Genomic DNA, 144,179 nt, shown 5'->3' with positions numbered 1-144,179 from the left:
TTATATAAGTGGCAATAGCCTAATTTAATTTCAATAAATATTACTTGCAAAAAGCAAAAACTTTTTGCGATTCAATGTTTTTATACAAATATATATATCGTAAATTATCTCATTTTACATATACGGAAAAGCCTTAAATTACTTATCACTAATTCACCAACTTCCCAATATGTCAAAAAGTTGAGATTTAGCACACGTGTGACTTAAATGGAACAAAAATAAAGGCAATTTTTAGACGTAAACTATCCATTAATGTTTAGATTGGGTTGAAACCCCTATGATAATTGCATTTCTCTTTTGTACACCCAAAGGGCCTAGAACGATAAAAATTTGGAATACGCGTGCCTTATGATCTCAACAGAGATAGTAAAGATTTTTTATCAACCACCTATAGGGGCTGAAGTATGCTTGCAACCCATAGAGGAATTACATTTATATTTTTTAAACTGTCCTAGAAATGACAAACTTGACACACATCAGGCACATGCATGTCAGTGAAGTATACATGGAACTCCATGTTTAATCATGTTCCAAGTTTGAATAAATATGTACCTTAACATATATATTTTAAAAATAAAAATAAATAATGCTTCCACTTTAAAAATAAAAGCTATTAACGATTGTTTTATTAGAAAACAATTCTTAAGAGACATAAAATTAGCTCGCTATAAAAGTATTTTAGTAATTTGTATTAGCTGATTGGTTCTGATAGAATTATAATTAACTGCAAGTGTGCGTGTGTGTTCGTAGAATTAAACATAAAATCTATTAAGCGTAAAACATGATAATATATTTGTATCTTTTGTCCATAACTAAGACGTAATGTGATTTTTGGCATGTGTATTTCATATCAGGGTATTTACCAATAATAACAATTCCAAAGTTACAATATATGTAAGTTGACAATATATAACGAATTATGGTGCTCAACGTAATATTTAAAGCCCTGCATGTGTGAAAATGGAACCTTAAGTGACAGGTTAGAGACAAGTATGACACTAAGCAGGTTTTGACTTGTCTGTGGAGTTACATTTGACACTTCCCAAAAAAGATGTTTCACATGTTGAGAATAAAAATTCTATTTTTGTTGTCTTGTTATCTAATTTTGCGATCTTACTAAAACTTGTTTAATGTTATATACGTTACCTACTAACGACTTATCCAATATTTGTGTAAGTAATAGTACAGATAGATTTTTCAAACTCCTAATTTATTCGTAAATAATTTGACTGTAAGTTTAAAGAATAATATATATGTAGTAGGAGAGTAAAATATTTATGAAATTCCATTAAATACACAAATGTCATTAACGTTTGTATAACTAACCTCCTTACTCTCGTGTACATAATATTTCCATTTAAACTAAATACGAGCGTAAACTCGACTGCAGCTATCTATAACGCCTATTTCTTTCGTCATAGAGCTTAAGCAAATGTTTCTGTCCTTTGTTCCATCTCTTCTTCTTTCTACTTCAATTCTTCTCTTATGGCGATCCTGAACGCTTATGTTTCTAATCCTGAACAAACTCTTTGTTATATACTTCTCACCTTCCTTAAAATATACTTCTGTGTGTTTTATATAAGGTCTCATTTTATGACAGTTATTTTATATTTAAGATAGGCCAGATTTAGACATTCGTAATTTTGGTTTGGAAGTTTTCTAAATCCTGATAACTAAATTTTAGATTTTTTGTTGTATGGGTTTTATTTATTTGAAGCTCTAACCTTTTCAATCACCTGCGAAACTGTATTAATAGGCCTGCCAGTTCAGTTTCAACATTTATTCCAAAACATTTCTCACAGTATTTCAACTGTTATCGCAGCTATGGTAGGAAGTGTTGATTCAATGCGAATGTTGAGTTTAGCTCCAGTTCACCTTCTTCTTACGTGCAGGATCTGAAATCTGATGCTGTTGCAGATTTCATGAAATCTGAAGTCATGTTCGTCTGAAGAGATCCATATCCAGTCGGTGACGAAGGACGAAGAAGCTCAAGACTAAATCTCCCGCAACGTTTCGACATCAGAGACACCCAGAATACAAAAATTAGTGCCACATAGGTAAAGAGATATTCTCATTATCTCATCAGGTGCACAGTTGAGTGATCTGAAACATGACTTCAGATATCAGAAGTCAAGTCTGCAACAGCATCAGATTTCAGATGCTGCAGGTAATAGAAAGGTGAACTGGAGCTGAACTCAATTGCGTTAGCAACTTTCGATACCATAGATTCCAACAATGATCTTAGATGAACAATTTAAAGACCTTATGCTCATCTTTTACTACCAAATATTTGTCCTGTAGTAGCATTATCCAGAACTAAAGTTAGCAATACCAAGTAAAATGTACCATACAGAAACCGTAGAGGAATATGCCTGTAGCTGTATTTCTAAGCAAGATCCAATCAATAGAATCTTAAAAATCGTATTACCACAAATATCTAAGTAAATAATATAAGTATATTCAATACTTTACAATCAGGCTGATAGATTAAACACTCTCAACTCGAGTCAATATTCTAAAACCATCCTCACTCCCAACGTACAAAATATATGTTAGTAATACTATTTAACGTGGGAACAAGATCTTATTAGTCCATATTTTGTAATAAAATTGCCCTCAAGAATATATTTCAATGCTAGACTTTATATATGTACAAGGAGAGAGTACGCCTCAAACCGTATCTCAATAAAGTGGCATGCAGAATTTAGAGTGTATTGTTCAGTTCTTTCTCGAGATATTGATAACCATACAAACAGACAAACCGAAATAAAATTTTGCACCCCCTCAAGTTATACGTTTCACTAACGCTCAGTTAGTAAGTCCTCATACATCTCCTTGTTATGTCATTCAATAGGTATCTTTACAAGTTAAAGGTTTGATGTACTTCTAGGTTTTTACACTCCGAAGTATTGGGACCATCCAAGCGTATGTTAATTAGCGAAAGTAGATGATGTTTCCATTAACGGCTTATACTCGTATGCTGGCCATCATTTCCATCTGCCGCTGGTTTGTATTCTACCAAGATTTTAAATAAATATTTACTATCTTATTCTAGTTTGTATTTTTATTAACCTGAAGGTGTTATTTATCCATTATATATTTCAATTTAGAATGAGTACTTTTAATATGGGACAGTGTTTATAACGAATAGGAAGATGTTCATAGTTGAATATTCTAAATTTGTATTGAAACACACACACACACCTCACTGTGGAGAGCCATCTTCAATTATTTTCAGCTTAATATATAGATCTATGTGATGGGGCTTAATCTACGTATAATCTTGAAAGTCTATTGAAAGTTGACCAGAGTTTACTATAATGGATTTGGTAGACAAAGTGGTTTATGACCTATAGGTATGTAGTTATTTTTTAATCAAGTTTAAGACAGGAACCAATTTAAAGTCTCAGACTACATTCTGTATTGCATAAACAAGATTAAATTTATTCAGATTTTCTCTTGAAACTATGAAGCTGAATATATTTCCTCGACACATTCAAATAGTAAATAGAGTTCAAAACACGATGCACTAATGTTTCGCTGAATACACTCAAACATTTATCGGTGGTCAACATCAATCATGTATCACATCATGTTACCGCTGAAATCAAAGAGCTTACTAGAATATATAACTGATAGTATTCGGTGTCAATAATCAAACTGTCAGCACGTGAATGTTTGACTGTTAGTCCACATCCCAACAGCTACGCGCTAACTCATGTATGGTGTGTAGCAGCAGAAAACACTTCTGAATTTAGCCCTATATTAAGTTTAATTTTTCTGTAAAAATATTATTATTCAATTTGTTGTGCTTTTCACAATCTTCCTAGGAATGAATAACAACACTCTTATTATCAAATGCTCACTTTCGTAATTGAAGATAGTTTTAAGTCGAACACTTCAGAATCCTTACCACCTTTTCTACTAAAGTCTAATACAAAAACCATTGATTGTTTTTTTAAAATCAAGAGTCGCGGTTTACAATCTCGAAAATTTTAACGTTAGCTTTTAGGTCAAGCATTGTTTTAAAACTAGTTTAAAAAAAAAAAATTGAAGTAAAATTTATTTTACCTCTTAATCTTTATCCATTTCAAATTCTTACTCAAATACCCAAAACTATGATGTTTTGTATTTTTCCCACTCCAAACTTAGGATGGCTTTACTATTCAGTCTAATTTATTACTTTGTAATAAATCACTTTTCCAACCATACCCAACAAGGGAGGGTTATAGGGAAATATTTGGGCACAATAAACTACTCAAAATTTGGAAAAATGTTTGAAAAGTCAAAAAATATTCTTTTTATATTTTCTGACAAAACTTTAATTACTGATTAAACTAAGTGGCTTTGCAATTGTAGAGTATAAGTAAAAACCGGGCTAAGTGCCAAAAATTAATAAATTGAGTTAAGTATCAAAATGTGTGCTATAACCAACCCCAATACAATATAAACCGGGCTATGTTGAGAAAAATCAATAATTCGTTCAAATCTTTGCCGCTAGAATGCGCATGGGCTATGTTCAAGGGTGACATCAGTAAAAACCGAGTCAAGTGCCGCGCGCAACACACGCCAGACTACACGTGTTTTGCAGGTTATGTTTATTGCCACAGGCATTCTAACCACTGTATGAGGAGTGTATGTTACCGCTTTACATTGTGATTAGATTGAGTTTGTGTTATCTATAATGGATGTGCCTGTAGTATTACCGAAGTGTAAGAGACGAGCAAATGAACGTTTTAGTGAATTTCAAGCTAAAATTAAGATTTCAAAGACCCAGAAAGGACACTTGTGGAACTTGTGACTTGCTGAATACCAAAATAAAAGATGATCCAGGTCCCAACAAAGCTAAATACAAAAAGGGCCTTGAAATTCATCACAGAAAGGCTGAAAAGGCAAGGCTTGAAATGAAAAAAGATCATGAAAATTCACAGAAACCGAATAGTGACACATGTACTATCTCGGTCGACCTTCAGCAGGTATTTTCAATACAAACGTTGTCACACTCACAAATGTACTACCTCCGCCAGCTATCGTGCAACTACAACCTTGCCATTACTATGGGCGACAACAATCAGTCTTTTATGTTTGTGATTAACTAAAGAAAAAAAAGAAGACCTGAAAAAGATGATACCTTACCTCAAAGAAGAGAACAAAGACTTTTATAATAATTTAACTGCATAAAAGTTTTAGTGTTCCTGGCTGTTAACTTTAGTTTAGTGTATAATATACTATCGAGTTTTTGAGTAAAAGTTTAAAATAATTAAACTGGTATAAAATTATAATTGTTTGCCTTTTTAACCTGTATTATTTTTAAACTACATGTTAGCTTACTCTTTTATTTTTCTGGTTTTTTAGTTTCATTTGTTTGGTACTTAGCCCTCTTTTTACATCAGTAAGTTGTGACATAGCCCGAAGTAAATGTGGCACTTAGCCCGGTTTTTACCTCAGTAAGTTGTGACATACCCCTTTTCAAAAAAAGTCGAATTCAATATTTTTTTCTTTACTGTTGCCATGGTATATAATGCATTCTTCCACTGATACTATTAGTAGTGATGTATATTTTTTTATTTAATATATTACAGTTAAAAAATATTGAATTATGACAGTTATATACAGTTTTTATCGATTATCTCAAATGTAACTTTTTGGCACTTAGCCCGGTTTTTACTTATACTCTACAATTTATAATTCACAAAATAATAATAATATCATAAAATTCTACAGTAAAAGTCTTTCTTGAGTTTGTTGATAATTGATAATAGGATTTTCGTTCCCACCGTGTCTAAACATTTCTTAGATAATTATCTGGAACATGAAATTTTTGAGAACATTCTTCAATTAGTTTCAGATTAATGTCTAGATCTACATGATGAGCCTTAATTTAAAAATAATTGTAAAGGTCCATCGGTATTATATGAGATAGTGGTCTGTATAAATCTGATAATGGAAGCGGGATTTGCACCACCAATTGGTTTAAACACTGCTTTATTACATTGAATTCTAGGACCTTTCTTTTTTATGTGACATTGAATAGAAAACGATGTAATAGTTTTATTTTGCACGAATCTCCCCAATTGCTTGTACACAATACACATTCCACAAGGGGTAAGGCAAAGAATGTGAGTGGTTCAATATAGCGCATCTGCACTCTTTTCTAAGGATTCATAAAACATTCTTAATAAAATGTTTACCCATAAATGTATTGGTAGATTTGTACCATTGTATTGATCAGCTAGATCTCGAGATATTATAGCAACAAATTATTGCCTATAAGAATGACTCAAAAACTGTATGTATCGGCTGATGCCTACAACAAAACTAGATCAGAATGCTAACTTTCCATGTCTGAAGAAGAAGTTATTCGTGCTGTGGAAGCATTTTAAACCAGAATTAATGTTTGCCTACAGAAGCACGAAGAAGCCAGTTGAACATTCGTATTGGGACATACCATCTATAAAATGTCTTAATAGTATATCATTCTACTTTATAACTAAAACTCATTTTCACATTTTTAATAACAAATGTGTGGTTATGTACATGTGTATATTTAGCACGCTTGTACAAGTAAAAAAAAACCCATGACAGATAGCCGGTAGTCTAATTATTGGGTTTACATATTATATCTTACTACTAGCTCATGCTACTCACACTCTCCTTGAGAACAAATAATGGATTGGTTGTCTGAGACACTTCGGCTTTGGGTAGTATATATGAGGCCAGTAGGGTGTTGACCAAATTCAGTCATAAGAGGTTTAATTGGAAAATGAGTAGAATAAGTTGATTATATTGTTTGCTTCAACCAGAAAATGAAATGAGCATATGGAATTTACGGGGAGAGCGAGTTAATGTTAATGGAGATTAAACGCATACGGAGTTCTTTTCTGGAGAGGGTTCAAATCACATTAAATCAAAATGCCTTTATTTACAAGCATTTCTCAGTACATACACTGTTTTGCAGAACAACTCAAGTCATTTAATGGCCTTAAATACTAAATAATAAAGACTTGTGATTAAAACTAAAAGGAACATCATTGGATTATACTAAATAATAAAACTTATACACTAACAACTTAACTACGTTATTTATCAACACATATGTAGCTCTTAATTTAAGTTTTAATTTAAAAGAATTGCAACTGTATTGGTAAAGGCTAAGGGGGAGGTCATTGTACAATTTAGGGCCGAAATACGAAAAACTTCTCCTCCCGACTTCATGCTTGACTTTTCGAAAGTCAAGAAGGTATCCATGGCGGGTACTGCGTTGCGAGACCCCCTCCCGGAACAACAACCGCTCGCTCAGGTACTGCGGTTCCTGGTGTGATAGGACCTTGTGGACCAATGAGCAAGTCAACATCCTGCAGACGGACTCCACTGGTAGCAGGCTGGCAGCATCTCGAAAGGGGGACACGTGATCAAAACGTTTCAAGTTGAAAATGAAACGCACAGCAGAGTTTTGAAGTTTCTGAATACGTTCTACGTCCCCCCGCGAGATGCTGTTACCAAAGGCTGGATAGCAGTAGTAAATGACGGAAAAACCCGTCGACTGTATAAGCTGAAGCTTCGCAAATTCCGGCAGTAGAGATCTGAATTTTTGTAGACCTCTCAATCTGCCAAGTGCACGTTTGTATGACATAAGTGACGTGTTCAGAGAATGTTAGATCGCTGTCAAGCATGATGCCGAGCGTTTTCACCCTGTCACACAAGGTCAAAAACTCCCCATCAAGAGCAATCCCCACACCACTGTCTGTCAAGGCCTGTATTGTGTTGTGTGGTATAGTATGAAGGACAGTGCACTTGCCTACATTGAGCTTTAACCCATTGTCTACAGACCATTTACTGATGTTTTCAAGATCAGAGTTTATATGGGCAAAAGCCGCCTGAACTGAGCTAGGATCATAGGACAAATGCAACTGGCAGTCATCAGCATACATATGAGCCGTACAGTGTTTAATACACTTTGGGAAGTCAGAGGTGTACAGGTTAAACAGTACAGGACTAAGACAACTTCCCTGAGGCACACCTCGCTCCCTACTTAGAGAGGCAGATGTCTCGCCCTCAACCCTTGTTACCTGGCTTCTTCCTTCAAGATAAGACTTCACCCACTCAATAGCGTTTTCTCCAAAGCTGTAATAGTGCATCTTGGCCAACAACATTTTATGACTAATTGAGTCAAATGCCTGCGAATAATCCAACATAACAATGGAGTTGTATTTTCCACTGTCTTTAGAGTCAATCAAATCTGGAAATAATTGTGTCTGGTATAACAATAAACATACTAGGGAATGCTAATGAAAGGTTTAAATTTACCGGGTGTTTAGCTCTAGAGGTTTAATTTGATCAGGGGATTTTATTTGACCCAGGAACTTTCGCGTGCATAAAAAGAATGTTTTCCATAACAATTGTTGTTCAGGGGTTTAAGAACATGAGGAAATAGTATTTGGGTGGCCTAGGACACTGCTTGTAAATGCAATGCAAATATATGCAACAGGAGTAAGATAAACTACAATTTTAGTTTAGTTTATTCGAAAATGTTAGACAATACTACCTCAATAGGCGATTGAGGGCTGAGAAAAGAGTTATTGCGTATTGTAAAACACAACAAAAATTATTTTATTTGTATTTTTACCGCCCAAACACGAGGGAGAGAGTAAAAATTTTCACCAATTCGATATATACAAACATACGAAGTGTCCGCTTTAAGTAATAAACATTATATTATCTATAGAATAACGTTGGAACATGTAAGAAAAGTGCAATTAATTGTAGAGATCATTTTTAAAGACAATATTTTACCCTGATCTGCTTTAGAATCGTCCACTTAACGTCGACCCCACACTGCAATTCGTAGAAATGTGTTAATTAGATCGGAGCTATTCAACTTTGAGCCTGAAACTGTAGAATGAGCAGAAGTTTATCCTATTAAATCTGTCCATCGTGTGTTCTGTATGTTTACATAACCGTATAACATGAAAGTTAAATCCAATCTCGCTGAAAACTAAGGAATTGAGTCAATAAAAGAGTTTCCGAGAACGCTAGTTTCAGTCCCTGCTAGTATTGTTTTATGATCAAACACGTCTGCCAGAGGCAGTCATTTTCTAACACATGCTGTTCTCTCAACAAAACTCTATATTGAGAACAAATAAAGCAGTATGTTATGTATTATTGGTTAGTATTATTTTTTTCGATGTTCTTGGAACTAAATTCTTGGTAGAATAATTAACTATGTGGCCGTTCTCACCGGTTACCACATCGCGTGTTTTGTCCATAAGTAAAATTTACATTATAAATTATCCCTTTCATACGAGACTACTATTTTTAATATATTAAAAAGTAAGATTGTTCTTAGTAGTACCTTAACTATGATAATATTCTAAGTGCCAGATTGCTAATTTAAAATACAACTATTAGTTGTGGTGATTTCTTTCTGACCAAATCACGTTTTCGTGATTATAAGTTATCTTGATAAATGGCTAAGACCGTAGCGATGTTTTAGGAAAGACCAAGTACTTTAAATCCAACTTTGAGTTCATCATCAAGTTCTTGAGTTCTAGAATGATTCTTCTTTGAGGATTACTTTTGATTCAATCTTCCTTGTCGTGTCTACAGCCGCAACATTAGGACAAGATGCTGACGTAGCGGCGTGTAAGTCGAATCCAACGTAAACCCAAATCATTTTAAAGTTTTAATAAGTGATTAGGTTCACAGTTAAAATTCCAAAGAATATTGAAATTACCAGGCCCACCCCCATGGTATCATTGTACTAAATTAATACTCTATTTTGGCAGCAAGGTGGCAAGTACGTTTTATTTTAACATCTAAGAGTGGTGCTTTTAGGTTTTATTTGCCATAATTAAACTTATAAGTAAACTTTAAACATACCGAGTATTTATTACTATGACTTGAGATCTCAAACCTCATCACCACAAAACGAACAGCACCACCTAAATGTCAAAGTGCATCTCAGAACAAACGCAGAGGGTAAGCCTATTGTATGCGATGACTAGAAAAAGATTAAAATACAGGTCACACAATATTTTCTCTCTTACAGAGTAAAAATGCTGATTTAATTTACTGAATTCCGATTTCCAAAGTAGTAAACTAAAAATCTGAGGGCTTTAAATCACATAGTAGACAGTTGAATTTAAAAGTTAAGGTAATCTTTTTGTCTAAGCTTAAGATTCTTAAGATATATAGGTTTCTCGGATAGATAAGAATCTTAAATTAGTCGTTATATCTTAGAATATTTCCTGTCTAGAATTATGTATATATATATATATATATAAAACTATAGTAGGGATATTTCAAGAAAGAATACAATGGGATAATATATACACAATCAATGTACTAATACACACAGATTTTGTATTATAATGACAAATAAAATTAGTTTTTTAACAGAATTTGGCCTAGGCAGTGATTGTTTTTCACTACAATATTAAAGATGCAAACAGTTATACATGATACGTCTAGTTAGTTGTTGTATTGCAAATACATTGGCATTGGATTGCAATCAGATAAATAAATAAAATCATCTGACACAATTTGAGTTTCTTCAGCGTGCTTATCTCAAACTTTGTTATTGTTTTAGTAAAATGAAATAACATTTTTATACGTAATATGAACAGTTGACTATGTTTTGCTGTTATGTTATAAAAATTCAATATAATGTATAATTGTAATAACTTTATAACTTTCCGTTGGACAATAGAAATTGCTCAACAAGGGGATCTCCAAAAGTGTGTTTCAGCGATTATATTTATTTCCGACCTCTGTCTGCTTCACCTGGTTTTTAAAACACGAATTGCCAAAAATAACAATTTTCGTTCCTATTGGCGAAATCTGTTAGAGTACTAACTATACTTCAGTAATGATACAACGGAAATATATATCACAAAATATATTTTTCAATAATTCTTTGAGTTTGGAGGAGGCCTAAAATTTAGTTTAGATTTAATATTCAATACACATTTTCACAAAAAATATAGAAACTTCGTCAATATTTTTCAATATGCAGTTTTTTTAAGGATCTCGATCGGGTTTTGAAAAAATATCGATAAAATGTGAGTTCCATGAGAATTGTCTCTACTGATTAGATCTGTCAGAACTGGTGAAAATAATACTGAACACTAGGTCTTATAAATAACTTAGTCACGTTCATTGGTAATTTCGGTACACCATTTCATTCCTATAGGGTGGATATTTAAACTTTAATAAATAGCCTACTCCGTTTGTATGGACCAAAAAAAACATAAGAAGTATTCTGTTACGTGCATAATATTTCCTAAACTCTTTTATTTTAAGCTTGTTTTTGACTTTGTAAGAATTGTCAAACAAACATAAATTTTCCGTACATTTGTCATAGTTTAATGATAGAAATATCGGTAAAAATACATTTCGTGGACTGCAATTTGATCTCTTCCTCAGGTGAGTAACTAACCTTACACATAATTACAATCTAGATTAAAATAAACGAATATTACCAGAGTGTAGTGACACGCATAAATCAGGATACACAATAACCATGTCACGTGTCAACTCTGTGCACACTAACTCTAAAATATGTGTTATAAACACTTAATATTAACAAAACATTCATTATTCTACAACTATTACAGCTCTCAATAGGTCTGCGCTCACCGACCAACTACAAAAAACTGGTCAAAGGCTAGTAGTAAATGGCGATCATCATGAGAGGAACACGATGGTGACAAAACTAAGAAACGAGATTAGGCCTTTCTTATTATTGATTCGTTCTAGAATAACTTCTCAAAACCATACCGTGACTCACATTTTTTTATTTAAAACCGCTAATATTTTTAAAATTTTAAGTTTCATTGTTAGTCCATTTTTCATAATTGGCAAACAAGGCGAATGAAGTGAAATCGTGTTGGATCAATGCTTGAGTTCTGAAGTGGTATACCATCGGCCCACATCATTTTGAGGCATACAGTTTAGCCAATTTGAAAAGGACTTGATCAAGTGTGATAAAACAATTAGATAAGGCAACAATAATTACAGGAGCAGCCGCAAAAACAAAAGCGAAGAAATCAGCGAAAAGCTTTTTTAGGATAATCAGTAGTGTCTCCATTGCATGCCATCGTACTTGGAATGCTGGAAATTTTATAAACATTCCAGGATTACCGTCCATAGATAACGGAGTTCTGATTTCCTTTAAAAGTTTAATGGCGCATATTTAAACGAAATGGCGTTCTTACTTGGTCAACGAGCATAGCCCAAATATTTATAAATTGGATAAGTTTTTGTATCAAGCTTCAAACTTATTTGGAATTTGAGCGACATTAGCTACGGTACATAGCATAAATAAGCATAATGTGTTTCAGACCTCTTGTTGAATATTTATGGTTATATTTATGAGGGTTTATCGGTTCCTCTGCTGTATTAATTATCTTTGCTGGTTTAATGAACCTCCACTAAAAAGTTGTGCGTTGGATCCGTTTCGTAAATATACACTCTTTGAACATGAGTTAGTTAACTACACACAAGATCTCAGCAAGTGCTTGATATTGTAGCAAGTACTTTCTGCTTCCACTTAAAAAAAAAACTTATATAATACTAAATACTACTATGATATTTAAGTGTAACGATGATGTAAAGCTTAATTTGAAATACCAGCTGGAAATAAAATGCTCCTAATGATGCAAACATCGTTACGGTATCTGGGTATGCTTCTTGATTACGTCAAATGATTAATCTTCTCATTGCGATGCAATTTGTCATGCTTGGAAAGTCATTAAGCCACCTTTTCAACAGAATTTGTAACTAACGGATTTTCATCAATAACATGTTGCTGACAGTATAACTCCATTGTGAACTATCAGGCCCTTGTCAGTTAACAATACATACAGAAGCACGAGCAGTTTCCCACGAGTTTCTGATGTTCGAAAAAGCAAAGGTCCAATAATCCAAATCTGCCTTTGGCCTTCAAACACTTCCGCTCTTTCATACGATACATTTTCCAGAGACAAAAAAGGGACAGCTCCACATACATGCTATATGTTTGGGTAACAGCTTTTCGTGTGGGGAAGGTTTCCAGTAAATGAATATTTACCATTTAGTCTTTAGCCTTCATCTAATAAGATATCACTTACGTTCACGATGGTTTAACGATATGATGTGCCAAAAATAAGTTTAAGTGATTTATAACGCAATAGCATTAAATTTAAACATATTAAAAACTTACGTGTTCATTTCATAGCAGTATTTAACTTATACCAAATTTACTAATAGAGCCTTAATTGTTCCAAACCATTAATTATGTGTGTTGGAAGAATACATTAATCATTCTAAATAACAATAGCCCGTAAAAAACGATTATTTTTCTACATCTCGGCAATACTAATTTATATATAAATATTAATTTTATTTGCTGTAAAAAGAGTTTATTTTGGAAACAATTAAAAATAATATGACATAGAAGAAAGGTCCAGAAGAGGGTACAAGAATATTTCAGACCCTAAGTAAGATAACCAGAACACTAAATTGAAGAAGTGAAAATACAAATTATCATTAGTTTTCTCTACATTATAGGCTGATCGTTAGTGGCGCTAATCACTTGAAGGGCTCAACAATTTTATTTACAATTGTATAATATCTGCATTCCACATCTTTTGAACAAAACTATATGAAACATGCGATTTTATTTCAATATAGACAAAAGTTGAACTACGTTTTAAAATGTTTTCTGGGGGGAAATGGGTAACATGAGGAAATCACAGAATAAATAAATTTGTCAAAGAATATTTTAGAATACAAATAGGATTTTAAATGTAATATATAATTTATTTATTCTAATAAAATGAGCTATTTAAATTTTACACGTAACCTCTTACGCGACACGACCTATGGTGTATCCCTGAATTGTTGTTTAGTTGATCAGAAAATTAAATTTGGTTCTCGTACCAACGTATCTTGCTAATAACAAATGCCCTATGTAGTTACAGACAGTCTGCATTGACTATATGTGGAATGTTAGTGCAAGTCCAGTAATCCAAGATTAACTTCGAATCTAGTTCAAATGAATTAAATTATAGTTTCAGATAAATAATAAACCTTCAGAGAAAAAATTGTTTTTATAAATAAAATTTTTATCGTAAATATATATATATATATATATATATATATATATATATATATAACTAATTAGTGTTTATACAAGTCAATACATTTCAATACATCAGGGTTGGTCACTTCTGCCCGGGTATATCTTACAGTCGAACACATACACTGGTGTACCAGGCGATCTCGACAGGCGGCGACTTATACCCACAGCATTGTCCATCCTGAATATTTAGTGCAAATCCAGAAGTAAGCGCAACGTTACTTTTAGGATTTAATGTAATGAGAAGTTCCTCAGCATTTTGTTAGAAGTAAACTTAAATATAAATAATTATTATTTTTCCGGGAAATCAAATATTTTATTGCGTACATGGTACGGAGAAAATTATGTCAGGCTCCATGATAAATAAACAAATAAATCCATGAGGCTCGTTACAGCGTTGCCCTTCCAGCTGATCTTGACGACACTGGTTTTTCCTCATGATTAAGTAATATTTTTAACTAAATATGTCAGCATATTTGGAGCAAAGAGAATTCAAATAAGAGAAAGATCGAGAGATCATGTTAACGATATTTAAACAAATACGCGTTTATCAAATTCAATTGTATTATTTTTCTGTAACTCAGTACAAATAGTATTACATAAACTTAGAAGTAAGTTTACAGTGGAATGAGAAAATCTCGTATTAATGCATTTAAGTAAACATTTTTAATGTATGTCACCTAGAAAAACGATGCTGATGTTTGCTGTTAGTGAGGATAATTAAACATAGGAAAATAAAAGTTTTACTATAATTGAAACACCAATATGAAGCTGCAAATACCATTGTAGACCGATTCAAAACTCAACCAAGCCCCGGGTTCTTCAACACTGTGCGGTAACCGTCAGCACATACCGCCATCCAATCAAGGTGTCGCTATCGTTACTTGGATGGAATCCATTCTACAGCTGATAATTAACCCTTAATTGGGATATTGTTTACATTTAATTCATATAATTCTGGTTGGAACCTTGTAGAAGAACATAACAATTTTGATGAACGTTATCTTACTTCAGCGAATGTGTAACTAAATTCATCCAAAACACCTGTCTATAGAACTACAGCACAATGTGGCACAATTAATAAAAAATGATAAATGAATTTTCTGTCACCATTGTGATTTCAACTAATAGATTTGTATTGAAAATGGTAGCTAAGGCGGATAACATTATTTAACAATAATCAGTATCTCAATACGGACCACAGCTTGTATGGGAATTCTACTCCATTATACGTGGTAGTTTTTGTATAGCGTATGAACAAACATATTACTCAGATTTTCTACGGAATATTCGTAAAAGAATTAATCAAAGAATATAAAATAGCACATTTACTTAGCTGTTATAAAATATTTTAAATTTTAATGTTTACTTTCCTGTTTTTTTTTTTGTCTTTTAACCCTGTAAAATTTCTAAAATAAAAGGTAAAACTATTTCTATAAGAAATAGAGTGTTCTATAAGAATTTTACAAAATGAGCTCAACCTTAAAATAATTCATAATTTTTTTTAAAAATCATACATTAAGAAGTGAATTTCTTATTTCATTCACTGGTTAAGTACACAGTACTTAAAATTATTCAAATTGAGGTTATTTAATGGAATTTAAAAATAATATTTGTGAATTCTTCCGTACGTCAGACTATTACAACAGCTAATGTTTTAGTTACCAACTCCAGTTTTATTGACTTTCCAATGAACAAGACTTAGTCATTTTGATGTAAAATTACAAAATTTGTAGGTAAGAGAAGACTTATTTGATTTTTGAGACTCTAATGAAAGGACATGACGTGATTAAAGACGTGGTTGAGAGAGCTTGACAGCCCTAACTCTGCCTCCTTTAAAGGTATTTTTAATTTCGTTTTATTTAATTAAACTGCTTTCCATTCAAATTTCTATAGAGGCGCTCGTTTACACCAAACAAATAAATATTACAGGCTAAACCCCTCGTGTGTTATATATATTCATTGTCTTAAAACATATAATTAAATTAAATATTTTGTTTTTAATATACCACATAATCAATCAGGCATTAAAGAGCAAAAAGGAATGACATGCTCATTTCTACAATCTTTTACAACTTTGATTTTACAAATCTTTCGATGTCTCTCTAGTGTTTGGAGTTATCTGCTAGGCAAAACTTCAGAAATATAAAATAACGTCGTTGCAATTCTATTGAGTGCGTTTTTAAATGTACGTACTCATAATTGCTAATAACTTGCCACAAGACTAACATTATTGTGCTATACATGCACTGAAATATCTAGGATACAGAAGAGAACCTTTGGAAATAATCAAAGTAGAAAATAATTCCAAGAAAGACGATAGCGTTAATTTGCCAAAAAGCTGCCAGTTTGTGATAAAGAAGCCATATTGATCGCAGTTGGTCAAATTGGTTAAGCTTCAATCAATTACGATAAAACTTCGGCTCCTGTACAGACGAATGCTATTATTGGCAGTTTCGGTTAACATCTGATAACTGAAGATGGTTTTCTGTGGCGAGGACTAAATATTTAATGTTAACGATGTATAACACAAGATGAACTGAAAAACATAAATTTTAGTAAAGAAAAGATTTGGAATGTTTCTATTACTCTTTTTAATACTTGTTTTTGAATATTATTTTTTTAACACTTCTATCGTTTTACTTCTCCGGTTCATCTCTTATTGTACTAAGTGTATCCTACGCACAGTAATTGGAGAGTAAAATAAAATAAATTTCCTTTTCAAAATTTATATTAACATTTATAAATTAAGAAATCCATTTTTATAGCTAACAAATACCATTAAGTTTTAAACTAAATACAAGGCAATGTTACCAATAATATTTTTGGTTTTAAATGAAAAATATTTTATTTTAAAAAAGATATTTTTAGTTTTGGTTGATGAATAGACAAAAATTAAAATAAGTAACAGAGAAGGGTTTCAATTTTCTCTATTGGAAAGCGGCTCAACGCCAGAGGTGTGAAAGAAGACGAGTCGCAACAAAAGATGCTGTCACACGCAATCATAATTTTTCTGTAATGAAATATTCCTCTTTTGAAAACGCTGACAAACTACTGTCTTTCAAGTACATTCTCATCTTTCATTTTCAGCCTACACTCCATATTCAACATGTCTATTGCTCTGAAAATAATAAACACTTTCTCAACTTCAAGTTTATCGAAGTAAATATAATTGTTCAAAAAAGTTAATTACTTTGAATGAATTTAATATTAAAACTTAAAATTATATTAATTAATAATTGAAAAAACTAGTATTATGGTAATTGAATAATATGGAATGTACCTTATTTAAACTATATTATGATATATAGCTATATACACACATTACAGGATGTACAGGAGTTTTATAGGCAAATTTAAATAATTTAAAATATCCCGTCCAGTGCAGTCGAAAGGAAGACTCACTTTATTTTGCAGAAATAATTTTAAAATGTAAAAGTAATATAATCATATACAAGATTAATTTTTATACCGCTGATAGTATGACAACTATTTATTGGTTAGAATATTAATGCATTACTATAAATATTTTGAAAGCTACCCAACGCGAAACCTCGAAATCTTACTCGATTGATATAGTTGGGAACACAAAATTGACGCGTATAGTTTGTGTTGTAAAATATGTGAGAAAGATATAGACCAACATCATATTGAAATCTTAAATGGATCATTTTTAATTCATATTAAATATTTTCAAGATTCTGTAATCTGCACAGGAAGTTGATCTCAAGGTATGACTGTTCAAATGTACTTATACTGAATTATTCAATAATATTTTGTATTTGGAAAAATTTCTTATAAATGCTTTAGTTTAAAAATATTTGTACTAAAGTTTTTCGGATAGACATGTTAATTACCTGTAATTTATTTCAAACTTATCCTGAATTGCAATACGTAAGTCTTAAGTCAATAATCCTCAGTAAATATAAAACATATACAGTGTTTCTTCTGAAAAGAAATAAAAAGTATTTAATACTTTAAATTGAAAAATCATTAATAATCCAGTCTTTGATTGTGGTGTGGAACAAAATAATCTCAACCAGAAGCTCATCTTTCTGGTGACAGACACTTCAGTTTACTCATAATACCAGTGTACATTCTTTTATTTTTTATTACATATTTTCCTGTGACATGGGTTTTAAAACAAAATATAAAATTAATAAGTGTTGTATGTAAATATAGCTATGTTGAAGGCATTTATAGCCTTATCCTAAATAACAATCAGTTCTCATCGTAATGGATTTAAATCTAAATTCTTATGCACATTCTAAGAATAGGTTTTGACCTAGGATAGTTCCTTACGGCACTTTGGCACTTTGAGATGGTATGTCGGACCAGGACATCATCAACACATCCAACCTGCACCTCTTATCTTATGAATTATAATTAGGAATGGCACACATCCAATGAAATTATATTACTTAGTAATATTAATTGATAGGATTCAGGGATTAGCTATATTTTCTAAACAACTACACTCCAGATCTTACAAACTTTTTCATATGTATGAACACGACATAGAATAACTATGTATAGAACAATCTATATTTCTAACAGATTGTTTAAGGTTGAAAGGCCAAATAAAATCTCATCTGGACATATGATGGATGTAGGAATTAAAACAACATACGGACATCTAATCCGTCAGTTTTTTATCATATTGGAGACTGAGGATCTAGATAAGGTAGGATGCACCACAAAATTTCTAGTCTATAGCTCACTTCACTCTCGAAATGTCATGTTGTCAAATAGAGAGACAGACTATACAAAAACATGTTTTTACATCACTCGGCAGACAAAACAAAAATTTTGTTAGCCTACTAAGTATTGTGAAGGAAACAGGATTTTTTCCGGACATTTGCCATAGTTCAGTGAAACAAAAAATCAGTCAGTTAATAAATACTAAGTATTAGGCTTCAATCATCCTGGTTCAAATTTTGTTGGTTAAATATGCACGATCAAAGAACTCATTCTTGTCTACATACAAATGAAGTTTTTTGTAAATTGAATATCTATAAATACAATTTTTCTTGAGATTTTTTCCTACGTTTTATACAATAGATATTTAAAAGTGTAGTTATGCCTAAATTAGATAAAAAGGAATATTGTATGAGTTTTAAAAATCCACAAAACTAATTCAACGTACGTTGAATTATTTTTTATGTAGCTATGTCAACGCTCTTACTGAGTGATAATAACGTCAAAGAGTAAATACATCAGTATTATGAAAAACTGATGTGATTGTCAGTAACACACATTCAGAAGATCACCTGATTTGAATACTCATGATGTAATAGAGTGGTAGCACTGATTGTTGAATGTTGTTGTTGTCAAATATTGGCACTGAAAACACAAGCTCACTGATTATGTATATCTGTGAAAGATACAAAAAACCTTACTCATACACAAATGTATTATTACTCTGATTTATTTATAGCGCCAGCATTTTATACGACGACAAGAATGAGAGGTTACGAATGAATCAAATACACACTATACGTGCAGTAAACATCAACAACAATGATTACCTTAGCATTTATTACTTTTTGTTTTACCCGACTGAAGCCCATTAGAAAGTCCTGGGAATAACAATAGCAGGTTTTGACATGCCATCTCTTATTGTCTACCAGTCAGTATGTCAGACATATTCAGTCAACTTTGTGACATTTACTAGACTATTGGACGATCAGGACTTCCTAATGGGCTTCTATGCTATGTTATTCATAGTTTTTGATGTTGATTGATTCTTGTAATAAGTTGTTTTATAATTTGATGCCGTAAGTTCTCAAAATAACTAGTAAGTGAATGTTTTATCTGTCTTAAAATAACTTTAAATGTAAATAAAGTGTCAGGGTTTTATGAAACAATTTAAACTTTAATTTCACACCATATTTGATTGAGTAACATTATAGACCTCTAGTTTGTGCCATTATTCTTATTTTTATAGTACCTTTAAATGACAATGGTTTCACTTGCTAGGGGTTGCTATTTGATATATCCCTAAAATATACATTGTGTGGGGGAAGTAAAAAATTCTCAACACATAAAAAAGCCCTCAGATAGTCATATAAACATCCCCCTAAATCATTCTCTCCATCTATATTCCTAAGAAAGTGAAATGGGGGGAAGGTGGGAGGTGCGACTTTTAAGACATCCGGTATATATGTAATTTCGAGATACTAAATAATGTTACTGAAACGTAACTTAATTGTGGTACTAAAACATAAAACTAAGTCTAAGTTTGGTACGCTTTATTTGAAATGTAATTAACATTAAGTATACGTAACAAAATGTTTGTTATTACTAACTATTAAGAGCTCTTGTCATAACTCAGTCCATTATGTAAGTCTTGAAATGAGAACGTTGGCAATTTTAGAGCCACAAACAAGCTCTCGCAAAACTTTTTAAAATTATGGAAAATATCTTTTCAAGGTTACAGAAAACTACAAAAAGTTTTAGTCACGTTTGCGTGTGATATAAAAAAAAACTTTAGAATCACATATTAATTTATCCTAGTGCTTACAAGACTATAATCAGATAATCATTCAAAAACGGGGTTTTATGATTATTTAACAAAGCCCACAAGAAAGATATTACTTTTACGGTATTTTTAAAATCAGTAAGAAAAATCGTTTCTCTTAATTAAGTAAAACATGTTTCGTTGCATTGAAACAATTACTAGAAACCCTAACCTTCCTTATTTTTGGTCTTAGGTATTCTTCATTATAATATTTAAAAATAAGAAGACATTTTCATGAAGATTTCTTGAAAATGTCCCATTATATGTTCTCATAAGGGAGCTGTTACAGTGCCGAATCTTCTTATTAAGACATTGTAATTACATATACAGACATTTTTTCAGTTTCATCGTATTTCGGCAATAACAAGTCTAAATGTTTGGAGTAAAGTGTCAGAAGACCCTTAGTATCACTGTGGGAGAGTGGAAGTGTCACAACGTGTTTTTAGCCTCTGGTCACAACTAACGCCACTCAGTTAGGAGTTGGGTTACCTCGTCTAACTAAGGTAGACTCACTTAACCAATATTGTTATATCTGGTTGTTATTTGGCCAAAAACTCAAAGGTTACCGCAGTGTTATAACTACGAGATCTATTTATTTTATTTCAAAATAATTGATTTTAATGTATCCCAATCAAAACTGTGAATTATTAGACACATAATATCCGTTACGTAGAGCTTTCTAAAGGTGCATGGCAGGAAGCAGAGGACTTCTTAGCCAATTTTAATAGTGTTTTCTTTTAATTACAATCGCCCGGCTCATGGTAAGTGTTTATTCTAATTATAACCTAGGACAGAGTCACTAGTGTGTAAACAGTGAAACTTTTAGTATATTTTATGGTAAACTCATTCGTTCCAAATTAACAATGAACAGAAAATATCCTTGAATACAAAACATTGAATAAATAATTCTAAACTCATATAGTAGAAATTTCAATGTGTATACAAGCTTATTAGGAACAAATAACATTTATTAATTATTTACAGTATTAATAGAAATAGTTATAAACAATAGAAGCACAGTTACGACATTAACCCAATCTACAGACAATTATTGCTGCTGGTCGTTTTGTCTGGAATTTCAATTGCTACTATCACAATGACCATATAAACGCTTTTATCGCCGTCCCTTTGTTCCCATTACTCATACCTTATAATTGTTTCTTACAATCCGTTCAAAATGACTTTTACCGTCTTACTTGTTTGGGTAAATATTGTTCAACATTATTGTATCAACTGTTCTTGTACTAATACAAGTAAAATCCAATGGTTTTGGCATCTTTAATAAAATTTTTATGTATATAAACACAAATATAATAATAACGATTTTACATAAATCAAATACCTTTAACACAACATCTAAACAAATAAAAATTATTCATATAGTTTCAATGTCACACAAACACTATAACTATCTACTGATTCTTGTTCATGATGACCTGCTTGAATAGTAACACTGATTGATGGTTATAAGAGACGTTGATTCTACTATCAAAGTACCTTACTTTGCGTCAATTCAGGGCAAACTAATAACACATAACCATCATGGTAAGGAAATGGAATAGTTCGAATCCTATCTTTGTTATAAAGTAGGTTTGTTTACCAAATCAGCCTATTGAAATAGTCATCAGGGTTGTACTTAAAGAAGGTTTCTACATGACTTTACCAAACATGACCCCCAGACAACAAAACGATAACTTTTCCAAAAATCACACAGCTTGTAAACAAGGTAAAAGTGCCAAAAAATTCAATACGTATTCTTACGGAGCATGAGAATAAATATAATATGTTCTCATAGGCTTATTACATTCCCTAATAAACTCATTTCTTTAACACTTTTTAATAAGCAATTTGACATAAAACTATGAGCTAGCAAAAAGGGGTGAAACAATTTCTAACTGAGATCAAACTTGTATCTTAAAATATGTCAACCAAGTTAATTGGTCAGTTTAGTACGCCTTTACATTCCTATGTCGCGACCGTTAAAACATAGTTAATAAGAAATTCAAAACTCCGTTCGTTATAGACGTAGATATTTCAAGTGTCAAAGAAGTATGTTATTCTGTATACTTCCAACGAGATTATACAGAATATTAAAGTTTATTAAAGCATAAACAGTATATTGAAGTTTAGTATATCCAGTTTTAAAACGCTATTAAGGAAACAGTACGAGTTTAGGATCAGTTGTGTAACAAACAAGTATAATTAGGCAGGGTTGCATATGGGGTTAATCATATAAAGATTAGCTCCCATATTAAACTGTGACTTATTTTGTAAGGAGGTAGTAAATATTAATTTACTTTTATGTTATATATATATATATATATATATATATATATATATATATATATATATATAAGACGTTGATTCTACTATCAAAGTACTTTACTTTGCGTCAATTCAGGGTAAACTAATGACACATAACCATCATGGTAAGGAAATGGAATAGTTCGAATCCTATCTTTGTTATAAAGTAAGTTTGTTTACCAAATCCGTTATATATATATTAAACGATTGTAAGAGTATAAAGTCTCCTGATTTTACTTCTGAAAGGTAAATCAATTTCCTAGCAAACTTATTTGACATTTTTATTAATTAAAAATATTATTGTGTTGTTTGGTGTTATATTAATTGATAGCAATATTAATATTAATAATAATAAGATTATTATTTCCTAGTAAATATTTTCTACCATTTACCACCATTTCATGTCGAAAATATAACGATTGGACATTTTACAGATCGTAATATCCTATCAAATATATAGTAATAAGTGTTAAACTAAATATATACATGTGATTTTAAATACCAAACTTTCGAATAATCGTTTTTGTCATAATAAAGAATTTAAAACGCAGCCTCAAGGCTATCTAAGACAACGTTGTAGGAACGAATTTCTGAAGACAATCGATTCTGTAGTAAATTGGTGAGCCGTGTAACTGTTGTTCTTTATGGCAGAGTAAATCTTGTTTCGATACACCATTTTTATCAGAGAACCGATTTCTTCTCACTTCTATACGGTTCTGATTTATAAAAACATCCAATCCAGGCACGTATATAAATTCCAATAACGATAAGTCTTGTTATTTGAAGAAACTAAATGTATAACGCAATAAATATATTAAAAACACACACACAAAATAAATAAGAAATAAGAACAAAGAAATAAATTAAGAAAAATTGCATAAAATAATTGTCTATTACACAAGCTATACAATCTTTTTTGTTACCGATCTAATTTAACGAATTCAGCGTTCACGGTTTATTACTTCTATACAGTTCTATAAAAAAAACAAGAATATGCTTTTAATATAGCTCTAATTGTGTTATGAGTAAATCTTGCTTTGACATAATTTTTGTACGTACACCGTTAATTTTACGCAAGTTCATATCTCTTGCATCTATTTACTCGTTGTTTAAAAAGTTATATATATATATATATATATATATATATATATATATATATATATATATATAAAGTTATATTTTGTCTGAAATAGCCGTCATGTCGTTATTCCAAGGTACTAACTTTCTCCAAAAAGGTTCACTTAAAACTGCTGGCAGAATCTATTCAAGCTAATAACCAACGTACAGTAGATTATAATGTAGGCGATCGTAGTCTAGGAACAGGGTATCGGCTGTGGTGTGCCCTAGTAGTCGGCGGCCCAAATGTTATCTGTCCAAAATATCCTGTCACTTCGGAAGCCGTTAAAAGCATTATTATAGTTTTCAACCTTTTAAATTCCAAAGAAGTAGAAAAAATAGCACTATTTATGAGCACTATTGTTTATATATAAAATAATTGTGTGCTTTCAGTAAAAAACAATTTTAGAGCGATTTTTAACGAAACATATTATTTAGGGTATGTGTTTAAAATATAAATACACTCACGCACAAATACGTGCACGCACAAACGTTTGAGCTCTTTTAGGCGAGTATTTTCACGTTGTCTGTTTATTATTTCAAAGAAAATCAGAGATTTCATTGCAGAACATTACAAAATGTACAGAAATCGTCAAGATGACAGTTGAAATTTTGAACAGACCACATGTAAATCCCAATCAACTTCGATAGTAAACGTATACAAATAAAGAGGTATATTAATTTCTGAAAGTTATCTATAAAAAATGTAATGTTTATCTACTTTCCCTTTAATTTTAATCAATTTTCGCTATTATTTAAATTTTATTATGCCATTAAAATTGAGTAAAATTTAGCTAGAATATTTTTTATTTTTATCTAAATAACAAAAAGCTAGAAATACAGTTCAAATACAAAAGTTGTTTTGTTTTCAAATGTATAAAAAACTATGTGCATAACATAAGACAGAACAAGATTTCACTAAAAAACTGCTTAAAGCGCAAAAAAGCCAAATCTAAGAATTAAAACTAGTGGAACAGTAGCAGATTTTGTGTATTTGTTCTTAAAATTAACCACACTGAAACGTATAGGCTTGCATTGTTTTTACGTGGATGGGGAATGTGGATGTTACGTCATCATTAAAAATTTTCAAATAATTTTAAATCTTTAATGTTACAAAACAAACTCAAGGTTATTTTAGTAAAATAAACCTGGAATTTATTGTGAATTTCCATTTGGTTTTTTCAATGGATGAAATTTCTCAGCCTAGTTTTTAACTTTTAAAATAATAAAAATGTATGCTTTTAATATTTATAGAACATTAACGCTGGGTTCCTTACTGATACATAACAAATATATTTTGTGTCTAAACAATTCCTTACATGAATTAAAACTAATGCACTAATTCCTCTTATATACTCAAAAGTGTTGAGATATATAAGTGCCTACTAACGGTGAAAGTAATATTAACAGAAAAGCTGTATCTGTGACCAGATCGTCACTGGTCGTAGATTTCCCTCGAGTAACGATGCTCTTTGAGACAGGTGGTCTTTTATTTTCTAATTAATTTTTGGACTGGTAACATAATATTGAAACATAACTAGGTCAGTTATGAAAATATATTTAATTCTCCTTTAATTTAAATTACGCTGTTTTTTCAGCGTTTACTGAATTATCTTTTTTAATTAATTATTGTGTTGTTAGTACATTAGAATCATTTCTCTTCTTTACTTTAAATACAGCGGTTTTCAAACAGTGATCTAAATAATTACGTATAATTACACCTATAGTCTTGGTCACCACGTCATTTTGGTGACAAAGTGATGTCGTCAGTTCAGTAACTCTCATGTAGTTGCCATGATTGATTGAATGTATGTTTATAACTTAGATTACAATATTTTCCCGTAATACCCGTTCGTATAACAAAGTAGACTTATTAAAAATCTCAAAAAGATGTAACATTACAAACAATTTTCAACATCTACGTTTCATATCTATTAAAAGTACAAGATAGGAGTACTCCAGACCATGTCATACATCGTCTTTACATCATTTCGTCCTCCAGAGATCCTGCGGTAGGAAAAACAGACATAAGATAAATTTTGCTCCACAGACGGACATGCACCATGATGGATCCCGATGTTGCATAAGTACATAAATTAAACTTTGATCAAAATGTTATGTCTATAGATCACTTAGCTCTTCACATGCAATCAGTTAAATAATAAACACTAAAAAAATGTCAATGAAGACAAAGTAGTCTATCAAATCAATAAATCCAGGATTTCCCGAGTTAACTCTGTAATTGAAAGCAGGAAGGTTCACCAATCAAGGAAGCAACCTGTCTGTCGCAGTCAGATTTTAGTCACATCTGTCACCTCTTCTGTAACACCCCATTCCAAACTGCGTCTTACTTTTAGTTTCAATATTTCTTCAAAAAATTATTCTCTTTTAAATATGATTTGGCTATACTTACTGTTATGGTAGCATATAATTGTTGGCCAGTAAGAGTGAATGCAAGCGTTGGTTGTATACTTATTTTGTTTATGTAATGAGTATTATTATACATTTTGGTGTATTATAGCGATTGCGTATTTTTATTTAAGATCCGTGTAAATATACCCTGTAAAATACCTAATCCAAGTGTGCTAGTCACGAGTATTACTTGAAATATTAATTATGGTAACAGTTTAATATTTATTAATTCGGAAGAGTCGGAATTTGATTGAAAGAATGATTAATAAGAAGTATAACCTGTCATAAAGTAGTCATCCTGAATTCTAATTTTAAGGGAATTCATTTTTATCTCTTTTTTCAGTTTCAATAATGTTCAATTTAAGCAGTCTTGTAATAACGGCAATTACGGTGTTACAAAGAGGAATATTTTATGAAAATGTTAATATTGTTTATATGAGTAAATAATTATGCATATTTGTAAGCTAACACTTTAATGAAAACCAAACTAAATAATAACATTTTGCTTTATAATTGTGGTTGAAAAATGTCAATGAATTTCATTTCACTACATTGACGGTAGGTGTGTGAGACTTTTATTTTATTTTCATATTTCAATTCACAATAAACTCAAGATTTATTTTACTAAAATAACTTTGATTTTGTTTTGTAACATTAAAGATTCAAAATTATTATACAATTTTTAAATGATGACAAAATATCCACATTCCCTATCCACGTAAAAACAATCCAAGCCTAAACGTTTTGGTGTGGTTAATTATAAGAACCAATAAACAAAATCTGCTATCGTTCCACTAGTTTTAATTATTAAATTTGGCTTTTTTGCGCTTTAACCAGTGTTTGAGTGAAATCTTGTTCTGTCTTATGTTATGCACATAGTTTTTTATACATTTGAAAACAAAACAACTTTTGTATTTTAACTGTATTTCTAGCTTACTGTTATTTACATAAAATAAAAAATCTCCAAGCTCAATTTTAATGTCTTAATAACATTTAAATTATGCGAAAATTGATTAAAATTAAAGGAAAAGTAGATAAACATTTTTGTATAGTTTACTTTCGGAAATCAATATACCTCTTTATTACTCGTAGTATACGTTTACTATAGAAGTTAATTGTGATTTAGATTTGGTTTGTTCAAAATTTCAACTGTCATCTTGACGATTTCTGTACATTTTGTAATGTTCTGCAATGAAATCTCTGATTTTCTTTGAAATAATAAACAGACAACGTGAAAATACTCGCCTAAAAGAGCTCAAACGTTTGTGCGTGCACGTATTTGTGCGTGAGTGTATTTATATTTTAAACACATACCCTAAATAATATGTTTCGTTAAAAATCGCTCTAAAATTGCTTTTTACTGAAAGCACACAATTATTTTATATATAAACAATAGTGCTCATAAATAGTGCTATTTTTTTCTACTTCTTTGGAATTTAAAAGGTTGAAAATATATAATAATGCTTTTAAAGGCTTCCGAAGTGACAGGATATTTTGGACAGATAACATTTGGGCCGCCGACTACTAGGGCACACCACAGCCGATACCCTGTTCCTAGACTACGATCGCCTACATTATGATCTACTGTACGTTGGTTATTACTGTAGCTTGAATAGATTCTGCCAGCAGTTTTAAGTGAACCTTTTTGGAGAAAGTTAGTACCTTGGAAAAACGACATGACGGCTATTTCAGAGGCGTAACAAATATAACTTTATATATATATATATATATATATATATATATATATATATATATATATATATAACTTTTTAAACAACGAGTAAATAGATGCAAGAGTTATGAACTTGCGTAAAATTAACGGTGTACGTACAAAAATTATGTCAAAGCAAGATTTACTCATAACACAATTAGTGCTATATTAAAAGCATATTCTTGTTTTTTTTTATAGAACTGTATAGAAGTAATAAACCGTGAACGCTGAATTCGTTAAATTAAATCGGTAACAAAAAAGATTGTATAGCTTGTGTAATAGACAATTACTTTTATGCAATTTTTCTTAATTCATTTCTTTGTTCTCATTTCTTATTTATTTTGTGTGTGTTCTTTTAATATATTTATTGCGTTATACATTTAGTTTCTTCAAATAACAAGACTTATCGTTATTGGAATTTATATACGTGCCTGGATTGGATGTTTTATAAATCAGAACCGTATAGAAGTGAGAAGAAATCGGTTCTCTGATAAAAATGGTGTATCGAAACAAGATTTACTCTGCCATAAAGAACAACAGTTACACGGCTCACCAATTTACTACAGAATCGATTGTCTTCAGAAATTCGTTCCTACAACGTTGTCTTAGATAGCCTTGAGGCTGCGTTTTAATTCTTTATTATGACAAAAACGATTATTCGAAAGTTTGGTATTTAAAATCACATGTATATATTTAGTTTAACACTTATTGCTATATATTTGATAGGATATTACGATCTGTAAAATGTCCAATCGTTATATTTTCGACATGAAATGGTGGTAAATGGTAGAAAATATTTACTAGGAAATCTTATTATTATTAATATTAATATTGCTATCAATTATTATAACACCAAACAACACAATAATATTTTTAATTAATTTATTAAATTACCATTTTACATTTCTTTACATTTATAGCCTGAAAGCATAGAGCAATCTTAAAAATAATAACATCTCATAATTTCAAAATTTCCTTTAAACTCTGCTGAGTAAAGACTAAAATAAAAACCATCGCAATTTCGCTTTGAGGCCACAATTTATTACATTATATTTACCTTAACTAAAAATGTATAAGTACTTCGACTTTAGAAATCCCACCCACAGGGCTACAATAGTTCAACTGTAAATGAAATTTAAAACAAAACTGTAAAAACAGTTAGTGGAGATCTTAATGGGTTAACCGAATATAATATGTTTAATATAATAATTAATCTGTAATCGTTATGTAAACAGAAAATAGTAACCATTATGATGAAAAGATGTATCTAGTAGACAATTGTTGTTGGCCTGGATCTGTCAATGCTGGAACTGAATGTTCTCTGAAGAGTTCTATAATACAAATATACCCACAAATATACAAACAGTGAAATCTTATTAATCGATATTAAATTGGTTAATCGATTGAGAGTAACTTCCTGAGTAACACAATTGTTTTAGTATTCAGCTGTTAAAAAAACATAATTTAAGTAAAATATGCACAGATTGAAAATAAATACACGACGTAAATACCTCTGTGCAAAATTATAAAAGTACACGCATATTACGTCACGTATTATGTTATTGACGATGAAAGATTTAATAAGATCTCGAACATTTTCCAACCGTGTGTTACAAAATGTTTTGGGTATGATATTTTTTAGTGGTACTCCCTTGCCACACGTTTTCGTTTTAAGTACATTTTTATGCATTAAATTTCTAATAGCTGTCGAGGAGCGTAGATTTAAATCCTCGTAATTTTATACATTTTGTAACATAAAACGATGGCAAATGTCCGAAATCATATTATCCTTTCAAGCGTCCTTCCATCATAAATCTGTGTTAAACACATTAAGTGTGAAATTGACTTACAATTATTAGACTAAATTGAATTGATATAGAAATACGAAAGTGCAACTGGTTGCACAGGCTGACAACCGACGGTCATAGTCATCACGTGACTCGAGTCTAATCGATATCACCCGAAGTCGGCCGAATATGACGCTCAGCCTCTTATCCACGCCCGCCTAAACGTTGTGTCCACCACGAGCGGAAAAAAACATCGTTGCTTTTTGAATATTTTATGTTTTGCGTTGCCGGATTACCAAGCGTGCCGAACTAAAGGATTCCGAATTAATGGAATAGGTGCCTTATATACTCGTTCCCTTTGTTATACTCTAAGTATTAGTTCTTTAAATGTGTGAATATCAGTAAACCATATACAACACACTGTATGGCTTGCCTTCCGAGTTCTGTTCGCTATATCATCGTATTATATTTATTCCGTCTAGGAAGTATATAAATAAATATCAGTATCTTTTTAGTGCAAAACGGACACATAGTATTCTAAATGGTTTCTGCTCATACAAATGTACTTTGTACTAATACATCGCTTTGTGATTCTATTTGGAAAGGTCACGGGCTCACTTCGTTTGTTTGTTTCATCAAATTGTAGTCGAAGTGCTCCAGGTCTGTAAATGTGCCGTCCGAAAAGTGGAAAGAAAAATGTTTTCAATTCATCACTGCTGCGATCTATATGGCTAATTAGATAGTAATACTGTTCCTACTATTTGAAGCTCAGAATAAATTATATATTGTTCATAAAAATATAAAATTATGGAATAAATATTTTATAATAAGTAGTATTTGGGCATAAAACATACGTCTAGGTATTATTCTAATATCTAAGCAATATTCATGCCAAATTTCATCTAAATCTGTGCACTTTTTAATATCGAGTATCATTAATTTTAACACCCAAATATCAGTGTTCTCTAATTTTTGTATTTATATATGTATATAAGAGAATATGCACTTACTAACTGACTAATTTATCATATTTATTATCTAAGGAACATTGCAGCCAACTTCCTTCCCAGTTTAAATTTAAGTAATTTTATTTAATAAAACATACTATTACAGCATATACTGTATTCATTGTCAATGCAAACCACTTTATATTTTCATAACGTCTCGTAACATTAGTTACCGTAAAATAGTAACATGCTAACCCCTCTACACAAAGTATGTAAAGGTTTCCTGTGAAAGAACATTTATATGAAAAAGGTCGAGTTGATTTGTCCGATCCATTACAGCAGGATGGAGATGGCATGCCGATATCTCTCACCTAATGAGATTTAGAAACTCTCCTGATGGCTTTTGACGCTTTTACAAAGCTTATCCTGCTTTAAACATGGTATTAAGTATAGGGAATGTTTGCCCTACTACGATTATAAACATACTAATTGTTTCTATGTCTATATCTCATACTGTAAAGTAGGAAATCCCTTGACTCAAAATTATTGGGCCATTAAAATATATTCAAAATTGTAATATTTAAAAAGTTATTGCTAAATATTTTTGGATATGAAAGTAATATTACTGCGATTAGTATCTTACTCGATTAAATAACAATGCAGGAATTAAGTAAAATATACAATTGAATATTTCTTGACTAAAATATACGAGTTGAACTCAATGTTTAAATATAGTACAATCATTATTGAGAAGGAAATATGTTTTTATGTATTGAGACCTTAATTATGAAGTTCATAAAAAAAATAGTGTTTAGTTTTATTAACTTTATGTTTTAGAATTATTGTGCTTGGAGTAAACACACAACATGGCTGTTGTTGTTCTTGACTTATGGGTGTCACAACGCTCTAGTATGCTTGGTTTATTTTAATCGAGACTGTAATTATGTGTTGTGTTAGGTTAGTTATATTCACCTGAAGAAGACATCAGATTCATAATGTTGAAACGTGCTGTTACTTATTATTTTGTATCACTGAACGATGGCAAATATCCGGAAAAATCCTGTTTCCTTCACAATTCTTCCGTCGTAAAGAAACTTCAAACAAATGGCATAATTTAGAAGTTAACATTTACTCTGAAGTTTTTTACTTAAACCTAAACAACTTCATGTAATAACTCTAAAATACACCCAACTAAATTGCAATGGAATTAAATATGTACAATGAGACAGTTTTTGTGTTCGGCATCACAGATTAAAATTTAAACGTTTTTAGCTAGAAACAGGTTACGTTTTAAAATAAAGAGAAAGTTGCTTGGGCTCTGTTAAACTATATTGGTGGAAAATATTAAACTGATACTGTTTATGACTTTAAGAATAAACGAAGAAACATTCTACAGCTTTGTATCATCGATATCGAGAGGTTTTAGTTCAGGATATAACGATGTCTTTCAATAACTATAATTAAAGTAAGGAATGCTTTTATGTCAATAAAAAAGGAATTATGTATGACAACATTCCATTCTGCTAAAATATACAGGTTGCAGAACGTGCGTGATAAGTATAAAATTAGTTTTAGATTTCCTTTCTTCATTTACAGAAAATAAATATCTTGCACCAAGGACTAAAACAATATATGTAGAAAACCTATTATTATTTATCATTGTTATTAATTATACCCGTTCGGTTTTTGGGTTAAACAGTGCATTATTTACAGTATGTCCCTATTACGTATGTTTATTTGAGTAGATAAAGGAATAAAACCTCGAGACTTCTACCTACGATGGAGTAATAGAACAAAATCTCGCACTAAAGGTCGGTGATCACAGCCTCACTGTAGCCCTTGTGGGACTGTCCAACCTTTCAATTTACTCGCCCTCCAACTGTGAGTTTTCTCTCTCTACCAATTCGTCTTCCATCAAGAGATTTTTATATCCTACTGACAACTTGTAAACAACTTATTCACGTATAAATGTTTTATACTAATTTAGTATTTTTTAAAGTGAAGTAAAAGAGTTGTATGATTTTAAACATAAACGATAAATGCTTCATTCCTGAAAATTCATCCAGGAGATGAAATATAAAAATTTTGGAATGGTAGGATTACTTGTACCTTTCGTTATGAAAATAATAAATGTAATCTAGATCCCATACGAGGTTTTTCATGTTGGATGAAACTAGAGAGCAGTAATTCCAGGTCAGTTCAGTCTTTCAGTGAGAGATAGAAGTTAGTGTAGAAACTATTTAATAAAATTATCAACTGCATGAATATACAAACTGCAAATAACATATTTTATAACTGCAGAACTAGTTTCACGATTCGTCATTTCAATAGTTTTAACTAGTCAAGTACTGTACCATTCAAAATATAGTATTAAATAAATTCTTCTAAACCAGAGTTTTCCCTTTCCAACATTAAGAAGCAAGATATTGTTTAAGTTTAATATTGTATATATATCCTCCCTGTGCTGTGGAATAAACCTTTACTAGCGACAAAACTGGTAGAGAGAATTGTTACCGACTAGTTTGACAGTGAGCGACAAAGATGTATGTGCATTGCCATAAAGTAAGAAACTGTATTCTATAAGGGGTTACTCTTTTACAGGCACATCATGAAACAAATTGCGTACTTTTCCTATTGGAGTTTTCTGAATAGACACAACGCGTCGAATTTCATTACAGAAAGGATGGTGAGAGCATTAAATTTGCAAAAGGTACGCTCAAACATCCAAATCACTGGCATCGGAAATAGGCAGGCCTCCATCTCACACGTTGTCTATTGCACCATCCACTCACAACATAGTGCTTACAAAACTACATTAAGCTGTCTCATTTTACCTAAAATAACTAACGATTTGCCCCACACTCAGATTAACACAAGCAATTGGAATCTGCCATCAACATTGACTCTAGCAGATTTTAATTTTAACTCACCAGGGCCAATAGACATGCTCATAGGAGCAGAGCTCTTTTTTAGTTTATTGTGTGTTGGACAGGTGAGACCACACAGATCGGCGCCAATTTTCCAAAAGACATCATTAGGTTGGGTCGCCTCTGGTAGGGTTGCTACTAGGAAACAACAACCAACCTTGACATGCAATTTATCTATAGATGATCAAGTAACAAGGCAAGTGCAACGTTTCTGGGAAATTGAAGATTGTGACGTTCACACATCCCCAGCCAGTCAAACTACCACGTGTGAACGGATGTACACAGAAACAACGTACAGGGATTCTACAGGCAAATATGTAGTTAACTTGCCATGTAGTGATGACATAAATAGTCTAGGTGAGTCCAAGAAAACAGCTGAATCTCGATTTAGTCAACTGGAAAGAAAATTAGAAAGAGATCCCAATCTACATGCAGCATATTCACAATTCATGAATGAATATGAAGCACTAGGGCATATGGAAGCGGTGGAACCCAACGTGAAGCCAGTTGGTCCAGTATATTACATTCCGCATCTACCTGTCGTTAGAGAAGACAGTTCAACAACGAAGCTCAGAGTTGTATTTGATGCTTCGGCCAAAACGAGCAGTGGTCGATCATTAAATGACTGTCTTTTAGTTGGTCCTACCATTCAGCAAGATGTCTTCTCAATCTTAGCAAGATTTCGATATCATACATATGTATTAAGTGCAGATATAGAGAAAATGTACCGCCAGGTATACATTAATGAAAAACAACTGGACTTACAGCGCATACTATGGAGACAAGGTAGAGATCAACCTCTAAAAGTCTATAGGTTAAAAACTGTCACCTATGGTACAGCAGCAGCACCCTTCTTAGCAATCAGGACCCTCCATCAACTGGCCACAGATGAACGATCAACATATCCTATAGCCTCATCTATAGCGCTATCAGATTTCTATGTAGATGATCTTATGACAGGTGCAAAGACACTCGAGGACGCTAAAGTCATTCAAACACAAATGTCGCAAATGCTTAACTCAGGAGGATTTAATTTAAGAAAATGGAATTCAAATTCGAAGGAATTGTTGGAAACAATCCCAGATAAAAATAGAGCGAAACAAGAACAAAATAAACAGTACAAAGTGCTTGGTATGTGGTGGAACTCTGAGACCGACATGTTCCATTACGCATCTACTGAAAGAAAGCCACATGACAAGATATCAAAGCGTTCTGTTCTGTCAGAAATAGCCAGTTTATTCGATCCTTTAGGACTTGTAGGGCCTGTAGTTTTGAAATTCAAACTATTCATGCAAGAGTTGTGGGTAAGAGATCTGAGTTGGGATGAATCTCTTCCATGTGATCTTCATACATCGTGGCAGACACACCGACAACAGCTCTCAACTTTGAAACAACTTCAAATACAAAGGCACATCACAGTAGGTCACGCAATCCAAAAAGAAATACATGGGTTTTGTGACGCCTCAGAAAGGGCGTATGGAGCATGTGTGTACATACGAACAACCGATACTGACGGACGCGTGTCAACACAATTATTATGCTCAAAATCTAGGGTATCACCACTTCAAAAAATGACCATTCCTAGATTGGAATTGTGTGCCGCGCTGCTACTACCGAAACTTGTAACTAAAGTATTGGATACTGGCATTAAAGTTGATGGATACACACTATGGACCGACTCCTCAATAGTTCTGGCTTGGATCACTTCATCAGCATCAAAATGGAAAATTTACGTTGCTAATCGGGTGAAAATTATTCAAGAATTGACGACTGAAAGATGTAGTTGGAGGCACGTAAGAACCAACGACAACCCAGCAGATCTGATATCAAGAGGTTTAAATCCGATTCAAATTATCGATAACAAATTATGGTGGCATGGTCCAGAATGGTTAATACAAAATTCTAGTGAATGGCCCAAATTTGATTTGAGTAGAATTTCAGATGTACCAGAACAAAAACTAATACCAACTACATTGGCGGTTGTCAGCACTGAGCCACTAATAGATGTTGCAAAATACTCATCTTTAAGCAAACTCACAAGAGTTACAGCGTATTGTCTTAGATTCATCAGCAACCTGAAGAATTCACATCATAAACTTACAGGTCCATTAACTACAGAAGAGCTCAACCATGCCACAAATCATCTCATCAGAGCAGAACAGGAACATTACATGAGAGAAGATTATAATAGGCTCATGGAAGGAAAGAAGATTAGGAAAGACAGTCCATTGTGGAATCTTCAATCTTTTTTGGTCCCGAGAAACTCATCAGAGTAGGCGGGAGATTAAAACATGCAGAAATCAAAATAGATCAAAAACATCCCATTGTTTTACCATACAAGTCACATCTAACAGAACTTATTTTTCGTCATGAGCACATCAGACTTCTGCATGCGGCACCTCAACTGCTGCTTGCATCGTTGCGGCAACGATATTGGCCCCTTAATGGACGAAATTTAGCAAGACGTACCACACACAGTTGCGTCAAGTGTTTTAAGGCTAATCCAAAAACAACGCAACCTCAGATGGGTGACTTACCATCAGATCGAGTACGCCCATGTCGACCTTTCAGTAATACTGGCACTGATATCAGCGGCCCAGTATTTATTAAAGCCTCAAAAAGACGAAACAGTCCTACATCGAAGGGATACATAGTGATATTTGTATGTCTTGCAACCAAAGCTGTACATTTAGAAGTAGTAACAGACATGACCAGTGGAGCATTTATAGCAGCATTCAAGAGATTTATTTCACGACGAGGAATTGTTACAAACATGTACTCGGACAATGGCACCAATTTCGTAGGCGCAGAGAGAGCTTCGAGAGCTTCAAGATCTGTTTACAAACGAAGAACATCAGAGAAGAATCGTCGAAGAATCAACCGCTCACCTCATTAAGTGGCACTTCATTCCACCCCGATCCCCTCATTTCGGAGGCTTATGGGAAGCTGCTGTTCGGTCAGTGAAACATCATTTGAAACGAGTTGTAGCCAACGCCTCACTCACCTTCGAGGAATTTTACACTACTTTAACAATGATTGAAGCTTGCTTGAACTCTCGTCCTCTCACTCCCCTTTCCACTGACCCAAATGACCTTTCACCATTAACCCCTGGTCACTTTCTCACTGGTGATGCTTTAACCGCATTACCTGAACCGAACATTTGTTACATTCAATTAAACAGGTTGTCACATTGGCAGAGGACACAGCAGATTGCGCAGCACTTTTGGACACGATGGTCCAAAGAATATCTGTCTCTCTTACAACAACGGCCAAAGTGGAGATCAGAAGCAGCCAACATCCAGCTCAATCAACTAGTTCTCCTGAAAGAAGACAACTTGCCCCCTCTCAAGTGGGTTACAGGTCGAGTGGTGGCGGTCCATCCTGGAGCGGACAATAGGATCCGAGTCGCCACCGTAAAGACGTCGTCTGGCACCTTCAGGAGAGCAGTCAACAAGCTATGTATCCTCCCCCTAGAACCTAATACAGTGCAAGAGTGTAATGTGTAAAGCGAAGGTCAGTGTATTCGTGTATATAGTTAATCATACATTTAACATCATTGTGACCTCAAATACTCAAATAGTTTAGTCCGTTGTATAGCATAGCTTAGTTTAAGTAGTAATTTTCAATTATAGTAGCGAAGTTGAAAGACACACATCCAATTGTTTGTAGTTCTATTCAGTCGTGGGTATTCTACTCAACCGTGTCATCATTTCTAATTACAAACTGTCTGTGTTTAATTGTGTATTAATAACAGATTGATTTATAGTTGAATATTTCATTGTATTTGTTTCAATTTCAATATTTTCATAATCTTTGTTGTTATTAACTCTGTGTAAAAACTATAGTAAATGTAAATTAGATTTTCAATTTAATTATCCTTGTTCTGCTAACTACCATGTTTAAGTTTTGTCTTGTACACATACATTTTATAGATTTATATTTTGATTAGTATTGTTCCATTGTTTAGTTTCATTGTTTCGTCCTGCACATGTGTCATTAGTAGAAATTTAGAATGTTTAATCACATAGCTTCAACAAATCAATTAGTTTTGAAATCAATATTTCAAGGCGGGGAGTATGTTACGGCCCGGTCTTAGTCCTTTACTTTATTTGTTTATTAGATATAGTTCATTTATGTTAGGTATAAATATATTTGTAATTAGTTTAGTATCTTACTGTTAGTTTATTATCGTATTGTTAGAGGTGGCCTTCCACGAACCAAGGGATGTTACCCCCAGGTTTATGGTAGGGTCGCTTCAGGGCGGGAGGGGCTGGCCCTCACGCCTCGTGGGAGCAAGAAGGAACCTTTACCTGGGACAGGGGCCTAGAACGAGTCTCCTCTAGTCAGTTCTTCATTGTACTCCGGAGGCGTAGGGTAGAGAGCACACAGCTCTCTACATTACATATAGTTTAGGACAGCTAGCGCCAGCTAGCTGTATTACAATACAGTCCGCTTATTCCACTTTTTGTATTAACATTTTAGTTTGAGCAAATACAAGTTCAGTTCGTTCAAAAACAAGTGTTTCATTTCATATAAATATTCCAGTATTCAAGGCCCGTCATGCGCGCCGCCAACACTGTAACTTGAAAAGAGCTGCTGTGTTACGGTGACGTTCTGCTTTTGAAATACATAAAATATTGAGTTAAAAATGATAGAAATTGCGTGAGAAGGAGTGACGGTTTTATATTATACCTGGTAATTATTCGCAATGCATAGGGAAACAACTAAGATTCCTATATACTTTGCTGAAAGCCATTAGCTACGCAAGTAGCAGAAATGCTAAGCATTTTGTAGAATACCGGGATTTTAAATAATAGCGACTATTATATGCAGCACTTACTTGCTAGAGTTTAAATAGTACACGGTCAATGTTACAATATTTTTTAATCAGACGAAATAGTAAAATAATAATAACCTTCTTATTTATTCCCATCTTATCCCATTACATTGGGCCGGCTTTGCTTATAAGAAAACGCGGTGTCATTTAATTCGCTTCCCCGTATCGTCAGGTTTGAGGTTCGAGATTTTTCGTGCCTTTTTGTAAATTTTTCATCCAGGTGATTATGAAATGTTCCCCATGTCCCTTTTTTAAACATGGAAAGACAATTTTCACTACGTAATAATTGGACTTTTGCGTTCATACCCTACCATCTGAGCCTTGATTCTGATAATTTGTTAGAAACGGTTATAACTTTAAAGCTTCCTACGTGTGTGCGTTTCGTACACTACCTTCATATGTTACTTCCCCTGCCCATCTAAGCATATCCCCTTCAGTCGTGTTGTAGACAAATGAATGTGCACCATATCCGGAAGTAAATAGCCAAAATAAATTTCATAATTGCGAATATAGGTAAGGAATGTTTAAGTCAAGTTGGTATTTATGTGTAATATTTACAGCTTGTCTAATTAGTATAAAATATTATTTCATTGTTTAGAGTAGTTATGTTTATATTTTTATTCTCTATCGCATTCTCAATGATTAGTTTACTCTGCAAAGTATAGACGATGACGTAGAATCAGGTGATTTGTCCCCATTAGTTGAAACAATTTAATATACCCCTATAGTATAGTAGTTCTTGTGTGCTGGCCACGTGTATCGTATTGAGATGTAACTATTTAATTTAAAACTCTTGAGATACCCCTTGAATACCCCGTTAGATTTGCGGAGATCGTCGTTTCCCTTGGACAAATGTGGTTTCCTGCATAAGCACTTGTTATCTCTTATGCTATGACTATTGCTGTGAACTCATCTGTGAGTCCACCGACCCGTCTATGTGTGTGCCGACTCTGTGGGAGCCCTTCAGGATTAATTTTGCAATCTCTTTACAACCACCCTGTGTAGTATTATAATTAATTAGCCGCATTAATGATTAATGCTACGATTCTAAATTACTCAATATTTTTTGTATCGTATCAACCAATTCATTGGTACTCATAGCCCAATTTAACTTTTTATTTTATTCTTACTCTCAAACGATTCAATTTAATTTTTGTGCCATGTGTCCGACATGGTAACACGGATGTCTATGAAGTAGTAAAATAATCAGTTACACGTAGTGTTGTTTCTTGAATATATGCTTACAAGCATTTTTAATAAAGATTATTTCGGAAACTGGTCGACGTGAAGTTTGAGGAACAGGAGACACTTTCAAGGAGTTGTGACAAGTTGGCTTTAGTCATCAATACCAACTTTGGCACAAGTTAAGGGAAAAACAATTACTCAACAGTTTCTACAATAAAGTTGTCGTTCACGTTTCACACTTGGCCTCTTCTGAATATTGTATACTCTGTATGTAACTCGTGTTTTAACCCGACATCACTTAGGTATGTGTTATTATTGATTTATTTGTACTATTCTTGTATAATATACGAGAAAAAAGTCATAACATGTAAGATAACTTGATTACATACATAAAATTTAGTTACTGATGTAGCTGATTGACTTTTTAAATAATATTTATCCATAATAGTACTTTTACTAATGCTGACCATACCTCAGACCATGATTTTCTGACGCTTATTATTCAATAGTTATTATTCAGTAAACCTCTGTTATATTAAGAAACGTTCACAAAAACTTTTTTTTAAATTTTGCTCCCATTTCAAAAATATTCCTTACAGAGCAATATATATGTATTATGAAATAAAAACAATTATAAAAAGTTCAAGTTGGGGTTGTTATCTAGTGTAGGCTACATTAACAAGGATAACATATATAATTCAAATGATTTGTTCAAAAAAGTATAATTTTTATACATATTTATGATATAATATTTGGATATATATATATATATACATATATATATATATATATATATATATATATATATATATATATATATATATATAAAATTCATATTATTGAAATGAATCGACACCTATAATATCAATAAGTGTATATTATAAGTGTATAATACAAAGCAAAACCGAACAGTGTTCTATAAATGTCAATGACTATTAAGTTTATTTTACATGTCTTTTATTTCACGCACGCCTTACAGATATCGAGGCTACAAAGTTTCAAACATTATATAACAATGCGGAAATAATTGTGAACAAGATACCTAACGTAGTTAATTACAAACTAACTTTTTTACCAAGGCACTGATTGTATTTAATTAGTATGAGTTCGTTAACCAGCGTTAAGAAATAAAACTTTTCAAAATGGCGGTCATTCGTATTTGGGAAAATTTTATCTCAAATATTTCAGAAGATTTATCAAAATTCAACTTTTTATAAAACTTTTCCAGTCATTCCAAGCAACATTTATTCCTACTTATTTTTTTTATAACATTTAAGGTTCCAAAATGGATCCAATTAAATATATAGAAGTATATAATAGAATAGTTGTAGGGGTATATGTTTACAAATATAATGTAGGATTGATTCATTGTAACTAAATTCAGTCCACGTTTACAACAGTTTTTCGCCTCGTTAGGTTTTAAGATTATGAAATTCCTAAATATTTGAAAATCTTTCGATAATGTTAACAAGCCAACATTAGGATTATCATCCTATCAGTGTTGTGTGAATCAAACATCTAAATACATCTGCAGTTTGACATTTCGAGATGACAGATCCATGTGAAATCCTACCTTTTATCCGATTGATCCGTAAGGGATATTAGAGTTTTAATTGGATCATCACAGTATTGTAATAAGTAATTAAAATAAGGTACAAACAAGTTCTAAAGTGATACCAATATATATGTGCACTTTGGGGTAAAATGGTGTTAAAAGTAAGAAAATTGTGTGAATCGCAAGAATTTGATTTTCATATTGCTGAATGTCAAACATGTCATTACAATGATAATGATCCGACAAAACGTAACGATAGAGTTATCCTACAGACGGGCGGACTGCTCTTTGACCTCAAAATAAACATAGTGTTTTGTTAGGTTTTCATATTTATTCATACTAATTAATTTAATTTACATATTAATATATTTTCTAACTGATAATCAAAATCGTGTATTTTATTTATAATTGCTCATTGTCCACCATTGTTTGATACCATGTTAGTCATAAAAGAATCTATTTTCATTGTATCTTTGTACACACACACACACACACACACACACACACACACACACACACACACACACACACACACACACACACACACACACACACACACACACATGCATCCCAAATTATAGTGGTCCGACTGTGACGTAGAATAAGGTGACTTGTGTCGACCAATCACAGGCGTCCTAAGAGACGCGGACGAGAAAAGCCCTCAGAGGCATCTTAGGCAGTTCATTTACAGACTCCGTATCGCTCGGACGTACGTTAAAACCAGCATAAACTTAATTTGGGCCGTGCTCCCTTTCCCTTGTTGTTGTGAACCTTTGAGCCGTTCTATGGCAATAAGAAGCCTTGCCACTTCATCGTGTAATTGTCGCCAACCCCTTGCCGGACTTTTTAACGAGCCAAAAAGTAACTTTGTCCCTGTGGAACATCAGCGTTCGTGAGTGAACCGAGGATAGTGTCAAGTGAATGTGGAATCTTCATACATCAACAAGAACTCCAACAGTGCAACATTCCTTGGAAGCAAGCCAGGTCGAACTGAAATCAACTCAACTTCATTTGCGTCAAGGTATCAGACAATGGACGGTGCAAGGTAACAGTGCTTCATTATTCTTATGGTCCTTCGTAATTAGAGACAATGTTCTCCTCAATCAAGATTGTTAAAAGCTTCAACCGATTTCGGACATTATTTTGGACATTTAATAGAAACGAAAACCTTTTTAACTCTTTGTATTCTTGATTTAATTGTGTGCTTTTGTCTAATAGTATGTTCTTTGATCTTATTCCGTATTTTTATTTTTTCCCATTTGAACTAACAATTATTCTTAGAAGGTCAACAGTAATTTTAAAAATATTAAAAAATGAAACTCAATCTTGTAAATCAACGTATAGGCTCCATTTGCTCAGTTCTCGAGGTGCAGAACTTTAAAAGTTATTAAAACTTCAACCACTAATATAATATATATATATAGTTTAATATTATACATTTTTATTGGTCCTTCGAACAGTGTTTCCTTTCCAAGAGAACCTGTGTACTAAGTTTTAAGTTTTTATGATCTTTATCTCTATAGAGAAGACACAGACGGATCGGCAGATAGACAGACAGACGGTAAGTATAAAAAAGAATTGGTTTAAAGCTAACATAGATTTAAGTTTCCAATATGAGTAGATATTAGTTTAAACTGTATCTTTTAGAAAATTGTGCTTTACTTTTTATTTCAGGGTTGTCATATATGTTACACATAGACGTAATACTTAGACTCCTATCTGTCCTTTATTTGCCTAAACTAAGAGCTCACAATATTTTAAGCAGGTTTTTATGAAAATAAATGGATGGAAGAGTTGCAGATCACTTGAAAATAATGTTACAAGGAAAATACTGTTTTCTGGGATAAACAGATGCAGTACCTAATAACTTTAAACATGATTGAATTGTTTTAAATATTGTTTACAGTTTGAATTGTTATATATAAAATTATATTAAATATTATACATTGTTTAGCTAAAAATTGGGCCGCAAAACTTGTTATTACGAATATTATTAATTATTAAGTTGTTTATATAATTTGATTGTTTTCAGTGATTTTTGTTCTTTGACGGGTTTTTTGTTTACATATAAAAATGTATAAATAGAACTTTGATTAATTGTTTATTTTTATTAAAATAAACTAAATCCTTATTTTAAATCAAATGAAACATTTTATAACTTGAATTAAAGTTCCAGAATCAAAAGTCCCTTGTTGGTTTAAGAAACCAAAATAGGACAAAATGAAGTTACTTGTTACTCGATGTACATCGCGTGAAATAATCTGAAAAAGAAATTGAAAATTGGATCGTAATATGTTAAGCCACATCTGTAGGAAAAGATAGGTATGGTCCGTGTAAATACTTACGTAACGGAGTCCAATTGGGTTTTAACTAAGTAATCCATTTTGAAAATGGACTGAAACCAAAGTAAATTAAACAATTAAATTTACATAGTAATTGGCTCATTCCAATACCGAGTTTTTCTTTAATTAAAGGCAGCGCTGTGTTTAAAATTTGCATTCAATTAAAATTAGGTTATTTAAAGTATGTTTTCTGTATTTTAAGTTAATGATAAATTTAAAAAATACAAATTATTTGTTGTTGCGTATAAATGCTTACATAAAATAGAAAACATACCTAATATGTTTAGATACACAATCTGCATAATTGGTGGTATGTCATTTACGGAGGCCGATACAGTTGCAATTATTTTGCAACTCATAGTAAAATATTTTACTGTAACGTCATATAAAGACCAAATCTAATGAAACGTTAAATTTATGCTCAATAAAGGTCGTAGTTATTTTAAAAAATATTTTGGGTGTAATAATATTTTACTTTTTAATATAAATAAGTTTCCACTTATTAAATAATTCTGGTTTCCTTCATAAATCCAAGTCTATTAGTGCTGCACCTATAAAATTCCTAGGAGTCATTCAGGACACATATAGCTGCAATTTTATATAACGTTTTAAAATAAAGTAAAATGTTTTTTAAAAATTAATTTATCATCAAATTAAAAAAGTTTATCTTGTAATATGAGTACTCAGGAAAAAGTATATAATTAGATATTTCACTTAGCACAAGTATTTAAAAAGTTATTTAGAAATACAGAACTATTTTAATATATTAAAAACATGTTTATATTAAAAAGAGTAAAATATTATTTTAATGTCTTCCAAAAGGTTTAAAAATAATTAGAACCTCTAGTGAGCATAGCTTCAAAGTTTCATCGAATTTGGTCTTTGACATTACAAAAAATTGTTTATTATGCATTGAAAAATGATTGCTACTATCTGTATCGGCCCCCTTAAAAGAGAAATATGATTCCCATGCCACCATCCATCGCTGACTGGATCCAATACTACAAGTGAACATTACTACAATCAGTAATATCTTCACAGCTTATCTATAGTTAGATTTGTAGAGTTAGACTTGAAAAGTCTACTGACAAAACCTAAAAAAGAGTAGAATATTTTTAAATAATAAGAAAGTTCAATATTAAAAATAAAATGTTATCTTAGCAAAGAAGGTTAGATTATCAACTTAATAAAAGTTTATATATGACAAGTACTATTAAATATATAACTACATTGCTTAATTTATATAGTATTAGGACGAAATAAATAACTCTATTAAATTCTTAAATTTCTGAAAGCAAAAAGTGAATCTAAATGTTTATTCAGATATTCCCCCAGTAATAATTAGCGAAGTTCAACAAAGTCGATTGAGCACCAACGTGGTGGTTGCAGACCAGCAACTTTGATCTCTCTTGACTTCTTTAATGTCTTTTCTTAGGTTACTAGTTTCATTTCATCAATCACTATTTTTCTTTGGCTTAGCTATTTTAATATAATACCGTATAAAATAACCAGAGTTTAAAATAGAAATTTAATATAAATTTATCAGAACCAATCGCGTTAAATTATTTTCGGAAAGTGTTATGTGTCATCACATCGTGTCCCCCAGTCCCCGAACTTATTCACGTTCACGCAAAAGGTCCTGTAGCTCAAAATAGAGCTTAAGTTTTATATTATTGGCTGAGCGGGTAGCCAAGACTCTCCTACCAGTTGCTAATGAACTCCGATTATTGTCTGTTTGTACGCACAATAAGTGTTGATCGAGTTAACCTAGAGAGTTACAGTATAGGATGAAACCTCTTTCTAACTACCTCTACATCGGCATTGAAAACATATTTATTGCCGAAGTATGAAGTTAAATTAGCCAAGCGTTTAGTGGAGACTGTCCCACCAGTTCATGATGAATACAGCTAATTCAGATGTCTGTCTTTATGTGTGTTCGTCTATACACAAAGAGTTTCCAATGAGTTAACTAGAGGATTAATATTTGGTGCTTAACTAAACCTTTACTACCTCTATAGACAAAATGCTAAACATCGACCCGTTGGAAGTCGTTTTCGGGCCATGATGTCGTCCGCTGTGGGCCGAACGCGAAACCTCCAACATTGACCCGAAGTCACGGGTTTAATCTTGTAAAATTACCAAGGACTATGAATGTTTTTCATAATTATTATGCTTATGGTGGTTTTCAACTAAAAGTGGCATATACGTTTTATGTAAAAGATTCTAACCATGCGTAGTTTTTTAAAAAATATGTAAATTAAAGAAAATAGTTTAAAAATACAGCAATAAAAACTTCTAGAGTCACATCAGTCCTGTTATACCAAAATATTCCTTTCTGTGTTTGTAAAGTGTAAACATAACTCTCTCATATCTGAGAGAACTGTTTTGTTGTCAGTGTGTTGAGATGAGACTAGGGGACATGTTTGTGTTTGTGCAGACATACAGTAGTTGATCTCTGTCCACTTGGTGACAACAACACAGATAATAAACACTTCTAGAGTCACATCAATCCTGTCATATAAACATAATCCTTTCTGTGTTTGTGAAGATTAAATATATCTCTTTCATATCTGAGAGAACAGTTTTGTTGTCAGTGTGTTGACATGGGAGTAGCGGACATGTTTGTGTTTGAACAGACACAGTCGATCTCTGTCCACTTGGTGCCAACAACACAGATGATAAACACTTCTAGTGTCACATCAGTCCTGCCATACAAACATATTCTTTTCTGTGTTTGTCAAGGTTAAACATACCTCTTTCATATCTGAGAGAACAGTTTTGTTTTCAGTGTGTTGAGATGAGAGTAGCGGACATTTTTGTGTTTGTGCAGACACAGTTGATCTCTGTCGACTTGGTGCCAACAACACAGATGATAAACACGTCGCATCAGTCTTGCCATACACACATAATCCTTTCTGTGTTTGTAAAGTGTAAACTTTGCCTTCTTTTTCGAACCAGAGTGTTTGAAATAATTCAGCTTTGTGTGGTGGTCCAAGCTTATATTTTGAAAGTTATCAGTCAGACATTATTGAAATATCTTATTAATAGTAATATTATATATTTTAGTAAAACAATAATGTAGTAAACACGTCAGGTGTATTCATTGTCTTTTCAGTTACAAATAGATTAAAATTATTGGCAGAACAATATCAATGGTTTGGTATTATTTGTTCTGCTTCCAGCACGTAAAACAGGAGAACACAGAATCTCGAATTTATATTAAAAATTGAAAAGTATTCATTATATTTAAGAAATGTTATTAAGATTGTAAACTTTATATTTAACGTAACTCGATTGTAACTTTCTGGTTTTATCATGAGCAAACTTCATACAAAGAGCAAAATTTTGAGATAAGAAAGAACTTATATTCGGAAGAGCGACTATTAATCAAACTATTTCAATGAGCCAATCATCACTTAACCATCTTCGTCAGCTTCTTGATTAAATAAAAAGATTAATGTTCTTCAATTTGTAACAATTTGACACTCTAGGGAAGTGATTAGGGTTTGCTGTCAACACAAAACACATTTTACCAAATGGTTAATATCAGCAACATATCTGGGTCGCAGTATATCCCTTATCTGGACTGCTATATAACAGCAAACATAGGATCAGTGACAGTACCCTGGCAGTGTCCGTTGTTCGGCAAGGCTAACAAATCTGCCATTTGGCAACAGATCTGACGTAAAACTTCCGCTACTATATATGACCAATTGTTCAAAGAAATAAAAGAGATGTTATACCACGTATAATTGTTAACGTTGGGATGGAGTATAAACTATCTGTTTAACACTTAAATTTCTATAGCTTTTTAAATATTTAAACTCATAAAATATTTAACAAAGCACTCAAACTTCTAAGATCTTTATTCTGCCCGTTTGCATGAATACGTAATTTCCTTCATTTTCACTCCTAGTACATCATAACCACAAAACAGTCAAATGGAAATACTTTCATGCATCCGTAGATAATTATATTCCATTAATGCTATAGTTTGATTATTCTAAATTCAGTGGAGTGTACATAACTTAATGTATAATGAAGCTGAATAAACGAAAAAATTTAGTGACGCTTCTTGAGATATCCAACAGACACTTGGGCCAAAGAACTGAAAATAAAGTTACTATTTTCTTCGACACTCACTACACATGATTTTTCGTCTAAAGTGTACATTAAAATTAATATTTAGTGTTATTGTACCTTTCTATCTAGAATAAAGTACACATATTAGCAAAGAGAAACTCTAAAGATAAATTAAAATTACGCAACTTTTAATTTTTCCTGGCGTCCTACATTCCCTTTAACTGTTATTCTATAACCTACAATGTTTCTTGAAACCAATGGGTACCATTCTGCATTTATCTTGATATCGTTTTGTGAAGGGATCTCTACATAAACGGATATTATGTTTAGTGCGATGAGCAGTTTGGAAAGGAAACATTTGAATAAAACATAACCTGAAGCTGCGATCTCACAGATGAAAGGAGTGATGTTTCATTGTCGTAAGAAGCTAAGTACATATTTACTACTTTTAGACACTGAACGTTTTTTGAGCGGATTCTGGTGTGATAGTATTTGAGGAAGGATAAAGGTAACAAATAGATTCGCTTCCTGCTTAGATCTCATGTTACAGTTAAGTCTATTTAACTTTTACGTAAGTATATGACTTTTATTTCATATTTTTATTACATAAATCACATGCGTTATTTTTAGCTATATATAAGAATTTACTAATGTCAAGCGATGCTTACTTAAATTCTAATTTTGATTCTACGATTATTAGATATTATCTTGACTCTACAGATAGCAGCATTACTCGTCTTTAGCTTCAAAAAATACTATTTCAAAATGTTGACGTGTTAATAATGTTTTTACGTCGAGTTGTAGTATTGTCACAATTGTGTGTCCGCTACTTCGACTGTCTACAACGCTTCAAAGGGCGAATTACAAAAATTTAAATCCCTACAATTTCTAAACGAGGAAATTTGTAAAAACGACGAGCAATAAACTATATTTCAATATTATTTTAAATATAAATATAAATTGAACCTAAAGTAAAGGATAATACGTAAAAATAGCCTCTAAATTTGTTTTGTAATTTTTACTAAGATTTATGATTGGCGGCCACTTATAATGAAAATAGAAAAAGCCTAATTATAGTTGATAATTCTTATTACGAACATTTGGTCACCCAAAGCTTAAAAACTGATCAAGGAAAAAATAAATATAAGGTTCGAACTGCTGTAATAGACAAAATGTGTACGGCATCATAGATTACAATAGTTGAAAGCTTAAATCTATGATATTCACAGACGGATTCTTATGATATAAGTGCTAAAAAGTGATGTTTCAATGTAGAAACGTTTTACTATCCTTTAAAACCCTCATACTGTTATTAATTAAATCTTATGGCATTAAGCTGTAAATATTCAACCATCCGCCATGAACATTTGGAAGATTAATACCAAACAAATTTACAATTATTGCCCTTAAAGGAAAACGTAATGTTATCACTCAGATTAGCAGTGTTAGTTATTTGAATAACCTAAATCCTACCACAACTAACTTTTCTGCTCTTTAAAACTTGACTAAACACAATAGAATTCTTAGAATAACAGGAGCCTTTGTTTAAGTTTCAAGTATCTTAGACTTTTCTATCAAGAGGTTATGTCGATTACGGTTCTACAATAACAAGACCATTCTGATAGTAATTGGAAGAGATGGACCATTAACGGTGTTGGTTGGAGGAGGTGGAAAGAGTAGAGGAACGTGAGGGTGGCGGTAATGTATATTTGTAAATATTTGTAATTATTTACGTAGTCAGTTATTCAAGTACGTGTCCTGACCGTGCACTAAGTCTAAGTCGCTATTGAAATTTTGTAGTCCTGAGATTACTGTAATATTTCTTTGTATTTTTAATAAACATGTCGTTACATATGTTGAAATGCAGAATTGTTAGAATTTTGTTAAATAAGGAATACATGGTTCCTTTTTCGTCGTTTTTTAAAATCCATCAACATGTAAAAACACAATCAAGTAATGATTGTTCTCTGTCTCATATTCTACTTTTCTGTTAATCGGATATAATCAAATTTACTTTGTAATTATATGGCGTTGGTTAATTAGTCAGCACGATATATCTCATGCCCTTGTAATTGTTATGGATGACATCACAAAATATTGTACAATTTACAAAATAGTGTGCACAGTTAAACCGACGGAAATAAAAGTTGCACTGCGGTTGTGGCAGTAATATAAAGCTGCAACTACTACAGTTGACCGAGTCAGAATACAATCAAGCCCCGGGTGCTTCAACACTGGCGGTAACCGTCAGCACACACCGCCATCCAATCAAGGTGTCGCTATCGTTACTTGGGTGGGAGCCATTCTACAGTAGATCGTTAGCCCTTAATTGGAATATTGTTTACTTTTCATTTAACAAATATTGCCTGGCCTCACTAGTAAATGAACAAAGCGGTGATAAGCGTTGTCTATATAGGACACGCTGAGGGCTGTATGAAGTTAGGCATATACCTATAAAACTTGGGTAGTTGTAAAAACCTTTTAGAGCAGCACCACAGCATGGTAGAGTAGTTAAGAACATTTCTATGACATATACGTATAATTTTTGCCAAATATTTTATTCTGTAAACATTTCTAGAGCAGAATAGATATAAACTGGGGCCAACTATTTAGTAAATTATCTTATGAGTATTTTTCTTTATTTTATAAATAAGTTTGAAAAAATTTTGCCACTGCGACAAAAATTAAATTTTAAAAATAGCTATTGTAAAAAGATAAGGACATAACTATTAATATTTATATAATCTATGTTTATTGAATAAATAATACATATTTTATTATGTAACAACTCGTTCCACTTAAACTAAACAAGACAAAAGACCACTACTAAGAATAACATTTATTTCAGTCTAACTCCACTTTCTAGTAAGGTGAGGCAAGACAACCATACTTGTGAAACTCTACATTGAAATGTTAGGAAGTAGGTCTTCACCCTTCCCGGTGTTAACACCAAAATCTTCTACACAAAACAAGAAAATAAAGGTTTATTTTTAGACGTGTAAAACGATCAATCTTTTCAGAGACGTTGTCTTTAAGGCTGCATTTTGTAATGCTACCAGGAATAACACTAACGAATTTTGCCCTCAAAGACATGCTAAACCTGTTTCCACAATAACTTTTATATTCAGGAGTATTAATATAAATATATAAAATTGTATTTGAATATTTCAAAGAAATGAATACGATAAATATGTGAAAAGCTGAAAAAGTTTTGAAAATATTGTTCAAAACTAAGTGGAAATGTAAACAATATAATTTTACTATCAAGAAATTACAATTATTAAAATCAATTTAAAACCGAATACAATATCATCTTCTGATTAACAGGCCCACAAGATTAACGAATTTTTCTACTGTAGTTCGCAAGATAAAAGTCGTTCTTGTCTTCAGGAAGTAATGTACTCGTACCTGGTATCTATTAGGTATTTAGAGCAAAAATGATAAGGACTTTAGAGTTATCAGGTTAACTATAAATACTTTATTTTCTCACATTTGTTATACAATATTTTAAAATTGCCATGCAAAGGTCTGAAAAGTACAAAATAAAATAGGAACAGTATTATTTAATAGGATAACCGAAAAATGTCACTGTAAGTAAAACATACTAAAATCAGTATAGAAATATTTTTGAATTACCGTTGGACACAAATTTGTTGACTAACCTCGCCGATAGGTAGCTTCAAAGTACTAGTTTTCATTCCAGTAAATGTTTATTTGGGCTTATATACAACGATGCTACAGATTACACTTTACATCTACATATTTTTCGAACTGTCTTATGGTGCCAAGATGGCGGCAGTACAAAGTTTCCAAAGGGATAGTTTTATTAGCTGCTCTAAACTGAACGGTTTTCTCAGTTTCTATAGTAATGGAAAAAGGATGTTACAACTGTCAGCTATTTTACGATTGAGCTTCTTTTGTTCTTGTTCAAGGTTTTTGATACTTTGTAATCATCTAAGACAGCCTTAAAAAGATTTTAAAAACGTACAATAAAATGTGAACAATGCGAGTTAATACGTTTCCAAACACCATGTCTAACTGATTGCAATCAAAACCAGAACTGCCATGATTGTTTGTAATATGCTCTGAATGCTTTACAATTAATTAAGAGCTCAACAATGGTGGCCGTATAGAATAAACTGTTTAACATATTTAGTCAGATTTAATATTGTCTAAAGTAGTTAACTTTTACACTTATTCATATCGATATAAATTAAAACCTCACATGAGGCAATAATAACACTAAATTCTAGAAACCACAGTTTAATAGTTTAAGAAGATAATAATACTTTAATGTCAATAATTCCAGAAAAAGCTAATTTAATAACACCTCATAAAATCGAGAAATTATTGTTAGTTTTCTACAATATTTTAAACTTGAAACATCGGAACGTTAATATAAAACCTAGAATAAAAAGTACTTAAAAGGCAGTAGTATATCAGTATTTTTATATGAGGAGTCTTTTTTAAAGAAAAAATATGATTGCGCGTGACAGCATCTTTTGTTGTGATTCATCATCATTCTCATTTCCAACTTCAGCCATTTTTCAATTGAGTAGTTCATTTTAAATTAATTTCATTTATAATTAGTTTTTACCGTTGTATTTTTTTAACTCCTCTTTAAAAATAAGATATTTACCTTTTCTTTCTTATTGAGGTCTCACAATACTGTTTTGAATTTTCATGTTCTTCTTAAACATTCCATTTTGAACATGAATTATGAACATAAATTATGTCTAGATTTCAAAAATAAAAATTACATACTAAATTAAACTTTTGATCCAATATAAGTGTACGGAGTATTAAATAAAACAAACAGCCGAAAATAAGCGGGACTATTTATATAATAAATTGTAATTTATAATACAAAAGAAATGTTTATGAATTTATGATTAAGCATGGAATGTGTTAAAATATTATATTATTATAACATATACGTCTGCTTCAGAATCTCAGATATCAGAGCCATTAGGGCTAGAGCAATCACGATGGGAGTTATTATATAGAAAGCTTTATAAAGAAATGGATTATTTAAACAACAGGACTTCTTTCGATGTTTATGATGAGTTCCTATAGAGAAATTTGTAGGCTGTAAAGAATAGAGACTAACCGATAAGTAATCACGATGGAACACAACGGATAAAAGTATGAGCAGTACGAGCAAAGCAGTAGGCAGGAACCAGCTATTTATAGTTAGCAAAGGGCATTTTTTGTTGGGATATATGATTTATTGCCAAAGTAGCCTAGAAATCAATCTATATAGTACTAATACTAGTACTATATAGTAGTATATTAGTACTATGGTTTTGTATTATTACCTGCATTTAACGTACCATATTAGAGTTTGGCGAGACTTTGTTTTAAACACCTTAGATTATATACATCGTCTGGCAATACTTAACATTTTAATCGTACAAAATTATGTAAAGAAAATGTATATCTGAGTAGTGAGCACTTAGAAATGATAATTGACATGCGGTGAGAGAGGAGATTATATCGGTAACCGATAATATTAGGTTACAACCATATTGGCTTGTGGTCAACAAAGTAATAACAGCTTGCTCCTTTCCCTAAACACCCAGCAGGTGGATAAACAAGCCTTCCTTGAAATGTGAACCATATTATTTCCTTTAGACTGATAAAACACTTATTTCTCTAAATAAATAAATAAATATATATATATATATATATATATATATATATATATATATATATATATATATATATATATAAATGGCTTATCTTATCTCAGTGGTTTTATTACTTTACCCTGTGCAAGAATATGGTAACTAACGTTTTAACGATTAAATAATGATTGTTTTGTTTCTTCTTACGACGTTTTAAATTAAATTTCGAGCGTTTAATATAGAAAAATCTAGCATTATGACAGTTTAAGTCTTGCACTCATCAGATTTATCGTTACAAAGACAGCTGCAGAATACTATGATCTGTCATAGCGAGCAGTATATAAGTGAGATAGTGCATGCTAACAGAGCAATGAGTGTGATTAGGTGCTAGAGACTCTGACTGGAGGTTTTTATAGATCTTTCCCGTTCTTAACTTCAAGGTTTATAAAATTGACAACCGTAGATAAATTCCAAAAGGTGCCCCTAGATTAATATTCCTTACCAATTATTCTTTGTCAGACAAAACCTTCAGAGGTGCAACCCAAAAAGCAAGTAGTCCTAGGATGATTCTAGTGATCAAATAAATGGAAAATCTAAGAAGTGAATTGGTCTATGAAATCAATGAACTTCTAGTAATTAGTTTCCGTGATTTTGAATAACGTTTCTAAAGATAGTACGTGTGAAAGGCCATTGCAGGGAAAATTGAATGTCGAGGACTTAACATAAAATGTTTAATTCAATTTCAAGTCCAAGCCAAAAGTTTTGATTAGGACAATATAGATGTCTCACAAAGTTGGTAAAACAGTCAAAGGAAAAATACATGAGTCCATGAATAACTGATATGATTGGCAGTAAAATGAAACCAGAAGATCACCTAATGTGATTGCTCATGATGTGATTGATCAGCATCACTGATTGTGGGTTTTTGGCAAATATTGATACTGACAACGTAAGCTAACTGAATATATGTATCTGTGAAAGCCACGAAAAACGTAATCGCAGAGACCAATTTATTACCGTTTTCTCTCCCCCCCACACTATCTCTATCTCTTTCCCTCTCATTATTTGATTTTGACAGTATTTTACCTAATTACTGGATTTTTTAGATGGATACAACGTTGAGTAATAATATGTACATGAAGCCACTGTTCTAACAGTTAACTTTGACAAATTCGTCTGATACATAATTTTGTCTCATGTCGAATTAATTATAACATAAATATTTTTCTAATTTACTACTTATTTTTACAATGATATTAAATAATATTTGTGAAGTGTACATCATATGAATAGGCAGAATGTATTAAAACATGTATTTTTACTGATATAAACGTAATAGTTATACAAGTAAGAATTATAAGAATAAATGTTTAGTTTTGCAGAAATTACAAGATGGTAAGAATGTAGATAAATAATTGTTATAAAATATATTAAGGTTAAGTCACATTTAATTTTTCCTTCTACTCCAAATAGAAATTCTACTGATACCATAGTATAGAATGAAAAGTCAGGGTAAAGGTACTTGCGTTAAACAATACTGACTAAAATAATAATCATAATACTCGTACATAGCTCCATCCCTACAATTATACAGTATTTTAATACATTAACTAATTATAATATGATGTATTTTAGAAGATAAATGTATCATATTCATGATTATAGTTTGACAAGATTTTACTGGGATGTTTAAGATTTCACGCGTTTTAAATCATTTATCTCGAAAATCACCCAATTACGAAACTGAAATTTTGCATAGTAGATCCAGTCTTACTGTTTGGTGAATTCATAAATACCATTAATATGCAATTGACTTAAAAAATACTTTTTATAAAATACTGGTTTCAGGTTTAAATAGACATAACTTTCAAAATACAAATTACACTAGAGAACATTATGGACAACATTGTTCTGCTCAAACTCTTTCTTATTGTTCTATTCAAACAAATAGTTATAGAAGCACTGTCAATCCCAAGTAACAAGGAGTTCCAAGTTAAAAAATGAAAACTCTTTTGTGACATGATTTCCAAGTTGGGAACAATTACATAGATTTACCTCCTGCGATTAAAAAAGTCCTTAAAATGCCACAAAATAAAGACGAAGGCACTTTTAAGCAATTCACTAAACATTTATGTCATTATATAAAGGCTTGAAATTATAAAATAAGATTGTCAGAAATTACCAGTTTTGCCTGTTAATATTGATAAAAATGAATCTTACAATTTAGTATTGTTAGTTATATTATTTTGTTAAATAAGTGATTTTATGTTTTTAATAAGAATAAACAAATTATTACCGTAATGCGTGTTTATACAACTATCTAATGAATAATATTTTATAAATAATTATATATATTTATAATAATAATAACATGAATATAACTATGAAACAATCAAAATTATATAAAGTAATGTTGGCCATTTGAATTATACTTTTGGAATAATCATCAAGTATTTTGGTTGCAGCTGGTTAATTAGAAAAATGGTTACTATTCAGCAATATAAAATTACATTTTACTATGTTTACAACTGAACTCATTATTAAACGAGAAAACTTTTACAATTTCAAAAATACATTTCTAAATAAATAAAGAGAAAATCAAAACTTTATTCAACAAATTTATTGAATATACATGGATAAATTTTTATATATAAATATACCTACAAAAATCCTGATTTAAGGAGATCACAATATTGTGTTTATATCCTTAGCTAGACGAGGTAGACCCAATTATATTGGAGTTGAATTAGTTGTGGCCTTCTGTCCTTCCACTTTTATAACGCTTAGGGTCTCTTGACGCATTCTTGCAAAGAAGTAGAATTACCATTGGTATAAATGCTGTTGTTGGAGGCTGGGAAATATATTTAATATCCCCTGCGTTGGGAAATATTCTAAACAGAATGACTGATACAGATATATAATCAAAATAACGTATAAAACTTGAGGAAGTTAATTTGGTAAAAGTCAAAATGAAAGGAATTGGTTATAAACTGAAGTGAAAGTGGATTTTCAGGAAAGAAAATTAACTCATTTCAACATTCAACGAAGACCACTAACAAAAAATTAATACTATTAATATTTCCAAAAATAGTTTACACGTTATTTAAGACGCAATTTATGGCTTGATAGGCTTAATTTCATATTCTTTTATAATTAAACCTCACTACTTATTAATTAAACATTGAGGAAATGTATTATTCAGATAAATTATATTTGTATAACTATCTATACAAATTTGACTTTTTTGTAAAAAAAAAAAACATTTGATAGTAAATATTTTTGTATTAGTTATCGTTTAAATCTTAAACTGATCCCAACTTATAGCGTACACAGCAAATCGCGTTCTTGGCCAAGTTGCACCCTCCACCCACGATTTCAACTGTATTAGGGGGTAACGTCGCGTTTCATGACCTTGGTTTGCAATGGGTCCTGGACTAAATGCGGGATTTAAATTTCAGTACTGGGCTATTTGCACTATCTTAGAGCCTCGTTCGTATGATTTAAAGTTGTCATACAGCTCATAGTGATCCTGATACATTGTGTCATGTCAGTACAGTGGCTTCAGCTTCTGTCGTGCAAGGTAGATCTTGGCAATGATGGAACTTTAGTTAAAGAAGTCACCTAATGAACAATGCGGTTGTCAAGAAGCTGCGATAATAACTCAGTGAGTGGAGTTACTGAATTAAATCTTTCCTAGTAAAAAGGTGATTTAAGAATCATGAAAAGGATGACTTTGCCTGTCGATACCTATCGTGCACGATAACTGAATGGGGGTTGAGATTGTACTTTAATCTATCTGACGTTGTATGGGATTGAAAATTAAGTGACTTATACCGAACTCAGTTTAGTCTATTCAGAATCATTTTCATTACTAATTTCATAGTCCATCCTTACTCCTCTTGGTTTTATATGCTACTACCAATATTAAAATATGAAACCGGTTTTCTAGAAAAGGATTCCACATTATGATTCTTGCACATAAAGTAGTAAATAAAAATCAAGTTACCAATAAAATTATTCCTTGGTGTATATTAGCTTATTTTATTTACTAAGCAGAATAACTATGGCTATGGAAATTAAAAGCATTTATAGAAACTGAACTGAAATATTTCTAACTTAAAGAACATATTTTCTACATAATTAAGACCTAACTAGGATAGTCTTTGAATCGGAAAACATAATTGTGTATCTATAAAATAAATATGTGAATTTGCTCAAATCACAACCACAATTTTTTTGCGTACAGTAATCCGTTATATTATTTAAATTTATGTATATCTCCACTTATGTTCTTGCTAGTCAAACTTAGTCACAATGGTTTTAGTATTTGACCCTATTTGGCTTAGTCTTAAAGAAGCTTACTCGGGGGACTGTAAAATAAAATTTCTACCTGTCTGACTGCAATTTTTCGAAAAGCCATTGACTTACAGACTTGAAATTTTGCATGAAGCTTCATTTCTATATAAGCAACACTGAGTTCAATTACGGTGCATATGACTCCTTGGGAATTGGCTGAGAGTTAGCAATTATTTTTACAGTAGTCTTATGGGTAAGCATGATGGCAACGATAATATATCAGAATAAATAAACTAGTAAAGAAAAACTTAATACAGTCGATAAATGTGTCAAAATGTGACATTTTTTTGCATGAATAAAAAGGAAAAATAATAAAGTGGAAAGTCATCCTAAAAAGTCAGTGAACAGATTTAATTTCAATTCACTCTTGCTTGATATTACTCGCACTACCTTACCGGAACTTGAATTATATTAAAACAATGCTATTAAACCTAACTAAGTGAACATAAATCATGTGGCAAGATACATCAAGGAAGATTTCATCTGCAGATTTTAAATTATGCGTGAAAATTCATTTCTACATAGATAAAATGCATGACAAACCTTTGGAATTTGGCTGAGCGTTATTGATGGCTATCACTCAGTAGTAGTATCATACTAATTCCCTTTCATCAGTCTGGGAATGTAAGAAAACCATTAACAATTTCTTTTCCGTATGATGTCTCTGTTTGTACCTCTCTTCAGGACGTCTAGAGAATGGAATAGTATTTAGACTTGAAATTTCGCATTCTACCTGAACGAAAATTTGTGATACATGGTGTGGTATACTCTTCCCTAGTCTTATTGATCTAGGACATGCTACAAATGTTATAAATGGTTTATCCCGGTTATCTGTTTTCTCTGCTAACTTTTCTCTGCTACGTAGTTCGTTAATTAATTGCTTAATTAACTACTGGTCACTGGATGGCTATTGCATGAAAATCGATTGTGCCATATTCTTTTATTCAATTTAAAATAATAATTAGGGTTATTTTTACTGTAAGTGAAAGTCAGAGGTATGGTTTATGCAGCTATCACACAACAATTTTGGTGTTATTCTTGATTTGCGATTGTCACAACGCTTTGATATGTATTTGTTTTATTTGACTTAAATTATATTTGCTGGTTAGTTTAGTTATCCTAATGAGGAAGACATCGATTGCAGATGTACAAAGAAAATTTTGTAAACATTCTAAAACGTAAATAAAATGAACTCAAAAGTAAAGATAAATTCTAACTTTATCTATGATTGCAGAATTTAAACGCACTAGGCAGTGCTTTATACTAAAATATTACAATAAAAAATTAACATTTATTTCACTCATTCTATAATTATTTTTGAACTGTATTATGAAGAATAACAAACGCTGACGTCCTTTCTGAATACTAAAATACGCTTAATCAAATGACAGACGTTTCCGTATAACAGATAAAACAGGCAAGAAATAAATTGTTTCAATTAAAATTGAAATCCTCTGAAGAATTCTGATATTTATACTTCACAACAGGAAGTTGTGCAAGGAAATCATGTTCATTTTAGATTCTTGAAATACTTTTATCAATTTCCTTTTCATTTTTTTGTACCGAACAGTATAATAAAGTTTAATTTTTGATGTACCAATAGCATGATTACATGTTTGGCCTCTACACTAGATATAAATCTTTAACACAATATGTGAAATGTCTTACTGTGATGCCAGATAAGAGTGACCATCAAAACGTTTTTTATTCCTTACTATTATGACTGTTTATGAAACATAAGTACTATTAAGTAAGTTATAATGCAACTTATAAATCATGTTTTTTTTACTTTTATTTTGATTTTATGACTATTTAAAAATTGTGATCAATTTCATACGACTCAGTACAGCTTTATAGAAATGGAAAATTTTAAGAAACCATTATTAAAAATTCTTACTAATCACTAACTCCTTCCAGATTACCCAGTTTTACAATAAATTGATATTTAAAAGTTATAAAATAACGTTTATAACTTTATAATACATGCATAGTGAAATGTGCGGAATAAACGCATTTCCAGTGGCAGAAACAAGCTTATATGATTTAAGTTGCTTCTGTGAATAATGAAACCAAAACGGCCCTCAAAGCTGTGTTTCTAACTAAATCAATTACTGTTGATTCAATTCTCGCTCTGGCTTTTCATTTCTCCAGTTTTATTTTGATGACTACATTAATGTTTTGTAAATACAACGCCATTATAAAACAAACTTCAAGTTGAGTAGATCTGCAACAAATCCAAGGTCGCTCTTCTTTAGTGGTTCGACTGTCATAAAACTCAGGATTAGGTTTTTGAAAACTCTCCAGTCATTAAAAAAAAAAAAACATTTTTAATAAATAATCATTTAGTACTGTACCTAATACAGTGTTGGTTTTATCCCGTTGGGGAGTATCTAGCCTAAACTGTACAGGATTAATGTTTGTAATGTTTTATTATTTAATTTAAGTATAATTTCTTCTTGTTCCTGTGTTTTATATTCTAATTTACAACAATGTACTACTGACTTTATTCATACTTGTAATACACGTCTATGACAGTAAAATGATTGGAAAGGACATTGTTCAGGCAGATTAGAGCATTGTTTCGATGTGTCGGTGATGACATTGATAGTCATTCTATATCCTAATGGAGACTAATGTTTCAAAATAGATTTTTAAACTCAGAGGATGGCTTTTGCCTAAACTTTTACAGTAAAACTACTGAACGTAATGTTTATTGAAATTGTTATTTACAACTTGGAAACTTATTTTGCAAGCAATAACGAATTAAAACCATTTAAAAGTTCAGCTTTGCACTTTTGGGCAGCTCTGGGCTTTCTATAAAGTTTCTTGAACCTTGAAAGAAGGAAATTTATCACTGATTGAAATCCTACGTTATTAAACCAGGAAAGTAACTATGTATTAAAAAATAAATGAAGAATGGATTGGCGTTCAACATTTTATCCCAGGGTAGTTATTATTTTCAAACTAAATAACCACATTTTTGTTAGAATAAACGGGTTTAAACTTATACTATTTTGTATCATATCACCTTGGTCTTGGACTAACGCAAAATGTTTCTGAAAGCGTGATTCAGTATTATATCTGCCACAACGACACAAAGCGCTTTATCTCGTAAAGAAGGTGGAGATATAGCTCTCTCAGAATACCGAGCCCATTCAGGGAGAATGCCAGTGATTTGCTTTAAAGAGCTTTATTCTTATCCCCTAACTAACACAGCCTACAGAGCGTCGCGATACTGCTTGTGTTCATTGCCAACATTATTCAAACAAAAGTCTCAAGGAAGCGTTTCTAAATTTTCCTCGGAACTCATGAATACGGTGAGACTCGGGGGGTAACAGATATTACAACAACAGATCGTGAATACCGACAGTCTCAGAGTGAATTTATAACAATCAATATTGTAAATCCCCTGTTATGTTTTCCTTCCATTTATAGAGTCATATTTACAATAAGAGTAATAAATTCAATACGAATTTTTTAAAACACAATTTACTTAAGATACACAATTTCATAATTAAATACTTTTGAGGTAACACGACGTTGTTAATTTAACATGCTTGTTTATGATTTGTATACTCATGATTTGTGTAGAGGTTTTGAGAGCTCTGACTTCAGTCATATTAACTCGTATATTGTATGGGACAGTACATAAGTTCATCCCTAGTTGAACTAGCAAAGAAGATCCTGATTCATTGCTACTGGGACAAAGTGTGTATGAGTTTTTGCTTGCAAATAAGAATTGAGAGAAATCCAAAAGTAAGATATGCAATTGTATTTAGTTTTAGTTTATGCATATCCAGTGTTAAAACTATCTAACTGTTAAAATTATACCAAGATTACGTAATTGTTATCAGGAATCATACTACCGATAGTACTATCAATTTGAGAATTTTAGAGGGAAGAACAATAGAAACCGAGACTTGATGTCTCACCACAACACGCTACGATCTTATCTTTATTACACCACTGTTTTTTAAGTTTAATGTTGACGATAAGTGATTTGTTATGCACAATGATTGACAATATCCCTTTATCCTTTCAAGCCATCTCTATCTATGTTTCATTGCGCAAAAACCTTTAATTTCAGCGCGTAAAACTTGATTTCTACATTTAAAGTGGTGTGTTCCATAATGGTCCACGTCTAGCTATGGAATATGGCCGAGCGCACGTTATGTGTTAATTTATTTTCTTTATGCTTGTCCGTCTCTCTACCTCAAGAAAATAAAGTCATGGAATAGAAATTTGCATGGATACTATAAGTAGCCTTGCACGAGACGTAGTGTGGTTTACTCTTACTTTGTTAAAGTTTATTAGTTTATTTATTTAATTATTAAATTATTATGTAATTCTATTACGACAGTTCAGGTGAATTTTAATTATCAGATAACTTTGCTCAACTGGTAAAAACAGGAATTTCTGTCTCGCGTTACATCACGGTTAGTGCTCGAGTTCAGTTTCGCCGTAAGCGGTTTATCGTAAATTAATGAAGCGAGAACGTACAGATTACACAGATACGGAGTGTCGGAGACAATCTTAGCTTATTTACTACTGAATGACATGGAAAATTTCTCTTATAATCTTATTTGAATGTAATTCTAACTAAACTTTCTATTAGTTAACCATCTACATGAAAACTAATTTAAAAATTGGTTGTATTCAGAAATTATACAGTAAATAAAGTAGCATTAATGTGTAAAGTACATGTACAAATGAAAAACCTGAGAAAGAAGAAGGTATCTCTTTATTTAAATAGTCTTTATATCTGTAGTAAAATCCAAGTAAAATTGTTAATACATTTCAGAATAAGAAATAGCTCGGAATTGGATGACATTGTAGTAAATTAAAAAATAATAAACCTAGTAAACAGAGTAACTGTTAAAGTTAATCATGTTTTTCGGTAAATTACCAACACATGGCATGACGATTCATTGTTGAATTGGTCGGTTTTGATAATAAATGTTTAAACATTTAAATTATCCTACAATTTCGACGTTCCTTACAAAATTAAAAACATATTTTTTTAACTAGAGATTGTTTATTTGGATATCTGTTAAAAAAGGGGTGCTTATTGAATAAATACCACGTATAGAGTTTCAAACGTTTTTATCAACTTGATTTAATAAATTCAACATTAAATACAAATTCATTTGTATTAAGCTCAAATATTTGATGAACACAAAAAATAGGTGGACTAGAGAATTTATATTTTGGAAATAGCTTAGAATCAGATGACGTTGGAATAATATCGAATATATACATACATAGGGACAATCTCATTTTTTTCTAAATCACAATATTGCATCATACAATTCTGTTACAGTTGGGATATGTGCCCCTTTTTCTAGTCAATCTAATGTGATATTCCATGTTAGCAGTTCTCAAAACATTACATTTACAATGTTTGCGTGATTTGGATACGACGCTATTTAGTAAATTTACTTTTCACTTATCAAAATTGTTGTGGATAAATAATCAAGACGATTTCCAAGGCTTGTAACAGAGTATTTTAATTTTACACGTCGCGATGTTGGTTTTGGGGTGTTTGTATCACTCGTTATCTTTATTGATACGTCACATTTCTCACAGTTTGTTTCTGTTACTAATATGTTTTAAGGACCATGATATTTTTTTTAGTTTTCATGATACTTTCTCACTCTTTAATACAGCACACCAATTGTTTGTATTCACGATCAATTTCGATATTACTATCTGGTTGTATTTATTAATGAACACAGTTATTTAGAACTCACTAACGCCGTTTCAAGTGGCGTAATTCCCATCCAAGTTTTTGACCCTCAATAGATCTATAATTAAACGAACTATTTAATAAATAAGCAAAATGAAACTAGACATAGTTTTTTTGATGGGAATATTAAAAACGCCTTTTAAAGTAAAATATTAACATTACTTTTGTTCTCTGTTTATCCATTAACTAAAACCTCACAGTTTGAAAAAAAACAAACATCACGTTAATTGTTTCAAATAATTCAGCGCTAAAATTTAACATATGAAATAACTTCAGGTTTAAAAGAAAAGTTTTTAATTAATCCACAAATTGTTTCGTTAAAAATGTTATATAGCATATTACTGTCTGCATTATATCCTTCAGAACATTGTATAAATAGTTCATAGCAAATTGTTAAAGCTGAGCAATTAGTCATAGCTAAAGAATGGGTGATGTAAATTGTCTGTTTTACCTCAGTTTTAATAAAGGAATAAGTTATAGCAAAACGGCAGGTGATGTGTAGTATCTTTCTACCTCCCTTTTAATAGAGGAAAAGTTATAGCAAAACACTGGGTGATGTCAAGTGTCTGTATTACCTTAGTTTTAATAGAACAATAGTTGTAGCAAGACAGTAGGTGTAGTGTAGTGTCTGTATTACCTCAGTTTTAATACAGGAAAAGTTATAGCAAAACAGTGGATGATGTCTAGTATCTATCTTACCTCAGTTTTAATAGAGGAAAAGTTATAGCTAAACAGTGGGTGATATCTAGTGTCTGTATTACCTCAGTTTTAATAGAGGAAAAGTTATAGCTAAACAGTGGGTGATGTCTAGTGTCTGTATTACCTCAATTTTAATAGAGGAAAAGTTATAGCTAAACAGTGGGTGATGTCTAGTGTCTGTATTACCTCAGTTTTAATAGAGGAAAAGTTATAGCTAAACAGTGGGTGATGTCTAGTGTCTGTATTACCTCAGTTTTAATAGAGGAAAAGTTATAGCTAAACAGTGGGTGATGTCTAGTGTCTGTATTACCTCAGTTTTAATAGAGGAAAAAGTTATAGCTAAACAGTGGGTGATGTCTAGTGTCTGTATTACCTCATTTTTAATAGAGGAAAAGTTATAGCTAAACAGTGGGTGATGACTAGTGTCTGTATTACCTCAGTTTTAATAGAGGAAAGGTTATAGCTAAACAGTGGGTGATGTCTAGTGTCTGTATTACGCATTTTTAATAGAGGAAAAGTTATAGCTAAACAGTGGGTGATGACTAGTGTCTGTATTACCTCAGTTTTAATAGAGGAAAGGTTATAGCTAAACAGTGGGTGATGTCTAGTGTCTGTATTACCTCAGTTTTAATAGAGGAAAAGTTATAGCTAAACAGTGGGTGATGTCTAGTGTCAGTATTACCTAAGTTTTAATAGAGGAAAAGTTATAGCAAAACAGTGGGTGATGTCTAGTTTCAGTACTACCTCAGTTTTAATAGAGAAAAAGTTATAGCTAAACAGTGGGTGATGTCTAGTGTCAGTATTACCTCAGTTTTAATAGAGGAAAAGTTATAGCTGAACAGTGGGTGATGTCTAGTGTCTGTATTACCTCAGGTTTAATAGAGGGAAAGTTATAGCTAAACAGTGGGTGATGTCTATTGTCTGTACTACCTCAGTTTTAATAGAGGAAAAGTTATAGCTAAACAGTGGGTGATGTCTAGTGTCTGTATTACCTCAGTTTTAATAGAGGAAAAGTTATAGCTAAACAGTGGGTGATGTCTAGTGTCTGTATTACCTCAGTTTTAATAGAGGAAAAGTTATAGCTAAACAGTGGGTGATGTCTAGTGTCTGTATTACCTCAGTTTTAATAGAGGAAAAGTTATAGCTAAACATTGGGTGATGTCTAGTACCTGTATTACCTCAGTTTTAATAGAGGAAAAGTTATAGCTAAACAGTGGGTGATGTCTAGTGTCTGTATTACCTCAGTTTTAATAGAGGAAAAGTTATAGCTAAACAGTGGGTGATGCCTAGTGTCTGTATTACCTCAGTTTTAATAGAGAAAAAGTTATAGCTAAACAGTGGGTGATGTCTAGTGTCAGTATTACCTCAGTTTTAATAGAGGAAAAGTTATAGCAAAACAGTGGGTGATGTCTAGTGTCTGTATTACCTCAGTTTTAATAGAGGAAAAGTTATAGCTAAACAGTGGGTGATGACTAGTGTCTGTATTACCTCAGTTTTAATAGAGGAAAAGTTATAGCTAAACAGTGGGTGATGTCTAGTGTCTGTATTACGCATTTTTAATAGAGGAAAAGTTATAGCTAAACAGTGGGTGATGACTAGTGTCTGTATTACCTCAGTTTTAATAGAGGAAAGGTTATAGCTAAACAGTGGGTGATGTCTAGTGTCTGTATTACCTCAGTTTTAATAGAGGAAAAGTTATAGCTAAACAGTGGGTGATGTCTAGTGTCAGTATTACCTAAGTTTTAATAGAGGAAAAGTTATAGCAAAACAGTGGGTGATGTCTAGTTTCAGTACTACCTCAGTTTTAATAGAGAAAAAGTTATAGCTAAACAGTGGGTGATGTCTAGTGTCAGTATTACCTCAGTTTTAATAGAGGAAAAGTTATAGCTAAACAGTGGGTGATGTCTAGTGTCTGTATTACCTCAGGTTTAATAGAGGAAAAGTTATAGCTAAACAGTGGGTGATGTCTATTGTCTGTACTACCTCAGTTTTAATAGAGGAAAAGTTATAGCTAAACAGTGGGTGATGTCTAGTGTCTGTATTACCTCAGTTTTAATAGAGGAAAAGTTATAGCTAAACAGTGGGTGATGTCTAGTGTCTGTATTACCCCAGTTTTAATAGAGGAAAAGTTATAGCTAAACAGTGGGTGATGTCTAGTGTCTGTATTACCTCAGTTTTAATAGAGGAAAAGTTATAGCTAAACATTGGGTGATGTCTAGTGTCTGTATTACCTCAGTTTTAATAGAGGAAAAGTTATAGCTAAACAGTGGGTGATGTCTAGTGTCTGTATTACCTCAGTTTTAATAGAGGAAAAGTTATAGCTAAACAGTGGGTGATGTCTAGTGTCTGTATTACCTCAGTTTTAATAGAGGAAAAAGTTATAGCTAAACAGTGGGTGATGTCTAGTGTCAGTATTACCTCAGTTTTAATAGAGGAAAAGTTATAGCAAAACAGTGGGTGATGTCTAGTGTCTGTATTACCTCAGTTTTAATAGAGGAAAAGTTATAGCTAAACAGTGGGTGATGTCTAGTGTCTGTATTACCTCAGTTTCAATAGAGGAAAAGTTATAGCTAAACAGTGGGTGATGTCTAGTGTCTGTATTACCTCAGTTTTAATAGAGGAAAAGTTATAGCTAAACAGTGGGTGATGTCTAGTGTCTGTATTACCTCAGTTTTAATAGAGGAAAAGTTATAGCTAAACAGTGGGTGATGTCTAGTGTCAGTATTACCTCAGGTTTAATAGAGGAAAAGTTATAGCTAAACAGTGGGTGATGTCTAGTGTCTGTACTACCTCAGTTTTAATAGAGGAAAAGTTATAGCTAAACAGTGGGTGATGTCTAGTGTCTGTATTACCTCAGTTTTAATAGAGGAAAAGTTATAGCTAAACAGTGGGTGATGTCTAGTGTCTGTATTACCTCAGTTTTAATAGAGGAAAAGTTATAGCTAAACAGTGGGTGATGTCTAGTGTCTGTATTACCTCAGTTTTAATAGAGGAAAAGTTATAGCAAAACAGTGGGTGATGTCTAGTGACTGTACTACCTCAGTTTATTGATAAAGTTTAAGAGTTTCAAGATAAACATGAAAATATCACATTCTAATGAATCCATTACAAGTGAGCCATTTCATAAGTTAAAATGCTGTAGAAGATCCATGCACATTGCAAAGCTAACTGCAGGTAAGGTTATGCATTATTATAAATAACTTAATAAGATTAATCTAGTAATACTAGGGAAATAATTTGAATGATCTATTTAATAACGTATATGGTAACTTTTTTAAACCCGTTATAGACTTCGCCGTACAATTTGATTAAATGCGGAGAATTTGAGTGTAAAATTTAGTATCTGTGTACGTATCATGCAGGAAAGATCGCAGTACTTTTATAGTGGAAGAGGATGTTCTACTTTATTTCTGAATGCTCTGACACTGCTAAACCTTGTCACGCAATAACGAAGTGGATCGCTGTAATATATCTTTATGAATAGGAATATTTGTTTTTTTTTTAATACATATGAAATACAGGATAAAAAAATAAATTATGAGGCCAATGTAGAATTTTATTATTAGAACAATTCATGGGCCACAAGACAAGAAGTGTTACAACTATAGTATGTAATGAACTAGTGATGATCTAAACCTCATGTATATAATATATATGAAGAACTCGAGAATGTGTTTTAGAGCAATACGTGGAACCTCTATACTTAGATTCATCTGAAGAAATAACATATTATGTGCCAAATGAATATTTTTAAATAACTTTACAACTTACTTACACCTTTTTTATCGCAATCAATTACTTATAAATTAAACCATTTATAATTAGCGTATTAATCATTATTAGTAATAGTGATAATTTTCTTTTTCCAAATTTTGAATGCTATTTGCTTTATTTAATACAAACTTTATTAGATGCCATATTTTATTTTAGTAAAATAAAACGGATTAAATTGGTTGCGTAAAGGGAATATAAATAAACTGCCAGGTAAATTGTGGCTCTTCAAGTAAAAACCATATTGGATTAGTTTTTATATTTGAACCACTCAATGTTTCCTATTGACAGCACTGTTGATTCAACCAATTTTGTCTGCGTCACCTACATAGTCTACCAGTACTCTACATTGTAGTATGACATTTATACTATATTTTAGTTTAAAACTAGTTATAAAGTATGTGATTTTCTGTTGTCTATTACTTTTAATAATTAATTTTAAATAATTTAAAATATTTCTATTATATACATTCTAAATACATATTTTATAAATGTAACTAACAATATAACATTTAAGAAAATGATATTACTGCTATTAAACATTTTAAAATACCAATCGCTTACCGAGAAATACGCAGTAGGCAAAAATAAGCTTGTATTTATTGTGTGCATTTTATTTCAACATGTAGATCAAAACTGTTTACTTTGTAAATTTAATATATAAAAATAATTTAGATTTTAAACCTTGACGGACTATTATCCAAAATCCAAACAATGCGCTTTCAAAATATCTTGATATAAATAGTTTCTATATTTTATTGTTATAAGATTATATATATATATATATATATATATATATATATATATATATATATGTGTGTGTACAGTATATTACATAATAAGAACCTTTTTGTTTTCAAAATACTAAACGTAAAATGTTATAGCAATCTAAAGAAATAAAGGCAAATTATAGTATAAATAGTATGATAACAGACCTTAGCCCAACGGAAGTAGGTCAAGTATAGCTTTGAAACGTGTTGTTCTCTTATCTTCTTCCTCAGCATAAAAGCAAATCTCTATTTATATATCTTTATTAAGACTTGTTTAACTATTGTTGTGCATGTGCCGCTTAGCAAGTATAAAACATGTAAAATAAGGTAAAAGCAAAGGCAAGACCATTATAATTAAATTATAAATGTGTAAAGTTAAAAGATAAAGGTGGTAAGCGCACGAATTCAATCAGGTCAGTGAGAGAAACTACACGTCGTGATTATTTTATATACAAGACTAAACCTACATCATGCGAGACGCAGAATTCCTGTTTTGTACCTTGAAAGTACCTCCACGAGGCTGACCTGCGTGCTTCCTTAGCTGCAATAATCTCATCGGCCTAGTGCTATTGGACATGTCAATCTCGCTGTGAAAACATTTTCTTTTGGAATATTACATATTTTTTCGTGCTAGTCTCAGTTTCAACCATCGATGTTTGAAGTTTTATAAATTTCTACCCTTTGGTTAACCTTCTTGACATTTATAGTGCGTAAATAAGTTTGATTTAGTTCACTTGCAACTTTCTGGAGAAAGAAATACAAACCCTAAAGATAATGGAACGGAATCTAATTGATAAGAGAGGATAGCTGACTAACAGACTTGAAACAAACTTTGAAATGCAATTTAAATTGTACAGTACTGACTCAATGGAATGTAATCCAATTTAAATACGTATTAGAATTGAACAATATTTGCTTGTTAAAGATGATTGTACTGGACATGAAGGGATAAAGTCAACACTGTCTTTTTGTAAATATTGAGGGCTGCACGACAACGGGAACCTTGTTATCAGAGGACATACTTGTCGTCTCTCTCACAAATTGGTGTAACATTTATAAAGATATTGCAGTTATTACATATTCTCTTACAATGTATGATGTTGTAAATGTTTTTTGTACAAATGATTTTGAATGGATTGTAAGAAACAATTATAAGGTAGGAGTAATGGCAATCAATGGACGACTATAAAAGTGTGTATACGGTAAATGTGATAGTAACAATTGAAATCCCAGACAAAACGACCAGCGGCAATAATTGTCTGTAAATTGGGTTACATGTAGTCCCTGTGCTTCTATTGTTTATCTGGTAACTATTTCAGAGTGGTATTAGAGTAATTTTATGTGTTCCTAAAAAAGCTACTATATAAAACAATACTTCATTATTTTAATTGTTATTTTTCCATGAATTGTACATAGAACGCCTTACCGTTACATAACAAAAATTTCTTCTCACATAAATAACATGGTTGTTTTACACAAATTACTAAGTCTACTACAGTTTTTCACGCATTAATACCTCATCCGATTGGAATTGCCACAGCATGGTTTGACAGCGATTTGAAACTAAATGATTAATTAATTATTGATAAAGATTTATCCTCCTCCAGCCAATCGTCTCAAACCTGCTAATTAATTAAAGCCAATGTCACCAGCCCTGCTATGTATCGGATAATTACATTAGAAATGAGTTAAAATATTAAACAAATTTTATTTAGGAATTATTTAGAATAAGTAATCCTGATTACTATTTAAAAATAATAGCAAAAAAGTTTAGCCTTCTAATTAAAGACTAATACGTATTTTAAATCTTAATTATATATTCCAGCAAGCCAATTACTTAAATGATGAACATTGTTAATTGAGAGGTTCAGCTAACAACCTGAGATCGTAAGATTGCCTAATTGTGTTTAACTCCTTAGTTATGTGAGGTAGACCAACTTCTAATTGGATAGACTTAGTTGTGACCCACCGTCCTTTCACAGTTACAACACTTTGGGTGTCTTCACCTCAAACTTGACATTGCTCCAAAAACGTAGACTTTTGCTTCACAAAAGATTCTGGAACTGAAATCTTGTCAATATATTTAATTACACTGTCTTAAATAACAAACTACCAATATAACATTATAGAGCTGAGACATTAAAGTGACACGAGTTGGTTTGAGAAAACACCCAGTAAAATGTATAATTTACAATTAATAAAGCTAATTAAAATTTTGATGGGTCATTTGGAAAATTAAATTTTTAAATACACTATGATACAATGAAATGTATGAGAAAAAGAATAAAAGTATGTCAATATACTTCACCAAAACATTTTGAAATAATGTTAAAACACCGGTCAACTATGTCTTAAAGAGGACACAAGCTGTTCTATTTTGACCACAGACCATTTTGACTCCATATTGTTAATGAGTTTTCATAAATATAAAATGTGTTAAGAATCGATGTAATAAACAAGACATTTTAGTTTTGTAGACCTTCTAGAATATTGTCGTGTCTTGTTTTACTTTGATACTACCTAATGTAAATAATCTACCCACTTTTAATTGGTACTCATATTTTACAAACACTTTGGCCCCTTCTCGTAAATTGCGATCTTAAAAATTATACAAGAATAAATTCTTTTGAAATATATTTTATCTTAATCCATCTTAAAATAAATAGTATTCCGTTAGAAGCTGACCGTCATATAGGAATACATATCAACTGCATATTTTAAAACTCTTCAATAATCTATATCTTTGGACTGAGCCGGAAGGACTTCTTTCGAATGGTAACAAATAAATAAATTATTGTCTTCAAACGAAACCTTAAAATTCTAAATTGGATTTTATAAACCTTATTTGCTCTTTTAAAACTCTCTCTACTCATTCTTCTGAAACTGCATATGTGTAGTTTCCGTATTTCTAACGTGGTGGGAAGCAGCATCGTTCATAACTTTGTGTCATAGCCACAGCACGCTGCGGGTGGCGGGGTTTGACCGCAGATGTTATAGTGCAGCATTGATTTGGATACCTCAACAATTCAACTACATTGCAAGTGAGAATAGGCTACCACTTGAAGAATAGTGCACTATAGTCTATAATCTCACATTTAACTTTGGTGAGGGAAGGCATTTTTCATCTTTCTTTTTAATTTCCTATTCTGACCGAACAGATACACTGGAGAATGTGGAATAACATTTAAAAGTACTCAGATATATACAGGGTGTTCTGAAAAAAGGTGCCCATAAGTCAGGGCGTGATTCCTCACATCAAAATAAGAAAAAAAGGTCTAATTAACATAGGTCCGAAAATGCTTAGTTACCAAGTTATACAGGGTGAAAGATTTCGTCTGAATTTCAGTTCCCCTGCTGCAACGAAGCCCTACGGGTATTTGTTGGTTGTTAAGTAAGATGTACAATTTAGCGTAATTTATGTAAAATGATTTGAATAATTGAATAAATCCGTTTCCAGACCTGTAGCTACAGTAATTTTTAAGATATGTGACGAAATACGCGAAACTTGGTCCCGAAAAACAAGTTACATTTAGGTTTGAAGCAGATTTACTATGTTAAATGTACAATAAACACAAAATATTTTTTCACGGTACTTGTAGAAAATTTAATTTCGAAGAGAAAGATGTAAAATAAGTCTATAATAGACAAACGCAAACTTTAAAAAATAATCCTTAATTACATACAAAACGCATGAAAAATATGTATACAAAATCTGTTAAGCTCTCTACAAATGTAATATTGAAATTAAAACAGCTGCTTTATTAAAGCAAATTAATTAGTTACTATTATTTTTTATCTAGTAAATATTTTTAACAATCATACATTATCATACATAAAAAAGTTATCTGAATTATCATTCAACAAAAAAGTTACACTTGTCCTAAAAAACTAACCACGTCACAGTAGATGTTCAAAATGTTTCCCCTCATTCAAAATACAAGCATCCAGCCGTCTTCTCATAGACTGCCGAACTCTTTCGAAGATCCCAGGTGTCTCACGTATCCTTTGAATCCCGTTAACAATCCTTATTCGCATATTATTACATTTGTAGAGAGCTTAACAGATTTTGTCTATTTTTCATGCGTTTTGTATGTAATTAAGGATTATTTTTTAAAGTTTGCGTTTGTCTATTATAGACTTATTTTACATCTTTCTCTTCGAAATTAAATTTTCTACAAGTACCGTGAAAAAATATTTTGTGTTTATTGTACATTTAACATAGTAAATCTGCTTCAAACCTAAATGTAACTTGTTTTTCGGGACCAAGTTTCGCGTATTTCGTCACATATCTTAAAAATTACTGTAGCTACAGGTCTGGAAACGGTTTTATTCAATTTTTCAGTTCATTTTACATAAATTACGCTAAATTGTACATCTTAATTAACAGCCAACAAATACCCGTAGGGCTTCGTTGCAACAGGGGAACTGAAATTCAGACGAAATCTTTCACCCTGTATAACTTGGTAACTAAGCATTTTCGGACCTATGTTAATTAGACCTTTTTTTCTTATTTTGATGTGAGGAATCACGCCCTGACTTATGGGCACCTTTTTTCAGAACACCCTGTATATACAGGGTGTCCAAAAAGTCCCGGGTCGGTTGAATATTTTTCAAAATATTTAAAATAGAGCTACAAAACCTTACACAAAGTAACTGGACATAAAAATCTATTTTATTACATATTCAGTGATCGGCTACTTCCTCAGGGGGGCGGCCCGCTAGGAGTCAGAAGAAAATCTTAAATGTAAGTATAGGTTGATATGCATATCAAATTAAAGGTCTATATTAGTAGAGTACAGAGCCGCAAACCCGACCTCAAACGAATGATCGAGTCAAAAATGACAGCCGTTCAAAGATGGCTAGAGTTTGCAACTTAGGTTAATGTAACAAAATACACTGATGAGCTTTTTGATTTTAACTTTACTAACCCAAAACTGTTTACAATTTAATGAGTTATTCAAATGACCCTCAAACACCTCAAGAAACACCTCATGTCCATTTTTTAATGTTAGGAAAGTTATCCGTTTGAGGTCGGGTTTGTGGCTCTGTACTCTACTAATATAGACCTTTAATTTGATATGCATATCAACCTATGCTTACATTTAAGATTTTATTCTGACTCCTAGCGGACCGCCCCCCTGAGGAAGTAGCGGATGACTGAATGTGTGATAAAATAGATTTTTATGTCCAGTAACTTTGTGTAAGGTTTTGTAGCTCTATTTTAAATATTTTGAAAAATATTCTACCGACCCGGGACTTTTTGGACCCAAACTCTTGCCATATTTGAACGGCTGCCATTTTTGACTCGGTTAAAAATCAACTCTTAATGAATCTTGCTTAGTATGATAAGCCTAGTTTAAAACGATAAAAATAAATAACATACTCTAAGTCGCATATTCTGTAGTACTCGTAATTGAAATAATTGGATGAATAAGGCGAGGTGTAAGCCCCAAGGAGGCGACAAAAGGATCAGCAGCGTATGAAATAAGTTGGTAACGCGAAAAGCTTCTCAACGCCAGTTTTTGACTAAAACTTTGTTACGTCAACCTTTGTATACATCGTTTCACGGATGACGAGTTTGGAGAATTACTCGTACACTAGTATGATGAGTAAACTGCCTTTCAATAGGAAGAAGAGCTCAAGTTTGAGAATATTTTGTTACGCATTACATTCAACGACTACATTATTAATGCTTTTATAATTGTTTTAATTAGTATTTTCGTTAATTTTTCATGAGTTTCTCTAATCTGTATTTTGTGTATGATTACCGATTATTATTTACTTGCAAGATAAGATATTGCGGTTCAGTATAATTTTAAATTTAAATTCAAAGAAAATAATCTGCCTCTCCTAACTATTATCGTAAAGGAACATTTTAAAACCTATGCCAGTTATAAGACGAATTATGAATACAAAAATATTATCAGTTTTTCAGTATAAGTACGTATGTCCATGGTGTCATGTAATCCTTCGCCATGCCGCTGTGCTGTCACCATCGTGCTATTAGCCATAATATAAGATGTCGAAGCAGTTGACCTGGAGAAAAGGACCCAAGAATGGGTGCCATTAGGGATCTTAATGTTGACTAATTCAAGGAGACTGGCAGTCAATTTCTGCATTTATAAGACGAAAGAAACACATGACTCTGTGAATAAACCGCCAGGACTCTAGATTTTGTAGGTTCAGCATCTTTGCCACCACCTCAAACTAGTTAGGACTTCAAAATATTTGTAACCAAGACACAGCCATGCCAGATGAAGGTAACGTGTCTGAACTCTGTCGAGCTCCTAAGGAAGGTAGCGTTGATGGTGTGTACACAGTACTGCAGTACTCCATGTGAGGCCGCACAAGTGTACAGTATAGACTCGTGAAGGTTTAATGTGTCAAGATCGTCGAATGGTTTGGACAGCCTCCAGATGAGACCCAGTTTGTGGGACCCTTGTGACATGCGCAGTGAAGTTGCGAATCCCAAGAGAGTGAAGAGTCGAAGACACCTTCTAGTTCCTTCACCTCAGACTGTATGGAAATCGGCACGTTGTCTACTACGTTCTCATAAATCAGAGGCAAATTATTTATGGTAAGAGCAATGATCTTACACTAATCAACATTCAGCTCCATATTGTTACAGAAACACCACCTTACCACCATGTGGGGGTCATTGTTGAGTCACAGCGCTTCTGTATAGGCAGGACCTTCAAGAAAAGCTTTAAATCGTCCGAATGAAGAGGGTGACCACAATGCAGACCATTTTAGGATGTCACTAACGAAAATATTGAATAACATAAGGCCAAGAGCGGAGCTTTGGGGAACACACAATGTTGCAGTAAATTCTCTCGACAAGGATGACCCGTATCTGAATCTCAGAATTCTTCACTTAAGATAGGTGGGAAAAACTACCAGAAACTTGTCACAGAACCGAAAGGTCTTGAGACTGCTAATGAGCAAGACGTGGGAGATCCTGTCAAAGGAATTGGCAAAATTGATAGGGATAGAGTCCACCTCAGCTCGTTCCGCAAAAGCATTGTAAATAATGTATAGCTTTAGATAAGAGTCAGTTTGGTTGCAGCTCACCCGCTAGACGTAAATCCATGTTGGCTTTAAGATATTATTTGCTACAATATAAATTGGAACTTACTTAACACAAGTTTCTCCAACACCTTGGCCTGCACAGACAAGATTGTAGCCAAGTTGTAGGCCTATAGTTGTTCACAAGGTTGGTGGGACCTTGCATATGTACAGGGAAAATGGAGCCAACTTTCATTACGTCCGGAAAAAACTCTAGCTGCGAGGGACTGTTTAATTCCAGTTTTGGAATTTCAAACGAAATGGAAACAGAGTTAGCATTGGCCACAATAATTGAAATCCAAAACAATAATGGTGTTCTTAACACATTTGATAGTACGAATTTTGATTTCAGTTTTGTTTTGTTTTCAGCTGTGTAAACATTTATAAGTGTGTTTTAACTCCTATATTTATGGAATTTAATTAGGGTGCCTGTTTCTGTTATGATATAAAAATTAAACGATATCTTTACTAGACGGTCAGAAAATGTCAAATTTCGAAGAATTGGAGAAAAGGCTGTATGACATACTTCAATGTGCTCATGGACAGTAAGGTTATGTTTGATTCTGTTTGACTTACTCCATACGATAGCAGTACAGAAAATAGTGGTTTTACAAGTATGTTTGAAAATTTAATGATGAATTGCTCGTATTATGTTTGGCTGCAATTCTAAAATAGTAAATATCCTATTCTAGTACGTATAGTAAACAATCTGATTAACCTGACTTTCATCAGCTGCAGTATAATAAGCAGCCACTTCAGGATCGAATCAATCATATTGTAACGGAGTTTCAATACTATCTGTAACTGCTAGCAAGTCAAAATAGGCTCGGAAACTGTGGAAGATAATAAGAACCTGGAAAAGTAGATAATCTAGTTCTTCAATTAAGAGGAGCCGTTTCATAGTGAAAAGCTTTTGCATATAAAAGACTTATTACAGCTTATTACAATGCCACCAAGGAAGGGTCCTGAAGTTGTGGGATGTCCAGTCTGTGTCAAGGCTCTTATGGATGAAGATGACACAATTCAATGCGACTTTACCTGTCAACGTTGGTTCCATATTAAATGTATCGGAATGCCTAAAGCTGAATACAGCAAATACAGTAGCAACAATAATATGAAGTGGCCGTGTTCCAGGTTGGATTGCTCCGCCCTAGCTAAACACTCTCCTAGTGATGTATGGGATAAATTGAACACCATGATAGGAAAAATTTATGCTCTCAACAACAAGGTAGAGTCCCTTCTTGATCTCCCGGTCAAGATAGATGATATTGAGAGAAAAATTGATAGTGTCAAGGTAAAGCTAGATGGTTTGGAGGCTAGGATTGAAAGTAGTTATGACACCAAGGTCCTTCATCTTACAGGTCGCATTGATAGCCTTGAAAAAAAAGTTGACTCTTTGGCATCTGAACCGGCACCTTCAACCACAGAGAATATAATTGCTGAAATTAACGACCGCGCCAAGCGCGCATTCAACGCCATGATATTCAACATTCCCGAAAGTTCTAGTTCATCAATTGATACCAGAAAACGTCATGATATCTCATACGTTAAAAATTTATTGAATTTGTTCCAGATTGATACTTCCTCTGTTGAGATAAAATGCATTAGAGTTGGTAAATCAGCTAGAAATAAGGTTCGGCCCGTAAAAGCAATTTTCAATGACTCAGAAATAGTTCGAAAATGTTGTACTAGTTTTTCCAGGGATACTGTGAAGAATGCTTACCCCGAGTAGTGCCGCAGCAGCATGGCTTTCGCTCTGGGAGATCCACAACCACTAACCTCATCATTTTTCAACACTACATTACCTCAGCATTTGCAAGAGATCGGCAGGTGGACTGCATATATCTGGATTTCGCCAAAGCCTTCGACCGGGTTAGTCACAAACACCTATTGGCTAAATTGGACTCTCTAGGATTCTCCAGTTCTCTCCTGCAATTCTTCCAATCCTATCTTCGGGGTCGAACGCTGAGTGTGAGGTGTGGTACTGCTATTTCTCACCCCATTAGTGTTGAGTCAGGAGTTCCTCAAGGGTCACATCTGGGACCTTTCCTTTTCAACCTCTTCATCAATGACATTGGTGATGTCCTGACCGCCAAACATCTTTTATTTGCTGATGATGTGAAGCTTTTTCTGGAATCATCCTCGGGCCATCATGTGGACCGTCTCAGATCGTCATTAAGGGCAGTGGAGCACTGGTGCTTTAAAAACTCTATGGACCTGAACGTATCTAAATGTTCAGTTATGACCTTTTCCAGATCTCAGAATCCACTTTTTCATGACTATTACCTTGGCAGCGAAATTCTCCATAGAGTCTGGAAGATGAAGGACCTTGGTGTCATAACTATTTCAGCTCTCCATCCCGATGAGCATGTGCGGTTCATTTGCGGGAGAGCCAACTCCACGCTTGGCTTCGTCTTTCGTTTCTCTGGGGGGCTGCATGTTGACTCTCTAGTAAGATTGTATAAGACACTAGTGCGTCCGCTCCTGGAGTACAACTCTTCTGTGTGGGTAATTTAACTACTCAGGTACTGCTATATAACAATTTCACCTCCAGGCGTCTATAATACTGTTTTCTCGCTTCCATGCTTTGTTTTAACCCTCCCGTTCAATAAAAATTTGAAAATGTCATGAATTTGTGGAATCTAAGCTATTCATATCCATATGAGTTAGTTTTAAAACCAAACACAGTTATTTGACAAAAGTAAAATAATTACCAAAGTATACGTACTGTGTATTGTTGGCAAATATTTTATTTTTATTTTTACACATTATTTGGTAGATTAATAGCCGATATTAACAAAGTATAATATAAATACAGAGATGTGATTACATTTTATCTAAAATAAATCACTTTATAGAAAAGGAATTTAACACCAGAGGTGGGAAAGCTTACGAGGGGCAACAAAAGATGCTGTCACTCGTAATAATAAGTTTTCTGTAATGAAAAACTCCTCTTCTTAAAACGCTGACATATTATCGTCTTTCGAATACTATATAATCTTTCACTTTCATCCCCTACTCCATATTTCATATATTTGTTGATTTGATAACAATAAATACTTTCTTATCATTTAGTGTCTTGAAATAAATTTGTTTGTTCTAAAAAGATAATTTATTATTTAGGAATGAATTGTTACCATTTAAAATACCACGAATGAAAAATCAAATATTATTCAGTATAAGATTACACACATAGTATAGTCCATATTGTGCAACGTGATGTATGTCTTGAAACACACAATAGAGTACACAGTAAGTTTACAAAAGGGTGTCAAAATTTTCTGTGACTAATAGTACTTGTCATTCAAAGCAAAAGTGTACTATAAACATAGGTCAAGAAATGTGTAGTTTGGCCGCTAGCTACCATTTATATTTGTCACAAAAATATTTTCTTTAGAGCTAGTAAACTTACTACATAGATTATGACAAATAATATAAAATCTCAAACAAATAACTGTATAATTTGAATTAATATTAGCAAAATAGTACCTTTCAACAGATTTTAAAGTCAAATAACAAAAGAATAGTTAAAAAAGTGTGTATAACAATTCAAAAGGTACGTTTTCCAGGACATTCTAAATCAACCAATAAGCGAACAAGATCACTTTATAGGTATGCTTGCACAAGTCGGGAGAAACAAACATCTTGTCAATTAAAACGTATCAACTGTTTTGCATATGTGTTGAAAATGTACAAGACGCCAACTATTTTGCTATTTGTTTAATAATTCCAACGGTACGTTTTCATCGAATCCGTCAACGCATAAGTGAGCGTGACAATTTAAACGTACGCTTGCACAAACCGGGAGCAACAAACAAGTTACAGTTGAAAGGTACCAGCTGGTTTAACACTCTCAGTCAAAAATTAGCTTTGGATCTAGTAACCAGAATTTTATACGAGCCATATAATTGGCTTGACATACTTGTATATTTAGAGACAAACATAGAGAATTTGATTATCTCTAAGTGGTAGTTTTAACCTAGATACACTCGAATGGAATTTATTTATTTCTTCTATTAGATAAACTTGTACTTTAACGAATTAAACTGAGTACACTTTTTAATTATAACATATTTGGACACTTTTTCATTTTGGTAAGTTAATTCAAATAGCTCAAGAAATCCGGCTCATAGATGATAATGAAGGACCAATGAAAATACAAACCAATGAATACTTCTATAGTCCAGAAGTTACTTTTAAAAACACGACTAAAGTCATAATTTACGGTCTGGTAAGCTGTAGTGTTTAAAGTTAGAATTAATTAAGGGCAACGGAAAAAGTTTAAAGGGTCCGCATACACCTATTTTATCTGCAAAGTTTTATTTTGATGGTATCTCTCATTTTATTTATAGAGAGTTACTATGGTGCAAGAGTTAATTTAGATTTTAGTTAAAATGCTGAACAGTTTAGGAGTACACCACATGAAATGTCGCGTACCAAGCTTCGTCGAGATTGTGTGCAAAGTTCCAGTGCATATCTAATTTAATTAGGGTACATGAATTATTATGTCACTTGTTATAATATATATATTATTGTAGTTAGTTTGTTTAAAATAATTATTTATTTTATGAGTTTTTGTTGACATTATATTCATTACTAAGATCTATTTAAAAATGTTGCCTACGTATAAATGAAATTTCATTAGACATGTCAAGAGTATAGATTAGTTCGGTCTCCAGATATCGTTGAAATAGACAGATATACAAAGAAAAGTAAAATTCTTGACCTTTTCGACTGATTAGGTTCACTCACGCTCAGCTAATAAAATAGAAAAAACTGATAGCAATTAAATTTGTATTTTAATTCCTGCAATGCAGTTTGCTCATTATCTCAGAGATCTGCAATATAATTTACTTTTATTTTAATTTACTCTTTTCCATGTCATATTATTTAAAAATGCTTCTAGAATAAAGTCTTTTTACAATAAATAATTAAATATTTATATGTTATTAACTCCACTTATAGGGTTATCTATATATATTAATGTCATGAAAGTAACTAAAACCCTTTTAAAATCTATTCATTGACATACACGTGTTTCGGTTCTTAACCATCTTCAGTGTACATTAACCTCTAAATAAATAAATAAATAAATAATAAACAATTAGATATACACATGTGGACCTTTTAAACATATGTTAAATTTAAATGACACAGTTGTAATTTTCTTATTAGTAATCTGTATTTAATATTTTAATTTTTTCAAAAATTGGATTTGTCGTATTTGTCAGATTACTGTTTAAAATGTTATGAGGATCTTTATTATAATTTAGATAGATATGTAATTCTTCTTTTGTGTTTCATTTCTCTCCTTTCCTTTCGATACCTAAAATTTACATGTTCTTTTCAATATTTGTGGAGTTATGGTTAGTTTCCAATAAGTGTTCAGCAAAATTCGATTTTATTGTAGACATGTTATTTGTTTTCAAAGCTTGTATGTGTTCTTTAAACCTTTTGTTGAAATTTCTTCCAGTTTCCCAATATAATAGCTTTCACAGTCACTACAGTTAATTTTGTATACTCCAGATTGTATAATTCTTGTGTGTCATCATTTTGGTTCACTTTGTTTTCAATAAGTTTAAATGTATTATTTCTTTTTGGTGACTGATGGAGAATTTGAAAGGTTTTTCGAACAGCTTTGTTTAATTTAGTATTGAATGGTACAAAAATATATTTTTGAATTTCTGTAGTATTAGGCTTAGCTAGTATTTTATTGATTTTTCTTGTTTTCTTCTTAATCATTTTGTCTACAATTTGGGGTTGATATCCATTTTTGACAGCTAGGTATTGTATTATTTTTATTTCTTTATTTTTATTCTCATCACTCATTGGTATATTTAACATTCTGTTTACCATTGAGTGAAATGCTGCTAATTTGTATTTCCAAGGATGGTTAGAGGATGATGGTATTAGAAGATCTGTTTGGGTTGTTTTTCTAAAAATTTCAAATGAGTGATTTCCATTAAGATTAGAAATACTTATATCAAGAAAGTTAATCTTGACTTTTTGGATTTCTTTAGAAAACTTAATTGTTGGTGATATAGAACTGAGAAATGTTAAAAAGTGCTCTGCTTGGTTCTCATCTCCATTGAAAAGACATAATATATCATCCACATATCTAAACCAATAAATTATTTTGTCTCTAAATGGATTAGTGTCACTCACTATTTGTTCTTTTCTAAATGTTGCATATATATATATATATATATATATATATATATATATTTGCAAGAAGGCCTGAAAGAGGAGGAGAGGAGAGAAATGAAACACAAAAGAAGAATTACATATCTATCTAAATTATAATAAAAATCCTCATAAAACTTTAAAAATAAGACAAATCCAATTTTTTTTTTAATTAAATTATTAAATACACATTAAGAAAATTACAACTGTGTCATTAAGTTTTACATATGTTTAAAAGGTCCACATGTGTATATCTAATTGTTTATTATTTATTTATTTAGGAATATTTTACTCGTGTGAACCCCAGCTGTGCTGTTTCTGTGTTGTGTCCTTTATTTTAATTTAAAATGTAGTTTTTTTTTACCCAATTAGTGGTTAAAACTATATAAAACAGTTCTTAAAACATTTTTGTTCATAATTTACATAAAAATGTTTAGATTATTTTCGTAATCTTTTTTTTCCAGTACTTTTCCTACAACTAACCTTACCCGTTAACTTTAATTGTTTTCAGTGTTTGTTTACTATTAGTAGTTTTTCAAGTGAGAAGGTAATGGACAACTTAAAATTTGCCCCTTCAAACAACTCAAACTGTTTGGATTTTGATACCATAACTAATGATCACAATTATTGTTCTAATAAGCAAACAATGAACATCATTTCAGGAAAAACTATTTCTAATGACGATGTCAATAATCAAAACGAGTGGCAAATCGAAACAACTAGAAACAAAAGACATTTGTCAACAGCCAACGTTTCAGATGTTAAGAAACCTTGTAGACCTACAGAGTACGTTGCAAAAACTGCTAGACCTATTGAATTGCACAACAGATTTGAAATGCTGAGTAACGCCAACCTAGGCTCTGAAGAAGAAACGATGAATGACGACAAATGTAGGACGAAGGTGAGGCCTCCACCTATATTTGTCCCCAACATTGTCAACATAAGTAAAATGATGGTAAACATTGAACAAGTAATTAAAAAAGAGTCATATTCATTTAAATGCATAGCTAGAGATAAAGTAAAAATTAACACTGATACTATTGAAGCCTACCGCGCATTAGTCAAACATTTAACTAACATGAAAGTAAACTTCCATACATACCAAATAAAGAGTGACAGAGCTTATAGAGTAGTGCTTAAGAATATGCACTTCTCTACGGAACCCCAGGAAATTAAAACAGCTATAGAAGCTTATAACCACAAAGTTAGGAATGTGTCGAACCTTAGAAGTAGCAAATCTAAAGATCCACTGTCAATTTTTTTTGTAGACTTAGAGCCAGCATCAAACAACAAAGACATTTTTAAAATTGAATTCCTACTAAATGCCAAAATTGTACTTGAGCCCCCTTACAAACGTAATGATGTGGTGCAGTGCAAAAAGTGTCAAAGATATGGGCACACAAAGGCTTACTGCTGGTACCAAAACCGCTGTGTAAAATGCGGCTCAGATCATGATACTAGCAGCTGTAATAAATCTGTAAATGTTCCTCCCAAATGTGTATTATGTGGTGGTGAGCACCCAGCCAACTATAAAGGTTGCTCTATTTACAAAGATATTAAGAAAAAGGCTTTTCCACCTCTAAGACCAGCGTTAAAAAAAGACACTCCTCCTCCAGTGCAAGATCGAGAAGTAGATAGACCTATATCTGTTCGTACTCAAAATTCAACAGGTAACACAGGTTTTACAAAAAAAATATTTGTTTTCTGTAACATTGATCAAAATAGGTGTTTCTTAAGTATTTTGCCTTGCTAAACACGAAAATAACAATAAAAAGTATGTAGGACGTACGGATTTTTTGATACAAGAGATCCTAAGAAACTTAAGAAAAGTATAGTTTAACAACTATGAGAATAGGGATTTTCAATAAATTGTTGACAGAAATGTTCCAACCAAACTTAAGTGTATTATTATATACATTAAAGTGAATGAATAAAGAACATTTTCACTTCAAGTTGACACTAAAGGCTGTTATTATTATTTTACTTCTTTCTCTTGTGGGGTGTGAAATCTTCCCGTTTCAGGAACCAACAATAGTCGCCCATCATGGAAGGATCCCAGCGGCCTTGATATCTGCTTTCCAATTGTTCTGATGTCCTGGTGGAACCTCTCGCCTTGTTCGTCACTTACGGCTCCCAGATTTTCCGGAAAAAAGTCCAAGTGAGAGTGGAGAAAGTGTATTTTTAAAGACATTCGACAACCCATAGATTGGTACGCTTTCAAAAGATCTTGGACTAATTTTTTTGTAGTTTTCCTCCTTGGTATTTCCTAGAAACCCTTTCACAAACCTGGACAAATGATTTCCAAGCGGCCAACTCTTTTTTATTGAGTTTTGTTTCGAACTCAGGAGCTTTAATCATTTTTCTGATATCTGGACCAGTAAAAAACACCTTCTTTGATCTTAGCTTCGCTCAGCTGAGGAAACAAACTGGATAGGTATGCAAATCCTTCACCTTCTCTACTCATTGCCTTTACAAAGTTTTTTTATCAATCCAAGTTTGATGTGCAGTGGTGGTAGAATTATATTTTCAGGATCTACAAGAGGTATGTTGAGGTATATTTCTATCACCAGGCGTGTAGTTAGACCTTTTTGGCCATTCTTTTTGCTGGTAGTGCTTATCTGACGCTCTACTATCCCATAAGCATATGAAGCAACAGTATTTTGTGTAGCCACCCTGAAGGCCCATAAGAATAGCAACTACTTTGAAATCTGCACATATTTGCCACTTGTACTCATCGTATTGAATTGCCTTTAGGATGGCTGCCATGTTGTCGTATGTTTCTTTCATTATAACAGAATAAGCAATAGGTATCGATGATTTCTTATTACCATTGTGTAATAGGACAGCTTTTAGGCTATTATTTGGACGAATCGATAAAAAGACGCCATTCATCCGGTGTATGATTAATGCCAAAGTTCATCCATCAGCCCAGTCACATCAAAACAAACCACACATTGAACCCTCAAGTTTAAAGAAGGCTGAAAACTGTACATTTCTTTTTCTAAAGCAAGACACTGTCGTGCCTTTTGCTAGAAGATTCCATTCTTGCAGTCGTGATCCTAACAGTTCTGCTTTCTGTTTAGAGAGGCCTAAATCACGAACAAGATCATTCAATTCGTTTTGTTTGATAAAATGTGGTTCGTTTGACATCTGAGGCTCAAAGGTAGGATCGTTAGGGTTATCTGTTTGCTCAGTTACATCTTCACTGTCCATTTGCTGGCAATCATCTTCACTAATATTGGGAATAAAAAAATTTTCCCAGTCAACTGGAGGGGTGGGAATTGGCAAATCGTCTCCATGTGGAACTGGCTTGATTGCTGAGGGCACGTCTGGGTACTGGATTTTACATTTTTGCTTCTTTGAATATCCCTCAGGGTTTGACAAACAAAAATAACAATCATTGAAATGGTTGCTAGGCTCACGCCAAACCATTGGAACAGCAAAGGGCATTGACCTTCTGTTTCCCTTTGGCCCATTGGATAAGGTTGACCGAACAGCTAATGCAGCAAATATGTGGGGCCCAAATTTTATCCTGGTCCCCCCACCTTGCAGCCAAAATAAAGAAGTATGCCTTTCTTACCTCTTTCAGTTATAGGCCTTCCTTGTGATTTAATGATGTACCTTCCACACACGTAACAAAACTTGTCTGGAGGATTTTTTACAAACTCGACGTAAACTAGACATTACAAAAAATACTTAAGAAGTGTTGAAATTAAACTGAACACACAACCTCTCTCTTAAAATACCTGCTCACTACTGCTGTGCTGCTGTGAGTCACCAGACACAAAGGAATGTTTATCTGCCCCCCACCACTGCTCTGCAGGGCTGCCAACTACTTTCAGCTTTTAAAACACAAATTATGGTATATGACTATGACAGCGGTACTATAACATAAAACTGAGACGTGGTAGGCTATTTATGCTTTCAGTTTTGGATTTTGTAACTTAAAAATAAACAAAAAAACCTTATTAATGAATGTTACATTTTGTGTGTAAACCTGTGTAAAATCAGTCTCAACCAGTATCACCAACCTTATCTTATGCTAGAGTGGCGTCAGGTCAATCAAATGTAGAAGCAAATCACAATCTGAATCAAATAATTGATGGATTTTTAAATAATTTCGAAATTATGATGTCTCAACAAGCCCAGCAAATAGGTACATTGATTAACCTATTGACAACTGTCATATCAAAACTAAAATGAATAGATTTTATAGGATTGGACTCTGGAATGCCAATGGCTTGGCCCGACATGGCCAAGATATTCAACTTTTTATTTCAATACACAAAATAGATATTATGTTAATTTCTGAGACCCACTTTACAAACTTAAATTTTTTCAAAATCCCAAATTTTACTTTTTATTCTACAAACCACCCTGACAATACGGCGCATGGAGGTAGCGCTGTGCTAATCAGAAAACAAATAAAACATTATGAATTACCTAGATTTCAAGAAGATCATATTCAAGCTACAAGCATAGTAGTTGAGGACTGGATGGGACCACTTACATGTTCTGGTGTTTACTGTCCACCGAGGCACAATATTACCAAACTTCAATTCAACGAATTTTTCGAAACTTTAGGGCCTCGTTTTGTAGCAGGTGGTGACTTTAATGCCAAACATGTCATGTGGGGTTCAAGGTTGATTAACCCTTGAGGTAGAAATTTGTTAAATTGCATGAATGATAATCACTTGAGTTACGTATCTACAGGGGAACCAACCTATTGGCCTTCAGATCCCAACAAAATTCCAGATCTTCTTGATTTTTTTGTTACGGGAGGTATTTCTCCTAACTATATGGAGGCTGTTTCATCTCTTGATTTGTCGTCCGATCACTCTCCGGTCATCCTATCAATAAGTTCATCATTTGTATTGAAAGAAAAGGCAGCGTCCTTATCGAATAAAGGCACAAACTGGGTGAAGTTTCGTGAAACGTTAAATGACAGTTTAAGTCTTAATATATCACCTAAAACAAGAGAGGAAATAGACAACGCTGTGGAAATTTTTAATTATACTGTTCAGAAATGTGCTTGGAGTGCAACGCCTGAACTTAATAATACAACGTGTGGCAATATCAATTACCCAATATATATTAAGCAGCACATTGCTCAAAAACGTCGCTTACGAAGAATATGGCAAAATTCTAGAAATGTAAGAGATAAAACAATGTTTAACAGAGCATCAAGACAGTTAAAGATTTTGCTTAAAAACTTAAAAAACATATGGTTTCAAGAATTCACTTCAAATCTCTCCCCAACTGAAGCAAAAGACTATTCTTTATGGAAAGTAACAAAAAGCACAAAGAAACCGCAAGTGCCCATTCCTCCAATATCTAAACCAGATGGTTCTTGGGCGAAAAGTAACAGAGAGAAAACTGATTTGTTTGCTGCATATTTAAGTAATGTTTTCAAACCATACCCTGTAGATAACAACTTTGATAATAGACATGTTGTAAAGGAGTTTCTTGATTCACCTAACCAACTCTCACTACCTATTGGCTCCTTTAAACCATCTGAAATATATGATGAGATTAAAAATCCTAATCCCAAAAAAGCCCCTGGTTATGAGTTAATAACAGGTAAGATACTACAAGAGCTTCCTAGGAAAGCCATACTCTTTCTTACCTTCGTATTTAATGCTATTTTGAGGCTTGAATACTTCCCATCACAATGGAAGGTGGCTCAAGTTATTGTTGTTCCTAAGCCAGGAAAACCTCAAAACGAAGTAATGTCCTACAGGCCAAAAAGTCTACTACCTATATCTTCTAAATTATTCAAAAAGTTATTTTTAAAATGACTTCTGGTTTTTATAACTGAATGCAATTTAATTCCCAATCATCAGTTTGGTTTCAGAGTGCACCACTCCACTATCGAACAAGTCCATAGAGTAGCTAATATAATAAGGCAAGATTTGGAATCAAGAAAATTTTGTTCTGCAGCATTTCTCGATGTGAGTCAAGCCTTTGACAAAGTGTGGCATGAAGGGCTTCTATTTAAAATAAAAAGTCATCTACCTCACACTGTTTACAACATTATAAAATCTTATTTAGAACGAAGGTATTTTCAAATCAAGTTTGATGATTGTCTTTCAGATCTGAATGAAATAAACTCTGGTGTACCTCAGGGAAGTGTACTAGGACCAGTGCTGTACTTAATTTTCACTGCAGACATTCCAACTAATCAAAATTCTTTGACAGCAACATTCGCCGATGACACTGCCGTACTGGCATCCCACTCCAACCATGTTGTAGCATCACAAATTCTACAAACTAACTTAAATTCTATCACAGTTTGGCTTAAAACTTGGAGAATTAAAGTGAATGAAACTAAATCTGTTCACGTCACATTTACGTTGAAACATGACACCTGTCCACCAGTGTTTTTAAACAATATTCAAATTCCTCAAAGAAATGAAGCTACGTATCTGGGTATACATCTCGATAGGAAGCTGACTTGGAAACCACACATATGGAACAAAAGGCTCCAATTAAATTCAAAATTTTCAAAACTAAATTGGCTTTTTGGGAACAAATCCCATTTATCAATAGAAAGCAAACTGTTGTTGTACAAGACTGTTCTAAAGCCCATCTGGACGTACGGAATTCAACTGTGGGGAGTTGCTTCTACATCAAATATTGAAATTATACAGCGTTTCCAATCTAAAGTTCTCCGAAAGATATTACAGGCCCCATGGTATGTTCGTAATGAAGTCATTCACAGAGACACGAATATCCCTTTTGTTACTGAAGAAATTCCAAAGTTCTGCATCAAGTATCAAAACAAATTAAACTCTCATCCTAACTACTTGGCTATTAATCTGCTGGACAACAGTGACCATCAATTTCGGCTTAAAAGACACGATTTCTTAAACTTAGCTGATCGATTTTAAAGATGAACAATCTCTTAAATGTTTATGTTAATTAAGGTTAATGAACTTTGATTAACCATGTCCTTAAGATTTATCATCAAATTTACTTATTGTTTGTTGTATATAAACAGATTGTAAATAAATTAAAGTAAAAAAAAAAAAAATTTATTTAGAGGTTAATGTACACTGAAGGTGGTTAAAAACCGAAACACGTGTATGTCAATGAATGTATTTTAAAAGGGTTTCAGTTACTTTCATTACATTAATAAATATTTAAAATATAATTACTGCTTTCGAGATGTAGAAATATATTCGGATTATTTTGAGAGCTATTGTCATTAACATCGATACATGCATTATGCAACCCACAGAAGTGATGGTTTATAACGATTATTTTATACTGCTATGAAACTAACGAAGTTAGTTTACCAGCAATGACGTGTGTTTAAAATTAGTACCAAGGAATAATTATGGAACACGTAGACTTATTTATGGTATAAAACGTCTTAAAGAATTGGTCATCTTTGGTAATGGCTTGTTAGACGTAGGCTAAAAACTAAATAGCAAACCATATAAAAAGCTGTTGCATGGATTTGCCCCTTTTCTGTCACTCGGAAATTTGTCGTGTGAGGGAGCGGAAGTGTTTGAACGTATCCGACGCCAAATGGTGGATTCCCTCTCTTTGTCGAACAATAGAAACTCGAGGTAAACCGCTCGTGCTTCTGTATTTATTGTTACATGGCAATGCCAGGTAATGTACGATACATATACTGCCAGTCACATGCTATCTATTGATGAAAATCAGTATGTTAAGTTATGATGAAAAGGACTTTTAATTTCTTTCCACGTGTGACAAATTGCTAGGCAATGAGAACATTAATATTTTGACGTAATCAAGAAACTGACAAAGATATTTTACCGATATTTACATAATCAAGAGCATGTTATTTCCAGTTGCTCCAAATTAGGCTCCTCGTTACCTTTACACTTTGTAGAGAATAATAACAATGATTAGTATTATGTAAGCAGTTGACTGTAGTAAAGAGTAAGAAAAGTTTATTCAAAATTAAGAATTTGATGTTTTACGTGTATTTCAAATGTGTTAAGTTGTGTGTACTATAAAATAACAATAGTGAACATTGATGGATATTTGAATAAGGCCATGATTAAAATTAAAACGTATACATTTAAAATGGCTGTGCTCTATTATGTGTTGATGGATTTCGTTGAAAAAGGCAGGGTTATAATCGGAACAGAAATTTAAAAATAATTAAAATGCGATATATATATATATATATATATTTTATATTTATAAATGATCCAACTTACGACTGCTTAGTACACCAGAAAAGGTTGCCAAAAGAACCAATACACTATTACGTATTTTAAAGGGTTATAAAATTTACTAAATCTTTGTAATAAGCAATTTTTTGTAGCTGGAACGGTTTTATAAATATCGATTACATGAATGCTTAAGAACTTTTCATACAAGACCCGACAAAACTGAGACTGAAACCAGTTTAAACTCGTTCTTATAAACAACTTTGTCACGTTCATACTTTAGCTTCGTACGCTATTTCATGTTAAAATGGCGATTTAAATAACTTCCATAACTTTACAAATATTTAGCCATCAAATCTAAATATTCCTAGAAATTCACAACTCATTTTTTATGAACCTAGATAAAAATATAAGAAGTTGTCTGTAATGCATATGTTTCCTAAACTTTTGCAACTATAATTTATTTAATCTTGAACACTGTTTGAGATATCGTTCACATGTAAAACCTATTAGACTTAAAATAATAATCATATCAATTTTCTCAGATACATATAATTTTTGCAACTTACCCGGAAGAACTATTACTGTTTTTAATCTTATATAGCTTGCAACTACAGTGACCACATTATCTACATATTCACCTGTATATAATTATTCTAAACACAATCTTACTCAAACAAATAAAATCGTGACAGTGAAGCCTACTGAAATATGTTCTTTTGACTTATTACTTTATAATCGTTCGAATTCGGAGGAGAAAGTTTAGGAGGAAAAGGACGGCTGTTGTGATCAGCTGTTTGGCACCGACATCTGCCGCATTATTCCTTATCTAAGGCTCTCTATTGTCAGCTGTCACTTGGTCCACTTCTCTGATTCAACTTTTATGGGTCACTCTTATAAGTTTTAGTCGCCAAAGGTCTAATAGTTTAATGTACTTCTTTGATAAAATATTTCTTTCATGTCTGAAATATTTATGACGTGTTTATTAGTAATTAATTTCAACATCGAATTTACAGTTACACTACCAAGGACGTTCTAAAATATTTAATTTCTAAAATTGTTACATATTTACTAAAATTGCATTACATAAATGAATTATGTTTACTCCATTTAGATTGTATTCAGACGATAAAACTTTATTAAAATGAAAATCGTCATTCTACATTTTAATTAAGAATTCTCTTATTTATAATTTTATTTTAAAAATTATTTTATAACATGAATGTTTATTCATATGATACTGTACTAATTATTTATAATTAGATATCTCATTGGCTGTCATCAGTCGAGTGGCCGAAAGTTTAAATTCCTTTCGGTGTTCTCACCAGACTACAAATAAAAACTTACTTTAAGTGTGTTCCTTTAGCCAACTAAAATAAAAATAACATCTATTAACAGCTTTAATAACACGTTATAATAATATCGTTGAAATAAGGGTTTCCATTGCTATTCTGATATCAGAACTAAAGATCACTTTTGGTACAATTTGAAGAAAAAGAATTCATATATCCTTAATATACAAAATCTGTCGCTTGGATGACAATAAAATGACGTTAACGTAAAGTAAACTTTTGGAAAACTGAGCGCCTACCTTGAAGTCATTTCCAAATAGTAAGGTATGCAAATGTAACGCGTGCTTGTGAACACGACACCTGCCACAGTCTTGAACCGATCCAGACCAAACTTGCTATGATATGATAATATGACTGATATGATAATACTACATGCTCAGGTTCTGAATAACTTAGAACATTTAACTTGTTGTGTTGGCTGTGTTAATTGCTCTATGGGAAATATATTGCAGTTATTTAACTGCATAGACAGACTATCCAATACACTTTTACATCGTATTATATACTAATAATGTATATTATTTAGAGTATGGTTGCTTATAAAACAAACATAATGGGGTTTAAAACGTTTTATAAACTAATGACCAGTATTGAAATATTTAACACATTTTAACGACGAGGGGCTATAAGATTTTTAACGCACAGAACTTTCTACTACTTGCTATCTGAATGTATGGTATAATTGGAATATATAATTTATGTAATTTTTGCTATATAAAACTTACCGGCTCTAAGTATAACTATTCTGGTATTTTTCCACTATACTGCAAAAATTTGTAGTTTTTATTATGATGGTTCATATATTAATTGTGAACGAAGAATATACTTTTCATTTCACACCTGAAGGTCACAATACAAACATTTAAAGCTGTAATATAAATAAAAAATAATTATATTGCAATTTATAATTTTACGAACCTTTTATGTAAGTAATTTAGAAAATCTTATCTTTACAATTATGCTTTTATAACCCGTATATTGGCATCGTATTGAAATAGCTACATCAGTGAAATGTAGAACATTATCAAATAAAAGTAGTAACTTGAAACAAGAATTAAAGAATGGAAGATGGATGAAAGATGACATTCTGCAACAACGCGACAACATTTTTACAGAAACAGTTTAAGTAATTGTTTTTCTCTTCACGTGTCTCAAAGTTTGTGTAGATGACAACGGTTAACTTGTTGCAACTCCTCGAAACCGTCTTATGTTTCACTACACACTAAGTATTTTCACAAGGTATATTTAAGTATATTCTCAAGAAATACCTACATACTTGGATCCGTTACTGCACAATTCTTACTTTAATAACTCTCTGCGGTTTTCATTTATTCATTATACTCTGATAATATACTACTCTATTAATGAACTAAAAAAATGTACAGAAAAGTAAAGTAAATGTGTAAAAGTGTTTTGTAATCTGTTTCCGATTTAGTTTGCTGTAAAATAGGCTATCTCATAGATTTAAAGTGGTTAAATGAAGATTTTTACACAAGCTTCAAAAAGGTATTTAATTCTACTATCGTAACTATTGTTTTTATTAGTTAGCTATAACTGCCAATATATAACTAGTGTAAAATCCGAAGTTCAAAATAAATTGCTATAAATGAAATATTTTTGTAAACACCTGAAAATTTTTAATTTCAAAGTACATGGTAACTAAACATGTTTTCTATCAATAAAACCAATGAAGAATTATGGTTTTATTTGAATTGTCACAAATTTAATTTCTATCAAAAATATGAGCTATTTAAAATTATTTAATTTTGTTATTAGTCTTATGGAAAGGTATGGAAGACATGGGGTTTGTGGCAAGGACTTACTGTATATGTATTTTCATTGCGAATGTTGAGATTAATTCCACTTTACCTTCCGCTCAGTGCAGTTCTAAAATCTGTTCACTGTCACATGTATGACTTCTGGAATCTAGAGTCTACTTCCGTCTTAAGAGATCAAATTCGGCGGTGAAGAAGTTGAAAACAAATTCTTGTATCACTTAGAAACCAGACGCCTGTACTAGAACTCTGTTCGGTTGATCCAGCAGCCAACTAGTGTAATCTAGATCAAGATGTATACTCTTTGTCAAAGAAAGGTATCATACTAATATTATAAAGAGGAAGATTTGAGTGTTTGTTTGTTTGCATTGAATAGCCTCCGAAAGTACTGGACCAATTTGAAAAATGCTTTTACTATTATGTATTCTTTCAACTGCTACCGCAATAGTGCATAAAAGTAAAACCAACACATATAGAAAAAAATAGAAATTAAAAAAATTTTTACATCGCAAGTATATACATTAACACTCAATCCTACATTGTCCCTGATGAACATACTGTAGGCTTTGCAATATTTTAGAAAACTTCCTCCGTATGAAAACTTGAAAATTATGAAAATGATAATATAATCCAATGTGTGAAAAAAATCATTATATTACGTAAGCAGTGGAATGTATTGACAATAAAGCAAAGTAATGTAGTAGAGTTTTATAGAGGACATCAATATCAAAAAGGTTTGCCATACCATTTGTCTGACTATTACAGCTTTGTCATAATAACTACGATTTCATGTTAAAATATGCAATAGTATCGCCGGTACAAACTAGGCAACAACTCGTTTTTGCAAGTTCCAGTGTAATGACTATAAAAACTACCACCTAAATTAATCATGTAAAGTAAGTAACATTTTACACTTTTTTAATCTTTGTTAATTCAGCAACAGTCCGGATGTATATCATGAAGTTCACGTTTCCCGCCACTGTCGGCCGTGCCTTTGCTCGCTCCCCTTCGTTACTGGGGTGCGGAAGGGGAGCCAACGTCAAAAAATAAAGTACCCCGGTCGTGTTCCCAATTGAATAATTTTCTGTTTAAAATATTTTGAATTGGTGTTAAATTAATTTAAACCCAACATAAAAGCTCTTTTTAAAACGAAACACGATTTTTTTAGAACGAATTTTTAAGTTCTATGCCTAAGTTTCAACTGATAATAAATATATATTGCACATTTAACAATCCAAACTACTTAGTTACTTAGTAGTTTTTTACCAATTTTTAAATTAAATTTTTAACTAGGTAATTCTCGTTCAACAGTTAAGTAAATAATTTAGAACAAAGGTCATTAAATGTTTTTAATTATTTAAAATTAAAAATACTTTTTTTTTTAATCCAATAATATATTTTTTGTTTCTGTGAGGCCTTTCGTGCTCAAGGAACACACCATCAGTTATGTTGGTCTGATACTTCGATAACTGAACTTAGAAACAAAAAGTGTATTATGGAGTTTTTTTTTTATTTATAAATAATTCCAAAAAGAAAAGTGCTTCTAGAATTTATTTTTGTTATGTTCAAATGTTCAAGATCCCTACTTTCTAGAAATAGTTCCCATGTGAGGCCTAAAAAATACGTAATAATCGAGTATCTTTATTAGAAACCGAAAATGGTCTTGCAAGTCAGAAAGTACAGCGTGGCAACCGCGTTTCAGAGAGTGAGTATCGAGCATTCGTTTTCATTGCTATTATATGAAATAAAGCTCCATGCAAAGTATTTATAACAAAATTATATCTTGAGATATCATGTGAAGACAAGAGTGATAATTGTTTATTTCACTTAAATAGCTGACCGTTAACATTCTAAATAATACGGAACTTTTACCAGTAAAGCGGCACACCAACATGAACCGTTTAACAAAATTTCATTTAATAATCCTTAATAGAGTCTAATTTAACTATGAAATCTGTAGTAATAACTGCTATAAGAATATTCTTTAAAAAAAGTCATATAGTTAATCAAATAAATCACGTCAACAATAGGTAAAACTAAACTCAGTTGGTTGTCTGTAGATTTGAAGTTATCGATGGAGTATGAGTGCTATTTTAAAATAAATAACTTACTGCTTTATTTCTTCCCAATAAATAGTTTTGCTGATAGAAGAACACGTGTTAGTAAATGAACGGAACAGAACTGGCGTTCTCGGAAGCTCTTTTATTGACTTAATTCCCTAATATTTAGCTTCATTGGATTTAGCTTTCATGTTATACGATTATGTCAACATGAACACACGATTGATCTGTATAAAAAGATTAAACTTTGTTAATTTTAATGATTTATGTTCAGAGTTTAAAAATGCTCTAATCAAATAAACAGATTTCTGCGAATTCTATTGCAGTGTTGGCTTGATCTCATGTGGATGGTTGTTATCAAACTCCATGACCTGTTTTAGAGTGAAAAACTCACACCAAGATGATTTTATATTATGTTCTTGAAGTACATACTGACTTTCCCTGCTCTTTACCACGTAATGAGTGATATACCCAATATTTGTTCATTTATTTGTGTGTAATTACATTTATCTACTTGTCCTTTACAGGTTTCTAAGTCAAAGGTATATCTTAAAAAAAAACTTTGAAACTGGCATATAGTAAACTAAGCATTTCAGACTTGTTTTTATATTACACGTTTATTTTTCTTTACCAAGAACAATAATTTTCAAAGTTTTTCAAAAATCTTTGTATATATACTATATAAATTATATTTACAACTATTGTACTATTTTTTTCTGTGTTTTAGTTAAATTAAATTACAAGATTTTAAAAATTTATTTAGTCAGATTTATTAAAAATTTTAATTTTTTGTACCATTTGATTCAATATTTTCATAACTTCAGCTAATATAAAGATGCGTCAAGCGTACAATAACAAAAAATTCAGTTTAAGAGTAACTTGTTATTCTTTACCACCATTATACTGATACTTTAACTCCTGAAATATTACGACAAAAATAAATCCAGAATATGCCTTACATTACATGTTAACACCGACGCTGATGGATAAACAATATTGCTGTCCGGTTATTGCTGCATCGGTTATCTTACTTTATCCGCATGCAATACTAGAAATGTTTGTCGCATCCTTGGACAAACTCCTGAAATATTATGACTAAAGTAAATCCCTACTATGCTCAACTATTTCCTATATTACATATTAACACCGACGCTGATAGATAAACAACAATATTGCTCTTCGGTTATTGCTGCATCGGTTAAATTACTTTATCCGCATCCTGTATTAGAAATGTTTGTCGCATCCTTGGACAAACTCCTGAAATATTATGACTAAAGTAAATCCCTACTATGCTCAACTATTTCCTATATTACATATTAACACCGACGCTGATAGATAAACAACAATATTGCTCTTCGGTTATTGCTGCATCGGTTAAATTACTTTATCCGCATCCTGTATTAGAAATGTTTGTCGCATCCTTGGACAAACTCCTGAAATATTATGACTAAAGTAAATCCCTACTATGCTCAACTATTTCCTATATTACATATTAACACCGACGCTGATAGATAAACAACAATATTGCTCTTCGGTTATTGCTGCATCGGTTAAATTACTTTATCCGCATCCTGTATTAGAAATGTTTGTTGCATCCTTGGACAAACTCCTGAAATATTATTATTAAAACAAATCCCTACTATGCTCTACTATTTCTTAGGTTGTATATTAACACCGACGCTGATAGATAAACAATATTGCTCTTCGGTTATTGCTGCATCGGTTAAATTACTTTATCCGCATCCTGTATTAGAAATGTTTGTTGCATCCTTGGACAAACTCCTGAAATATTATTATTAAAACAAATCCCTACTATGCTCTACTATTTCTTAGGTTGTATATTAACACCGACGCTGATAGATAAACAATATTGCTCTTCGGTTATTGCTGCAGCGGGTAACTTGCTTTACTCACATCCTGTACTAGAAATGGTAGTGGAGAATTAAATAAGTTCAACCTCTCATAACACTCCCTTTCATTATAAAAGGTAACATGTGATAATAAGAACGCTGTTATTTATTTCTAAGGGGATTTAGAAAAGAAACCTTAAGGAGTATTAATAAAATTACTAAAGAGGAATAAAAACTTAAACTATGAGCAAATTCAGAAGTTTTTTGCTGCAATGTACACATGTGTAGGATGCATGAAATTTTATGTAGATATATGCCATATATCTATAAATACCATACACGAGTTGGTTTGTTTCCCGTGCATAGTTGTTGGGATCTGGACTATTAGTCCAACATTCAAGTGTTGTCAGCTTGATTATTGATATCCAATACTGTTAATTATATATTCTAAAAGCACTTTGATTCATAATTGATCACACCGATACATACCATACACGAGTTGCTTTGTTTCCCGTGCATAGTTGTTGGGATCTGGACTATTAGTCCAACATTCAAGTGTTGTCAGCTTGATTATTGATATCCAATACTGTTAATTATATATTCTAAAAGCACTTTGATTCATAATTGATCACCGATACATACTATACACGAGTTGCTTTGTTTCCCGTGCATAGTTGTTGGGATCTGGACTATTAGTCCAACATTCAAGTGTTGTCAGCTTGATTATTGATATCCAATACTGTTAATTATATATTCTAAAAGCACTTTGATTCATAATTGATCACCGATACATACCATACACGAGTTGCTTTGTTTCCCGTGCATAGTTGTTGGGATCTGGACTATTAGTCCAACATTCAAGTGTTGTCAGCTTGATTATTGATATCCAATACTGTTAATTATATATTCTAAAAGCACTTTGATTCATAATTGATCACCGATACATACTATACACGAGTTGCTTTGTTTCCCGTGCATAGTTGTTGGGATCTGGACTATTAGTCCAACATTCAAGTGTTGTCAGCTTGATTATTGATATCCAATACTGTTAATTATATATTCTAAAAGCACTTTGATTCATAATTGATCACCGATACATACCATACACGAGTTGCTTTGTTTCCCGTGCATAGCTGTTGGGATCTGGACTATTAGTCCAACATTCAAGTGTTGTCAGCTTGATTATTGATATCCAATACTGTTAATTATATATTCTAAAAGCACTTTGATTCATAATTGATCACCGATACATACCATACACGAGTTGCTTTGTTTCCCGTGCATAGTTGTTGGGATCTGGACTATTAGTCCAACATTCAAGTGTTGTCAGCTTGATTATTGATATCCAATACTGTTAATTATATATTCTAAAAGCACTTTGATTCATAATTGATCACCGATACATACCATACACGAGTTGCTTTGTTTCCCGTGCATAGTTGTTGGGATCTGGACTATTAGTCCAACATTCAAGTGTTGTCAGCTTGATTATTGATATCCAATACTGTTAATTATATATTCTAAAAGCACTTTGATTCATAATTGATCACCGATACATACTATACACGAGTTGCTTTGTTTCCCGTGCATAGTTGTTGGGATCTGGACTATTAGTCCAACATTCAAGTGTTGTCAGCTTGATTATTGATATCCAATACTGTTAATTATATATTCTAAAAGCACTTTGATTCATAATTGATCACCGATACATACCATACATGAGTTGCTTTGTGTCCCGTGTATAGCTGTTGGGATCAGCACTACCAGTCAAACATTTACGTGCTGGAAGTTTCATTACTGACACCCAATACTGTTAATTATATACTCTAAAAGCAATTTGAATATGTAATTCTAACAAGCTCTTGATAAAGTTTGATTGTATTTAGAGAAACATTAGTATGTCATGTTTGGACACTCAAGTAATATGTTAATGTAACATGCACTGTATTTGGCTTTATAAATTCAACAGAGTTCCTATTTTAATATATGTCATGTATTACTGAGTGTAGTCTGCGAAAATTCACTCCTGTCTTAAGTTCTCTCTATGTTTGATGCCAATTATAAATATGAAGCAGTATAAAAATAACTGTATATGAAGAGATCATAAACCACTTTGGCTACCAAAGCAATATACAGATCACCTTTATATTATCTATTATTATAATATTTTTTTAAATGTATGTTATTTATTTATACTATCACTTGTAATTTTTTAAGTTAGCCTATATAGATTTTTAGATTTGGCAATTCCCTACATTAGTAAAAGTCTAAATCTCAAGAGACTTGATATATAGTATTATAATTTTATGTAGTTGTCAAAATACATATTAAAATTTTATAACGATTTTAATGTTGCTATATGTTTAAAAATAACTCTAGTACATCTAATAATACGTATCATTGACAATCATATCTTTGCCAGAGAATACCTTCCCGTAAATAAATCTATATAAACTAGAATATGCTAGTAAATATTTTCTTCTGATCTCATGGTAAAAATACAGACCAGGGCCAGATGGAAATGGTGGTCTTCATGTAAGCCGTTAATGGAAACATCAATTAATCAACATACGCTTGGATTGCCCCAAGACTTCCGAGTACAACACTTTGGAATACATCACCTTGTTTACTTGTCAAGGTGTCTATCGCATGAGATTTTAAATGAGGAGATTGATGAGAAATTGTCGGCTAAGCGTTAATGACGTTCTCTGTGAAAGTAGACATTATATATCGAGTACGAATAACCATAAACTTGAAATATTACATGGAACTCAGTTTATAAATCAAGAACATCCAATTCAATAATGGTGCATAGGACTCAATAGGATTTAGCTGAGCATTAGTGATCATTTTATACTGATCTTATGAGTAACTATGGTGGCAACCAGAAAATCGCAGGATAAACAAATTTGTAACCATTGGAATCATACTGAATTTTAACATGTGGTATTCGGTAAATTAGTTTGTAAGATTTCGTTACATGGGATACCGAGTCTCATCGAAATAACTAAATAGCCTATCAGATTTTCTTTTTTGTCTTCCTGAGGGTTGTAAATATATATTTTCTGTCTTTTAGCAGGATATCTAGATAATGAATTTGTGACGCTAGTGTGGCGTACTTTTGTACTTATGAAAACTCTAGCCTCCATTATATCCTAGATGCCCAATGTGGAGGGCATAATAAATTATGCTTTTGCTCTTCTTACAGTTTCTTTAAAAGTAAAATAAGTATATATTTACTGAGAAGAAGAGATTGAGCAACAGATAAAACTTATGCTGAGGCACTATTAAATAAAGACACATTATGATTTCAGTGAGAAAACTACAGTCAAGTTTAGACTCACATGAACGTGAATTTGATTCAAGAAGCATTTCGACGAAAATGAAAGGAGCTAGGTAAATTAACATAAGAAATATGATTAACAGAATACACACGTAATAGGAGAGAAGAGAAAGAAGAAGATAGAAAGCAAACTATCTTAAACTTTGTACCAAAGGCACTGAAAGGCGGACAACCTATTTGGTTTAGTTGTTGAAATCAGGAGCAATATAAGGTGTTCTGCAAAACGTTGTGTTAATAATTAATTTCCTACTACTTCTACGTTTGGTGGTGGGAGAAAGAGCTTCTCTTAAACATCTGTTTCAGTCTTCCTTCCTGGACACTCCCCATTTTCCATCTCTCGCAGTGCAACTGACTCAGATCAGCACTAGAAAACTCGAGCTTAATATTTTATTCAATTTATATATTCAATACATTGTTACCATTAAAAATTAGTATAAATAAGTAAGTATTATAATTTATACATATAAATGGATACCGTTTATTGATCAATCAAAGTATTTATGAACTATACAATTTTAAATAATCTTGTTGTTTACTTAAAGAATTTGTCACTTTCCCATTACAATGTGAAAATTAGACTTTAAATTAACAAGATTAAGCTGTTTTATGTGGGATTTGCTATGTATTCATAACGAAGACATTAAAGTAGTCACACAGTTTAATGTATGTAATGCCTGATAAAGCAATATAGTTCCAGTAATTGTTTAACATCATACAGTTGTGACAAATTTTAACCTCAGTGTAATGTTATTAACATTAAAATCAACTTTCATTTCAAGGATATCATGATTCATGTTACATATTCATTAATAACAAAATTTAACACAACATTTATAGATTCCGTTTACAAATATATTTCATAAATAATAGGAAAATTACTTATTTTAAATTTACAACCAAGAAAAACATTACCATCCCATTTTGTTACACAATTGTATTTGGTAGTAACATCAAGCAGAGTATATTACAATAGTAGTATATGCATGTGGCAGAGGTATCAAGAAGTCATTATCTGCGGTTTGAGGTTAGTGACCCACCGATGCTTGGCTGACCGCATCTAAACCGTCACCCTGAAGCAGAGCATAGGAGAGAGCGGTATATGTCAAAGACAGGTTGAGGTATTATGACGTCACTGTCTGTGGTTTGAGGTCAGAGGTTCACTGTTGTCTGGCTGACCGTTTCTCGCTCTTTGAAAAGTGTTGAAAGTGTTGAAAAGTGACAACTACTGTCCCACATTAAGTGTTCTGTTGACATTACTCTAATAAGTGTGAAGACATTTCTTATTAGGATATTAACTCTTACGTAAATATTATGTTAGCTGAAACATTTAAAGTCTATTGCTAGTTTATTCCCAAAATACCCTGCTTACAGAAACACTATGAGAATGATGAAGTTTTTACAGGTAAAAAAGAATACACAATCTGCTAGCCTGAGAATTGAATGTGCTAGGCTACACCAAAGAGACCTTACTTTTTAAGATTTAATTATTGTTTATTTGGCCATTTCCTTAAAATGTGTTTTAAATAACTAAATAAACATATGGTCAGAAGACCAAATATCTGACAAACGACTTATATTTACATGCATTAAATTTATCAAAATGCCCATAGAATAATTTAATTTAAATAAACATTAAATTACAAAAAGTACTTTCTCCGCCGAGACTCGAACCCAGATCTCTCACTTGCCGGGTGTGTGTGCTACCACTATACCAGAAAGCCCTTTTTCATTTTTACAATGAAATTATTGTTTACATGGCCGTTTCTTTCATGTATGTTTTAATAACCAAAGAAACATATTGTCGGAAGACCAAATATCTGACAAACGACTTTTAGAATTTTATTACATTTGTATAACTAGTCTGATTAAAAATGATAAGAGCCTGATTAAAACTGTTAATTAATATTCGAATGTAAAAATGTAGCCATAAGTACGTTTAAATCTCAGATTCTGAACGGCGTAATTTAACATACAAAAAGTAAACATTATTTAAAAAATATTATATACTTATTTATATAAAGGTTTGATATAATATTTTTGAAAAAGGATTTTGTAATGCATAGTAGGTAAATGATATTTATACAGATAGTAAAAAGTGTTCAGTATATTTTAAAGACTAATTACAATGTGCAAGTAACCACCGTAGTTTGCGTATTATGGTTTGTTAAAATTGTTTTAAATTAGTGAAACTATTAATTTATAGTTTTATAGGATAAGTGGATTTAAATTTCCACTAAATCACATCACTTCGGTTTTGGGGTAATGCAAAATGTTTCTGAAAGCGTGATTTAGAATTATATCTGCCACAGTGACACAAAAGTGCGCGCTTTGTCTCGTAAAGACGGTGGAGATATAGCTCTCTCAGAATACCGAGCCCATTCAGGGAGAATGCCGGTGATTTGCTGTAAAGAGTTTCAATTCTTCTCCCCTAACTAACATAGCCTACAGAGCGTCGCGACGCTGCTTGTCTTCATTGCCAACATTATTCAAACAAAGGTCTCAAGGAAGCGTTTCTAAATTTTCCTCGGAACTCATGAATACGGAGAGACTCGGAGGGGTAAGAGAGATACAACAGCGGTTCGTGAATACTGAAAGGCTCAGAGTACAGATAAAGCAGTCAATATTATAATACCCCTGTTCAGTTTTCTGTCCATTTATAGTATCGTAGTTACACGAATTGTAAGAAATTCATTATGAATTTTTTTTATAAAATTTTAAAGCCTTGATTTATTTACTGCTTTGGATCTACAAACCACGGTAGTAATTGGATATCTTTGCTTATGAGATATATATTGATGATTTGTGTAGAAGTGGTGTGAGGTATATCGTCAGCCATGTTATCGTGTATATAAGTATAGACAAAAATTCATATCTAGTTGAACAAGCAAGCAATATCCTGATTTTTAGCTATTCGAACGAAGTGTGTATGAATTTCCGTGAATGTAATAAAATCTTAAAGTAAGATATGCGATTGTATTTAGTTTTCGTTTGTGCATATATAGAGCGAAAACGATGTAACTGTTTAAAACTATGTATATAAAATTATAAACCTTTTAACACTTTTTAAACTTGTTATTTTCATACTGTGTACTTTTCGAATTCTGAGAATTCATCTTCAGGTACTAAGGTTAAGTTAAATTATGAAAATAACCTTAGTACCTGAAGATGAATTCCCAGAATTCGAAACGTACATAGTATGAAAATAAAAATATAAAATTGCTGTGTTTTATAATTTAATTCTATTGAAACAATACCACAGTTTGAGCTTAACGCACAAAAAAATGGATGGTTGCCTGTAAAGTCGGTTTTACGGGCGAAGATTTTACGTGACAACGTCTTTTTCTCGGTAGAATATTTATTGATATGAATATTATTAAATTGCACAATAGGAACAAGGAATTGAATGAAAATAAGAATTGCACAAATTTTAACTATAGAAATATATTTTGTTTACTAAAACATTGTACATAATTTGAAATTAATTAAAAATTTTTATTGTAAATGGTAAAGTTGAATAAAACATTTACTAAAATTGGAATTTGAAATTCTTGCTAAACACAAACTCCGCGCGTGGTGATGGTCGGTTTAGTTCGTTTGTTTGGTCGCACTGTTATGACAGGTTAGAGGTTATAATTTGTTATTTTAAATGTTTGACTAGCAATACGCGCTGTTTCTTCTCAATAGACTGAATTACGATTGATTGCAGAGTGATTTAAACTAATAATTTACTTAACACTATCAACATTTGTCAATAGTATGACATAACCTATAAACTCAGTTTCTCAACTTTTGTGTCAATCTAACAATTAATCAATCAATCATAGTTTACGATAATGAAATATCAGTGTACAATTATTTACCTTTATTGTTGTAGTTGTTGTAAATGACGAATCTAAGCACTCCACATTTTCACGAATAAACATAGTTATCTGCTTTATCCCGTGCGGCGGACCCACAGTTATCTGCTTTATCCCGTGCGGATCTCGTGCGGCGGACCCACTGGACGGGCATCGTAACGTTACCGGGCGTTACACTTTTTCATGAGTGACTCCGAGCCGCAACCTAATTTAAGACGTTGTCACGTCAAAAGTTTAAAAAGTATTAAAAGGCTTATAATTATATACATATTTATCAAACACTTTTCGAGGCTACATCTCTAATATGTTTAAAACTATATCAAGATTGCGTAATGGTATATACTACCAACGGTACTAAAGATTTTAGAGATAAGCAAAATATATATATTTGAAACCAAGACAGAGTGTCTCACTGCAACATCCTACGATGTTTTATCAACCCAATAAATTCTTGATTAAATGCTATTATTGGCGATGATTGATTTGAGAAAATGTTAAAGATAACGATCGCCAATATCCGTAATCCCGTTATCCTTTCAAGGCATTGCTATCTGTGTCTCATCCGGATGATAAATAAGGAATGATAAGCAAGTGCGGAAAATAATAAATACACCAGATGCTCTATAATTGGCTAAGTGAAAGCGAAGTATGTTACTCGAGAGATTTCTGTCTGTCTGTATATACGATATTTCTGAAAAACTTACACATATACTTGAAATTTGGCATAACACATTATTTCTATATAAGTATCGCCTTTGTATGATATAATAACACAGTAATTTGAGCTACAAACTTAGCGCACCTTCGTATCTCAATAGTTAGTACCCAAACAGTCCTTGTATTTTGATGGAATATCATTTTTCGTTGATCGCAGAAAACATTATACTCAAGCTAAGAGTTTTTGTTAAATCTTATGTATGAATAACGTTTCAATGTCTCATTAATTTAAGCAAATCATCAAGATATTAATACAGATGTCTACAGATAGTTTAAAAATCTTTGAGTTATTACGTCATCTAGCTTACAATATAACAAGTAGTTATTATTACTAGCCTACTAGACAACGTTAGTTCGGCGTTACCACTGTTAAAGTACTTAGTCGCACAACCAGACTAACCAAAACAACAAAGTTACATAAATTTACTTTGAACATTACAACTGGTTGTTACAACCACTAAATAATGTTCGTTGTTACCACTGTTAAACTTGTTAGTCCCCTCAACTAGACTAAGCAACTCTACAAAGTTAATATATTTTAATATATTTTGAACGTTACAACTTTTTATTATTACCACTAGACAATTTATTTCCCGTACTACTCTTAAAATAGTTAGTCCACAACACCAGACTAAACAATTCTAAAAATTTACATAAACTTACGCTGAACTTTACATCTAGTTGTTACTACCACTAGATAATGTTAGTTCGGCGGTGTCACTGTAAACTAGTTAGTCCGTCCAACCAGACTAAACAACACTATACAGTTAAATACATTGACTTTACAGTCGTTTACAACTCTTCCACTGATTTATATAAATTCTTAATTTAGTTATGTACACTGAAATCTTTTAAACCTTTTCAGCAGACAACCACCCTTTGGTTACTTGTCTGCACGAAAATTGGAAGCACTCGTAGATGAAAAATGATAAAAGTCGATATGAAAATAATTATAAGTAATATTTTTAATCAGCCAGTTCCAAATCATTGTCATATTATAGGAAATCATTGATAAATATACGAAATTACAAGGAATTGTAGAGTGGATATCTGTTTTATGTACAATGCATCATAGTAGCAATACTTTACAAGGAGGTGAGTGTTACAATGTTTGTTACATATTTATATGGATTTTGAATAAATAAAAACTCAATAAACAGATTTTTACTCAAGGTAACCTCCTTTCGTATAAATGAAGAGATTTAAATTATAGGGACAAATGCACTTACTTCGTAAAAATTCTCCTATTTTTTCGGTCTAATTTATTTTACCTTTACTTAAGTATGCTTAAATTTTGGTTGAACAAACCAATTAATTTCAACTGTCAATGAGCTTTCAATCTTTGAAAACATCTTTTGCTAAAAAATCTTTTTAACTAGTGACATAGCCAAAAACGTTATTTCTCGCTTAACATCTCAAAATATTTGTTAAAAAGTGTAGACTAAAAAACATGTTATAATATCTAACAATAATTATTATTTTCACTTACACAAATCTTCAACAATAAAATAGTATTTTATGTTTAAAACATATAACTACTATTATTTACCACGGGTCTGATGACGGAGACAACACACACAAGTAAACACAATTTGCATGATTAATTAATAGACAGAGGAGATCTATTACACAGTTTCAGCGTTTCCACATACAATGTTTGTTTTATTCAAATAAAAGAGATCCATGATCTACAATTGATTGAAAACAAACAAAGTAGTAATGAAATGCAGGATGATGGTCATACCAATAGGATAAAGTGCATTTTAATCAAGGGACTGTATCATCACCACTTACATGTCTCTGTTATATAAACGTCATTTAATACTGTGTATTACATAATGTTGAATAATGTAATTGATATAAATGAGTAAATATGTTGCCTGATACTCGGAAATTTGTAATTCCACAAACACATATTAATGTAATTATACAACAATCAACCCATACCATCCACGCACTGACGTTCATAGTGAAGTCGTAATGACTTAACATAACTGAAAACTGTTTACAATTTTCTTTTATCCTAAATAATCCTCTAATATGTTTTAACTTTTAAGCAAAGAAAAACACAAACTGCGTATTAAACATGACAAATGACTTCAATTAGCGGAAATACTATTTGAATAAATCTAATAATATTAATAACACATTATTATTTCCATAGTAGTACTATTAATAATGTTACAAAGCTACTACTAATTTTAGTGTAATTTAAACTCTATGTGCTTAAAGGATAATCAAATAAGGGATATATCAATCGCTCCATCTACTTAAGATAGTACTTTATAAATATTGTTCTCTTTTTTATTCTTTTCATATAGATATACAGAATGTCAGCTTATAATTCCTGAGATCCGAGTTCTAGCCTTTGGCCATAATCTTTTATATATATATAAATCTTTATATATATAAAAGATATAATCTTTATTATCGTATAAAATAAAAAAACGCGTTAATAATATAATATTATTATAGCTGGATTTTAATACAAATTTCCTAGATAATCTCTTAAAATAAAATTATCTCGCACCATACATTGCAATTTAATCAAATCGGAAAACACCCAGAACATAATGGGTATGGCCGAGAATGGAAATGTATGCATAATTCACCTGCAACAATATTCAATGCTTGGTATCAAAGTTCTGTTTATAAGTTGATTGGCATTTAAACTAGGCATTCACGATGATCATGGCGATTCTAATAAAATAATTCCCCCTTCGTTGAATTAGCTTATGGTTTTCAATATCGTAACGTACAAACTTTACATACATGTGTGCGACAACCTCCAGCATTTTTTTCATTTATTCCGTCTACTCTAGAGTAACATTTTAAACGGTGTACTCGCTATTCAATTAGAAATAATTGTGATTAAAAGAGTTTAGTTACAATCTTTTAAAATGAATTCCTTTTTTAATGATAAGACTAACATAAATATTTATCATCTTATGTTGATTTGTAACCATGAAATTAATATCTAAGGATATCATATAATTCGCACCAAAAATGGTTCATAATGTGGATATTACAGAAATCTGGATGCAATGGTTCAGTGTGAGGTTTTATTTACAATTTTCTATAGGAATATTTTACACACACACACCCACACACACACACACACACACACACACACACACACACACACACACACACACACACACACACACACACACACACACACACATAATTTCAATGAAGATTGAATCACAAAAAAAATTATGGTTGCCTGTAAAGTCGGTTTTACGGGCGAAGATTTTACGTGACAACGTCTTTTTCTCGGTAGAATATTTATTGATATGAATATTATTAAATTGCACAATAGGAACAAGGAATTGAATGAAAATAAGAATTGCACAAATTTTAACTATAGAAATATATTTTGTTTACTAAAACATTGTACATAATTTGAAATTAATTAAAAATGTTTATTGTAAATGGTAAAGTTGAATAAAACATTTACTAAAATTGGAATTTGAAATTCTTGCTAAACACAGTTAAATTCTAACTCCGCGCGTGGTGATTGGTCGGTTTAGTTCGTTTGTTTGGTCGCACTGTTATGTTTGACTAGCAATACGCGCTGTTTCTTCTCATTCGACTGAATTACGATTGATTGCAGAGTGATTTAAACTAATAATTTACTTAACACTATCAACATTTGTCAATAGTATGACATAACCTATAAACTCAGTTTCTCAACTTTTGTGTCAATCTAACAATTAATCAATCAATCATAGTTTACGATAATGAAATATCAGTGTACAATTATTTACCTTTATTGTTGTAGTTGTTGTAAATGACGAATCTAAGAACTCCACATTTTCACGAATAAACATAGTTATCTGCTTTATCCCGTGCGGCGGACCCACGGACGGGCATCGTAACGTTACCGGGCGTTACACTTTTTCATGAGTGACTCCGAGCCGCAACCTAATTTAAGACGTTGTCACGTCAAAATACCTACTCCGCTGGGTGAGCTGCTACTACTACACCACAGTGCTCTTACTTTTTACGATAAATTGTTTTATTATCGTTTCTGTCACATACGAGTTTGTGTTTAAATACCCACACTAACATATGATCGAAAGACCAAAATACCTGCCAAATGAATTGCAATACAAGTCATAAATTATTAAAAATATTTTAATTTCTTAAAAAGATATAACTTAAATTGATCGTATCGTATCGTATGATCGTATTTACAAACCGTATACGTATACATTTTTATTTTAATGTCACCAAAAAAGTTTCACATTTACTACTTCGTATTTATTTCCTGGGAAATGGTCTTACAAAGGAAAAGTAAACAATACTGATCCACCACAAATCAATTGTAGCAGTTAGTCGCAAAGAATACGAGTCACTTATCTGATCTCAAAATGTTAGTGGAAACTCTATAGCACATTGTGCATCAGATACTTCGATCACTTAAGCGTCTCTGCATTGAAATTTTCACTCTATTCAGACAACGACGATGAACTAACACACAAAGTTTTCTTAATTCGGAATTTTTCTGACTTGGATTTCCGCTCAGACTTACTGAACGTAAACGGTAGCACTCTGTGTGATTTTAGTGTAAAGGTAAGCTATAGAGAAGGAGTCAATGGAATGGACTGAATCCTCTGTGAGAACATTTCTTAATAATTATATTCTTCATTTATAACAAGGCTAACTAATAAAAGAAACTCTTCGTATACAGATAAAAACATGACCACAAGGCTCAGAACCTCTATAAATATCTTGTAACGATACAAAGAGAAGGGAAATATTTCGAGTCTTAACAAAGGCCTTAACGAGTAAGATCCTTGTAACAGTTAAGAGTACTTTTTTGTAGTTTCTAACCCAATAAAATACAAGTAGTAATATTTACTGGAAAAATTAGAAATGTTTGTACAAAATCTTAATTACGATTTATTTTAGAGGTTTCACTATTTATGAAGAGAAACCAGTGACAATTTTCATATATTTCTCTGACATTAGAAATGCTACAAATTTAATTGCTATTAAAATCGTTTTTTAAAGTTTAGAAAGTGTTACATTTCCTCTTTGAGTTCAAGTGCAATTTAAATACTCACGTAAATTAAATTAAAGGTTTATATATACTACATACTGTAGATGTAACATATTTTTTCATGCGTAATATTATGCTATAGTATTGTTATCATGTATCTATATATAATAAAGATTATTACAGATCTAACACAAACATAAATGTTGCCATCAACCAGTGTATTCCCACTGTTGCTGTGAAATTGGTAAGAAAGAGTTTCTAGAGAAACCGATACGTTGCCTTGTGACAAGATAGAGTTACCTGCGAAACTATATTCCCAGTGCTGCCATGATATTGCTGTTGATGCAGCTGGTGTAGCTCAGGTAATGCTTTCTGCAAGCGGGATAGAGGTATTGCTGATAAACATTTGAATTTATTGATTTTACTAAAATGACTGTAGAGTGTTGAGACATGTTTTGTCGCATTGGATAAGGGATTGAATAAATTATGAGTAACTGTAATTATTAATATTGGCAAGTTATGTAATAAACTTTAGATTTATTTTTAAATTAAGTTCAAATACAGACTTAGAAAAACAACCACTAAGGTTACACTATGAAATTTCAAAAATTACTTTATTTAACTTGTGGTATGGATACACATCCATTTATATAGAATTAACATAATGAATAAAGCGATATCATATAATATCTCGATTCAATTTTTATTATAAATGAAATATATAAGTTGAAATCTGCATTATATTAAAATAAGGGAATTTTTATGTTTTATAATTTGTAAAATAAAACGTATAGCTTTCTTCTTTATTCCCTTATGCAAAGCCTGGATTAGAGTTTGGCTCAATAGCTGTTTTTAAATTTTATGATGTATACGTTACTGTCTTTATAGTTATAAAGTAAATGAATGACAATAACACATAAATATTTACGGATTTAATTACAATTAAACTAAATTTCTAGGTAAGATAAATGATAACGGTTTATTAGTTTCTATTAATTATACAATTATATACAGCCTTATATATACCTAGGATATTTAATACAAAGCTATTATATATATATATATATATATATATATATATATATATATATACACACATGTGAATTATTAAATATATATGTATACACTTGGTTATATACATATATTTATATAATGTATATATATATATATATATATATATTTAATAATTCACATGTTTGTAATTTTGTTATATTTATACAACATTTTTTATTTCTTGCAAAATTATGAGTCAAATTATTGAGAAGTTTTATATTTGATTCTGTTGTTTTCCTTAACGATATCAACCTGTATTGTCAGTAATAATTTATAGACCTAAGTTAAACCAAAAAATCATATTAAATCTTTCAAAAACCCAATTAATAAAGGAATAGCAGCCCTTTCCTTTTTCCACTTAAATGTTTGTAACTTAAGAACGGCTTGTTGTAATAGATTGAAATTTGGTATATAGCTTTATAAACTAAACATGTAATGAAAGAAAAATATTCATGCATGCCTTATTATCAAAATGGGTTAAAAAGACTTTAAGAGTAAATAACTGTAAATGACGTATTAAAAAAGTCACAGTTTCAACAATTTAATTAGACAATTTAAGTAAAAATTTAAAGATATCATGTTTAAAAACATCTTTTAACACATATTTTTTATTATCTTATATTTTATTGCAAAGAAATCTGCAAGCAGTACTTAAGGATAATCTCAGTTCAACAATGCAATGTTATAATCAGTTGATTAGAGCAGCTTAAACTAAAACAGACGAGTGTTGTGACTCACTGTGCTGTCACATGCCTCTTTATATTATTATTATTAGGGTTTTTTAATATAATTATCTCACTTATTTTCGAACCCATTGTCTCAAAACTAGTATTGTTTAATTTTAAACTAAACAGTCTAAATCAAATTTAATGAAGGTTACTTTTTTTGATATGACATTTTTAAAATATTAATGATTAAAGATTTTAAGAACCTACCATTTCTTTGCTCCAAAAATAAAACGTTCATTTAAAGTATTGTTATTTTTATAGTAATTTGGCTTTTGGTTTTTAAAATATGTACCAAATTAAAACTTATTATAACAAGCTGTTGTAAAATAAAAATTAATAAATCCAAATACAAGTTTTCGGAAGTTTGAGTATAATATTTTGTTTTGTCTTCGGTCCAGGAATAGTACAAGACAAGATTGATAGAGAGTTCTGGGACACCTCATACTTACAAAAAAGTGTCAAGTGTAATATGCATGAATTTTGTAGTACACATAACACAAAATACTTGATAAAAATTTTTACGCAAAAAATATACGGCTTTAAATTAGTAAAAACCCCACAATTCTGGATATTTATTTGAATTTTGGGTGATTAGGAATTATACAGACCACAAACTGATAGTAAACGCTTGAAGGTATTTTCTTACTAGAGTTTTTTTTTTACGTAGGGGGAATGCTTTTGCGCACGGAGTGCGGGACTCCCTTGCGGACTACCCACTAAACCCCCTACGGGCCACAGAGGGCCCAGGCCGGAACCCTTTCGGATGACATCTTGCCTGGTCCGTGTGTCTTATATCCCAACCAGGACAAAACTACTTGTTTCGGAAGCTAGGGGTCAGCCAGGCATCCGTCTTCACGCTTCTGATGAAGGATCGCATGTACATGAGTGGTGACTGCATTCCAGGCGTCCTCATTCTGCAGCATCATCTCCACAATGGTCTCTGCCGTAACATCACCAACTGTGGTGGCGAGCGTTCGCCTGGCCTCGGTGAAGCGCCCGCAAGCGAAGAAGGTGTGATGAACATCATCATCTTCCTCCGGGCAGTAAGCACACCGAGGCGACCTGACTTTTCCCATCCTGCAGAGGTACTTCCTAAAGTAACCGTGCCCCGTCAGGAACTGACACAGGTATAAATCAATCTCCCCGTGGCCACGATCTATCCAGGATTGAAGCTCTCGAATGAGACGGAAGGTCCAGCGACCGTCCGATCCTTCCGTCCACCTCCGCTGCCAAACCTGCAGAGTATCCGCCCTGGCAGCAGCCAAGGCATCCTCTCTACCCCGCTCGGAAGACGGTCTGTCTCTCGATGGCCAGCAGGTCAATAGGAATCACCCCAGCCACGACCGCCACGGCCGAACCGGAAACGGTGCGATAGGCGCAGGCGACCCTAAGTGCCGCTCTTCTCTGTCCCGATAACAGCTTTTGACTGTATCGCCTTATCCTCAGACACCCGCCCAAACCTCTGCGCCATACAGAAGGGTTGAGATTACAGTAGACATGAGGAGGCGTCTCTTACTTGACCTAGGGCTTCCTACGTTAGCCATCAGCCTGCCGAGAGACATAACCACCTTAGAGGCTTTATCACACACTGCCTGAATGTGCTCCCAATACCGAAGACGGCAGTCGAGTAACACACCCAGGTACTTCGCCGCAGTCCTTGTCCGAACCTCGACACCCCCAACATTCATAGAGATCAGAGTGGGGATTCTCCGTCGAGTGAGCATAACGATTTCGGTCTTGGCGACCGCCAGCTCAAGTCCATGGCTCGTCATCCAGGCATTGACCCGAATCATTACCTGATTAAGGCGTAACTGTGCCAAGTCCGGAGTCCTCGCCGTGATGACTGCAGCCACGTCATCAGCATAACCCACGAGGTAGACGTCGTGGGGCATCTCGAGGCGAAGCAAACCATCTTATGAAACATTCCATAGGTCTGGGCCGAGAATAGGCCCTTTAGCCGCACCGGCAATGATCTCTTTTGTTCTCCTTCCGTCTTTGGTTTCATACAACAGCCGACGGTTCTTCAGGTAGTCCTGCACAATGACCAGGAGATAGTCGGGCACGCTGAAGTCCCGCTGCAACGCCTCTAGCATGTCCTCCCACCGAGCAGAGTTAAACGCGTTCTTTACGTCAAGGGTAACCAACAGCACAATCGGCCGAGCCTGGTGACAAGCTGTTTCAGGCTTGCTGGACGGCACTGATCACCTCTGTAATGGCGTTCAGAGTTGAGTGTCGCTTTCGAAAGCCGTGCTGCCGGGGAGAGAGATCTCCGGCGGCTTCGATGGACGACTGCAACCTGGGTTTCAGCAACCTTTCATAGAGTTTCCCCGCGGTGTCAAGCATACAAAGTGGCCTGTATGCCGACGGGGAGTTCGGATCACCTTTGCCTTTGCTGATCAGCGCCAACCTAGCAACCTTCCAGCGCGACGGGAACACACCCGCTACCAAAAGTGCATTAAACATATTCAGCAGCAAGAGTGGATAACTCGCCGACACAATCTTCAAAATCTCAGCTGGAATGCCATCAGGTTCTGGAGCCTTCTTGTTGCGCATGGTAGACACCGCCGCTACAAGCTCCTGCTCCGTAAAAATGGGAACGTCTGGAACCGGTCTCGCTACTCTCTCCTCCCGCCGTACAGGGTGACTTGGGAAGAGAGCTTCCACGATCGTCGAAATCATTCCAGCAGGCATTTCCGTGCTGTTCCCTATTCCTCCGAGCTTTTTTGTCACAAGTTTGTATCCTCTTCCCCAAGGGTCTGAGTCCACCTCCTGGCAGAACTCACGCCAGCATCGTGCTTTGCTCAAACGAATTGCTGCACTCAGAGCTTTCTTAGCAGCCTTGTGCTAACTGCAGACCTAGTTATAGCTTCAGGCCGGTTTCGAGCTCGCTGCGCTCTACGTCTGAACATTAGCGCAGTTCTCCTGAGCTCGCCGATTTCGTCCGTCCACCAGAAGGCTTGGCGACGGCCCCGGTAAGGTCGTTTCCGAGGCATTGACGAATTGCAAGCGTGTTCTATCAGTTTCATGGAAGAGTCGATATAAGCCTCAACCTCAGCTGTTTCAGTGGACTCGGGAAACCCCGGAACACCAGCCTCGATACTACGATCTAGCTGCTCGACGAGTTTTCCCCTGTCCATCTTAGCTAGATTCCAGCCAAGAGTGTTTCGGGTATTCGCTCGCCGCGGCAGCCGATTATCGATAAGATGGAAAACGATGAACTCATGGTCACTAGCAGTGTAGACGTCCATCACTCGCCATTCCTCTACAAAAGGAAACAAATCGGCCGATACTATCGTAATATCTGGTATTGACTCACCGAGAGTGCTTCGGAAGGTCGGCCTTGTCCCTCTATTCACGACTTCCAAATCGAGTCTCGAGACCATCTCCAAAATATGTCTTCCCCTCACGTTAGTCACGGGCATACCCCATTCGACCGCACGGGCGTTGAAGTCACCCGCCACTATATCACGCCCAGGGACGTTTCGGAGACTGTCTTCCAGTGCTTCCAACCTTTCCAGGTACTCTCGCGCGGAGTAATTGGGGGAGAGGTACACACTGTAAATGGTAACGCTGTTCAACTTAACCCAGGCATAACCGTCACCGGAACCATGACGCAGTACACGGACTCCACGACTGTCTGCGATCCAAACAGCTGCAGTGCCGAGTCCATCGTAAAACCAAGATGAGCTGGTTTTGGTTCGGACGGGTTCACTGACGATCACTATCTGGGCTTGGGTCTCACAGGCCAGCTGTTCAAGGATTGCGTCCGCAGCGTGACATCTCTGCAGATTGGAATGGATAAACCGGATCATTTTCGTGGCCTAGCATGGGCCTTCCTGTCGTCCAGGGCTTTCTTGAAAACCCCGCAGGCACCTGATCCTGGAACATGATCCGTCTTTGCTCCAGGGTTTCCGGTACATAAGACGCAAGAAGGAGCCCCCGTGCAAACCGCCGCCTTGTGTTCGGCGCTGCCGTATTTCCAGCAGTTACTGATCCTGTCCGGTCCGGAACAGTTCCTCTTAGTATGACCGTAGCCGAGACAGCGGCTTTCTTACTAGAGTAGTGTAGAGGAATATTTAGTTTATAAGTATCAAGAGTTGGCTTATCGCGACCCCTCCCCACACCAATGCATAGTCAAGGTCATGTGGTCTATGTTGACAGTGCTGCAAAAGATAGAGCATCGGTGTTATGACAGTGTACTTCAGTGTCGCTGCTTTATGTGCTGTTGAAGTGTTTGTTACAGATGTCGTATTCATTGGAGTGTTAGAAATAAATTGTGCAGCGAGCATTGGTTCAATCCTAATATTTTCATTCGAAATAATGCAGCAAAAATTAATATATTTTTATACAAAACCACAATGCTGCATCCAAATATTTGTACATAAAATCAGAATATTTTACAGTTTTCCACTCGATCTATTATGATATTCTACCATGCTAGCTGTAGCTGAACTTTAAATTTACACCGTTGCATGTTGAGAATCCGGAGATAATACATTTAATAACTTTAATGAAAGTACTGTTAGACAGAACTGCTTTGAATGAATCAGCAAAGAGAGCTCCAAGACTTGTAACAGAATATTTAATTTATAACGTTACGGTGCTAGAACATTCATTAATTAATTGTACAGAACGTGTTACACAACAGAATTGCTGAGGTTGTAAACTAGAGCCCGAAGATTTTAAAAGAAGATTCCATTTACTACGTATTTTTGGTGTCGATACGTTGGAGTTGCATTCAATATTTTACCGAATGTGTTACACGAGAGAATTGCTGTGGATGAAAGAGCAAAGAGAGCTCAAAGTCTTCTAACAGAAGATTTAATTTACCACGTAGTGGCGCGTTGATCCTGAGGTGCTTTTGTCACTCGTTGTCTTTATTGATACGTCACATTTCTCGAATTTCGATCCTGTTTATGATCAGTTGAAGACACTAAGATTTTTTAAACATTTTTATACCATTACCCGTTAATATAAAATACACTTTGCTATAAAACTTCATATCGTTACGATTTCACGTTGTTAATTTTGTTTACTTGTTAAACTTGTTTACATTTATCATAGTTACTTAGAACAGAGCAACAGAGTTTAACCTGACGTAATCGTGACCCAGATTTTGGATCTTAAGTAGATTTATAAACTAAGAAGTAATAATAACAACTTAAGGCACACAAACTATTTAACCATTAAAATGAGACTGGACAGCACTGTTTATATAGATATGTCGAAACGCCTTTCATAGTGTACATTTTCAACAATTTTATTTTCTTTATGTTCCTCTATTGAGAAAAAATCACAGTTTGGATAAATACATTATGTTAAACAAATTCTAAGTAACAATTTTGGCTTCACAAGGAAAGAGCAAAATAAAGAAAATAATTTTTTCATTAAAAAGGCATATTCCGTATCTCCATCTGAATGTTATCCTCCAGAACGGTTTAACGTATAATGTTAAAGTAGAGCAATTCATAGGAAAGGTAGTGGGTGTTGTTTATTGTTTCTCTTACATGTCATTGTATAGAGTTCTTTTACGTGACTAAGTTTAAGGTATTGAGAAACAAACATGAAAATTATTACATTGGACGACTCCGTTAAAATTGACACCGTTTAATAAATATTAATTCTATGATCAATTTAAAGGTAAGCACAGGTTGTCATGTACTATTATAAATTATATGGTTGCGTAAAGGGAAAATAAATAAACTACCAGGTGAATTGTGTCTCTTCAAGTAAAAACCATATTAGATTAGTTATTATATTTGGACCACTCAACGTTTCCTACTGCGTTTGACAGCATTGTTGATTCAATCAATGTTGTCGGCATCCCCTACATAGACTACCAGTACTCTACATTGTAGTATGAAATTATTGATGAAGTATGTGATTTGATGTGGTGTGTTACTTTAATCAATCAACCTGAAATAATTAAGATCACCTATTGTATATATATATATATATATATATATATATATATATATATATATATATATATATATATATATATATATGGAACCCGTAACGCCCTGCAAATATATTAACATAATTTTACACTTATTCATGAATTCTAAGGCACATATTTACATTGCACTAATGTTAACAGAACTTAAGTGATCAAACATGAGATTTATATGAATGAAAAATAAATTAACAAAACGTTTCTTTACGGTAATTTTGATACTTTTTAAGTTAAATTGATACGTAACTTATCATTGTTGCATTTTTGTAGATGTTCTTGCAAAAAATATTGTGGTATTAGAGAACTTCATTTTTTTATTTCTCTGTTATAATCATTTTAAATTTTAAATCGTAGTAATTTAAACTGGTTAAATGATAAATAATATTTATAAATATATATATGAAGTTCTTCAAAAAATGAAGTTCTCTAATACCACAATATTTTTTGCAAGAACATCTACAAAAATGTTAAATTAAATAATAAAATAGAATAGGTGGAATTGATTTTATGTGCCTGAAAGAACACAGGCTAATGTAAACTAAATAGAGAGATATAAACAAATGGAGAGATATGTTTCAACTACATAATATAACATTATTTTACTATTATATTTTGTGATAGATGTAACAATGATATATATAATTGTTAAATAATCAGTGAAAGCCATCTGTGGCCTACCCCACGTTAACCACAGTGGTTATTTGTATTATGATCGCTGCACTCTTACCGGTGAGCCATTCGTTATTGCTTATAAGCGCAAACGGATCAGGCTCTGTAGCCTTCAAAATTTGTAGTAACTCTAACCAGAGCAAAAAGTTGTTACAAATGTATAACTGTTCAGAAGTACTTATGCCGAATCATCTAATAAGATCTTGTCTTTAGAAATCGTCTTCTAATTGGCATATGTTTTAAGTAGTTCTTGTACAAAATTATTTATAGTAGGTAGATTTGTTTCTTGGAATTTATTTGCAAGACTGAACTGTAAAATACTAGGTAGCAAGTAAATAATTCTTAGTAAACAAACACAAAATTAACAGAGATGGCCCTGAAAAAGTAACAAGAAACTCATTAAAACAGTTATAAAAGCATTACTAATGTAGTCGTTGACTGTAATACGTAACAAAATACTCTCAACCCGAAGCTCATCTTCCTGTTGACAGACACTTCACTTTACTCATAATACCAGTGTACGAGTACTCCTCAAAACTCGCTATCCGTGAAACGATGTATACAAAGGTTGACATAGTAAACCTCGGCAAAAACTGACGCTGAGTTGTTCAAGTTCCCACCTTATTTCATACGCTGGTGATCCTTTTGACGTCTCCTTGGGGCTTACACCTCTCCTTATTCATCCATTTCTTTCAAGTACGAGTACTGTAGAATAATCTGTTTTTAGAGTATTTATATGTTTTTTTCATTACAAATTAGGCTTTTAACATACTAAGCTGGTAAGAGTTGGGTGTTAATGAAATGACTTTTAAATAAACTTTTATTGTCACAGAATGTTTTGAACACCTAAAAATACTAACATATTATATATTAAATAATACTATCGGGATAAAACTCAATTAATGATTTTTTTTGTTGTTTATAATTGTATATTAGTGTAAATTTACTCAATAAGGGTTCCCTTTATTGGCAATGCTGTATTCGTTCTATTTATTGTATTCTGATGATAGATTTTGTCAGCGAATATCCGTTCATGAAGTATTCATAATAACACTTTTAGGATATATAATTGATTTTATTAATATTACATAACTCCTAACTACCTGGTTAACTAACTCCAATTTATCAAGTATTCCCCATTGAGCAGATATTTAGGTAAAATTAAGAAGGAACATATCCTACGGCTCAGGACTCAGATCATATATCCCGTATAAAACTGTGGAATATAATTACCATCAAATATGACGTAAAGAAATACGTAGCATTCAATCTGTTTATTGAAGTAAGCAATTTTTTATTTATTCTTATGTTGAAATACTGAGTTTGATCACGGTATTAATAGTTGTAATTAACAATAACGTCCTCTCGATGATATTTTACTACAGTTTAATCCAAAGTCACAATTATCCTTGGTGCTTGTAAAAATAAAAATGTAAAAACATTGAATAAGTAGTATTAAATTTAAAATTGCGACTATATATAAAGTATTCTATTTAAAATAGTGCAATAACTTCGAAATTGTAAATTTTAATTATTATTGAAAGGTACACGTTACTACTCACTTAAGCTTTTCTGTAACTTTAGCCATTTATGGGTTATAAATAGTAGCACAGTTAAAATTGAACCTTTTATATAATTTATAAATCTCCTCTCAATCTTTAATTTTTTTAGACTATGTAGTTAACGTGCTGTGATAGGGAAATTACTTTGGTAACCGATAATATTAGGCACAATATATTGGATTGTGGTCTAAGCAATAACAACCTCTCCCTTTTCCCATACACTGATTAGACGGACAAACAAGATTGATTAAATCTACCATGCTATATTTGATGGAAGAATAAGTCAGTTCATTGTGTAAATAATATCACAAAACAATAATACACCCTTTAAATTATTTATACACATATAGAAAAGTATTTAATAAATCTAAAGGTTTGACACTATTTTTCTCAAACTAATCAGAAAGCAAATCTGACATACATCAAATTTTTTACTATCATACATCGGTGCGGAATACTGTGCTCTTATTTAACTAAGCGATGTACATTTGATCGAAGTACCTAAGTCACTTATCAGAGCAATGATTATGAACATTGGTATCCTCATGATCATTATCCAATAAAGGGAGTTGGAACGCAAATGTTTAAATGATATATTTTGTTACTAATCTCCCCCTACAGATGCGCATAAATACCACAAACCAGCCCTAATATCATATTCGCAAATATATTTCAAACATTTTCGCGCAAGATCGTTCACTGGCTCAAAATCTGATATAATCAGAAAGGTCACAATTGATATTTGTGTATGCAAATCCATCAACATACTAGGAGGAGTTTGGATCTCCCGAAGGGGGTGGTCTTCAATAGACTACTTCCGCACAGTTATTGACTAAGTGAAAATACAAAACATTCTGGACATTGGTCTAAGAGCCCGCATTCATTCTGCATTATGGAGACACACAACCTAGTTGTTTATGAAGTTAAGTTATTTCCAGCCAACCATATAAAGAACATTTATTTCACTAAAATTTATACCTCAACATGATGGTTGGTAGTGACAATATAATTATATATGTTACAATTTTGTAAGTTTACTATAATCTCGTCCAAAATAACGTTCTTATCTACCATCATTGTCATCATTTATGATTAGAAGTGTATATAACACTTTCTGTTTTCATTCTACAAGTTTTGTTTCCATGGATTTCTTAAAGAAACATAATTTAGATGTATGGAAAACGTTAAGGTTAGTTGAGGGCATTTGGGGTTTAGACTAGGTACTATCAGTTCTCTACCTAACTATTCTAAATTAGGCGGCGAAGAGATCGATGGATTTCATCTCAAATTGGTGTGGACATTCTATGAATAGGTTTTAACCTAGTTTTTATGAAACTAAGTTGGTATTTCATACCACGATTGTTAACTGATCTAGCCTGCACTTCTTAATTAATTATATCATAGAATAACATAAAAGTTCTTAAGATATATATCATTAAGGAATATTATTGAGTTCTGTTGTGATAAGGACTCCAGGATTAGAAATATTTTTAGTAAAAGTGAAATTAACGGCTAGAGTCGGAAAAAGCTGGAGTTTCTATATTGCTATCGTCCTCCGGATAAAAAATATGTGTGGGGTTACAATGACAAATAACGAATTTATAGAGCATTAAGAGTGGAACTACCCTTCTCGCGCGAAATAATATTTCTTTGTTCTACGTCTGTGCTAGGTGTCACGTGGTCTTGTGATCGTATTGTTGTTAAGTCAACCTCGTATTGTTTACTTCTGATGTCAGCCATTATGCCATATTTGCAAAAGGTACGTAAGATAAAAATAATGCTGAAATCAGTGAAGTTGTAGAAACATAAATTACGTTATTGTTAATTAAGACCTTCTGAGAATAAAAGGCCGTATCGGACTGACACAATTGCCTCCGGTGACGTTCGAAAAACCTCCCTCGCGGTAGTACCTATCACTAAAAGATAAAATTACAAGTGGTCTTCACGAACGCTCGGGCCGTTACTGCTGGTTAGGAAACGCAATTTGACAAAACAAACAAATGTTGTAAATTCACCTAACCAGAACTCCCTACTATCTTGCAAGAGAAATAGTTGCACTAGAAATATTTAATGTTCTAAAGTTCATTATATGTAATTTACATCCCTTAACACTTTATTTTGTTTTGTTCTAGGGAAAAAATGCAATAGATTAATAACGAGAATCTCGTTAACATTAACGATAACAACGTTTAAAATAATTCATAAACATTTAGCCAAACATTCTACAAACGAATGAATAGTGCAAAAACAAACATAAGTTTAATAAATAAGCAAAACAAACTATAACTTAGAATATACTTGCAATAAAACTTATCATTTCCGATCACTACAAGTTTTCTCAGTTTAAAAATAACATGATTACACAACAAACTCATATTCTCAGTTGAAAAAATACACAAGGCCCAATGAATAGAGGTTCAAAATATTTTAACTCCTCACGTAATCCAAAATAAAACACGTAAAAAACTTCCATGCGGTACTAGAGCTAACACGCTGCAGTAGAGTAGTGGTTATCCATGAGGCTGTGAAGGTTACTGCAGAGGACGGTTGTTGGTGCTGTACTAAGCTGTTTTGACCACTAACAGTCAGATGAGCTATCAGATGCAGATAACGCTAAAAGACGTAACAAGAAGGATAAATATAAAATGGTACTTCTATTTAAATTATGATTAAGTATTTGTGAATTGCACTCACAATACCATACATAGTTTTGTTCATGAGAACGAGCAAAATACGTTAATAAAGTTGAAATTTTCTTTAGCAACTCCGGCTATTACTTTAATACTATAGTTTTTACACAAATACAATCCACAACTTACACATTTCTCATATGCATATACAGGAGGTGAAATTTAACCGACATGAACAATAGAGTTAAGATAATTTTAGAAGGCAGCTGAATGGCCAATGGAAATATTATGGATTTAAGTATCAACCAACATTATATGAAATCAAATGTAATAGTGTTTCGCCTGATGGGAACCAGCTTATCAAGACAAGATAGTACTACGTCCCACTACATAACCCGTAACAGGCTTCATTGAGGTTGAATGTAAAACTTAAAGTCTACAGCTCATCTCGTTTTTGAGATAAACAGACGGACAGGCGACAAAGAAATCTTTACATCCCTGGCAGACTAAAGAGAAATTATACCAACCTACTGAGTGATAGGCTTTACTGAAACTCAACCCAATTCTACGGCTAGGCATGCTCCATCATAGAACTCATTACTGTCTATGTGAAAATGAAATTTCGTGCAAAATTTAACATTATTGATGAAATTTTTCTCTATACTTCCTACCACATGTTCCTTCATTAAATTGGTTTTATACAGAGTGGTTATTAAAGTAATCGAAGTTTCGGTGAACCAAGACAATTATTTCTATTACAATGCATGTGTGTTCTAAAATTAAATTATTCCGCCGATTTTTTACATTGTATTATTTTTATTTATGAAAAATTTGCATGTTAAAATGTCATATGATGAGACTTAATTTTCGTACAAATTTATTTATTTTGTTTTTTTACCGCCGCCATTAATGTTACTCATTGGGCCAATCTAAACATATTCAATGACGCTCAGTCAAATCCTATACAGTGATATAACCCATCATTGCACCTTTAAGTTTTGCCTATATAAATTAAGCTTCATTCGAAACTTCAAGTCTAAGTTCAGTTCATTTTCAATATACCGTGGCACAAAGATTTACAGACAGAATGAAAGCTTCTCAGTCCCTTAGGATCGCTAATCCTTTTAAGAAATATAGATCGCTAATGCTTAGCTAAAAAGTTAATATGGATTATCTTTAGAAATTTCGTAATTCTGAGGACATGCATAGATTGCACTTACGGGTCTCTTAAGGTCTTCGAAAGATAATTCTAAATATTTTAACCATTAAAAGGTCTAGTTATGCGTCGAAAGATCTAAAGGATTTGATTGTCAGTAACACGTAAACAGATTATCTGAGGTGATTGCACATGATTTTATTGAGCGGTAGCACTGATTGTTGATTGTTGGTCGTTGGCAAACACCGACACTGACAATTTGCTCACTAATAATCTATATTTGTAAAAGCTACATAAAATCTGATCAATATAACACCAACTTATTATTGCTGTAACTACAAGAATCATAGGACTAAGACTAATAAACCAAATATACTATTGTATGTTCCTGCTACTTTACCACCAATACATACTCTATATGGGCATATCCATTACATATTTTGAGATGCTAAATATTTTTACTAAATCTTAACAGATTTGTGATACCAAAATATACAAGACAATTTAATTGTTGTAAATTTTATTTAAAATCTAATTATTGTTACAAATATACGACAAAATGGAGGCTATTGGTAACTGTTTATAGCTTATTAGGTAACTCAACGCATTATATAATTGAGTGCTATTTAAGAACGTTGAGTATTTTTTTATCCTCGACCTCTCACTAAGTTACAGTTTAAAAAATCATGGAAAGTAATTCTTAGATGTTACAGAAAAACTACAAAAGATCTTCATCACATTGGGCTTTGATATAACGATGAAAGAAAACTAACTTTGGAATCTCATATTTATCTATACACGAGCTCACAGATCAGTGTTTACTTGCCTGTTTGTTTCACCCATTGTGGAAATTTTAACGAAAGCTTTAGCCTAGAGAGGATGTCAATATTCTGAGGTCCGCACTACAGACTGTATCCTGTCATCCTAGTCGTTTACTCGTATATTTAAACATTTTTATTTTAGTCAGAACACTATTTTTATTGCAAATGCCTTGTTATCAAAACATGCATATTACTAACAGAAGAATTAGTGTGCATTTAATAGAAATTTATATTAGACTTCCAATGTATAGTTTGGGGATGAATACTGGCACTTATAGAGTTCCTGTAAACAAAATATTGTTCTGATTAGGTTGTTTCTGTTACATAGAGAAATGTGTTGTTTATTCAAAATATTTACGGAATGTTAATAGCATTCCAGAACAATTATTACATTTGTCCAGGTTCATAAATAACGCATTTGTAATTCATATTTACTTGAATGGCCTCTACAATTGGCCGTTATTGCCAACGGCTCTGTGTAGCGATTACCAATTATCGCAAGATAACCGGATCGAGCAACGTCGAGCGTGGCTGCTGCTTGGATTGGTGACCGCTGAACGATCCTGTCCTTGCAAGCAGCCCGCTTGCCCGGCCGATGGTGGTGGTTCGGAAGTCACCTTTAAGCAGTTGGTCCCCAGGCTAAGTGTTAGAGAGGGTTCGCTTTAACTTCGCCTGGTAAAATAAAACATCTTTACTTTACTTTACTTTACAATTGGACGAAATTGCGAAGCAGCTTCACCAATTGCCTCAGCCAAGATATTTATAAAATCAATCCTAATACGAAGTTTGAAATTGTTTCAGGGTTCCTTCTTTTACATGTTCTCTAGTGATAGAAAAACTTTTATGTGATTTAAATGTAATCAATATCTAAAGAACCTTTCGTGATACAAAAACTTTAGGAATTGTTATAAGCGTTCAACTTTTTGGTTTTATACAGGGGGGAAATAACATAGTGTCTAATTTTAAAATGTTTCTACATACCACACTTTGAAACGTAATGGCGTGCTCAATTAAATTATACATTTTTCTTTATTTGTAATTAATATTATTTTTGGTAGTTCGAGCTGTTATACTATCATATTTTTTAGTCATGTTCGGAAATATTAAATGAAAACTAATCAAGAAGTATTCTGTATGTTTATATATAAGCATTTATACAACCTGAGTGTATCAATGTTTTATTTCACATTCTCCAATGTCTCTGATCAGTTAGAAAACAAAATTAAAAAAAGAAATATAAAAAGCCCTTCCTCCACCAAGCTTAAATGTGAGATTATAGAGTATAGTGGAAAATGCTCCAAGCAGTATTTAGCAATATAGTTGACTTGGAAACAGAAAATACTATTGAAACTTATGTGTTACTATTTCTATTTATTGTATGTAATAAAAAATGTTTTACGTGTCTTTGGGTTTATTCTTCAATTTTTCCATTGTCCTATAATTAAATATCCTGTAGAATACATATAGTAGTGTCGTTTTAATTTTACCATTTTTACCATTAATAATGTATATCAGGGTACATCTCCACCCTTCGGCCCACGAACAGATATTTTTTTCCGGCCCACGGAAAGCTAGCATACTGAAAAAATATTTTTATTTGGTATTATATTTCCTTTTAAGCATTTTTACCACTAGCTCATTCTCTCTCATACTCATTTCTCACTTGCCACTTTTTTTCAATAACTGTAAAACTAGATGTGTTGTATACTCATTTATTGTCAAGTTTTCTTCAAATTCAGTGAAGTACATTTTGTAGTTAATGGAAAAGATTGGTTTTGTATAATCCTGTGTTTTCATTAGGCCTACTTGAAACTTCTTTTACAGACCAAATATAATTATTTTTATAATTAATAATTTAAGTTATTAAACAACACATACACATTTAACGTCATATAGCAACTTAAAAACTAAGCAAGAACATCTCAAAAACCAAAAAACTGAGCTCTTGATTAGAAAACACTTTGTGTGTAGTGGGGGGGGGGGGCTAGACTTTCTACCCTAAAATATTGCTGGCCCACCAACAAATTACAATGTGGCCTTTCAGTAAAAAAGTTTGGAGACCCCTGCTTTGTATATAGAAGAAATTGGTGGGGGGGGGGTCATGGGAACCTCAACTATAGGAGGGCAGAATTGACACTAGTAATTCAGAAGCTGTTTCCACTTATCTTTCCACGATCTTTCGTTATCCACTTATCGTCATGGTTTGATATTTTAATTGAATCATAACATCTTTAAGCTTATTGATTAGTCTATTTACATATTATAGTATACCTCTCATCTATAATCCAAAGTTAATAATTAATTATTGCTAATGGTAATTAGGAGAATTAAAAATATATCTGTTGTAATACTATGTACAGAGTACGGTTGCAATCTTCATTTTAACAAAAGAGGGAAATTACTCATTGTATATCAAAAGGATTAGTCAGTGACTTTATTGCGTTGAGTTATTGAGTTATGAGTGTATTGCTTTATACATGAATGGGTGATAGGCAGAGAGGAAAATGTTGCAACTGTGAATAATTGTCCATAAGATTCTTAATGGAATAATATTTATAGAATCCAATTTAGTAATTTATGAGTTGGTTTCAAGACAATAACTAATGTAAAACTCGGAATGCATATTTTTTTCTTTTTCTTTTGGTGTATCGAGACTGACATTTTGTATTGGATTGATAACTCAGACATAAATGATTAGAAGAAACATATTTTAATTATAAAATGTAATTTTTAAAGTGTTTTGGTATGCTTATAACATATCTTAGACTTTTTTATTAATAAACTTATAGAATCTTTAACTGTTTTCGAGATACTGAGTACATTTTATTCCAGTAAGAAATAAATTATAATCACAAGAACTGTCACAAAAACTCCCTAATTCTTCCTAATGAGCGGAAGAACTGTTTGAAATTGATGATAGTATTTTGGCTCTTAACTAAAATAACGTATAATATGTATTTTCGATTTTATAAACTGTACTCTGTCAATAAAAGCGTAAGATTTGAATATATAAGTTGTGATTATGAACAAATATAGGGTACCATTCAGTGTTTTAGATCCTGGGTTAATCATGTAGATTAGTCTCCAAATTAAATTAAGTAGAATACATCACCTACCAAATTATTTTAATTCAATTTACAAGTAGTATGTTATAGAATTATCTTAACTGTGCTGTCAAGGTTCTTTTAATCTAGGAAACAGCTGTAATATTATATCAATTAAAAGTCTCATTACAATTTAATATTTAAAAAATTTGATATATTATCAAAAACATGTCGGTACGTTGTTTTGCTTAAAACATTGTGAATGTATGCTATTTTGTGTTTTATTTCTCATATAATTTGCATTTTAAAAATATAGTACTTTAAAATGTTCAATCGCAGTAATTAAAGGTTGGCAAATTTTGTATTTATAAATTACATTTCCAAAATGTATAATTATCATGTACATAGAATGTATACATTTAATTATTTAATATTTATGAATGCAAGTAATACACTACATTAGGTCATATATACTTCATGAATAGTTTAGTACTAAAATGTAGAGAAATGGTAGACTATATACGAGTATGTGACGCAGACAAAATTGATTGAATCACTAGACACTAGACCATAGGTACTTTTTGCGATGACTTATTGTTCTATTAAAAGTGAGGTAAGACAGACAATAGACATCACCCACTGTTTTTCTATGACTTATTGTTCTATTAAAAGTGAGGTAAGACAGAAAATAGACATCACCCACTGTATTGATATGAATTATTGTTCTTTACAACTCAGGTAACACAGACAATAGACACCACCCACTGTATTGATATGACTTATTGTTCTTTACAACTGAGATAAAACTGAAAATAGACATCACCCATTGTATTGATATGACTTATTGTTCTTTACAACTCAGGTAACACAGACAATAGACACCACCCACTGTATTGATATGACTTATTGTTCTTTACAACTGAGATAAAACAGAAAATAGACATCACCCATTGTATTGATATGACTTATTGTTCTTTACAACGCAGGTAAGACAGACAATAGACATCACCCATTGTATTGATATGACTTATTGTTCTATTAAAACTGAGGTAAGACAGACAATAGACACCACCCACTGTATTCCTATGACTTATCGCTCAGTTGTATCGCTCAATTATAACATTCTACCTTTTAAAGTTCTTCGTGTGTCATTTAGACAGTAATACTGTGTATGAGATTTTAACAAATCGATTTGTTGATCCACTTTAAACTGTTCTTGTAAATCTGAAACTGTTTCATATTTTAAAAGTGGGAGTAGAATCCTTTGCAACGATTACCATTAGGTTGTTTTCTCAAAACTTTGGGTTTTTTCAATGGATAAAAAAGAGAGAAGAAACTTGATGTAAATGTTACAGTGTAAAAGGTTTGTAACATTTTCACTGAACTGATTCTGTCTAATAATATTTACATTATTAAGTGGTAATTTTACTTACATTTTATTAATATTTAAGAGTTTATAGATCTAATTACGATCCGAAACCTGGACATGAGTTACGCCACTTTAAACTCTGTTAGTCAGTTCTAAATAACTGTGCTATTGTGAATTTCAATAAAAAGTGGTTTATAGCAAAAAGTTAGAAAATAGCATGAAAAGCTAAAAGAAATTTCATTGTGTTTAAAAAAGACAAGTAACGTGAAAGAAATAGGAGAAATGTGTCGTATCAATAAAGACAACTAGTGACAAAAACACCTCAGGATCTTCACGACACAACGTGGTAAATTCAATCTTCTGTAACAAGCCTTGCTCTCCTTGCTCTTTTATCCACAGCAATTCTCTCTTGAAACACGTTCAGTAAAATCATTGAATGTTTACGGCGCCGTATCGATACTATACTACGTGATAAATTAAATCTTCTGTTACAAGCTACGAAATATCGCTTTGCTCATTTATCCACAGCAATTCTCTCTTGAATCACGTGTAGTAAAATCATTGAATGTTTACGGCGCCGTATCGATACTATACTACGTGATAAATTAAATCTTCTGTTACAAGCTACGAAATATCGCTTTGCTCATTTATCCACAGCAATTCTCTCTTGAATCACGTTCAGTAAAATCATTGAATGTTTACGGCGCCGTATCGATACTATACTACGTGATAAATTAAATCTTCTGTTACAAGCTACGAAATATCGCTTTGCTCATTTATCCACAGCAATTCTCTCTTGAATCACGTGTAGTAAAATCATTGAATGTTTACGGCGCCGTATCGATACTATACTACGTGATAAATTAAATCTTCTGTTACAAGCTACGAAATATCGCTTTGCTCATTTTATCCACAGCAATTCTCTCTTGAAACACGTTCAGCCCGTGAAATCATGAATGTTTACGGCGCCGTATCGATACTATACTACCCCCAACGTGATAAATTAAATCTTCTGTTACAAGCTGGTCGACGAATTATCGCTTTGCTCAACATTTATCCACAGCAATTCTCTCTTGAAACACGTTCAGTAAATCATTGAATGTTTACGGCGCCGGTATCGATACTATAATTACGTGATAAATTAAATCATCTGTTACGCTGCTACGAAAATATCGCTTTGCTCATTTATCCACAGCAATTCTCTCTTGAATCACGTCCAGTAAAAACATTGAATGTTTACGGCACCGTATCGATACTATACATACGTGATAAAAATAAATCATCTGTTACAAGCTAACGAAATATCCCGCTTTGCTCATTTATCCACAGCAATTCTCTCTTGAATCACGTTCAGTAAAAATCATTGAATGTTTACGGCGCCGTATCGATACTATACTACGTGATAAAATTTAAATCTTCTGTTACAAGCTACGAAATATCGCTTAGCTCATTTATCCACAGCAATTCTCCTCTTGAATCACGTTCAGTAAATCATTGAATGTTTACGGCACCGTATCGATACTATACTACGTGATAATTAAATCATCTGGTACAAGCTACGAAATATCGCTTTGCTTCATTTATCCACAGCAATTCTCTCTTGAATCACGTTTTCAGTAAAATCATTGAATGTTTACGGCGCCGTTATCGATACTACTAACTACGTGATAAATTAAATCTATCTGTTACAAGCTACGGAAATATCGCTATTGCTCATTTATCCACAGCAATTCTCTCTCTTGAATTCACGTTCAGTTAAAATCATTGAATGTTTACGGCGCCGTATCGATACTATAACTACGTGATAAATTAAATCTTCTGTTACAAGCTACGAAATATCGCTTTGCACATTTATCCACAGCAATTCTCATCTTGAAACACGTTCAGTAAAATCATTGAATGTTTACGGCGCGTAATCCGATACTTTACTACGTGATAAATTAAATCTTCTGTTACAAGCTACGAAAATATCGCTTTGCTCATTTATCCACAGCAATTCTCCTTCTTGAATCACTTCAGTAAAATCATTGCATGTTTACGGCGCCGTATCGATACTATACTACGTGATAAATTAAATCTTCTGTTTACAACAAGCTAACGGAAATATCGCTTTGCTCATTTAATCCACAGCAATTCTCTCTTGAAACACGTCTAGTAAAATCAATGACTGGTTTACGGCGCCGTATCGATACTATTACTACGTGATAAATTAAATCTTCTGTTACAAGCTACGAAAATATTCGCTTTTGCTCATTTATCCACAGCAATTCTCTCTTGAATCACGTTCAGCAGTAAAATCATTGAATGTTTACAGCGCCGTGCGTATCGATACTATACTAAACTACGAGATCAATTAAATCTTCTGTTACAAGCTACCGAACTATAGCGCTTTGCTCATTTATCCACAGCAATTCTCTCTTGAATCACGTTCAGTAAATCATGAATGTTTACAGCGCCGTAATCGATACTATACTACGTGATAAATTAATCTTCTGTTACAAGCTACGAAATATCGCTTTGCTCATTTATCCACAGCAATTCTCTCTTGAAACACGTTCAGTGAAAATCATTGACTGTTTACGGCGCCGTATCGATACTTATACTACGTGGATAAATTAAATCTTCTGTTACAAGCTACGAAATATCGCTTTGCTCATTTATCCACAGCAATTCTCTCTTGAAGACACGTTCAGTAAAATCATTGAATGTTTACGGCGCCGTATCGATACTATACTACGTGATAAATTAAATCTTCTGTTACAAGCTACGAAATATCGCTTTGCTCATTTATCCACAGCATAATCTCTCTATGAAACACGTTTCATGTAAATCATTGAATGTTTACGGGCGCCGTATCGATACTATACTACGTGATAAATTAAATCTTCTGTTACAAGCTACGAAAATATCGCTTTGCTCATTTATCCACAGCAATTCTCTCTTGAATCTCACGTGTAGCTAAAAATCATTGTAATGTTTACGGCGCCGTATCGATACTATACTACGTGATAAATTAAATCTTCTGTTACAAGCTAATACGAAATATCGCTTTGCTCATTTATCCACAGCAATTCTCTCTTGAAATCACGTTTAGTAAAATCATTGAATGTTTTACAGCGCCGTATCGATACTATACTACGTGATCAATTAAATCTTCTGTTACAAGCTACGAAAAATATCGCTTTGCTCAATTTATCCACAGCAATTCTCTCTTGAAACACGTTCAGTGAAATCATTGAATGTTTACGGCGCCGTATCGGGGGAATACTATACTACGTGATAGATTAAATCTTCCTGTACAAGCTACGGAAATATCGCTATTGCTCATTTATCCACAGCAATTCTCTCTTGAAACACGTTCAGTAAAATCATTGAATGTTTACGGCGCCGTATCGATACTATAATACGTGATAAATTAAATCAGTCTGTTACAAGCTACTACGAAATATCGCTTTGTGCTCATTTATCCACAGCAATTCTCTCTTGAATCACGTCCAGTAAAATCATTGAATGTTTACGGCACCGTATCGATACTATACTACGTGATAAATTAAATCATCTGTTACAAGCTACGAAATATCGCTTTGCTCATTTATCCACAGCAAGCAATTCTCTCTTGAATCACGTTCAGTAAAATCATTGAATGTTTACGGCGCCGTATCGATACTATCACTACTCACGTGATAAATTAAATCTTCTGTTCCAAGCTACGAAATATCGCTTTGCTCATTTTTCCACACAGCAATTCTCTCTTGAATCACGTTCAGTAAAATCATTGAATGTTTACGGCACCGTATCGTATACTATACTACGTGATAAATTAAAAATCATCTGTTACAAGCTAAAAACGAAAATATCGCTTTGCTCATTTATCCACAGCAATTCTCTCTTGAATCACGTTCAGTAAAAATCATTGGAATGTTTACACGGCGCCGTATCGATACTATACTACGTGATAAATTAAATCTCTGTTTACAAGCTACGAAATATCGCTTTGCTCATTTATCCACAGCAATTCTCTCTTGAAACACGTTCTGTAAATCATTGAATGTTTACGGCGCCGTATCGATACTATACTACGTGATAAATTAAATCTTCTGTTACAAGCTACGAAATATCGCTTTGCTCATTTATCCACAAGCAATTCTCTCTTGAAACACGTTACAGTAAAATCATTGAATGTTTACGGCGCCGTATCGATACTATAACTAACGTGATAAATTAAATCTTCTGTTACAAGCTACGAAATATCGCTTTGCTCATTTATCCACAAGCATATTCTCTCTTGAAATCACGTTCAGTAAAATCATTGAATGTTTACGGCGCCGTATCGATACTATACTACGTGATAAATTAAATCTCATCTGTTACAAGCTACGAAAATATCGCTTTGCTCATTTATCCACAGCAATTCTCTCATTGAATCACGTTCAGTAAAATCATTGAATGTTTATCGGGCCGCCGTATCGATACTATACAACTACGTGATAAATTAAATCTTCTGGTTACAAGCTACGAAATATCGCTTTGCTCATTTATCCACAGCAATTATCTCTTGAAACACGTTCAGTAAAATCATTGAAATGTTTTACGGCGCCGTCGTATCGATACTATACTACGTGATAAATTAAATCTTCTGTTACAAGCTACGAAATATCGCTTTGCTCATTGATCCACAGCAATTCTCTCTTGAATCACGTTCAGTAAAATCATTTGAATGTTTACGGGCGCCCGTATCGATACTATACTACGTAATAAATTAAAATCTTCTGTTACAAGCTACGAAATATCGCTTTGCTCATTTATCCACAGCAATTCTCTCTTGAATCACTGTTCGTAAAATCATTGAACGTTTACGGCGCCGTATCGATACTATACTACGTGATAAAGTAAATTCTTCTGTTACAAGCTACTACGAAATATCGCTTTGCTCATTTATCCACAGCAATTCTCTCTTGAATCACGTTCAGTAAAATCATTGAATGTTTACGGCGCCGTATCGATACTATACTACGTGATAAAATTAAATCTTCTGTTACAAGCTACGAAATATCGCTTTGCTCATTTATCCACAGCAATTTTATCTCTCTTGAAACACGTTCATAAAATCATTGTATGTTTACGAGGCGCCGTATCGATACTATACTTACGTGATAAATTTTAAATCTTCTGTTACAAGCTAACGAAATATCGCTTTGCTCATTTATCCACAGCAATTACTCTCTTGAAACACGTTCAGTAAAATCATTGAATGTTTACGGCGCCGTATCGATACTATATACTACGTGATAAATTAAATCTTCTGTTACAAGCTACGAAATATATCGCTTTGCTCATTTATCCACAGCAATTCTCTCTTGAATCACCGTTCAGCTAAAAATCATTGAATGTTTACGGCGCCGTATCGACACTATACTACGTGATAAATTAAATCTTCTGTTACAAGCTACGAAATATCGCTTTGCTCATTTATCCACAGCAATTCTCTCTTGAAACACGTTCAGTAACATTTTAGAATATGACGTATCAACACTAAACGACGAGGTAAATTAAGTATTCTTTTAAAATCTATGACAATAGTTTTGCTTATTTATCCACAGCGATTCTCCCCAGTAAAAAGTTACGTAAATAATTTAATGTTAGAGTCGTGTCCGCACCACGCGACTTTTTATATACTGATCAGATTGAATGTCACAATAGATTAGAAAACTGTTACATATGCCGACTTATACAAATTTTTATGATGCAGCATTGTGATTTAGCATAACTGAAATTGTGCCTGCATTATATGGAATTAAAACGTTGTAATTAATGAAGTGGATTAGTACGTCTGAATGCGCATTTATAACTTTAACTCCTATCGTACCTTCCGCTTAAAATCTGAAGATTTTTTTCACTTTATTACTATCAAACTTATATTGTAAAAACATTTAAAACTATGAAAAAGAAACAGACAGAAACCATACTAAATCATAGGCAGGGAAACCATAAAAAATTGCTCCGTCAAATTTTATCTGCAGAGAATTTCAAAATTTAGGGGCTTAAACAAGCTGGTGAAATTTCTTTTCAAATGTATTTCATCCTTTCAGAATGGCAGAGGAAACCAAAAAAAGGAGTTTAATAAAAGCCACTATTAAAAAGATTAACGGTTTAATTAATTAATTAAACAATAAATTATTAATCTGCATGGAATTTCCAATAAAACAACATGTAAATTGAAAGTATGAGGCTATACACGTCTTTTATAATCCTAAATATAAATATTTTTGAAAATATTTATTTTACCGTAATAAGTTCTAGAGTTCTAATGAAGGTATAGGGTTAAGTAACACTACAATGTACATGTATTTGAAAAATTAAGGTTTTTACATATGTACGACTTATTTATGTCCAACCATCTTTGTTTAAGTGCTTTATATCACTTCTGGCTGGTTCTTCTATATAAACACTTATACAACACATTCTACAATATAAACACTACTTATAAACATGTCTATATAATATCAAAATTGTCCGACTACAGCAACGGAAATGCCTTATACCACACAAAAAAACACAATCACCGAAAATAGTTTATTTTTTTACTAAAGTACACTTTCCTGACCAACGCGTGTATATACGAGTATATTTTCTTGATTGGTTCAACAATTGAAACGCTATTGGCACCGAGAATAAATTTAGGCAGTAAAAAGATTAAAAATTACGAAAGTAAATAAATTTTACCAATAGTAAGCTTCTCATACAGAGTTTGTAAATAGTTATTGATCGACCAAAAAATCCTTTTTTTGGTTTTAACGAGACTTTGGCTAAGTATGTAATGTGTTCTATAATTTGTTCTATATTAAGTTAAGTTTACCTACCTATTATAATTAAGTATTCTACCTAATAATGTTAAGTTTTCTACCTATTTTTTTATTTTTTCCCCCAACACCGGCACATAATGGATTAACATGTAAGTTTTCTTTGTTTTTATTTTCTGACTCAAGGTTTTTCTATTGTTTCTTTTGAAATTATTTATAGCGGAAAACCTGTGTCCATTGTCATAAGTACTGATTTAATGATTATTTTGATCTCTTATTTGAATTCATCTTTGTCTCAGCACAAGCTCTTTGCTCTGCCGTACAAAGAGTACATTATTCCTTCTTTAACAGTCAATAGTTTGACTGAAAATTTTGGTATTGGCCCGTTTGTGTGAACTTAAGACAAAAGTGTTGTCTAAGGACGGCTCTATCTATTACCACACGCGCATCCGGAAAGGGGAGTTTTTTATCTCCATAGTTTGGAGGGAGAAATTCTGTTTCTGTAGGACAAATTCAATAAGTTCAGTGTCTTCATGACAGGAGACGACGAAAGTGTTCTTCACGTATCCCCACTAGATCTACGGTTTGAACGATCCCATTGCTATTACCATATCTTGACGGTAAAATTTTCCCTTTAGTTTAATATAGTTACGTTGAGTGCATAGCTCTAAAAGCTCCTTAATTACATGGATAGGAAATTTCGTTCACATTTTTAGTGTTTGATTTCTTTTAATATCAATGAATGAAATTATGAAAATTGAAATTAGGCACACGTATACCTCATGACTTAAATATCATAACTAAAGCGTGATCATAAAGATCAAATAGGGGTTTAAATTGGATTACAATGTCTAGAATAACTCAATTTTGTGTTTGAGCTAGTCAATGTTTTAGAGAGATTAAATTTACCACTTACGTGTATTATGCTCTATTAAGACAAATAAAAAAACTCTTTCATAACAATCAACCGCCTATAGAAGTGAAAATGGAGCTGGAACTCATACTGTAAGAACTGTATTTTTGTTGTTCATGTTCTCGATGCCTTATAATGATGAAACTTTACAAACATATTACTAGTGTTCCCACATGAAAAGGCAATATTCTTCATACAGAATACCCATTCATTAGTGTTGCAATCCATACAAGTGTGATATGTGTATTCAAATTCCTGATTACCTAGAATAATAAAATTTGAAATTCACAAACGTAAATATATAGTATTTTAGTTGCTACATCGATGCTACTAAGTCACCGAAAGAACCTTAGGCCAGAATTAGAATAAATTGGCCAAATATTTTCGATTTTTATCTGAAGTAGACCTTTATGACCAAGGCAACAATGCTAACGCTATCGTGTACGGTTTCAACCATTAGAAGAGATATACGAGTCCTTTATTGGAACTGAAATACGCTGTAATAGTAACTTTGTTTTTCAAAAAGTGAAAATATGTATAATTAAAGATACTTCTGGATGAATAAACATATTTAATGGTCATTTAGACTGACTATGAACTTAGTGTGTAGATGATATACGATGATTGTGTTATCATTATATTACTATATATTTAAGGTATACAAAAATCGGGCAATCGTTTTACTAGTTATTATCAGTTGCAGTATTTAATATTATGTAATAAGCTGTATTAAATGGAGTTTATACAGCAGGAATACATAGTGATGATGTTGCAGTTACTTGATTACAATTCACTTTATCATATTGGTACCACCATTATTCAGCATTTCATTGCAGCTATGTTTGTTTTCAATTAATTGTTGGTAGTAAATTGTTTTTTATTTATATAAAACAATTTTATACATATATATATATATTTACGTGTGTGTGTGTGTGTGTGTGTGTGTGTGTGTGTGTGTGTGTGTGTGTGTGTGTGTGTGTGTGTGTGTGTGTGTGTGTGTGTGTGTGTGTGTGTGTGTTTTAGAAATTGTACAAGCTATATGTAACCGATAAATACAATTGTTTACTTGTGATTATTAGTTGTGTTTGTTATCGGGTTCTGTTTTATATATAAAAGATTTATTTACTCTTAGATTTTCTCACTGATATACTCACTGTTGGCCATAAAACCGTTGTAAATGTGTTAGCTAACGTTTAGGCAAAATCCAAGGAGTGGCATGCATCAACATCGAAATCAGGGATACTTATAATGAAATAAAGCTTCATGCGAAATTTCATGTTAGTTTGTTTTCTAAATATAGTGTGGATAGATAAACAAAAATGAGGAATTTAGCTTATGCTCAGCCAATTATGGGACATTTGATGCATTATCTTCAACTTAACTTTATTTCTTATCCGAATGAAACATAGATAGTATTGGCTTGAAAATATACAGGGATTACAGATATTGGCCATTGTTATCTATAACATTTTTTATAATCACTCATCGTCAATAACGAACTTTAAACATAAGATCTGTGATTTAATAAAAACATTTTAGCGTGTTGTGGTGAGACAGTCTGCCTCAGTTTATGTTGTTTTCCTCTCTCAAATGGTTAGTAGTATTGGTACGATGACCACTGATAACAATTACGTGATCTTGATATAACTTTAAACAATTTGAACATTTTCACACTAGATATGCATAAAGGAAAGTCCAATCGCATATCTTACTTTTAGATTTCTACCTATTTTTCATTCAAGTGACTCATACACACCGTTTCCGAGTAGTTATAGCTCAGGTTCTTGCTTGCTCGTTCAACTAGAAATGAACTTATGTACTGACCCAAACAATATACACGATATATGACTGAAGACAGAGCTCACGACCTCGACACAAATCATGAATATACAACTCATAAACAAACACATTAAAGTACTACCATAGTGTTAGTTCTGAAGTATTTAATCAATGAATGCTATAATAAATTGTATTTGAAAGAAATATTGAATTTCTTACAATTCTTGTAAATATGATAATAAAATGGACAGAAAAAATAACAGAGGTATTACAATATAGATTGTTCTAATTTCCCGCTGATACTGTCAATATCCACGACCTGTTGTTGAAATATCTACTACCCATCGATACTCTCATGAGTTCCGAGTAAAATTTAGACACGCTTCCTTGAGACTTTTATTTGAGTAATGTTGGCAATGAAGACAAGCAGCGTCGCGACGCTCTGTAGGCTCTGTTAGTTAGGGGAGAAGAATAAAACTCTTTACAGCAAATCACCGGCATTCTCCCTGAATGGGATCCGTATTCTGAGAGAGCTATATCTCCACCGTCTTTACGAGACAAAGCGCACACTTTCTGTCGCTGAATCACGCTTTCAGAAATATTTTTCATTAGCCCAAGACCGAGATGATGTAATATAAAATAATAGAGATTTAAACCCGTTTATTCTAGTTAAAATACGATTACTTAGCTATGAAAATAAGAAGTAATCTAGAATACAATATTGAACAGTAATAATGTGTTTATTTAAGTTTTAATAAATAGTTGGTTTGCTGGTTTAATAGTGTTGGGTCTTTTATTACTACGAAATTTCCTTATCTCAAGGTTTATAAAAAATTTACAGTATATTCAAAGTTATCAAAATCCCGATTTTAAACTTTTAAATGGTTGTAGTAGAACAATTATTTTTAGTAGAAAATTATAGTGTTCATGTTGTTGGTAAACATTTAAATAAAAATTAAGTTCAGTTAGAATTATGAAAAGGTTTAGGTAAAAGCCATCCGCTGAATTTCAAAATCCATCAAAAATTAGCCTCCACTATAATATAGAATGATCATCAATTTAATCGCCAACATATCGAAACCATTCTTTAACCTGACTGAACGATGTATGCATGTAAATGAATTTCACTCAGTTAATTTTACTTAAATTAGCTTTAAAAACACTCGCATGTAAATAAGAATGGGGAGGTGTACACAGAGAGAGAGGTCGAATAACATACAAAGTCTGTTACGTGACACGTGGTGTAGCATACCCATCCCTAGTCTTATTGATAAGGGCGTCCTACCCAAATTATAAATGGCTCATCCCAGTTATCTGTTTTCTCGCTAATTTATCTTTGCTACGAGCATCTCTACTTGCTGTTAACTACTGGTCATTGGATGGTTATTGCATGGGATTCGATTTTGAATTATATTCTGTACTTATAATAATAACTGCAGTTAGTTTTAAACTAAAAATCAGACTTAGTGGGCTTGCAGCCACCAAACAACATGTTTCTTGTTATTCTTGATTTGTGACTGTCACAACGCTTTTGTATGTATTTGTTTATTTTGACCAAATGTGAAATGCGTAACTAAAGACACAAACCTAATAAAATCGTTTCGCTTATATCCCTTATATTTTCTTCCCTTACCAAATGCATAACTGAAATGTATTATGCAGTCAATAACTTTAAAAGTATACTATATAAATATCTGACCTTTAAAGGCTAAATTTTAATGAATAGTGACAAATGTATTTACTTCGTACTCAGTAGTTATATAATCTGAGAAGTTTATTTTAAAATGGCGTTGTATTTACAGAACATTAACGTGGTCCTCAAAATAAAACTGGATAAATGTAAAATGCCAGAGCGAGAATTGAATCAACAGTAATTGGTTTAGTTAGAAACACAGCTTTGAGGGGCATTTTGGTTTCATTGTACACAGAAGCAACTTAAATCATATAAGCTTGTTTCTGCCACTGGAAATGTGTTTATTCCGCATATTTTCTCAATGCATGCTTTATAAAATTTTAAACTATATTTTAATATACTTTGAGATGAGAACTTTCGTTATGGAAACTATATTTAAAGTATCTATGTATTGTAATGTAAAACCGGGTTTAGCCACGTATATTTTGGTCCTAGCATTATCACTAATCCGGGAGTGATTAGTGATTGCTGTATTTTTATAATACTTTCTTCAAATGGTTCACATAAAAAAGTACTGTGTCATATAAAATTAGCCATACTTTATACATACTTTTATATAACCTACTTGAAAGTCTTTACACAATTAGTTCAAACTAACAATTAGTTTCAATTAGTTTCTTTAAACTATTCTGAGAACTAATTGAAATGTATAAGCAGCACCATACGAAAATTGGTACACTGCTAGCATATATATATATATACAAAATTATGTATATATATGTGGAGATATATAAGTATATATATATATATATACATGCCTCCTGCCGAGGTATCACCGTAAGATACTTCTCAGATTGCGTTAAAAATGAATTTCTGTCCAATGTGGGAGCCCAACATTTAATCATGCTACTGATACATCAAACATTACACTTTATTTTACTGTTCGATGCAATGGATTGAGAAAGGAAATAGATTAAAGTATTCCAGTAATATAAAATTAACATGATTTCCTTGCAGACCTTCCTGCCGTAAAGTATAAATAGCAGCAATATTCACAGGAGATCCATTTTGATTGAAACCATTTATTTCCTCCCTGTTTTATCTGTATACGGAAACGCCTGTTATTTGATTCAGAATATTTTGAGCATTCAGTAAGGCACGTCGCCGTATTTTTTCTTTATACTAAAGCAAGAAGTTTTTTATAGAATGAATTAATTATGTGGTAACAATATTTTTAATTTTATATTTTAGTGTAAAACACTATGATGACTCTAAATTGTGACCATAATGAAATTTCTGCAAAACTAAACACTGTTCCGAGTTAGCGAAAAAGACAGGAGGTCTCGGAAGCGCGCCCCTCCCAAACTCGGAGCAAATCATAAAAAACAATCACATGCCACTAGTGGGAAGAGAGACAAAGAGACAAGATTTCGAGTAAATGAAATATAATTAATAGGTGGCAAACATTTCCATGCAAAATACAATTACTTCAGCACCACGGTGCACCGCGTAACTTAATAACTAAATAACAACAATCAATAGAATTCCAATAAAGACAATAACATAATAAATAGAAACAATAACATAATAAATAAATAATATAATATACTAAATAACATAATATCAGGTACGGCAGTAGCAAAATTTTAACTGGTAATTTTTATGAACTGAGGGGAGGGAAAAGGTTGTAGAATTTCTAGGCCCACTATTTTTAAAAAATAATTTGGTTTCAAGTTGGTAGCCGAAAATTTAAAAAAAAAATATTTAAAGCCAATTTTCGAAGGAGGCGGGGGCTTAGTTGCCTCCACGAATCCGAATTAAAGATGAAATCCTCCCCTTCAGTTCATGTAACTAAACTAAATAATACTGGCTAGGTACTGGCCCTCCTCCAGATCTAACATCTGGCAGCGCTCCCTGCACCCCAGTCCTCGCAAGTTCAGTATAAGAAGTAAAAAACACATTTTTAATCCAACCTTGTTCCAGAAGAAATGAATGGGAGCACTACACTCCGGTTGGATGCCGGTCCAATAGCGCTGGCAGGGCGCGGGCATTCAATTTTTTAGTTGTTCGGGCAGACTCGCCGCACCAGTCCCGCTGACGGCACTCACGGGGACCCTATAGAATCCCAACATAACCAGTAGAAATTTAGAACAACTTTACTACAACCCGAGAAATAATAAAAACTTAATTATGTTTGCCACAAAGTATAATAAAATATTTAAATTTAACAATTAAGAAAAAAATAACAATCTGTAACTAACAGTACCTTTTAAGTATCAGAAGACTATTTCCCAAAAATACCTCAAGACACCAAGTATTAAAAGATACACTACTTGGTGACAATATTAAATATTACAAACAAAACAAATTTTCAAATATATAAACATTTACTTATAGGCTAGAACAGCCATACTAAATGATTAAGCGTGATAACAATTACTTGTAACTATAATTCGCTGGATTTTAATCATTCTATTATAATATTATAATAATTTACATTTTGCTATTAAATATTAATTGTAAGGTAGGCATAATAATAATTATATAATTTACAAATAATAACAATACATTATTTCCCAAATAACAATAATTAAATTCCAATCAGTTCACGCTACTATAAAGGCAATAATTAAATAATAAAATTGAAATCATGGATGTTGCCACCCAAATTTGCACGCAACACAAAACACGAGGTAACAAAAATTTGCAAAGTCTGTACCGTCTCGCTTACACTAAATAAAAACAAGGTGTGTACACGGAATAAATAATTTCCGTTCGCCGAACGGATCAGTTAGAAAGCACAAGAGCGAAAGAATAAAAAACTAAACTAGCATAGTAAATAAAATTAACAAATTTTAGAACGTACGAAAGACAGGAACGAACACTTTGCGACACGAACACGTACACGAGGAACACAAGTTACAAAATAAATATATATAAATTACTTATAACTAATCTAAGATAATATATGTCTGGGTGGGAGAGAAAAACCGCCAACTAACAAAGTTAAGAGAGTGCAAAAGAACATTTACCTGCCGAAAGTCGGAGAATTAGCCAGCCATGGAGAAACGTGAAGAACAGAGAACAGCCAGAACACAGTAAGCTTCTCCAAACGTGTCTCCGAACAGTCTGACCGCTCCGAACAGTAGCCGGTGCCGGTGCCGGTGCCGGAGAACAGCTGGTCAGTAGTCTAGTCAAGGTCAACCAGCTGACCTCAACCAATCAGTCCAACCAGGCAGAAAATCAATACTTGACGGAGTGACTCCCCCACCGACTGACAAGAGTGGCCGAGGTGGGAAAATAAAAGACAAAAAATAAATTGTCCAAACTGAGCCCCGGCTCAACCTCCCCCACTAAAAAGGGTGCAACCCCAAACAAAACCTCTCCCCCACTGAAAGAAGAACCAACAAGCTCTGGCACAGGATACGGGAAGTCGAGAACCCTAACAGGAAACGAAGTCCTGAGCAGGAGGCAGACAAAACACGATCCTCCTGAAATTTTGAGAGGCGCCTCTCTTGGAGAAAGAAGAAAATAGAAAGAGAGAGAGTAAAACGACACTACAGAGAAAACCAGGGGTGATCAGTCCCCGGACACCCCCGCAGCCGCACCAGTATCCAGAGCATGACCAGAGGTATCACCACGGAAGGCCTTCAGATGAGAAACGTGGGCCTTCCGCCACAACCTCCCCGATACGGGATCAACCAACTCAGCAGTAACTGGGGAGAGAAAACGAAGAATCCGGTGGGGACCTGTCCACCGATAGCAAAGTTTGGCTGCCCGTTTATCAACGGCCGAACTGACCGGATGGGCCTTACAAAAGACAAGATCCCCCACCTGGAAGGGGTTAGCAATACGTCCCTTATTGAATTTTCTCCTCACCCTTTCCCTAGAC

This window comes from Homalodisca vitripennis, chromosome 2 (assembly GCF_021130785.1).
Source record: "Homalodisca vitripennis isolate AUS2020 chromosome 2, UT_GWSS_2.1, whole genome shotgun sequence".
NCBI lineage: Eukaryota > Metazoa > Arthropoda > Insecta > Hemiptera > Cicadellidae > Homalodisca > Homalodisca vitripennis.
Note: the sequence above shows the minus strand (reverse complement) of the source record.